Consider the following 142,070-nt stretch of genomic DNA (forward strand, 5'->3'; position numbering starts at 1 on the left):
CATCTCCCCACCGCATGCCTCCGCTTTGCTATTCACTTGTTTTGACATAAAGTACTTTCCCCGAAAGATATTAGTCACAACTTTGGCTTCCACCAGCCAACTCTTCACCTTCCTCAGAACAGCCTGGAGCGGCGAGGTTGGTGGGTGCGATGGCGCCGGGGCGGGGGCTGCGTTTAGCACCCGTGGGAGGCTCCGCACCGAGGGTCGGGAGCCCCAAATCTGCTGCCTGTGGGGCCGGCACAGGCTGCGAGAGGGGACCTAGGGGATGTGCCAGCAGGAGAGAGGGGCTCAAGCTGCCCCCTTGAAGATGACAAGGTGTGAGGACACAAAGCTGGGACCCAGCGAGTAGCGTCATGGGCATGCTTATGTTAGCTTTGCCCAAAAAGGCTGGAGCGGTGGCTACAGCACAATGTTGACTAATCCATGCTGATGGGTGTCAGATTGGAATTATCTGCCCCAAATCCTGTTTTCTAGCAGGAACTGCTTTCCCAAGCAGCTCAGCACCAAGGGGAGGAAAACCAGAAAGCGGCACGTTGGATCAGCTGCGTGCTCCCGAGGGTTCCTGTGAAGGCAGGAGCTCTCGCTTCTCATGTTTGCTTCAACACAGCCCTAAAATATTCCCAGCCCGTAGCAGATGCACACACGAGCAAGCTTGTAGTCGCTGTGGGATGGAGGAGGCAATGAGCCCTGTCATCCCCTACCCTTCTTCAAGTAATTATCGCGCGCTTCGCGCCCTAATGAGAACTGCTCCATTTTCCTATCCTTCCACTCCACTGCTCCTTCCTCACGGCTGCTGCTCAGAGGTCTCCTTCATAAAGCTGATCTGGCAAAGGGGTTATATTTTATTTTAAAAAAGATAAATCATTGGGAATCTGCAGTGCAGCTGTGCATTATCACGCCCATGACCTGCTAATTGGGTAACAGGTCCGTGAGGATGGCGGTGCAGGGCGAGGGGCAGAGCACAGCGAGGATGGCAGCGGGACGGGGAGCCTCCAGCAAGGGCTTTGGCGGGATGCTGACAGGAACGGGGAAGTAACAAGTCCCTGCAGCCACATGAGACTGAAGGAAAGTAAGCAGGTACCGCTGACACGAAGCCCTCTGTGAAACAAACCCAGGCTGTGGGCAGGATGCCCCTGGAGAGAGGGATGGGGGCAGCTTGGAGAGGTAGTGCTGTACTGCAGGGCAGGCTGGGGTTAAAGCATCGTCTGGTGCAGATGTTCTGTACCTAGGCTGTGCGCAGCCCATGGTGGGTCTCAGGCACTTTATGCCTAAAGATAGAAGTGATTTATCTTGGTCCCCCTCTCCCCAGCAGAAACAGTTCAGGAAGGAAACAACAAACTCCATCCCTCTGCCAGGGATGCTCCCTGCTCAGGAGTGCTTTTTGCGGCTCTCTCTGGTGCAGGCAGGTCTGCAGGAGGCAGAGGAGAGGCGTGCTCTGCATGCAGGGCCCTTCAGCCTGCGACCACAGCTCAGCCCAGCCCCTGATGGACCTCTCCTGCTCCAAACCCTGCGGAGAAGCAGGTCAGTGCACACACACGGCTCCTTGAGCACAACTCGGGGTGCTGAGCCACACCTGTAGAGAAAAGGGGCTTCCATGTTGCTGGGTCTGAAGGCTCCCAGCAGCTCGGTGCCTGCATCCTGCAGAATCTGCCTTCCTGCAGCAGGAGAACTGCCTGTCTGCCAGTCAGGCAACTGCTGATTTCCACCCCCTGCATCCCATTCCCAGGGCTACATCTCCCAAATCTGCTCTGCCACGGCTGTGAGTCGGTGCCAGAAGAGCTGAGCACAGGCACACCCGGGATAAGCACTGGGGAAAAAAGGGCTCGAGGGGGCCTGGTGAGGCTGGGAAGGGGCTGCCTTCTCAGAAATGCTGCAAACCCAGCCCAAAATCCCTCTTGCTCCTGCAGCTGCACACAGAACCGTGGGCTTCCCCTCTGTAACTGCGAAGGAGAATGCAGTGCTGTGGGACCTGTGGGCGAGCCGGGGTCTGGTGGCTTCAGCCAACAATGCGGCTGGCTCAGGGATTCCGGGGAAAACTCAAAAACCTTGAAAAGCTGGGAAACAGGAATGCAGAGCAGGGCGAGAGAAAATGAGACAAAATCATCGCTTCCCAAAACCTTCACAGTGAAGGAAACACCTCCCACTGTCTGGAGGATCCATGGGAATATTATAATATTTGTTCCAAAAACATGACTGGGTGGATCCAGAATTACTGACGCAGGCACAGGCAGCTAATTGAATTCATACGTAGGAACCCTGGACACCATCTGGCCTCAATAAAACGTGGGTCCGTAGCTGCTTCGTAGCAGATGGTTCTTCATTTTCATAATCTTAAATCAAAAGATCATCTTTATATCTGGAGATCAAAGGCACCTAATGTCTCTCTGGTCAAGGTTTATAAAGCGAAACCTCTCTGTCTTGGCTGACGTGAGAGTCAGACAGGGTTTTCCCCTGGAACATTTGCCGAGGGTCCGGGCAGTGACATCTGGGTAGCAGCTGCAGATGCGCTCAGCTCCTCAGGGCAGGGACTTGGTTTTCATTCTGTAGTCATGCAGTTCATAAAATCAGAAGGGACAGTCATAATTTTCTTGTGTGGCCATTTCTGTTTCCCCACATTACCGGGATGTATCCCCTGTGATTTATTTTTTTTTTTTATGATGAAATTATTCTTTCTTCCCTTAGAAAAAACTGCTCAGAGTGTTGCCTGACCCATGGGCTGTTTGTCCCGTGCCAAGCCCCACCGCGTGGCCGTGCCAGGCCAGCCCCGTGCCCCAGCTCCACTGGGAGAGGAACCTGGCCAGGATCACAGCAAGCCCCTGCTCGGCTCCAGGTGTGTGCAGGTGGGGAGCACTTGGCAGCAACGGGGAGAGGGGAGAATAAAAATACCTAAGAATAAGGTGTGTGGTTGCTCAGAGCACCCTGGGTACAGGTTATAACAAATGGAGCCCTGCAGCCTGCTCGTGACCCTCCTTCGGACCGTGGCTATCTGCTCGCTGGTGCTCAGCTCTCATCAGCTGGGAGGTGCAGGGAAACTGCCTCTCTCCTGCGCCGGGGCTCTCTTTGCACTTCAAACGCCGCTGCCTGTGGTTGATGTTTGCGCCACAAGCAGCAGGCATCTCCGAGGGGGACGAGGAGGGAGAGAGCCAGCACTTCCCTGCCATTGTGTGGGTTTCGCCTGCAAACCTCACCGCCCCGTCTGGGAGGTGGCAGCGATCCTCCCGGCAGACAGCAGGGTCCCACCTCGGTTCCTCTTCACCTGGAGATGAAAGTGCTCTGGCTGCCCGTGTAGGCGGGGCAAAACTAGTTAAAAACCTCATTAGAGAAAGTATTTGGGGAAGACAGCAACACCCTCAGTTGTGGTTTGCTCCAGTGCTTCTCAGCCAGATCGCTTCTGATACAGAGGGAAGGGCACCCCGAGACACATTCCTGTCAGCTGCTTCTCCTCTCGCCATGCGTTCAGGGTGCTTCACCCTGCTCCAGCCCCAGGCCGGCTGCAGGAGGCTTCTGTGGTGTGGGGTGGTCCTGGGTCAGGCTGGAGGAAAGCAAGAGTGTGTGTAGTCTTGATTCGGCACAAATCCACCGTGAATATTTCCTATTTTGCTTAATTCCCGTTCATGCTTATTCCGGCTGCACTTGCAGCAGGAGGAATGCCCGGCCCGCGTCTGGCTTGTGATACGCAGGGGATCGGGGTGGCAGGTGGGGAGGAGGCAGGTCTGTGCTCAGAGTTTGGGCTTCTCAGTTAGAGAGTGACTGGTTGTGCTCTGCCACGGCCGATCCAGGCTGTCCCAGAGCTCAGCCACGTTCCCATCCAAGTGCTGTAAGGCCGCACGGCCACCAAACCTCCTGTGCACGGTGTGTCCAGGTGCTGCTGCTGGGCACCTGTGCTGCCTTTACCTCCTGCGTTTCCTCTGCACAAGAATTTAATATAATCAAAAGGGTCAAATGCTCACTGACAACCAGTGTGCTCGGATTCTTGTGGTCCTTTTCCCTCTCCCAACGGAGGAGCCACGTGCACCGTGCTGCCGAGCAGGTGCCCTGGGTGTGATGCTACTGCCCTGCGGTGTGCAGGCTGGGCTCAGCGAGCCCACCCGCTGCACCTGGGCTCGCTCGCCTTTATCCCCAGCAAGGGGGCTGGCAGCGTCCCTGCCAAGCTGGGCCGTGTCCATGTGTGCCACCCTCGCCCTTCACTTCTGCCATGAGCTGCTGGGACCCTCTCTCTGTGTCTGCCAGCTGTGACATTTGTGCTTGGAGCTGTGTCCCCCTGGACTGACCAGGAGTTGCCTTCTGTGCCATCAGCAGCACATGGATCGCACAGACCTCATCTGTGGGGCCAAGGTTTAAGCCACCCGTGTCCTGACACGAACCAGAAGGACAACGCTCTGCAATGCTCCCACTCCCTTCTTGTGCCTGCTTGGTTTTTATCTTTTATTGTTTTTTTGGGGGGGAAATCTTTTAAATCCAGTTAGCAGGCTGGGAACGCTTTTAATGTGACTGACTCAGAGGAAATGCATCGTGGCCCTGCAGCTGCTGTTCCCCACATCCCACAGACAGAACAAAATCTACCCAGACGCCGAGCTCCCGCGGTATTGATTCTTACCGGGGTGCGTGGATGCCAGTGAAAAATAAATAATGCTGCAGTTGAAAGGTGTGGCGTTTCCTAAGCCAGAGATCTGAAAGCGCCTCGCTTTGCTTTGCATACCTGCAGAGCACCGTGCTTTCTGCTTTTCAGATATGAAAGCTGAGGCACGGAGACATCTGATGAGGCTCCGCCGCTGACTCACTGTTTGATGTTAGGCAGAGCTGCGAGCGTGATCAGATAGCATTGTGCAGAGCGCTCACCAGACGGCTGTGTCACCGCGAGGAAAAGCAGCGCCCGGGCACCACGGCGTCTGCACCCGCAGCTGTCCCCCCTGTGCCCCGCAGCGACCCTTGGGGCCGGTGACCGGGGATGCGGTGGCCTTGCCCTGTCCCCCAAAGTCCTGCCGGGCAGAGGGGCGCGTGGCCGAGCCCCAAAGTCCCTCTTGCAGTGGTGGCTGCAGACAGGGCTCGAGGCGGTGCCGCTGCTGGGCCAGGCGGTGCCGCGGAGGCGCGCGGGTGTGCGGAGCGTGCCGAGGGCTCGTTCTCACGCGATGGGGCAGGCAGCCGGCGGGGAGCTGGGTAAGCAGCGCGAGTGCCCTGGCTGCCTGGGCTTGGCTCGCAGCGTGGGGCAGGGCAGGCTGTCACGGCGAGGCAGGGATGTTTTATTAAACAGAGTCTCAAAGTGGGCTAAAGTCTCTTATTACGAATTGTAATGTCCGCAAATTTTGCCACTTCCAAATAGTTTCCACCTACGGATTCCTCCCACTGCTGCACTCGGTGCTGGCAAGCGTCTCCGCGCACGGAGGAGAACGGCTTTCATTTGAATAGTCCGCAGGCAAGTTTCGCTGAGCGCTGCCAGCGTCCTGCCCGCAGCACGCACGTGCCCAGCAGCCACCCGCTGCCATTTACTTGCCCAGGACACCACAGGGAGAGCAGCCCTCGCCGGATTTTCCCAGCGTTTTGTCCAAACACGGTCCGTGGTAGCCCGAAACGATGTCACGAAACACAAAATCTCAACTCCTAACTTGCGGGCGATTCCTTTCATCGCACGAGGCAGCGCGGCCAGCTGTGCTGCTGAGACAGTGAGTCAGACACGCACCGGGCTGAAACCACGGCGCTTCGCCATCAAGTCAAGCTTTTGCAACTACCTGCAGGCTACCAGAGGAAGAAGGCAGAGCCCTGGCGGATGACAAACTCTTCCTCACATCCTGCACTGCTAAGTCACGCAGTGCCCCTCTGGCTGCAGCAGGAGGGGCAGCACCCGGGGGGCTGCAGACCCCAGGGCGTGCGCTGCGTGGGCTGGGAGCAGGGCTGTGCAGCTCAGCCCGTGGGTTGGCCGTGTCCCGTGGCTGGCAGTGCCCCGATGCCCCCCCTGCCTGCTCATGCTGGTGGCTGGGGACGTGCCAGGCTGGGCACGAGGGCTGCCCGCAGGCAGCGTGGCTCCCTGCGTGCTTCTCCTCCTGCAGAGCCCTGGGAATAACCAGGCGGGCGCTGGGGATGCCTGGTGGGTGCCGGCAGCGGAGAGCCGCCACGCAGCGCCTCCTGCCCGCCTGCCCTTCGCTTCCAGCCCAAGCCACGGCTGTCCTCTAACCTCCGGTGCCAGTAACCTGAGCTGGGATTGCTGGAAATGAGAGGGAAGGAGAGCCGGCTATTTGATTACAGGCCACAGGCACATGCCTGGCCTTCACGGATATATTAAGTAAGAGACATTTTAAAACAAAACCACCCTCAGTAACCTTATCGTAAGCCCGAATCCACAACCCATCTGCTAACTCCCGGCGCTGCCCACATAGGCTCCCATCAGGCGCGGGTGCCGGGGATTTTCGGAACGTTTCGCCCCAAATCGCCGTGCCGGGAGGCAGCGCCCTGGGAAGGTGCCGCCGCGGGAACCCGATCCCTTCAGCACGCCCTCGGGAGCAAGCTGCGAACCCTTGCCTTTTCGTGCGTCTGTAAATAACTCCAAATCCCCGCGGGACGCGAGCTGCTGCTATCCTGTGACACTCAGCCCCTCCGAGACAAGCCTGCGGAGGCCTGCTGCTCTCCTCGTGGCTTTAGAAAATTAAAGCCTTTTTCAACGTTTCGCCGCTGCCCTAATCGCGCGCGCGCTGCGGAGGAGCCCTCCACGTCGAAATAATTCAGCAAACAAAATCGAGACGGCAAATTGATGATTGCATCAGCCCCAGCTTATGAAAGCTGATCCTGGGGAAAATGTAATTCAACGCTCGGCAATCTAACTTGATGCCCAAGAATGCGATGGCTTCGCTCGGGTCCTCTTTTTAGGGGGACTCCTAAATCCTTGGCAACTTCCCTTAAGGTCATGAGTAAATCCCGATATGGAGGATTGTTTGGCGAGCACGAGAACAGTAAAAGGGCTAAATAATTGGGGATTACCTCTGACCCTGATTTGTAGCTCACCACCCACTGCAGGAATGTACCGAATATCTGAAAGAGCGTGCAGGAGTCAGACAATTCATGGGCATGAAGCTGTCCACGTACAGGGAGTCTGAACTTAAAATGCAGAGCAGGTTGGCCCCAAGCCTCATTTTTCATCAGCAATCAGCTGCAGCGAGCTCTGATTATTTCTCCTGCCTCGGACAGAGGGTCAGCGATGGGACAGATTATAAATTGCACGCAATTTTGTCCCCCGTTTGTTTGGCAAACAGCAGCTGGGGTCTTGGGGGCAGAAAGAGGATGAAGCACCCGATCCCCCTCCCAATTATTTCTGATTGTGACCGTCCCCCATGCTGCAGGAGGGGACAGACACAGCAGCTCCAGCTTTCTGATGGTTATCACTGAGCTTGCCGAGTGCCTGTACGCACGACCAGCCCCGCTGTGCGCCCTCAGCCCGGGGCTGTGACCCTGCCCCTCTGCGCTTTTTTTGGGGGCAGGCGAGCCCCCTCCTCTGCGGCAGCGCTGCTCTGGGTGTGCAGCACCACAGCAGCCCCTGGGGATCCCAGAGCCAGCGCCAGGTCTGCAGGCTCGGACCAAAATCCCAAAAAGTGCTGGGGCTGCCTGGGGCACCCCCCAGCCTCCTCTGGGCTCTGAGCTCCGTCGTTGGCTGCGCGTGCTGCAGCTGGGAGCTTGGAAGGAGTTTAGGAGGTGGTTGGGTTTTTTTTATTATTAAAAAAAAAAAACAACTCACATTTACAGCCAGCAGATTTCTGCAAGGCTCTAATTTCTCCTGGGATTCCTGCCGGTAACGACAGGCACCTTCCGAGGCCGGTGAGCCTGGAAAGGGCTGCCTCCAGCTCCGGTATCCAGCCTCTTGGTGCTCTCACGTAACAGCTGCTGACCTCAGATTCCTCCCTACGTGGAGCAGCCCAGGACCCGGGCGATAAGAGAGGCAGCCCGCTGAAGTTCTGCCATTCCCTTATCTCGCTCCCTGCGCCTTTTATCTGATGAGCTTGCCTCCACTTGCTCGGCGCTCGGCAGGGAAAAATGACCGTAGCCCTTCGGGAGGAGAGGTTTGCTTTGGCAGGTACACGCCACCGCAGCCGCGCTCGGCGCTTTTGCAACAGCTGGCACCCAGCAGCCGGGGGATGCTGTGCAGGAGGGGAGACCCCCCCCCGAAGGGGAACCCCCCCCCCACGCTGGGGGAAGCCCCCCGAGCCCCCCCCCGACCCCCTCCAGCCGAGCCCCCCGCGGCGGCTGCGCGTCCCCATCGCCCCTCCGCCTTTTGGGGTGCCTCCAAAGGAAGGGCGGGGGGTGGAAAATCCCAAATCCCCGAGGGAAATGAGATGAGTGCGGGGAGGGGGGGGGGGATGCTCGGTGGGCACCCCCCCCCCCCCCTTTCCACAGTGCCCCCGGGGCCGGCGGGGCAGCACCGGAGGCGTCCGGGGCGCGGTGCGCTCCGTCGGGGCCGCCGTGAGCCGCAGGCTCCGAGCCCGTGCGCCCCGGGGGCGGCTCCTGCTGCCCCCCCCGGCACGTTGCGAGGCGGCGGCGGCTCTGCCTCCACGTGAGGCTCATGTGATGGGGACGGGGGGAGGACGGGGAGAGGACGGGGAGGGGGGGGGGGGGGGCGGCCCGGCGCGCCCGCCCCGGCGGCCGCCAGACGTGCCGGGAGTCACAGGGTAGCGCACGTCGCCGCCGTCCACCCACTCGCCCGCATTTAACCCGGGCCGCCGCCTCCCGGAGCTCCTCAGCCGGCGCGGACACGGCATGAGCAGCCCGGCCTGAGCTCTGCTCTGCCCGAAGCTCTTTTCCTCGCCCCCCCCTCTCCCCCCCACCCCTCCCTCCCCTTTACCCCGGGCTCGGCTCCGCACCGCGCAGGATGGAGCGCATCCCCAGCGCGCAGCCCCCGCCCGCCTGCCTGGGCAAGCTGCCCGCCCTGGAGAGCGGCGACGTGCCGGGGTAAGGGCTGCGGGCTCGGGGGGAGGAGGAGGAGGAGGAGAAGGAGAGGAGAGGAGCGAAGGAGAGGAGCCCCCTCCCCTCCCCGACCCCCCAGCCGCGGCCCCCGGGGGTAACCTGGCTGCTTTCGTTTCGCCCGTGCAGGCTGGACTTCGCGCACATGTACCAAGTGTACAAGCCCAGGAGGGGGCTGAAGCGCAGCGAGGACACCAAGGTAAGGAGCGGGGGACCCCGGGCTGCCCCCAGCCCCGTCCCGACGGCTCTCGGGAACCTGGGGAGGGGGTGAGGGACGCGCACAAAGCCCCCCCCTGGAGCCCGGAGCCCGGAGCCCGGCGGGCGCCGCGGGGTGGCCGTGCGGAGCGCTCACCCGGCGCCGCTCCCCGCAGGAGACCTACAAGCTGCCCCACAGGCTCATCGAGAAGAAGCGGCGAGACCGCATCAACGAGTGCATCGCCCAGCTCAAGGACCTGCTGCCCGAGCACCTCAAGCTCACGGTGGGTGCCGCCGGGACCCGCTCCCCCCCCCCCCCTCCTCCAGCTCCCCCCTGCCCGCCGCGCACCCCGGCACCGCCACCCCGGGGGCGCACGGACCGGGGCTGCTCCTGCTCCTGCCCCTGCTCCTGCTCTTGCTCCCGGAGCCCCCACAACCCCGCAGAGCCCCGGCCCGGGGGGGTGGCGGTGCCGGGGGTGCCGCGCACGGAGAGGGACTCGCTTCTCTGCGCCCCCCCAGGCGCTCCGAAAATCCCCGTGCTGCGCACTGACAGCCGCCCCGGGCTGCCTCGCAGCTGCCTGCCGCAGGGTGCCCAGCACAGAGAGCGTGCCCGGGGCTGCGGGGGGGCAGCGGGGATCCCCCGGGCACGGGGCTGCCCCCGAGCCTCTGCCCCAAAGTGCATCACCCCATCCCCTGCTGCCCACCTCCACATCCCCTGCTGCCCACCTCCCCTTCCTCTGCTGCCCTCCACCCCATCCCCAGCCGCTCACTGCCCTGTCCCACACCACCCATTGCCCTTTTCTTCCCCTCCACCCTGTCCCCTGCTCCCCTGTCACCCTGTCCTTGCCCCGCCGCCCCGGACACGCTGGCAGCCCCATCAGGCCCTGGGTGCGCAGCCGAGCGGCGGCGGGTGCCAACCTGTCCCTTTGCTTGCAGACCCTGGGTCACCTGGAGAAGGCTGTGGTTCTCGAGCTTACCTTGAAGCATGTGAAAGCGCTGACCAACCTGATTGAGCAGCAGCAGCAGAAAATAATTGCTTTACAGAACGGTTTACAAGCGGGTGAGTAGTCACACCGTGCCGGTGCGCGCTCGGTGACTTTCTGCCGGGTCTCTGGGAGGCAGTGGTGGCACCTCGCTCCTGAGAAGGGAGGAGGCAGGACCCACTTCTTGTAATCGCCTTCATTTTCTCTCTCTTTGCTTGTGAGCTTGCGCAAAAAAAAAAAAAATAGATGCTTTTCTCAGTGTGGTCAGTCTCAAGTGCACTGTGCAGTTGTTTTAAAATTAAAGTGGGTTTTAAGTAGTTTTATTTAAAGCTGGGGTTTGCTGTGAGGTTCTCTCCAAAGCCATTCAGATCTTTACATTCACGTTCAAGAGCTTTGGATCGAGTCCAGTTGTGTTTCTTTGCTTTCAAAATGCACAGAGACCTGCTCTATGAGCACCTTTGCAGGTCTCTGTCAGCTCGCTGCCTGTGCTCTGCAGGCGAAGGGGGGACCCGGTGTGGCAGCTTATCGTGCTTGAGCTGTACTTCCTCCTTCTGTTTTCACATGTGGCGCTCACGTGAATCTGATAAGTAAAATTTAGCTTTTCTGAGGAGCCTTCCCCGGCTCTGCCAGCCTCGGGGAGTGCAGCAGAGCTTTGAGCACAGCCCCTGGAGTGGGTTCGCCCGGGGCCGCGGCTCCGGAGCTTTCCTGCCCGCACAGCGGGCGCCGTGCGGCCGCTGCCTCCCCCCTGCCGGTTCCCAGGGCTCATGCAGGCAGCGCAGAATTGGAAGTGCGTATGTGAAAGTGGGCAGAGGGAGGTAGAAGCGGTAAACCGGCTTCTTGTGCAGAAATGAATGCAGGATTCAGGCTGGCCGTCACGTCTGCCTCGCTCCCTGTGCGGCACCCAAAGTTTGGCATCGCCCCCGGCGCGCCTTGGAGCTGGTAATGGAACTATTTAAGCACGCTGTTAATTTTTAATTTCTCTCTTGTTAATGTTTCCTCAGGTGACCTGTCATCAAGAAACCTTGATTCCAGCCAGGAAATGTTTCGATCCGGCTTCCAGATGTGTGCCAAGGAAATGCTGCAATACCTGGCAAAGCACGAGAACGGCAAGGAGCTGAAGTCGTCGCAGCTGGTCAGCCATCTGCACCGCATGGCCGCCGAGGTGCTCCAGGGCGGAGCCGGCCGAAAGGCCGCAGACATCCCTCCTAAAATGGTGGACTTGAAAGAGAAACCCGTCTCCTTGAGCAAAGCGGCCGAGGGGCACGGGAAGAACTGCGTGCCCGTGATCCAGAGGACATTTGCGCACTCCAGCGGGGAGCAGAGCGGCAGCGACACAGACACAGACAGCGGGTACGGGGGCGAGCTGGAGAAAAGTGACTCCAAATCCGAACAGCAGTATTTTAAAAAGGATACCGATCTGAAATACACTGTCCAGGAGAGAATAAGCTCTATTAAGCAAGAGACTGAGGACCCGCCGGCCAAAAGGAGCAGGCTGGAGACGCCTGAAGACGAAGGGCCTTTTGGCAGTGACATGATGGGCTCCTCGAACGGCTTCCTGGGCCCCCACGCTCACCAGCCCCCGTTGTGCCTGCCTTTTTATTTGATCCCGCCGTCCGCAACGGCCTACCTGCCGATGCTGGAGAAGTGCTGGTACCCAGCCTCCGTCCCCGTCCTGTACCCCAGCCTCCCGGCCTCCGCCGCAGCGCTCACGGGGTTCATGAACCCCGACAAAATCTCCCCCCCTCTGCTGATGCCCCAGAGACTCCCTTCCCCGGTACCAGCCCATTCCCCCATCGACTCCTCGGCCCTGCTTCAAGCTTTGAAGCAGATTCCTCCGTTGAACTTGGAAACCAAAGACTGAGCGCAGCGTGACCTTTCATTTTTCTGTTGTTGGTTTCTTTTTTTTTTTAGTTTGAGACTGTTTCACTTTTGTACATTGGCTGGACTGAGGTGTGGGGATAAGGTTCACCGCGCGTAGGAAGCTAAATCCCCTTTTCTCTGACTTGTCAGGTAGCTTGGAGAAGGATGAAGGATGCACCCAGGTTAGCTATTCAGAACGACTTCCAAAAGGACAGAAAGAAAAAAAAAAACAAAAGGGTTTTATGCTTTACCCCTTAACTTCTTCCCTCTCCGCACCCGCAGAACAACAGCTGACTCTGTCAGCTGCGATGACGTTTCAAAGCTGTGAAAAAAAAAAACAAAAAACAATTCCATTCGGCAGATCTAGGTTTTGGGGTCTGTGGCTCTCAAACCATGGTACTTCTCGCAAGGGCTTTTAGCGCAGCGGCCCCGCAGGAGCCCGGGCCGTGGCGGTGCCCGGCTGGCGGCGCGCTCGGTGCCGGTGCTGGGGCTCGGTCCCTGCACGTGCCGGAGGAGCAGCGCGGCGGTCGCTGGCGGGTCGTGCACAGTCAGTGGTTCAGGTAGATTTAAGACGGGTTTCTCTCCACACCTTTGCTGATTATATATATATATATATTTTTTTTTTTAATAAATAAAAGGTAGATGCTGCTTGGAAGCTTTACATGGCGTACATCTAAAAAAAATAAATTAACACGCGCCCCTTCCTGTAACTTGAGCTGCTAGTTTGGGCCGGGCAGGGGAGAAAATATCCCAAGGATCGCTTTGCTTGCTGCACCTGACTCGGGGCCTCTCTCGCTGCTGGCCTGCCCCCGTGGCCGGCCTTTGGGGTCGGGGGCGCAGCGGGGCAGGTCGGGAGCGGGGTGCAGGGGTCGGTGCTGCCCGCCGGCCCTGCCCCGCCAGTGCCTTTGAGAAGCGAAGGGCTGGGGTTTGCGAAGGAGCCGAACCCGGCAGGGCCTGAGCATCCACGTTCCTCAGCCTCCTTGGCAAACCCCGGCCCACATTTCCGCATTAAACAGAGGGTTCGGGCTGTGACACTTGTCCCCTTCAATCCTAGAGCTGCAGGGGTCTTTCACCGCAGGCAAACATCGTGTCCAGTTTGGCTTTTTTTTTGTTAAAAAACAAACAAACTTCACTGCAGAGTGCAGTGCTCTACTTTTTTTTTTTTTTTACTTTTTTTTTTTTTCCTTACTGGTTTTGAGAACTGGTATCCGGAACAACTGTTGTATGGATTTTCATTTCATCCTCCCATTGCACCAGCTGTTGAGATGCACTATGCTTGATTGCAGGTTGTGTTCTAACGTTTATTTTGTTGTTGGTTTTTTTTGTTCTTTTTTTTTTTTTGGTATACAGTTGTTGCCTTTATTTGTAAAATCCTGTTATAAATATATATATATATTATATAAATATATTAAAAGGTAAAACGTTTCAGATGTCTATTATTTGTATAACTACTTGAGCATAAAAGAAGTGAGAAATATGAATGTATTCTTGTTTCTGGGTTGTCTTTTTTTTTTTTTTTTTGAAGATAAGAGTTTTTTGTTTTTCTCTAGGGAGAGGTACAGTGTTTATATTTTGGAGCCTTCTTCAAGGTGGGATATTGTACATATTTTTATCTCGAGTAAATGTTAAGTAGTTGTTTAAAAATACTTAATAAAATAATTCTTTTCCTGTGGAAGATAAGGGTTGGCCTCCTGTGCTTTTAAATATTTGATCCGGGTCGTTTTGCAGGGCTCGATCCAGCAATGACTGGCAGCAGGACGGGGTCCCACAGGGGACCCGGGCTCCCCGTGCTCCTCGGGCCGGTCCTTGGCAGCGGGTGCCTGTGTCACCGGGGATATTCAGTCCCTGAACTCCATCAGCACCGTCGGGGATCGCCTCCCTTACTGCTTCCAGTCCTGGGCCAGGTGAGCCCGGCCGCCTTGGCACCTTCCCCCCGTTGGTTTCTACAGGTACGGGAGAAAGCAAGCTGCCAAGCTGCTGCCCAAAATTGCCTCCGCTCCCCAGCCCTGGCGCTGCTCCCCTCTCCTGCCTCCCGTGCCCCATGGCCACGTCTGGGAGCCCTTTGGGGCAGGTTCATGGGGTGTCACCGCGGGTCACCATGGTCCCAGCCCCGTGCTGGATGCCGACCCCTGGGGCTGTGGAGCAGCGCTGAGCCCCGGGCGGCTCCGGTCAGGCCTGCGGCGATGCCGTGCAGAGGCAGGAAGGAGCAGCGTGGTGCCAGCAGCAGCTTTGTTGGCTGGAGCACCTCGGCCAGGATCACACCCCGGGTCTGCAGCGAGCCCAAATCCTCGGTGTGTGGGTGCAGGGACGTGCCGGGGGGGCCCCTCTGGCTGGCGAGGGGCTGGTGTCACCCCTTCTGCACAGCTCTCCCATGGGCAAGGCCTGGGGGCTGCCGGGCTGGCACCACAGCTTCATCCCAGCGAAGACAGGTGAAGGAGCTCGGCCCCGTCTCCTCGTGCCTGCCCTGGGTCCGTGAGGAGGCTTTGGGCCGTGCTTGTCAGCTCCTCCTGCCCTGGGAGGCTGCGGTGCAGGGGCTCAGAGCCCCTATAGCGGGGTGGATGGGGTTAACCACCGCGTGCCACCGCGGCCTTCGGTGGCCTCCCCTCTGCGTGCCGCTCACAGACGCTGGGAATCTTTAATAATTTACCCCGAGCAGACGGGGACGTGCGCGCATGAGCGCGGCGCGTGGGCACCTGGCTGGCGCTTCTGGGTTTCGCAGGGCAGGAGTCCCAAAACCCGGCGGGCGGTGAGGGGCCGGAGCGGGCTGGTGCTGAGCTATCCCCGCACCCCCAAGCCCCCCGAGGTGTGCCACACGCCCCGGCGCTTGTGTTTGCTTTAATTACAGCTAAATATTGATCCCGCCGAAGGCAACCGCACTTAACCCCCTTTTGGGGACAGCGCTCGGTGCTCGGCGCAGGCACATTTCGGCTCCTCGTTAGCTGCTGGATTCCCGGCTCCTTTCCACAGCCCTCACCCCGCTTCGCTCTCCGTCTTCTGGCCCACCTCAGCCGCGGGTGGGAGGGCTCGCGGGAGCCTCAGAAACCCGGTGACGGAGGAAAGAGCTGTAAAAAAACAAGTGGAAGAGATAACATTGGTACAGGAAGCCAGCGCTAATTACGGGCTGGGTATTTTCTCGCCGGCGTGGCGCGGCGCCAGGCGGACAGGTGAAGCTGCTGGGGCAGAGCAGCCCTCGTCTGCTCCCCGTGGGGCCGGGGGCTCCGTGCCCCTTTGCCGGGGCTGCCCAGCTCCTCCGGCAGCTCCCCGATCCTTGTGGGGCTGGGCAGGGCCGGGAAGGGGCCGGGGGAGCCATGGGGCTGCGGGGAGACCCCGACCCCGACCCCGTCCCCGTCCCCGGCGGCATCGCGCCAAGGTGCCCGCAGCCCGTGGCGGGCCGTGCCGAGTTCCCCTGCCTTGTTTTCATGGTCTCACCCAGCTCTGACCTGCCTCAAATGTTGACACAATGTCACGTTTCCGACTGCAGTCTTTCATGTGCAGCCGGAGGCTAAATACGGCTGCTGGTTCCTGGAAAAAGACGTGCCTGGCACCCTTTCAGCAGAAACCCGATCCCCATGCAGGCTTGGCACAACAGCTGAATAACATGGCAATAACTCTTTCAGCAGCGTTTCAACCCATAAATAGGGCTTCCCGAGCAACTCCTTGAAGGAAGGCAAGGAAGATACACTTTTTTCTTTTTTTTTTTTCTTTTAGTTTTTCAAAAAAAAAAAAAAAAAAAAAAAAAAAAAGAAAAGAAAAATAAAGCCCGGGTGCAAGAAAAGCGAATGGGAGGAAGCAGCCTGGTTAGAAGCAGATCAAAGGAACTCGTGGAGATGCTGGAGGTGGTCTGGTGAATACGAACACGGGACTGCCTCAAAAGGAAAGCAATGCTCGTGAATTTTTTACTGTCTCGGTCCCGTTTTCTGCCAGCCCCGTGGCAGTGGGATAGGAGCCTTCCTGAAAGCCAGGACCCTCCCTAACCCCGGCGAGGACACAGACACACATAATTTTAGCTTTTCACCACCTGTTTGGAAAGCTCCTGTAACTGAGCGCGATGGGACTGGGTGGTTTTTACAGGCATGTACCCCAGGAGCTGCTTATTTGCATTATGCATGGACCAGGGCCTAAAATAATCTGCAGTGACGCACATTTTTTGCTGTGATTTTTTTTTTTTTTTTCTTTCAGGACTCCATTTTTTGTGACTTTTCAGGAACAGGCGCCCAGAAGGGGACCCGGCCCCGGGCTCCCCATTCCCGGAGGTGACGTGGCCGAGCCCACGGGGGCGCGGGGTCTCGGCCCCCCCAGCCGTGACACGGCCACGCGGGGAGCGCTGCCCTTCCGCGCTGCCCCGGCTTTCATCTGCAAAGCATGTAGCTGCAAGTGCCGAGTGTTTACAAATGCAGGCATTGCAAGATCCCTTGAACTGTGTCCTAGTACAAAAGAGGCTTTGAAACAAGAAACACGTTGTCATGGCATGTTCCAGGCCAGCAGCACCAGACTGAACCAGATAATTGCTGTTTCTGCTTTAGCTGCTTCATTGTGGAAGAAGCCGTCGCTCTTGAGCAAGCCTCCTCCCCTGCAGACGGCCGGGGCGGTGGAGGGGGGCCGAGGGCAGGGGGCCACGGGGCAGGACGGGCTCTCTGCCCCCTTCTCATCCCCCCCCCGGAGCTCCTTGCCAGCAAAGTCACGGCGCTGGGCTCAGGCTGTGAAACCGTAGCCGGAGGAGCCGGGGCGCTGACCCTCGCTGCGTGACCCGGGGTGAGCAATGCCCAGCCCTGACTCACGGCGCTGCGGCAGCCGGGGAATGCGTCCCCTCGCCACCCGCCGGCCCTTTCCCCGGCCCTGCTCGGGTGGCAGCGCCGAGGAACCCGAATAGCTCGCAGCTGGCCCTGCCACCCAGGTCACTTGTGAAATGCAGAGGCAGGGAGGGCCGGGGAGCACCAAGACAGAGGTGGCCGGGCAGGGCGCAGGCTCCTAGCAGGGCTGGCGTGGGTTGGGCACACCGGGTCGGGAGGGCTTGGCTGGGTCCCCACCTCTGCCTTGTGCCCCGTTACTCAGCACAGGATGCTGTTTTGTTATTTTCTGACCAACACCTCGGTCTGAAACAGTGACAACCATCTGTACCCACCAGAGCCATCTCAGAGGAATGGGTCATTGCTCTGCCCTCTGCCACCCACCTTCCCTCCCAGCCCGGGGGCTGCCCCCTTCCCCTTCCCCTCTGCCGTCCTCCTGCTCTTTGGGAAAGGCGAAGGCAAATTCTGGTTTAAAGCACAATTTAAAGCAGTGGTGAAGATGCAGACAGCGATTCCTGGAGGATTGCTGAGCCTCGTCACAGGCTGCACGCGGAGCTGGTGTCGGCGCTCTGCCCGAGGATATACACACCACGAACGTGGATCTGAGCAGCTTATGGAAGATTTAACTCTTATTTCTATTCTTGACAGCGAGTCATTAGCACGGTTATGCCAACGTGAAGGGCCTTCCCCAGCGCTATCATCTTGCTGCATCTGCTGCTTGGAAGCCTGCCTGGAGAGAGCCTCGCTGCAGACATCGATTGGTGCACGGCAGGGGCAATATTTCACTCCGCACGGGAGCAGTCACCGGCGGTTATCGTGGGGCATTAGCACGTGCCCTGAAATCGCCGTGATTTGCGGCAAAAGGCGACCTTTGGGCACGCAGACCTTGCAGCACATAGTGTGTGTGTGGTGCGCGGCACGGCGGGCGCGGGGCACGGCGAGCTGCCCCTGCCATGGCCCTGCTCTCGCTCCCTGGGGACGTGGTGGGAGCTCTGTCCCTGCCCTCGGGAGCGCTGGACCAGCACCACCTTTTCCTTCACAGGACTAATTATCCCATGGGGTGAACGAGCGAGTGGATTGGTCCCAAACTAAAAACCTGAGCAGGCGCTGGGAGCCGGGAGGAGGCTGTGGCTCCGAGCACGCCGGTCAGCAGCCCGCTGGGGAGGGGATTTCTCTGGTTCGTGATTTCAGGCAGGCGTCTGACTGCGCGCCCGCACCCGCTGCCCTCGGGTTGAGTTCCCCTTGTGGTCTCCCAGCACCTTCGGGCTGTGGGCGCGCTCCCGGCGGGGCCGTGCCAGTCCCGCACCCCGCGGGCACCCAGCCCCTGCGGCCGGGGTGACTCAGGGCCCCCCCCGTGGTGCTGGGGAACCGAAGCCATCTGTTTATCATGGAAAAACTGCTCTTTGCTGCAATTCAAACGGAAACTTCCCAGAATGACTGTTTCAGAGCTTTCCCCTTGAATCACCGTGGCTCCAAAGAGCAGCTTTCGAAGATGATGCCCTCAGGAAGGCTTCTGGTGGCCTTGGCCGTGCCGCGGTGTGACCGACACCCACCCCAACCTCTTTTTGGGCCCGCTGCTACGGGTGCGTGACCGGCGGGGAGGGACGGGGGCCGTGACGGCAGCACCTCACGAGGGCCGTGCGCTCCTTTTCCCTGCCCGCTGGCCGCCCGTCACCCTTTCCATGGTTTTAAGCGAGCGTCCAAAGGTCACGGCAAACGCAGCCTCTGCCCAGCGGCTCACGTCCTCGAATGAATAAGCAGTGGGTGTGCAGCGCCTGAGTCAAACCTCCCCTGCTGCACCCGCCGAGCGCCTCCCATCACGTGCGGGCCGGGCTGCAGGCCATGGGGCTGCCTCCCCGGCACGAGCAGAGCCCCGAGGGATGCTCCCCCCGAGGGATGCTCGCCCCTGGGGGCACCCCGGCCCCGCTGCTTCTCCCCCTGGGGTGTTTGGGGATGTGCAGCCCCAGCTGCGGGTACTGCTCTGAGTGGTGGTGGGGTGGGGAGAGAAGCGAACCCTCCGTGGCGCAGGGGCCACGCAGCTGGGCCGGTGACGGGGCACGAGGGCAGGTTGTCACGCCTGGGTTATTTCCTCCGCCGGTGCCTACGCAAAGCTGCCGCTGTGTTTTCTGCATTTACTCATTTTGCTCCATTCCAGGTGTTCTGCGGTGCTTGTCCCCGACGCAGCGGAGCAGCCCGTGCCTTGCTGTGGCACCGCGACACCCCCGGGGCGGCTGGAGGGAAACTGAGGCACCGCGGGGCCCAGATCCCACAGGCATTCGGCGTGCCCTGCTCCTGGGGCTCGGCACGTTCTCCAAGGTCGTGCGGACACGCAGAGGCTGCAGGGCTGAGCGTGTCCCCCTGCAGAGAGCTGCCCCAAACTGCTCTGAGCCTGCCGGAGCCGCGGCCCCGCTGCACCCAGCGTGCCGGCAGCCTTCCGAGCATCCCCTCGGGCAGCACCCGTGGGACTCTCCCTCCCCCGGGGGCCCCATCCAGCCGGTTTGGGCACTCGTTTTGGGCGCTCGTCCCTCTCTGGTGGCTTCGCCCCAGGGTGAAGGCAGCCGGGGACAGGACCGGCACCCCAGGCAGGTGTCGGGGCCGGTGCCCGGGGGGACCCCACTGATCCCCATGTTCACTCCAGTGAGGCCAGGCGCTGCCGTGCGCGTGGCCAGCACGAGCTGCAGCGGCTGCTTGGCGGTGAGGCACCGACCACAGGGGGGTTTCCAGCTGCAGCCAGGCTCTGGCAAGCACCTGGGCACTCGAGGCCAGGAGGCGTTCGCAATGGTTTGAACCCAGGAGTGAGGCGAAGGCGTTTCTGAGGAGGGAGATGGAGATCTCCGTGCGGATCCTGGAGCCGCTCGGAAGAAAGATGAGTCAAAGGATTCCTGAAATGATTACAGCTGCGAGGGACGGCAGCACCGGCACAGCCACTGTCAGCAGAACTGCCAGGCTGCCTCGGACAGCTGCGAGCGCTTGCAGGTTAATAAGACATATTAGGCAATTTCCCATTAAAAATGTTTATGCGAATGTATAAATATTCATTTAGACGGAACTCGCCTGGCCCTCTACACGCGGAGTGGTGTCGGGAAGGATGGGAATTGCTGTAAATCTATCAGAAAGCTCAGGACTGGAGTTGCCCTCGCCGTCCCGCAGCAGCCCCGCGGGGCTGAGCTCGGCTCCTGGCAGCGCCCGCCCTGCGCTCCCTGCCGGGCTGCACGGGGCCGCCGCGGGACCTGTGCCATGTCCCTCCCTGCTGCAGCTGGCGGAGGGCAGGGTTTTCCCTGGTGTGATTTCCCAATGGCCACAGGAAGAGCAAGCACAGACCCGAGCTGGATTAAATCAAAGGAAATTTTTTTTTTTTTTTTTTTTCATTTGCTGTCTTACGCGCTGACCACTAAACCACATCCTTCGAGCCTGAGACCAGCACAGTGAAATGAAAACTAGGCCAGGGCTTTTTGCTCTTTTTTTTTTTTTTTCTTTCCCCCTAGTGTTCCTCCCAGTGCTGGCGATGGGGGAACCCCTCCGTCAGCTGCTGCGGCCTCCCCTCGAGCGGCGCAGTCCTGCCGGGTCCTGCTGGCCCCATTGAGCCGAGCTCTGCCTTTCGCTCAGCGACCCCAGCTGCTGGAGCCAGCGGGGCCTCAGGCAGCCAGACGCACGTGGGATGAGGCTCTCTGCATTTGGCCGGGATGGATTGCGGGGAGTTTCAGCAGAACAGAAAGCCAGCGAGCACCTGGGGTGACCCAGAGCTGCGGCGCTCCCCGAGCGGACCCTGATGGCTGCGGGCAGCATCGCGGTGTGTGCGGCCACGGGTCCCCCCGGGCAGCGCGGCGAGCCAAGCACTCGCAGCTCCACGTGCAGATTATGCTCACTGAGCATCAGGAGGAGCAAACACAGAGCTAAGCAGTGACGCCCTGGCAGTGAGGAGCAGCGGGGGGACTGCACCCAGCGCCCAGCCGGGCGGCTCGCAGGCGGGGAGCCGCAGCAGGACACCTGTCCCCTCCCGCCAGCCCGGGAGCATGGGTTGTGATCCGGCTGCATGGGGAAGTTCTCACGTTTAAAGAACAGACAGCAGCTTTATTGGTTTAGTTTGCAAACCAAAACCAGCCGGGAGTTTCTGAAGTGTCTGCCATCCCCACAGAGAGCTGTTTAGTCATGCCTTGTGTGCATGCATGTGAGACGGGAGTGCAGGGGAGGGAGTCTCTAGGACTTTGCAAAGATTAAAGATTTATGCTGACCCTTGAATCTGATCCAAGACTACTAATCTGCCCTGATCCTATCGCCGGCTCAGGGTGGATCTATTTCACTTTCCTTTATGGTATTCCTGACTCACTCCACTCCCACTCCAGGCCAGCCCAGTGGGAATGGGAAGCACTACCACATATTTGTTTGGGTTTGCATTTAAAGCTTTGGACCTGTAGTGGGTGCAGCTCATAAAGGAAACCAGCGTGGATAAGATATGGGTGAGCTGAATGCTTGGAAACCACTCCCAAGCCCCAGCTGAAGTGGTTAGAAATCAAGGTGGAGTGATGTGCGGAAGGCACAGCGCTTGGCAGCTACGCCCAGCATGTGAGAAGGGCACTGAAAGCCGAGGTGCTAAGGTAGGCAGAGCATCGGGCGTGCTCCAGAAGGAGACCTCGGGGCTTTGCGAGGTCTTTAAAGCAAGGTTTATCCTCGCCAGGGCAGGAGCAGCTCTCTGCCCCCTCTGCCCCTCGCCACCCAGGGGTGCCTGGCTGTGCCCTCAGCCCCCCTGCTGCTCGCACCCCACCACCAGATACCAAAAGGCTCCCGAAGGCTGCCGGGGCTTTCCTGTGCAAAGCAAAGCGCAGAGGAGGGAAATACAGCTGGGATTGTGCTGAAGGCAGAATTAATCTTCTCTGCCCTTGCAAAAAAAAAAAATAAAAATAAAAGGTGTGGCAGAAAGAGCAACATGAGCTCGCCGCCCCTGCAAGCCTCTCCCCGGCCCCACGTGCGGGCTCATGCGGAGGAAGGCAAGGGCCAGCTCCCGGCCCTGGCAGCCGAGGGCTGGAGGCAGCAGCGTGGCAGCGAGCTGGCCGGAGACGGAGAGCGCGGCGTATCCGATTTCAGCCCCCCTGGGACATCCTGTTCTCCCGATGACCGATGATATGTAAATATAGCAAATGCAAAGCGAGGCACTTTCCTAGCGAGCCTCGCGCAGGCTGCATATAGAAGGGGGCTGAAACCTAGCAGCACAGTTGGAAACACCCATCTGCAACTGTTAAGTAGGCATCACGTTTTATTTTGGGGCTGAAATGAAGTTCCTGTTTGTAAGGCCAGAAGGGTTACAGGAAAAAAAAAAAAAAAGATGAAGCGGGATCATTTACTGCTATTTTTCTTTTCACGTGTCCTTCCTTCCTTCCTTCCTTCCTCCCTCCTGAGAAGTAGGATGTAGGACATCACCCTCCCGGCCTGCGATATTCGTTAAGCACCACGCCGGTGCTGATCCCTTCCAACAGGACCATTAGGCCTTGTGTAACAAAAGACACCGGGCTGCCTGGCTCTGCCAATTAGCCTTGATGTCTAGTTGCTACATGAAGGCGCTTATCTCATGTAAATTAAACGCTGCCTTAACACTGACTCTTACTTCCTTTCTCTTTCGTCAGGCTTTTGGGCCGCCCTGCCAGGCAGGGGTGAAGGGCAGGTCAGGCAGGAGGCACGAGCATCCCTCGCCTCCCTCCAGCCCGATCCCCCTGTGCCTCGTCAGGACAGAGGGAAACGAGGTGAAGCCTGCGGCCACGTCAGCCAAACGAGCTGCTCTAACTAGCCAAGCTGGGTGCTAATTAGCCTGCCGGTCAATTCATCGACCCAGCACCCAGGCCTCCTGTGGCAGGGGGGTGGAACTGGATGAGCTTCAAGGCCCCTTCCAACCCGAGCTGCTCTGTGATTTTGTGGTTTTTCTTCCAGCTGGGGTCTTGTAGGATTCATGGAGGGGGAGCCTTTTAGCAGGTGCCTGCATGGTTTTCTCCTTTCGGTGCCCCAGAAGGGGAGGTAGTGGTGAGCTGGCAGGAGGGGAGGGGAGAGCTGCTGGGAATTCCCAGCCCTGGGTTTTCAGGAGCCTTGCTGTGTGGATTAGGTTGCTTAAACGCTGTCGTGTGAAGGAAACGGGCAGTCTGCTAGTGCCCTTGCACTTTATTTAATAAAGCAGGCTCGGTCTGGTGGGAAAGAGGCGTGGGGTTTAGGCTGTGCGAGCTGTGTGCGTGGTGCTGCAGCAGGGCTGGCTGGGGAGGGGGCGTGCAGCCCCGCATCGCCTCTCCCCCACGCTCTCCTCTTCTTAACCGTGGTTTCTGAGTGCCTGCACCATCAGATGAACTTTATCTGGGGTGAAGTTTATGAAAAATCTGCATGCAGATACCTGCACTGAACTCTGGAGCCCAATTTTTCGGAACTAGGAGTGCCCTGGGTCTAGGAGACCCCAGCCCACTTGGTCTGGGAGTACCGGGGGCAGCTTTGGCCCTGTGTCAAGGCCCACATGAACTGAAAAAGGATAAAGAGAGGGGTGGGTAGCACACGGCGGGAGCAGGGGCAAATTAATAGCTGGTACGGCCTCTGAAGGGAAACTAGATCCTTCTGCTTCTGATGTTAATGAGAAAAGCCCCAGTGGAAATTTTAAATCTGGATCTGCATCAGCCCTGCAAAGTTCAGGGAGTTTAGGACAATGAGTTCGGTCCAGTCCATCATGCAGCAGAGCTCTCAGCACAACATGTTTTTTTTTTTTTTTTTTTTTTTTTTTTTTTTTCTTTTTTCTTTCCAGTGATTGATACTGCCAAAGACGAGTGCCTGGATGTGAGGCATTTTTTTTTTTTTTCTTTTTCATCCCTTTTGCTAATTTAATTCCCAGATCTAAATCTAATTTTTCCGTCTCAGACTCCGCTGACCTGGGATGTGTTGTTGGCAGTTCTGGAGCTGCTGTGGCTCTGTCACTCCCAGCTCTGCCCGGTGAAACACCGGCAGCGTTCACCTGGCTCAGCAGCAGCCCCATGAGGGGAGGCCTCAAGGTTAGGCGCTGGGCAGGTTTGTTGCTAAATTGAGCCAAAGCTTTCTGATGTGATAGTGAACAAATCATTACATGGCTCCTCTTCTGCATTTCTTCGTTATTAAATGAAGACAAAGCCCTACCAGTTCTTGTGATATGCTCAAAAGTGGAGCTGAGGAGGGCTGTGAGCAACCAGGAGGATTTTCTGAGGAGCCTGGGGGCAGTGTGGCACGGAGGACACATGCTGGGCTCTCCCTTATTTTCATTCTTCCTTGTTTTCTTGCTTGCAGAATAAGAGATAATCTGCGATGCTCTGCAGCAGGCTCCTGTGTGCGGCACGACAGGAAAATCCTAAATTCCCTTTCCTGCTCATGCATACAAAGCAGGAAGAACGAACGTGGCTGCAGACTGCTGCTGTTTTCAGATGATTTAGCCAAGGAGAAAAGAACCGGGTGGCTGAAAGGAAGAGCACTGGGTGGGAAACAACCCCGGAGCACGGCTCCAGCTGATGGCACGCGAGGTGTCCAGCGTCCCGAAATGCCCCCGCTCCCAGAAATGTCAGCTGCCAGAGCAGGCAGCAGGGGACAGTGAGGAAAAGCAGAGCATGCAGGCTCTGATGGAGGAGAGATTTCCTCCTCAGAGCCGGGTGCTCCCTTCTGCGCCCGGTTCCAGCACAGGGAAAGTTCCCCCTGTCCAATTTAGGGCTGCTGTTAGGCGCTGTGGCGGTGAGCCAGGAATTCGGCTGGTGTAAATCAGCGCAGCTCGGCGGGCTTGGTTCAGGCGAGGATGTTTGTACTGGGGGTGAGCTGCTGCTTCCCAAAGCAAGGGCAGGGACGCCAGATCCTGTCGCACGCTCTCCCTTCGGAGGAGGATCTCCACGGCAGGGGGCCTTGCAGTGATCCCTCAGCAAAGCCCCACAGCTCCCTGTGCATCGCTTCATGGTCTGTGGTCAGCCTGAGGGAGAAACCCGCAGCCTGGGGTCTGTGCCGGGCTCTGGGCACACGGCTTCTCCTGCCCCTGCCTCAGCGCCCCGGTTGCACCACACTCCGTGAGGCATTTTGACAATCACCGATTAAAAAGTATTAAATGAGGCCGTCTGGCCCCTCGGGCACGTTGCGCAGCTGGGCACAAACACCCCTCTGGCTCCCTCGTTTCGAGGCTTCACCCCGTTCCCAGGATTATCCCCCCCTTGTCTGTGACGAGGCAGAAAGGTGTTGGGGGGACACGAGGCATCACTGCGTGCCCCCGGCCACCTCTTGCTGGCACCTGCGGCCACTGCAGCCCCTCACTGCGGATTTACACCGTAGAGATGTGCTGGGGGCTTAGGGGGGCAAAAGGGGATTTGGGGAGGCTGGGGTGAGGTGAGGTGAGGCCAGGGGGAGGCTGAGGCTGAGGCTGAGGCTGAAGCTTTGGAGGCCCCAGGCGAGGAGCAGGGTTTGGGTGAGGTTGCACCCCCACCTGCTGGATAAGCCAAGCAAGGACAGGAGAGAGGCTGGGGGAAAGTGGGGCGAGAAAAGGAGAAAATAAATATTCAAGGCAAGGCAAGGGAGCCCCGGCTTGCTGGTGTCTGCGGGGGCACGGGGAGGACACCCCACTGCCCGCCTGGGTGCTGGGGGTCCCCATGGGGTGACACTGAGGGGATCCAGGACATGAGGTGACCATGACAGGGCTGTGAGGGCCTGGTTGTGTGGAGCAGGCCCAGCAGATCTGCCCCATGCTGCTTCCAGCCCAGCAGGTGCCATGGGCCCACGGCCAGAGGGTGCTGAGGTGCGGAGCTGGTGGCCTTGGTGGGACGTAAATGTGTAGAGGAACCCAAACCACAGGTGCCCAGGTTTATCAGGAATGGTGCCACAGGGACATCTATGGGCTGTGATCTGTCAGCAGCACCCTCACAGCAAGTTGCAGAAGCCCTGGGAAGGAAAACACTGCCATTTTGAGGCACAGGGCCTCACCCAGGACCCCTAGGAGACTGCTGCTGTGGGGTTTCCCCTAAATTCAGTAGGACACGTGTCTGCACCAAACTGGAGGCTCAGGGCTCCGTGCCTTTCTTGCAGAGGCTCGCTTGGAGACTGTTGGTGGCTAGGCTTAGCACTGGAAGAATGCTTTTTCTTTTTTTTTTTTTCTTTCTTTTTCTTTTTTTTTTTTTTCATTTTTTCATTTTTTTTTCCTTTTTTTTTTTCTTTCCTTTTTCATTTTTTTCTTTTTTTTTTCTTTTCTTTTTCATTTTTTTATTTCTTTTTTTTTATTTCTTTTTTTTTTAATTATTATTTCTTTTTCTTTTTCTTTTTTTTTCTTTTATTTTTCTTTTTTTCTTTTCTTCTTTTTATTCTAAATTAGAGAAAGGGTGAAATGGTGTGACTTAGCTGGCGAAGGCCCTGACTGGGCAATAAATCTGCAAGCAGGGGCTGGCTTTTGTGCAGGGGTCCCTGCAAGTGCCAAGGTCTCTGCTAATAAATCTGACTGGAAAACCAGGAGGAAACTTTAAAAAAAAAAAAAAAAAACTTATTGCTAACAGCAGGCTCCTTTTTTAACCATCATTTTTTCCCCTCTCTCTTCTGCTGATTCATGCTCCTGTTGCCTCGCCGCGGGGAGACTCCAGCATTCCTGAAGGTCATCCCTTGCATGCAGCAGCTCACGCTGCAAAGCCTTTGCCAGCATCTACCAAATCAGAATGCTAAAGACGCTGCGACCATTTATCTTTTCCCTGTCAGCAATGGAAAAACTTGCATCTTGCCAGCCTCTTAGCTGCCACGTTTCCATTCTGCTAGGCTACCAGAAGGCAAAGGGGGTGCAGGAAAGGCAAACCTGATGACGGGTCGCCTCACTGCCGTGGCAGCCCAAGGATTTCCACCTGGGCTCACCTATGGGCATTCCCTGTGAGATCCAGAAAACCTAGAGCTCAAGAAAGCACCTGGCAGGGCAGCCCAACCCTCAGCCAAGTATGCAAGACGCTGGGGAATGAGACGCTGGGGTGCAGGTCGGGTTTCCTGCAGGCGTCGCAGCGCTGCCGGCGGCCTCAGCTTCCCTCGCCGGTGCCTCCCTCCCCTTCTGCGTCCCTCCTCTCCAGCACGGGGAGGCCTTACGCTGCCCTGTGTGTCAGAAGGGAGGCAGGATTGAAAGGCATGCTATCAGCACTCAAATAGCTCTAAGAAAATAAGAATTATGTTTTAGTTTTCAGTGCATGTCTCCCTTTTAATGGCAAAGGAGTATTTCTGTTTTAGCTCAATCAATAGCACAACAGACAAGATTCTTTCTGAGAAAAGGTGTGGGGAAGACACGGTGAAATCCTTCCTTTACTCTGTTAGAATTTCCACTGTGGCAGTACCCAAAAGTCCCAAAAAAGAGCAAGCAAGCCCTGAGCACAAGTGCGGGAAGACATGGGTTGCTGCCTGCTGTGTGTCCGGCCACAGCGGGTGCCACAGGCTGCGTGCCAGCCTTAGATCTTGCTACAGCTACTTTGATGTCCATCTCTTCAGCTGTTTCTTTAGAAAAAGGAAGTGGTGCAGAGAGAAACAACTCTTCTCTTAGTAAGTGTACTTAGAAACTGCCCCCAGCTGCTGTATGGGGGGGAGAAGGGGAGGACTCTACCTGATTTGTTGTGGTCTGCCTTCGGCCAGCAACAGTGATCGCAGAGTACCACCGATTCCAGGGGGGGGGGAAATAAAAATAATAAAAAAAATAAAAGTGCAGCATTAGGCTGGGATGGCATTTAATGTGGATGAATAGGCGGTTTGTTGATGCAGGTCTGATTCACCCGAGCTGAGATTGCCCACGTATTAGGCGGCGTTGGGATGCGCAGCTCTGGGCAGAGGTGCTGACGGTGTCTGTCAGCCTTATCACTTTCCTCTGAGCGTCTGCAACACGAGGGTGACACATATCTGGTATACGCTACCACACGCCTGCTTTTCTTTTGCTAAGACTTTAAGTGGGACTTGAAAATCCAGAAGTGGAAGCAGGCCCCACCTGCTGGTGCTGGGAAGCAAGAGGCCCAGCCAGAGCCACTTTGCTCACAAAACTCCTGCACCAGTTCCTTCCCCCCGGGTAAGGGAGGATGCCTGATCTGGGAGGCACCGCCAGCTTCTAAGGCATTTCACAAATCCTTCTTGAAAGAAAACCGGTGTCCAAGTGAGCAGAAGGCACAAACAAGGTGCGCATCCTTGCCTCCTTAAAGCAGGAAACACGAACAAGCAGAAATGTAAAATCTCAGGGCGATATTGATGCTGTTATTTTGCCATGGTTGCTTGTTCAGCAGCAGGGGAAGAGCCACACAGCCAGGTTCTGTCACTAATCAAATCAATTAGTTTCTTTGTCTGCATCAGCCAGTGGGAGTAGTCTTTAGCCGAAGACAAATTAAAGAAACGTCCAGTAAGATATTCTATTTTGAGAGGAGCTGTCCTATTTTCTCATGCTAATGACAGACTCAGAAATCTGTGCACAATTTAGCTCGTTATTAGGACTAATTGGTGCCAGGCATTCCATCCTCTTTGATACGGCTAGACATGGCTAGAACATTTTCCGAGTTAATGAACCATAAAATGGATTAAGAACTTTCAAAGTGTAGTTCATATCACGGCTTAATTGGAAGGAGCGTAGTAGTTGGCTTTTTATGGATACAAAGAAAAGCCATGTTTTGGGGCGGAAAAGCACATGCACAGCCGCCTTCCCTGCCGCTGGGAGCTGGGAAATTTCTAATTCCAGTGCCGCAGAGCAGTCGCATTTCATAGCAGGCACTTTACAGGATGGCAGCACAGCTCGGTGGGATCTCCGTGGCGGAGGTGGATGGATGGGCTTCTCTCCCTGTGTGCGGTACTCAGCATTCCTCCTGCGTACTGTGGTGCGGAGAGAAACCAATTAATACAGATCCCCCAGCAAGGTCAGCGGAGCTGCCAAGCGGATGAGGTGCCAGTAGGAAATGTAGCATGAATCCTCCTGATGCGGCTGGCATCGCTGATGCCAGACTGTCACGCCCGAGTGTGCAGGCCCGGTGGTTTTATGCAAACCTCGTTCTGTTTGCTTTTTTACATCTGTTTGACAGTGGTCTGTAAGAGTAGATTTCCTCCCTCCTTTTCTTAAACGTTGGCTTGTGAAAAATAATGTAATGTGATTTAGAAAATTTCCTTCTAGCAGTGATGGTGAAGGAGCACAAGCAGATATCCCACAGAGGGATGGAGCAATGGGCTGTAGGATCCCAACAAGATCGACCCTAATGATACCAGGTGAAATGGAATGCATCTGTAAATGCACAGGCACATGTACATCACTGAGCAGCGTTGATCAGAGATGTAATACTCTGTGTTACCTTTCATTATGTCAATATTTTCCTGAACATGCATGGAATAATCTGAAGCCTTTGTCCTTAGTAGGAGCTACACAGCTTTTTTTTTTTTTTTTTTTTTGCATTATCCCAACATTATGAGCATTAATGTTTCACCTGAGGATACAGCAATTTACCATTTCATGCTCTGACACACATTCGGTAATGTGTAATTTAAATGAGTGCCAACCAAAGTGTACCTGTTCTAAATGTATTTCGGATGATGTGTTGCGTCACTGGGTGAATCCAGTGGCTCTCCTCTTGTGTCTTGCAGCCTCCAGAGAATTTCCAGGAAATCTCTAGACACTGAAAGTGATAATCTGGCTTCTTTTTGTATGTGCTCTTTTCCTCTAATATGGCCATCTGCAGACTGGTCCTCCTCAAATGCCAGAAATATCCTGCAAGCCATGGCAGCAGTAATTGCATTGCTGTAAGTGCTCTGCACTGCCGCAATAACGAGCTCAGAGATTCCCAGGGTGCTTTATGCAGACAGCTGACAGGAAATGTGAAGCAGAGTCAAAGTCTAAAGACCTGAGAAACCCTGTGTGGAACAGTCAGTAGAATTATGTACCCAGATTAGCGCTCAGTGCTGCCTTGCCGATCATAGCAAAAGGATTTTGGAGAGCCCCATAATTTGTGGTGAATGCCAAGAATGTACCATTAACTCGGTGTAATGAATTTTATCATTCCTTTGCGTTTAGGCACACATAGCTTTTGTTATGCTGCACATTATTGCATTATTTTCATGGGAGAAATATTCATAATGTTCAAACGCAGACACATCAGAACCTGCAAATGCCTGAAATACTCTGCAGCTTCCCTAGGCTCGAGAGAACAGACACAGCATCCCCATTTGCTGGCTCTGGAAGCATCTGATAGTAAATCACAGTCTGTTGCCTGAAAACACGCCACAAATGGGAAGAGACTTCCTCTACTAAGGATTTGCAGCCCATGTAGAAAGTCTCTCTGATATCTTTGCAATACGGTGGGAGGGGGCATCGTGGTGGTGTTGTCAGCTATCAAAGCGCTGGGTACCTCTCACACTATTTTGTTCCTGTTGGTGAATTAGCAAATTGTCTTGGCTCCTGGGAGTAAAATATTCATTTATCATTTAATCGCAAACATGACTGCTGTATATGATGTGCTACTGCCCGTTCCACATCTGTTTCCAGTGAGCTACTATGTGCACCTCAGGAAGCTTTTATCTCCGAAATACCGACGGGCACACAGGAGCAACCGGCCACTCAGATCGGCTCCTAGCTGCCTTGTTCAGTCTGAGTGCTACACCTTCCAGTTCCTGCAAAATCTTCAGCATATACCTGTGTAAATCACAGGCAGAAAGGGACTTTGGGAGGTAGTCTGAGAATACTATGGGCTGACAGGTCCTCAGATGCGCAATGTACTAGCGGTGGTGGGGCTGGGGAAGGGAGCAGCCCCCCTGGTGTCTGGGGACTGATGGGGCAAGGCAGGGGAGACAGTGTCTGGTTCTGGGCCCCCCAGTACAAGAGAGAACTGGGCATACTGGAAGGGCCACCAAGGTGGTGGAGGCTCCCTCGTGTCTGTAAGCACCCAAAGGAAGGTGCGGGGAGGACAGAGCGCGGCTGTGCTCAGCAGTGTCTGGTGCCAGGACCAGGGGTTGTGGTGGGCACAGCCTCACCCAGAGCTGTCTCCAGCTTTATCCAGTCTGGGACTCTGTGATCCTGTGACCAACAGATCCTGTTCAAAACCAATTTGAGAGCGTGGTCAGGCACCGGAATGGGCTCCCCAGGGAAGTGGTCATGGCACTGAGCCTGCTGGAGTTGAAGAAGCTGTTGGAGAGCACTCTCAGACACATGGTCTGATTTTTGGGTGGTCCTGTGTAAAGCCAGGAGTTGGACTTAATGTTTCTCATGGGTCCCTTCCAACTCAGGATATTCTGTGATTATACAGTCCATTAATATCTCTTAATGGAGGGGATTCGAGCGATAACAATTTTTCTGCAGCATTGTAAGAAATCCTGAGGTAAAAAGAGCGTGCTTCAGGTGAAAGGACAAGGTTCTCTTCCCCTGGGCACCTCAGGGACCCTCCTGTGTTCGTTTTTCAGCTCTGCCTCCACCTGCTCTGCCTTGGCCTCGCTCAGCAGGTGCCGCAGGGGAACTCTGTGGAGCTGGTGTTGGGGCAGGTTGGTGGATGGTATGGGTTATATACACCGAGCTCCTCTGCAGGGCCTCCCCAAGGACGGACGGGTTGTTTATAGAGGGGTGTTTGCTATGTAGGTGAAGGTGTCCAGTGCGTCACTCTGCACTGCTCCTGCCACCTCTGCTTAAATAATAGTAATAATAATAATAAAAAGGCAGGTGTATGCGCTGGTTTGTGTTCTTTTTCTCCTGAAGAGTTGGGGATTTCTGATCTCCCTCCACCTGTTACGGAGTTTTGTGTACAGAGCCAGGGTTAGGTTAGATGGGGAGGCAAACAACCGGCTTCGGGTAGGTGACTGGCGGAGACACAGCACCCATGGCGAGATCCCTGAAAACTCTACACAGGGCAGAAACTGGAGACCAGGTGTGAGAACAGCCAGCAATGCCGCTGAGCCGCTTTCTAGATTTACTACAAAAACATTTCCTCCGCATTTCTCCCGTCGGAACCCACAGCCCCACCTCCCCGCCTTCCCCAGCGCCCACCCCAAGATGGCGGCGGCGCCCAGCCTCCCCCCCCTCCCTCCGCCCGCCGGGGTCCTCCCGGGGCGCAGTGCGGCCGTGCTGCCGGCAGGGGGCGCTGCGGCGGCGGCGTCACGTGAGCGCGGCGCGGGGGCGAGCCCGGCAGCGCGGGTGCCCGAGAGCCGCGGGAGCGCCGGCCCCGACCCCGACCCCGGCCCCGGCCCCGGCCCCGTCCCGGTCCCGTCAGCGAGGGCCCGGCCCGGCCCGGCCCGGCCCGGCCGCAGCCATGCTGGCGCTGCTGTCCCGGCTGCTGGACTGGTTCCGCTCGCTCTTCTGGAAGGAGGAGATGGAGCTCACCCTGGTGGGGCTGCAGTACTCGGGCAAGACCACCTTCGTCAACGTCATCGCGGTGAGCGGCCCGCGGGGGGCTGAGGGGGGCCCTGAGGGGAGCCCTGAGGGGAGCCCTGAGGGGAGCCCTGAGGGGGGCTCTGAGGGGGCCCGGCCCGGCCCGGCCGCGGTTTCGGGGCTCCCCTCGCCGCCTCTCTCCCGATTTCGCCTCCTCCCGGCCCCTCCTGCAGGGCTGCGGAGCCCGGGCCCGCTCCCCGCCCGCAGCTGGGTGTGGGAGGCCTCCCGCACGGAGCGCTGCCATCGCCGAGCCGTGAAGGGGAGGCTGCTCGGCGGGAGGGGGGGGCGATGTGGGCAGGTTTGGTGCTCCGCAGGGCCCGGCACCGGCCCTGCACAGCGCCCCTACGATCAGGGAGGTGGTGGCTACGACTTCAGGCCCAAGCAGACCTCCAGCCTCTGCCGTGAGGCGTCGTCGCAAAGTTCTGGGTGTTTTTGTGGATGTGTTTGTTGAAGTGCCACGGTTGGGAAACTGGATAGGGAAAACGACTCGTTCTTCTGCAGTGACACGTGGTTCTTGGGCCAGGGAGAGTGTCAAAAGCTAACAGAGCTCTCGTGCAGTTGAACGCTAGTTCTTAGTGGTCTTCATGATACCCACGTGAAGTGGGTCTCCCCTAATTTAAAGGTCACATTTCCTCGGCCTGGTTGTGTTAAGGAAAAGTTGCTGGACTCGCCTGAGGACTCCAGAAGCCTTTACCCACACACGCCAGTGGCTGCAGCTCCCTCTGCTCCTGGATTTCTGCGAGTGGAACTCATGAGCACCTCCATATGTGGGCCCTGAGCTGGCACTGGTACGTGTGTGCCTGCATTGAGTTTGGGTTCTGGCATTACTCTGCAGGTTTCTCCCCTTATGATGTCCCAGGTGGCGATGGCACGTGTTGAAGTACTGCTCTTCTGTGCTTCGAAGCACAGCTCCTTCAAGGAGTTAGGAGAAACTGCTGCAGGTAATGTGGAGTACCAGGGAAGAGCTGCAGTGGTCACACAGCATTTTAGTCCATCTAGATTGTCCCAGGTGGTTAAAGCACTGCGAGTAAAGCTGGCAACTGCGTCCAGCTTGCTTTGCTGGGGGTTGAATCTTGCAAGGTTTCGCCTGCTCATTAAGATCACACCCAGAAATTTATCTGAGTAAGTGTCATTCAAATGGGCTTGCAAAACTGAGTGAAATAAGGAAGTCATTATGCATAAGACACAGGATCGTTTACTGCTTCAAGTTTGGAAGCAGTAAGGCACATTTCTGAGGCTTATAATTAGGAAATCTAGTGCCTCTTTAAGAAAAAACAGAGTGAGGGAAACTTGCTTAGGTTTTTGTTATTGGCTTAAGAAAAATAGCGTGAGCTTTCGTTGTCAGCACAATGCGGTCCGTGGCGTGCAGAGCCAACCTCTTCTCAGGTGTTGCCTTTGGTTCAGAGCGTGCGCGGGGAAATTAGTGCTGGAAAAGAATAACTGCTCTCTGCAGGCCTGTTAATGCTTTGGGTGGAAGTAGCTGTCAGGCACTGGGATTCCATAAAACTGAAACGAAAGGAATGACACAGCAAGATGCGAGGCCTGTAGATAGCTTTAAGAGCTGGGTTACATGCCAGGGTGTAGCTTAAGGTTGCGTTCTGCCTAGCAGAGGGCTGTCAGCAGCGTCCTGACAGCAGAGAGTTGAACGTGAATCTCTGGTGTAGTCCTGTGTCTGCTATGGGGCCCCACTTAAACCAGGCACTTGTAACTAGAGGGAAGACTCGAGCCCATTACGTTGGAGGCTTGATACAACTCCTGCATGACTGGTGAGGTGGAAATGCCATGAGAAGCAGACAGTCCAGTTCTGGAGCAGTGTTTGTGGGCAGTGAGCTGGTTTGGGCTGTATTTATCTTTCTGGTCTGAGCAGGGACTCAGTCTGTAACCAGACCAAACTTAGTTTGGGGGCTTAGCAACCTCAGCAGAGAGATCTGCTTACAGCTGGATGCAGCTTCTGCAGCTTCTGCAGCTTCTGCTTTGCTGTTGGCTCCCTATTAGTCACGGCCTCTAATTAGATATTTAGCATAAGTTTTCCGTGTGCGTGAGTAAACTTGCTCACAAGGGAGGATATCATTTCCTCCTGCTCCTAATTTCCATAAAGTAGATGGCCTGTGGCTCCTTTCAGAGAAACTGCGTGTCATCCCAGTACCGCGCCGGGCACGGCGAGCTCCTTAGCCGAGGGCTGGAGGTGCCCATTCCTTTCTGGAGTCCGCAGCATCTTCTGCCGCTCGCCGGGCCGCGGGCTTTCATCAGACCTGCTGTCGGAGCTGCAAGTCACAGCGGGAGGGAGGACAAGCAACCCAGCTCCGTCACGTGGCGCAGCTGCAACATGACTCGAAGAAACGGGCGGCTCCCAGGCAGCAGGGTGCCGCTGCCGGCAGGAAGGAGCTCCGTGGAGGGGCACCGCTGCCTGTCCCCAAACCTCGTGTGCCCCCATCCTGGGTCCAGGCGTCCAGAGCGCTGCAGCTCCGGGGGCTGGGCTGCAGCGGGCAGGAGAGGGGAGCTGCCGGGTGGGCGGGGAGGCAAGGCAGGCTGCCCGCGTGGGGTTGTCGGGTGTAAGAGCTGAGCTTAACCTGTTCTGTTTGTGCTGATAGGGCACATAAGATCTCTTTTCAGGATTTCTGTCGAGGCCTGAATCAGTGAGTGTTTTCTCTAGCTGTGGCGTGTCTGACAAGCCTCTGAGTGAGGCTTTGGTCCCTGGAAAGAGGCAACATCAAATGAAGCTCCTCGGAGTGAACGGTTCCGCTGGGCAGCAGCAGCTGTGGCTTCCTTCAGTCCCTGTGACTGTTACATGTAACTTTGTCTTAGAGTTATCCTGGAGGAGTATGGTAAAGGATTGTTCTGACCAGCCCCAGTGCTGGCTTAGTGCCTTCTGAAGCACCCAGGTGGGCTGTAAATAGTTTATGCTGAGGCTTTGGAGCACGTCGGTGAGCAGAGGGATACATCTGTCAGTGGGAAGTGGGATACACCTCTCAGCGAAGTGTTTGTTAATTGCAGCCGCCTATTGAAACGGATTGCCTCACTTCATTAGGTAATAAGGCAACACGAAGTGACTCACCTGCTCTTAGTCCTGTCTTTGAGGTCCTGCTTGCTGTACCCCAAGTGGTCTCAAATAGAAATGTTTGTCTGTTGTCATGGTCTTGAGTTCTCCTGTAGCTTGGGAGCTTCTGAGTGTGGTCGCAAGTACTGGAACACTGGAGTACTTCAAGAGGGAGGTGACTGCAGGGAGCGGGGAGCTGACCTGCCCGTGTGTGATGCACGCCTGTGGTCGAGGCCGTCGATGCTGCAGAAGTGGCATGATGTAGGGGTAGCTTTACATCATGCTAAAATGCCTGCTTTTTGAAAATAACTTGTAAGATGCAGCTTTTTTCGTAGTGTAGGCAGAAATGTAGGGGCAAACAGCGGGACTTCAGGTGGACTAGGAGTGTCCTGGCTGGAGTCTTTGTGCAGTAACAAAGCTGATATGAAGAAATCTGTACAACAGTAATGAATCACATTAGCTTTGGGATGCAAACCAGGGTCAGCCCCACCACTCTGTGTTGCTGTGAAGAATCCCCTTGTGCAGGCAGCGGGGTGGTGATCTTGTAGCTGGTCACTGAGGCCCTGGTGGATGAGCCTCTTACTGTTCTTCAGGTCTAGCACTGGCTGTGACTTACTGCCTGACCCGGAGTACGAGAACTGTTGGGTCGAGGTGGTCTTCACTGGGCAGTTCCACACTGAGCTTCCCTGTGCTGCTGGCACTTAAGCCTCATGGTTTTGTGCACCAGGGCCCAGTTAATAGTGAGGTGACTGTAGGCAGATGTGAGGCTTTCAAAAGGGTTGTTGCTTGCCTGTTATCCATAACGTACCGAGTGTGAGGGGAATATAGAGGCCAGATACGTGAGGAATAGATACCAGAGGGCACTTGTAGCTCATCTCAGTCACTGTTGCAGGGGCAATTCTAATACTCAAATACCTTCATACAAATGCTGTGGAACTGCCTGCCGATGTTCCTGACAGTAGGAACTGGATGACACTAAACGTCTGATACATCATGTGCTTGGGTTTTCCAGGAGCATGGAATTTTGTAAAGGGAGCATCTTACAAACCCAGAGGCTTGAAGACTAACCGTGCAGGTTCTTTCTGCGGTCTCTGGAATTCAGTCCGTTTAGTCTCCCTCTTATCTTCCACTTACGGAGGAGAGCGAACTGAGTCTGTTCTGTGACCTTCAGTGAACAGCTTCTGTTCGTGCTGTATGGTCTGTGTGGCCTCAGAGCTACGGGCTGAGTTCACAGCCACTTGCAGTGCACGGGGCTGATCCGGGAGGCCTGGATGAAGTACAGCGTCTGCCTGTCGGAGTGTTCACGGGTGCTGAAAACAGATGCTGGGGCTAGGTTTGCAGGCAGCTACTCTGCTGTCCTTGAGTGTTTGAGCAATGTGTGACAACAGCCAGTACTTCCAGACTGGGGATTGAAAATATTTCTGTGCTTATCGGACTTGTTTGGAAGCTGAGGCCTATTTTAGGAGGAGAAAGCATCATATTGTGAAAACGAGCGATAGGGCTGAGTAATCTGCTTTGTGTTTGTATGGGGGGAGGCGGGGAGAAGCCCAACTCAAACAGAACTGTGTACAGATGAGGAGTTCCTCTTATCTGAAGGAATCTGTGTTCTGAAGGTGCAGTGGGAGAGCATAAGCTATTGATGGGAGCAGCTCTCTGTTGAAGGGTCTGGAAGGAGCTGGGAGTAGGAACAGCTAACAACATGTGGGGTGCTGTGAAGTAGCACAGGAGTGGAAGTTCAGGGAGTGTTCAGGAGGTGCTTGGTTGGAAGATGTGGGTGTAGGGTGTGACTGCAGAGGGAGGAATGCAGTGGTTCTTGAGCAACCGTGGCAAGCTGACCCTTCAAAGGCAAGACTGGCAGTGCATGCTTTGAGCTGAACTGCATCAAACGTGGAAGCAATGCTTACCCTTCTGCTGTTGGATCACACACAATCAAACGGGCTGAAATGGCCAAGTTGGGCACTAGGCTTTCAAGGCTGTAAGGGGAAGCTACGCAGGAGGTGCTGAGGTTGTGCACCCACCTCGCTGAACTTGGCAGAAAGGTTTGAGCAGTTCCTGAAGCGGCGCTGTGGGAGACCACTGCGTGTTCTTCTGTGTAGTCTAGGCAGTTTAAACTTCTTTCAAATGGAAATGCAAAACATCTGCTTAAAGAGGCTTAAGTTGTTCATTTTTAGGTCATCACTGTTTTTAGTTACATTCCTTAGGTTCAAGGACTTAGTTATTTCCAATTTCCTTCTAAGACTCTCTGTATAACTGTACATCTGGGAAGCAGAGCTTAAACGAGACAAATCACCGCCTGTTCAGGGGGCTGCTGCCTTCATGTTCAAGCTCTGGATAGGTTTGTTTTGGAGGTCAACCAGAACAAAGTGCCACTTAGCTTTTCAGCTGAAGAGTTTCAGTTGGGCCAAATAAGCAGAAATGAGCTTGTCATCCATATGTTTTCAATGTATTTTAGTGTTACATTGTGTATTGTGTGAGGCTTCTGGCTTTGGTTTGCTAGGGGAGGCTGGCAGTTCTACTGGGGAGGGGAACAGACCTGTGGGGTTTTTAGGTCAAGAGCTGAATGACAGAGCACTGATGTTACAAACTTCTGGTTGCGGGCTCCAAAAAACATGTAGCGTGTCCAAAAACATGTCAAAGCATGTCCAGTCAGACTAAGCCAATACTTCCAGCTCGTGAGCAGCTGGGCCCTAACTTGTAGGGTGATGTGATGTCTGCTTCAGCTGTTCTAAAAGGGGTTTTCATTCAGGCTGGCTTCTCTGTGCAGCTTGGGGGGAGAGAAGCAGCCTTCCTCCTGCTGTGATATCGAGCAGTAATTAAACAACCGAATGCATCTGAGTTGACCTTTTTTTTCCAAATCTGCTGTGACTGGTTCTGTTAAATGCAGTGGATGTAGTGAGATGCATAACGCCCGCTGTGGCTGAGATTCGCCTTCTGCCAGATAGCCAAGGCTGCATGGGAGAAACCTGTACTGCCGTCGATAACACGTGTTGTGACTGCTGGGCCAGCTACCAGAGATAGCTGTGAACTTGGCTTTCAGACTGTTAGAGATAAAAGTGTAAGTGATAGTAAAACTTCTGCCATTAGAGAGCCTCCCTAATGCATCGCTGTTCTGCAGCAGCTATATCAGAGCTGAAAGTGATGCTGAACTGGTAGAAGCAGGAGGAAATGCTCTCCACTTGCTTTGGTCACCTCTTGCACTGCTGAACGAGTTGGGCACTAGCCACACAGGAGGCAGCCCTGGCAGGTCCTTCCACTTGCCAGCCTTTTAAGACTCCTCAGGTGCTAACCATACCTGTGGGTTGAAGGCTTACTCCACGAGAGTGATTTATTACTGCAAATGTTGCCCACAGAGTAGCTTGCATCAGAGGAGCAGCTGGGTGTTTTGAGCTGCCAGGAGCCTAGCAGATCCCAAAGCACAGAACGTGGCTCCAGCAGAAGCAGGTGAATGGCTTTCGTCCTATACTTGTCCTGGCTGTCCGTCTGTTCAGCTACGTAAAGCAGCGCTCTACCAGTAACTTTGTGCCTCTGACTCCCTCAAGGCTTGAAAGATTATTTAAGTGCTTTTAAGAAACGCTGTGACTGCCCGTGCAAGCTGCAACACACATCAGTGTAATACCTGTGACTTCCTGGCTATAAGGCCTTCAACTGGAAGGCTAGAAAAGCTTGTGGTATTTTACCACATAAACTAGTTGTATGAGAAGTGCTAGACTTAACTTTCTTTTTTTTTTTTTTTTTTCTCCAGTCAGGTCAATTCAGTGAAGATATGATTCCTACTGTGGGCTTCAACATGAGAAAAGTTACAAAGGGTAACGTTACAATAAAGGTATGTTAACGTCGACTGTCTTCCTTTATAAACCCATACAAAATTGTCTTCAGGTTCTAGTTTAAAAATTGTGCACTTACTCTATTTTGTTCCCACCGTTGGGACAAGTATAGCAAACTGAAGAGGCTCAGCTAAATCTGTAAAATAGCATAAGAATAGACTTAGGTTTATTTATGGAGTTCCTTAAATGAGAAGCAGTGTTTGATTTCCAGATTCATGGACTAGTTAAAGCAATGCTTTAGTAATGATGTCTGGCTTTAACCTGAGTTAATTTTCACATTTCGAGGGCCCACACGTCCTGTTCTTCTTCCGCTCTTCAGTATTGCTCAAAGCTTAAGTCATAACCAGAGTGTGAAGTTGGTGCATTGTGTTTTCATGTATTCTACAGTATGCATCTGTGAAAACTTAATACACAGGTTTTCATGCATTTGATAGAAGATGTTCTAGTTTATATCTTATACTATTGGGCCTGTGAGATCTGACCAGCATTTTCACTGCTTGCAGAGATTATTTCTGTTCTAATAAGCGAAAGGTCCTGCAGCTGGTATAGGGAAAGAAGAAAACTGTTTTGACTGCTTGTCTTGTATGTATGACATGCTTAAATAGTGTATGGCTAAATTGTCTTTTTTCCTTCCACTTAAGATCTGGGATATAGGAGGGCAACCACGATTCCGAAGCATGTGGGAACGATACTGCAGGGGAGTTAATGCTATTGTGTAAGTGTCATTTTCCCTAGGCTTACATTTAACTGCAGACTTGCTTCTCTTCTGTATCTAGTGTAGTAGCACATAATGGACTCGGTGTGCTCGTATTAATTCTGAAACTGTACTGCAACCGTATTAAGTAACTTCTGTACCCTCAAGTTCAGGGCTCAGGATGCGTTATTTTCTCATCAGTGTCTAATCCTGAGTACTAACTTCTTCCAGTTTGACTTGGATGGCAGAGTAGTCTTAACGGAAAGAGTTTTCCCACTACTCTGATTGTGGGGAATTTCTTTGAAAAGAACCGAATTCCTTGCTCGGAAGACCTAGCTTTGTTTAAAGCTTTGAATGTGCTCAGACCTGACAGTTTAAAGCAAAGACTGCTGTTTCTGAAGTAGTTGAGTCCTGCTGAACTAACGTTAAATTCTTCTTAAAGCTACATGGTAGATGCTGCAGATCGTGAAAAAATAGAAGCCTCTCGGAATGAGCTGCACAATCTTCTAGATAAGCCACAGTTACAAGGAATCCCTGTAAGTATTATTGTCTTACATCAGTATTAAACTTTCTTTAGAAATACTCATAGTTTAGTGCATCTGAAGAGTGTCTTGACCTCTTTAAGTCCAGTGTAAGCACTGTAAGCAATACCTCTCCCTAGTGCCTTAGATACAATTGTTGACCTTGATCGTTCCTGCAGTGATAATATTTGCTCAGTACCCACAAAAAAAAAAAAGTAGAGCAGTAATTTAGAGAACCATATTCTACCATATGGGTTTGTGCTCTTCTAGTTGCTGTAGTGCCTGTTACTCAGATAGTACAGAAATACCACATAAGTTTGGGAAACTTCAGCTGAAAGTTCATTGGAATTGTTCACACATGCACAAAAAGCAAGTGTGAGAACACACCAGTTCACAAGAGTTTATTTGGACCCCCCCCTTTCCCTGTGACTAGGTACATCTTCCCTCTTGACCTGGTTTACTACTAAGTGTCTTCATCCCTTGGATTTAAGTCTAGTGTTGACTGCTTGTCAGACTCTCCTGAAACTTTTTTAAAAAAAGAGGTGCAACTGTTTTCTTCTGATTTGGATTTCAGGTTCTAGTACTTGGAAACAAGAGAGACCTTCCTAACGCTTTGGATGAGAAACAACTAATTGAAAAGATGTAAGTCTAACTCTTCCTAAGAAAAGCTGTGTTAACTCGATAAAGGCATTGATGTACATAGGGATGTTAGATGAAAAACTTGTGTTATAAGTAGAAAACGCAGCAACAGGTGGTAACTGAAACATCGTACAGAAACAAGTTACACTGAGAAGTGGGAGCAGTTTAGATTCTCAATGTAAGAGTACTCGTTATAAGGGGAGTGTGTGTTTAAATTTTGTCTCTTTTGTAGGAACCTTGCTGCTATTCAGGACAGAGAAATCTGCTGCTACTCAATTTCATGCAAAGAGAAAGATAATATAGGTAACTATTAACCTAAAATGTTATGCATTATAAAGACCATCAGAATGGATCGGGGGATTGTGACTTCTTAAACATAAGCCTTCTTCCTTCAGGAAACTGGTAACAAATCCAACAGCAACACTTAACTGCACTGGTTAAATGTGGTATGACTCCTGATGGCAGAGAGGAAGCCTGACTGGTGTTAGTTTGTGAAGGGGCTGTAGTTAGCAAAGCATATCATAGCCTACTATGACACCTGCTGCCTTTAATTAGTTTGCAGGAAATACCTGACTAGTCTCACGATTAGTTTGCCCTAAATTTTATCCTTCTGTCCAGTGCTCTTAACTCAGCTTCACTTTGAGGCTGTAGATGCTAGCAAGTCCTTGCAGCAAGTTTTTCCTCATCAGTCATTCTCATGAAATAATCGTCTTCCCTCTCTGGTTTATCTAAGATGTTCACGTAGTGGCCTGTGCCAGTCACTACTCCAGGCAGCCAAATAATAGATTTTTCTGGTGCTGATGTCAATTGCTGTAAAATTTTTGGAATTTAAAGGCAGAAACCATGGTACTATGTAATTACAAATACTAGTGTCATGTACTTGTTATACTGAATAATCTCACACCTGCCATCCTTCTCCTGATGCCTTCATGTGCCTGCCAGGAGATTAATGCTGGTTCACTGGCTGCCTAATGTGAATTTACTGATGAGGAAATCTTCAGTCTAGTGGTCACAGGAACAAGCTGCACAGGATACCAGAACTGCTTCGTATCAAGAACTTGACTTCTGACCAGGAAAAATGAACAGCCTGTGGAGCTCTTACAGTTTCTTATTCAAGAACCCCCCTGTCACTTTGCCTTCAGTTAGAGATGCAAACAAGGGGATAGGAGAAGGGGATGCTCCCTTCTGTCATATTTCCCACACAAGGCTTACAGCAGAGATGAGCATCACTGATGCTGTAGGGAAGCTGTTGCTGCAAGCATTACACTGATGTGGTATTTGCACATTTCAGTTGCTTTAGAGAACCTCTTTCAAGTACGGAGAAGCTTGATGCCAACTGAGATTGCTTCCCTCAGGTGAGGATAGGCAGCACAGGCTCTCAGGCTGGCATAAACGTAGTGATGTTGATCTGCAAGTGAGTGTGTGAGTGAGACCAAGGTATCAGATTAACGGAAGTCTCTTAGAAGTGTGGTTGACTGAGGAGCCTGGATGTCTGAGGCAGTTCCTTGAAATGTTGCCCACAGGACTCTGGGCGGTTATACCAGACAGCACAGACAGCAAGCCTTCAAAAAATGGTTCTGTTAATCCGCCTTGGACCAGCCTGTAGAGAAGGGCTGTCTACTCTTACGTATTTGAGGACGTGGGCATACCAAAGTGGTGCTGGTTATGCAAATACAAATCAACACTTGAATACGGAACTTCTCTTCTCTCTCCTCAGATATCACGCTTCAGTGGCTTATTCAGCATTCAAAATCTAGAAGAAGCTGAAGTCTTCCTGGAATCTCCAGTACCAGTTGGCCATAATCTCAATTGTCCACTTCCCTCCATAACGAGATATTACCCAAAAATCCTGTAATGAGAATCTGCCTTTTCACAGTTCATTTCTCATGTGCACTGCTGAAGACTTGTATTCCTATTATGTCACAAAACAACTAGAGTTGTCATAAAGTCAGCACAAATATTTATTTTACAACCATCTATGGTGGGAGGGTTGGGGGGGGCTTTTTAAAAAAAAAAGATCTCTACCATGTTAACTATGATGGTACACTGTTCTGGTTTTTCAGGGCCAGGTTTTTATATGATTTTCAGCAAGTGTTTTATTTCTAGTGTTTAGTGGCTTGAAGATGCTGACGCCTGACAGCATTGAAATTCTGTAAGATGCCACATACAGTAGTTAGAAAACATTTAAGCGTGAGTTGTGGGATACTAATCTCACAAATGCATGTGATGTGTGTATGTTAGCAGAGAAATGGAAACTGTTTGCAGAGGGGAGCACAAGACACAGATCAGCATCACTAATCTACAGCTGAGATCTTACCCTGTCACTTAAAAAAAACAAACAAAACCAAACTCTTCTGATGAATTAGGGGAGCCGACTGTTTAAATTCATTTTGTTGCTTCTGTTTAACATTTGTCTGGGGGATAGGAATGGATTGTTCTGTTTAAGCTTTCAAAAATTGGAGTATTCCAGCATGAAAACAAATTGCTAGGAACATCAGACTTTGTCCAAACACATTTTTCTGTCTCCAGATACTAGTGATCTCTATCTGAAACCAGAATATACATTCTGAGCGGCTGCATGACACTTAAATTACTGATGTTTTTGTAGAGAGTCAGTCGTTGGCCTTTAGCACAATATCTGTGTAATTGTCTAGTGTCTCTCCTGCTCATGAAATAGCTGGGCACAGTTTCACCTGGTGCTATGAAACATCTCGGCTATTGTGACAACTCTAGACCTGCCTGCTTTCTTGATGTAACCATGTGCAAAGTCTGTAAGTTGCAAGATGAAATGTTCAACTGTGTCAAAGCACAAGAGAGCCAACGAATCGATCCTATTTCTTGACTAGCTTCTACAGTATAGGGAAGTATGTATAAACTAAAGATTGTAATGTTTTTGTAGCTTTACTTTCTCAATGACTTCAATATATTTAAAGGGACAGACTTGTTAAGACTGGTTTGTTCATACAGTAATGTCAGTGTAGCTTGCTAGTGTATACAAATACATGGTACACCTGCTTGTGTTGCCTCACACTGTGTGTGATTCTTCCTTACCTAACTGTGGAGTCTGCATTACTCTGGGGTCCTCGGTTGAAAACACTGTTTAGTCCATATCAGTTGTGACAAACCAGTTTTAATTTGGACTGCCATGGCCTTACTGTTCTGTACCAACTGTCGCACCGTTGCACAGACACTACATGCTGCCTGCATTCAGTCTGAACTTGCATTTAACTTTTTGTCCCCTTTCAGTTCTCTGAAGCATGATTTCAATTAATTCATACTCTGGTGCTGTAGAGGAGAGGGTGCATTAACTTGCTACTGTAGTCCCTAGTTCACCGTGAACTGCTACAGGTCCTTTTATTTAGCAAACTTGCTTGTGCCTAAAATATGGAAACTAAACTAGAACGTGTGGATCTTCGTGGGGGACCAGGTCACTGTTTAGTTAACTGGCCTATAGCTAAACTTGATGTGTTTGGTGTTTATATACTTCACTGCTTTCAGCATTAATGGCATCCAAACACTACCAATTGTTAACCTGTGCATTATTCTCTGCATGTGAACAACTTATACAATTACTGAACTTTGTAAATATGTGGATTTTTTATTTAGGTGGATGCATATGTTGGTTTACTGCTCTTCAGCTCTATTCAATAAACTTCTGTTTTGAGGGTTGTATTGACACTTAACTGACTGACTTGAGTTGAGTGGCTTAACTCATGGCGCTGCACTGGGGGCTGTCTGTCTCCTCTCTGATAAAGTTAAAATGGGCGAAGAAGGCTGAGTATAAATACCTGAGCTGCTTTATGTTCTGTGGTTAGACTATTAAAGCGAAGTGCTCCTAAAACTAAAGCCATGGGGCTTTCTCAGCAGAAAGAGCAGGTTTAGCTAGAGTCAGCCTCGGCAGTCCTCAGTGCTTTGTACGCCTAAGAAAGGCACTTACTAGTCAGCTGAAGGGCTGTGAGCAGGTCAGCCTTCTGGAGTTCCATTTCTGGGGAGAAAATTGCATGCATCTAAAAGCTTGTTTCTTGTCTTCACGCCTAGAGTAAAGTCCTTGCTTTTCTAGCACAGATATCAGATCTAGCAGTGTCTGATGATTCGCTGCCAATTAAAGCATGGAGCTTTTTGTCTCACTGGAAGGGTGAGGCTTTCATTGACTGAGGTCTTAAACAAAATCCTTTCTTGTGATTATTTTTTCAATCTGAAACTACGCTGACTGTGGCTCCCAAACACTGATTTATTTATTTCTTAGGTGACTGACTGACCTGTAGGACCATATGTCAACATCTTCCAAGTAACGGTAACAAGTTAGATGTCTTCTATGCAGTCTGCCTCCATGTAAGCCTTCAAACTCCCTGAGCTGTAGCAGGTTAGTTCTTAGACCTGAGTATTGGTCGGTTAGCATCCTTCACATGTAACTAGGCTTGGGGGAAGGAGTAAGAACTGTTGAGTGAAACATCCTATGCCTATTTCTTCAGTTGACAGGAGTATCCTGCATGCAAACTTAGCTACCTGGAGCTAATATTCAAAGCAAAACTGCCTTGTGACAGCCTCAAAATGCTGTTACTGCTGTGTGTGTGATCTGTCACCCTGGCAGGTCGCTCAAATAAGCTGCAGTGTAAACTTGGCCAACAGCTGATTGCTTGAGGTGGTATTTAAATGGTCAGTTGCTACTTCATAATAGCAAGGAAGACTGCACTGGCCACCTGTAATGTACATATTTCAAACTGTACGTTTGTGTTACTCACAAAATGACTCTGCTTAAGTTTCCACAGCTATTTGTGTACTGTTCTTGCAGATGCCCTTAGTTACTTAGGTGGCAGAAATGTAGACCTCAAAGTGACTGTTTGAATCTAATGCTGAGGATTATGCTCTTTTTTTGTGAGCTCTCGATGAACTTGCCAGTTACCTTCATTTTGAGATGTAATGGAAGTGTAGTAAGTCTTTCTAGAGAAGTGAGGCTGTCTCTCTCCACCTTTCTGCCTTGGACTGAAAAAACTGTGCTCTTCTGGCATGACTAAGTCCAAGGTTAAACCTTTTATGTTCTAAAAAAATAAAAATAAAAAATAATGGAGAGCCTAAGGTATTGGCGGTGTTGTTGCTGAACTTGGTTGCTATAGTTGTGTTCTGCTTCTAGAAATCTGTCGGGTCAATCTGGTCTCTCAGATTACTCGACTCAGGCTCCATAGTGAGCAAGCTCTCTTCTGATGTACCTGCAGTAGGCCTAGGCCGTTACCATATTAAGAGAACTGAGTCTCGTGAAAAGGCAAATATTGAGCCAGAGACAACTCTTGGTCATGAATACGCATGTGGTCATCACTGTGCACACAAGTTAGACATCAGTCATACCTGTGTGACCTTGTGGTGTGTTAGTCTTGTGTGGTGTTCTTAGGGTTTGCAGTAGCTGTCAGCTCCAAGTGCTTGTTGATTTTGTTCAGTGCTATGTGATCCCTTACTGATCACAGCGCAGCGAGTCTCTAGGCTAGCCTGGGAAGAACCGACAGCGTGTGTGCCCACAGCACTGGGCTGTGTGCAGGTTTTCCTTGAGAAGTGTTCGTGGCCCATCGGATGGTTCACGAGATGTTGTGTGTGGCTGGTGGCTCCTTGCAGTGCAGCACAGCGCGCATCGTCAGTGTGCAGCCGTGTGTCTTAGCTGCACAGGCAATTCTGCCCTATCACAACATGGAAAATGCACACGTGGGGCTGTTCTGTGGTCTGTGGAACTGATAAGCTAGGTTCTTAGCAGTTTTTTGTTTTCTCTTCACTTCTTCGTGGAAACGAGTTGGGAAGGCCGTCTTTTTCGGATGCTCAGATAAAAAAAAAAAAAAAAAACTGCGTTATTTTCACTTTCTGGTGGAAGAAAAGAGGCCAAAGGAAATGCCTTAAACAGTCTTTCTGGTTAAGTTAACGAGCATCATGCAAGGGTCTACAATAAGAGAAGTATGACTTAGCTAGATTGTCAAGTTTTTAACTTTTCTAACGTTTAATTTTATAGTTATTCTGACTGTGCAATGGGTGTACTGGCATGTCACGATTTGCTTGGTGTGTGTTTAATGAATGTTAAAGAAACGCTCTTCTTCCCGGGTAGCATGCCTCAGCTCTGCTCCCTGCTGCCGCCTTCTTGCACTGACCCGTACGCCAGAGCGAGCTGTGTGAGTCCTCGACAGGGGCTGCAAATGAGATAATTTAAGCTACCTTGCTCAGAGCGGTGTGCTGCCACGCACGTGAAATCAGTAAATCATGCTAAAGGAGAAGCGATGTGTGAATATTTAAGACTGGTAAATGCTTCGGGACTTGTGTTCCAAAAACGTGAGTTCGGAATGACTTTTCTCATGAAACCATCAACCCGCTGAAAGCCGGCTGTTGCTTTAGAACTGCTCCGCGTGCCGACAGCCCCAGGACGCCCTGGTGAGACCTCGGGGCCTTCTCTGTCCTGTCCCAGCTCAGGGGGCCGTACAGGAGGAGGGCGAGGCCGGGGGTTTGTGTCCCTCGCAGCGGAGGTGGGTAAGTAGAGCTTTGTGCCAGGATCAGTGCCTTCCAGTTGCGACATTACAGGTTTGACTCTGTTAGAGGCGACGTCTGTCATTGTGAACGTTTTGGAGTGCTTCAATAAAAGTGGTGTTCAAAACCCTTCTGTGGCGAGTCTGTCTGTGGCAGCACAGCTGCTTTTTGTGGTGGAAACAGGGACTGAATTAGGGAAAACATCGCGCTCCCGTGACCCCAGCAGCGCTCTCAGGGGTTGTGGGGAGGGTGAGCCCCTGGGAGGAGCCTTTTGGGGCTCGATGAGGAAATTTCACATTTTTAAGGCTGCCCTAACACGGTGGGCGGGGCTGTAGTGAGGCTTGTTTCTTAACTAGACTGGGCTTTAAGCCGTATCTCACAGCCTTCAGGCCAGAACCCGAGAGTTTTCACTTAAAAACCCGAGTTTTCTGTCAGGGGCGGTGCCGGGGCCGTGCCCGCCTCAGGCCGGCCCCGCGCGAGGCGCTGCGGGGCTGAGCCGGGCCCCGCCGCCCCTTCCGGGCCGTGCCACGCCAGCCCCACCGCCCCGCCCCGCCCCTTCACCCCCTCCACCCCCCCCATCTGACTGACGCCACAACGCGCCTATCCCCGACCGCCTTTCCCCCCCTCCCCTCACCCCCCAACCAATGAGCGCCGCGCGGGGCGGGCCTCCCCGCGCCCTTTCCCTGCCTCCCTTAAAGGCGCCGCCGCTCGTGCGTGCGTGCGTGGTTGGGGGGGGAGCGCGGTGAAGGATGCTGGCGGCGCGGGGGGCACCATGCAATGGCGCTCGCTGCTGCTGGGGCTGCTGCTGCTGAGGCTGGGCCTGCAGGCGCTGCTGGCGCTGCTGCCCGCGCTGGCCCCGGGGCTCTGCCTGCGCCGCCGCCCGCCCTTCCCCTTCCCCTTCCCGCCGCGCGCCCCCGCGCTCCGGGTGCCGGCGGCGCCCCCCGGTGGGGAGGGGGCTGCGGAGGGGGCTGGAGGGGGGGGGGAGGACGAGTATGAGGCGCGCTATGGCCGCGCCTTCCCCCCGCAGCTCCGCGCCCGCCTGCGCGACGCCGCCCGCCGCATGTTCGCCTTCGGGTACGACAGCTACATGCGGCACGCCTTCCCCAGCGACGAGCTCGACCCCCTGCACTGCTGCGGGCGGGGGCCCGACCGCGACGACCCGTGAGGAGAGGGGAGAGGGAGTGGGGGGAGGGGGGTGGTCCCAAAACCCCACAGGCCAACCCCTCAGAGCTCATAATCCCAAAGCTTGACCCCTCAGATCCCAAGTTCCTGGGTCCCGAACCCCAAATCCCAAAGGCCTGGCCCCAAATCCCAAAGCCCGACCCCAAAAATCCCAAGTTTCTCGGTCCCGGACCCCAAATCCCACAGGCCTGGCCCCAAATCCCAAAGCCCGACCTCCCAAATCCCAGGGCCCTGGCTCCAAATCTCAACCCCCAAATGCCAAAGTCCCAGCCCCAAATCCCAGCACTCTGTTCCTAAATCCCAAATCCTAAACTGCAAATCCTAGAGCCCCAGCTCCATATCCTGAATCCCAATCCCCGAAATCCCAGAGCCCTGGGCCCAAATCCCAATCCCTCAAACCCTAAAGTCCCCACCTCCAAATCCCAGCCCCCCGGCCCTAAATCCCAAATCCTAAACCCCGAATCCCAGAGCCCTGGCCCCAGATCCCAAACCCCCAAGCTGCAGTCCTAAATCCTGAATCCCAGAGCCCCAGCCCCAAATCCCAGCTCTCTGGCCTCAAATCCAAAATCCCAACCCCTCCCCTAAATCCCAGCCTGCTGGCCCCAAATCCCAAGCCTCAGATCCTGGAGCCTTGCCCCCAGAGCCCTGGCTCTAAATCCTGGTCGCAAATCCAAAATCCCAGCCTCCCAAATCCCAGAGCCTTGGCCCCAAATCCCAAAGCCCTGTCCCGAAATCCCCAAATTGCCAAAGTCCCAGCCCCTCAGCCCCAAAAATTGCATCCCCTGGCCCCAAATCCCACCCCGCTGACCCTGGCGAGCCCTGACGCGGAGCTGTGTGTTTCTCCCTGACGCCGCGCTGTGTTTATTTTCCAGCACAAACCTGAACATCAACGATGTGCTGGGCAACTACTCGCTGACGCTGATAGACGCGCTGGACACCCTAGCGGTGAGTGGCCGGGATGCTCCGGGTCCCCTTCCCACTTTGGTTTTTGGGTATAATTCACCCAGTCCCGAGCAGAAATCGATCGATAAAAGGGTCGCGGTGTCACGGGGAGGAGAGGTATCGGGCACCCTGTCACCTGCAGGGAGACGCTAAAAGGGTTCTGTGAAATCCTCCCTGCCCTTTGGGTATCTACCGAGCCTTAAAATCATAAACAGCCAACCTCCAAAGTCAGTCCTCAAGGAAGGCTTTAATTGGCCCGACTTCAACAACCCTGCACGATACAGCCTCAGAATTACTGCCCAGCCTCTGAAATTCAATGAGAAGCTCAGGAAGGAAGTTCAGGAGGTCAGTGTGAGAGGCTGAGAGGAACAGACTGATTTTACAAATTAGTTTAAAGGTACATTAACGTAGCTAGGATGTAATGCCACGGAGTAATTATTTGGCTAATTAAAATTTAAAGGCCATGTCTTAGCAGGATATGGCCGTGGATGTCTGCGAGGATGCAGTCAGTTGCACGAGGGGGTTGAGAGACGTGAGAAACGCCAGGTGCTCTGAAAGCACGGGGGTCGTTCTCTGATTGTTAACTGGAAATGAGGCGAGGCAAGGGGAGGCTGTTACGTTTGTTGGTTTAATTTGGACACAGGTGTGGGAAACCTAGAACCAAAACTTGGCACGGGGCTTCTTTTGGAAGGCTTGTGAAACTCTGGCCTCAGCTGCAGGACACTCGAGTCGAGGTAGAAGCATGGCTGCGAACTAAACCTCTGTGAGGGGTGTTTTAGAACAGACTCTGAAAGAAAAAGGTAAAGGGGAAAATGGGCATCGTTTTCCTTGATGTCTTCTGGAAGATGGGTCACGCAAAGTTCACCAGCCCTGTTACAGAGCAATTCTGATGTCCTTTGCTCTGAGGTTGAACTTAGACCGCAGCAGAACAACAACAGAAAAAAAAAACACAAACCAAAACAAATAGAAAAGAAAGCCAAGCAACTGCACCCAAACCACAGCAGGAAGCACCCGATGCCTCTCACCTCGTCCAAAAAGCACCAAAAGCAAGCTAGTAGAGCTGAAGAAGAGGGGAGAATGTAAAGAAACTTGCTGAGAAATTGAAGGAAGGCAGCAACGGGAAGTGTTAAATGGGAGGGAGCTGGTCCGTGGGATGTCCCAAGGGCCTGCCACGGGACAGGCACTGTTTAGCCTTTGTGTTTTTAACATAAAAATGCTGATGTTTCACGCTAAGTTGCTGACAGAAATACTTAACGTGAAGAGGAGGTGAAATGTCTGTGTGAGGAGTAAGGAAAACCTGTCGGAGGTTCAGCAGCAGGAACTGGAAGTGCTCGGTGTGTGGTAGGTGCGAGGCTCAGCCCTGCCCTCCCGGGGTCCCTCCAGCTCAGGATGCTCTACGACCAAGAGAGATTTGAGAGAGCTCCAGAAGAGATGGAGGCAATTTCAGTGCTTTCCCCCAGCGCTCAGATGAGATTTCCTGTGGAATACTCCTGTTGTGCTGTAAAGCTGCCAAAGTAACCTGTCACATGCATTTCTGCTGAAATTTGACGATAAAGTGATAAGCAGCTGCATTTTATGTTAGCAGTACCAGTAGTGTGGCGTCGTGGAGAAGCTTCCCCTCCTTGAACTCCTTACACCGAGGGACCGGGGCCCGTCCACGCACAGGATCCCTAAAGCACTGCTCTCGTCTGGAGGTGGTGGTGTGTGCGAGATGTTAGGTTATAAAATACATCCAGCTGCTGAAATGGGAGCTCAGCTCTGAGTGGGGCAGCAAGGAGCAGAACTGAAAGCAGGAAGTGAGGAAAATGTTGGTTTTAACTGAAGCAGCAGCTGGGGCTGTGAGCTGTGCTGGTTAAACAGCGCCTTCCTGTCCCCCTCCACCAGGGGCTGTCTCCTTTCTCTGCCTTTGGGGACATTGTATGACTTCTCCAATCTAAAACTTCTGGTTCCTGGAGTCATTTCTGCTTCAGAAGCTTCTGTGGCGAGAAAGCTTTTTGTTCTTCATCCCCTCAGGTCAAGCGTGTGAAGGTTTCCCACTAGGTCTGGGTGTTGGAAAGAGCAGGTTGGCTGGCACCGGTGCTCTGGTGGATAAAGAGCCGTACACCCGGCCTTATCGTGCACTTATGCAAGGAATCTGTGCTCTCCTTCCGCATTCCTGCTTCCTCGAGGCTGGAGCTGGGTTTGCTTTGGTCTCTGGATCTGGTGGGGACTGGTTGTTGAGGTTGTACACCTGGACAAACCTGGCACGCTTTGTCCTGGGCACAGCGTGCAGCGAGTGTTGTTGAGTCAAAAGCCTAAGACATTGGGTGCCCTGGTTGAGTAAATATCAAATCAGACGTTGTTGTTCTTCAGGTCGTGTTACCTTCAAGCTAAACTTAACTCTTAAGCTGATGGGTGTATAGCAAAGCAGGTAAATGTTTGGTATGCTGATCTTAAGAGATTTTAGGCTCATGGGCTCAGAGATCACCCACAATGGTGACGTTGGGTGAATGAGAGTGCATAGACTTGTGAAAAGGACAAAAATATGTCGGGATTTCCCTGTTTTAACGTTATATATTTGTATTTAAATGCAGTTTTTCATGTTAGTGGTATGGTTAGCTTCCTGGAAAGTCTGTTACCAGGAGCTTGAAGTACGTGTTCAGGATCCAGTGTGTACGACTGTTGATCTAAAATGTGGATTGGCCATTCTGTTGTTTTCCCTCTTCTGAAGCAGTAATTAGATTTTATATTTTTTTTTTCTTGGATAAAAGGTAATGGGAAATTCCTCGGAATTCCAGAAAGCCGTGAAGTTGGTGATTGATACGGTCTCATTTGACAAAGACTCAACTGTCCAGGTGTTCGAGGCAACCATCAGGTAGGTCGCCCTCAGTTTCTGTCGTTCAAACAGTGACAAGGTTAAAGGCTCCATGTGCGTATGTGGGAGATCCAAAGTAAAATCAGCAGTCAGGATCTCTCTGGTGGGCTTTATGCCATAAACGTTCCTTGACTAAGGTTTTTTAAATTCTGTTACTGAAGTATTGCATCTTTTTTCCATCTTTTCATGTTTAAAATGATTTTAGTGAGTCATGCTATTTGATGAGGTGGTACACTGGCAGTCTCAGCTCTCTTTGGGTTGCAGACTGCTACTTTTTTGTTGTTGCTCTTGCAGCAGAGACGCAGATCTGTGCACAACAAACAACCCTGCTGACAGTTTTTCCTTGTCTTGGTTGTTTGCCACGGACCTTTTGCTTGCTTTCACTTTTGTTCTAGATGAAAAACAGGCCTGTCGGTCTTAGAGATGAGTTGAAGATATTGTCTGCTGTTAAATGGTTTTGTTGTTTGAATGACTGCCTTAAACTGTAAACTTGCTAGGATTTCTTTTTATGGGAAAATGTGTTATATAAACTTAATGTCATTTGTAGCAGTAAATGACTGCAAAAAAGGTGGGAGAATGTAGTCTTTGCTCATAAATAGGCTCGGTGTGTTAAAAGCAGCTACTAAGTTAGGTAAAGTTTGCAGAACAGGATCTTGAGGTTTCTGTGGGTAACGAAAAACGACTTCTGGATGTTTTCACTAATGGTGGGGAAAAAAGGAGATCTTTTTCTGTAGTGCCTGTAAGATGCATGAAGCAATAATTCTGTTAAACATGGTAGTGGTAAGGGGTTAGCTGAAGAACTAGGTTCAGGTTAGAGTTAAAACCTGGAGATCTTTTCCTTTTCCAACAGGGTTCTGGGAAGCCTGCTTTCTGCCCACATAATAATTACAGATACCAAACAGCCCTTTGGTGATATGACCATTAAGGATTACGATAACGAACTGTTGCACATGGCTCACGACCTGGCAGTGAGACTCCTTCCAGCCTTTGAGAACACCAAAACTGGAATTCCGTATCCTCGGGTAAGTGAGCACGTCAGCACGGTGCAGAAAGAATCTAAATGCAGAGACTCTCCTGCCATACAGCTCAAATTCTGCGTCCACGTTTCTGTGTGCACCTGGGGTACTGAGCCTGTTACATTGCAATGGAGTGTGGGGGGGAACTGCACAAAGTTGTGGTGAAACGGGCGACGTGTAAGTTGCTCCTGGTGTGTATTAACCCTTTTCTTTAGGCTGTTTCCTCACCCTGTCTGTATGGTTCCCTGTGGGTCAGTAGTTGTTTGCTTCCATGCTGTATGGCTAGGACGTGCCCTGCCCTGTGCTTTTTCCACATCTGTACTGTATGGTAACAAACAATGCTGCCAGTAAGAGGGTTAACCAGAAATACTGCAAAGGCAAATAGTTTAAGCACGTACCTTTGCTGGTGACTTGGTACTAATATCATTGTGGTGACAAAATAAAACCTGTCTGAAATAATTGCCACGTTGGGCTTGGTATTTGTCACTGTCTTGAATGCTGCTCAGTAAGCACTCCGGAACACCGCAGTATTCTTGAATGCTGCATCCCTGGTTTTAAACATGCAATGGATAGGAAGAAGGGCATAAATTCTAGTGGAAGAATTCTCAACCACAAAACTAATTAGCTCTTCCCTGACTGCTTTGAGTTTCTGGGGTTGACGGCACTGCTGTACTTCCAGACATGTCGGGCTGTAGACACAGGAGCTTTCACTTCTGCTCAGAGTGCAGTAAAGCAGCTGAGGGTGGCGCAACTTCCCTTGGGTGTTTTGTGCCATGGGGAAGTCAAGGAGCATTTGCTGGTGAAGCTCTTGATTTCAGGAGCACTAAACTAGGGGAAACGGTTATTGTGTCACCGTGGAAGAACCTGAATGGTTAAGTAGAAAAGATGATAAAGCAGATTGAAATTTGGAAGAGTTATCAAAAGGGATATAAAAAAAAAAAAAACACAAAGTTAGTTCTCACCTTGAGAGTGATCTTATAAATTCAGAAGATGAATTTCAGGATTTTTTAGCAAAGTTTTTTGACCGAGTAGAAATATTCTGGTTTTCAATGCATTGCAAAAACTAATGGAAAAAAAGCTTTCTAATAAATTTTAAGACTGTGGATCAGAGCACAGCTGTGTGAGGAGCAGCCTGCCTCCTTGCTGTTAGCACTCTCTGCTTTACAGGTCAATCTGAAGAGGGGAGTACCTCCAGACAGCAATAATGAAACCTGCACTGCAGGAGCTGGTTCCTTGTTGGTGGAGTTTGGTATTCTGAGCAGGCTGCTGGGTGATTCCACGTTCGAATGGGTGGCCAGGAGAGCTGTCAAAGCGCTGTGGAGTCTCAGGAGCAATAACACTGGACTGCTAGGTAATCTCCTCTGGGGTGGTGCTATATTCGCTGGCTCTATGCTTTAAGCTACCTCAGACTCCTGTAGCAAGACGCCCTGACTCTACAGATTTCTTTGGCGTATCAGAAACTTTGTTGATCTGCTTTCTCTGCAGCTGTTGAGTCGTACTCTCCTCGTGTACTTGTGCTTTCTGTTGAACAAATGGCACTTTGTAATTTCGTAAGAAAAACGGATTACCTGAATGACTCCTCAGGGCACAGCTTTCCAAGACAAATTTTTCATTAAACTGGGAAATGAACCTGAAGTGCTTGTATCTGTATTCCCATTAATATGATTTAGATTGGCAGATGACTAAAAGTACTTAAAATGACTGCAGGTGTATCCTAGTTCCATGGATGAATGCACTGTTACACTTAAATTGATAAGTGGGAACGAAAAAAGATTTTTAAAACTTTGAAAATTTAATAGTTTTAAGTTCTATCTCTTGAATATTGTCTTTTTCTGTCTGATGTACTCAGCTACTTCAGACTAAACTTTTTGTCTGTTCTAAGGGAATGTTGTGAATATTCAAACTGGCCACTGGGTTGGAAAGCAAAGCGGCTTGGGAGCAGGATCAGATTCATTCTATGAATATCTTCTGAAGTCCTACATCCTCTTTGGAGAACAGGAAGACTTGGAGATGTTCAATGATGCTTATCGGAACATTCAGAACCACTTAAGAAGAGGGTAAGTTATTTCTCATGAGTATCGATTCCTTAAACATACAAATACTCCAGCAAGTTACGACAGGTTGTGTAGTGTTTTGGTCACCTTCTGGAAAATTTGTTCTCTTTTGTTCTTTAAAAAAGAAAAAACTTATTTCTGTGTTGGTCACTGCAGAAAGGAATTCTAACATTCCCTTCACTAGGCAGCACTGTAAAACGGAACAAGCACTGTGTTCTAAACCAGTGAATGTTTACACATGCTTATTGTCATTTGGCAGTCGAGAAGCCTGCAACGAAGGTGAAGGTGACCCGCCTTTGTATGTTAATGTAAACATGTTCACCGGGCAGCTGATGAACACTTGGATTGACTCTTTACAAGCCTTTTTTCCAGGACTACAGGTAAAGTAAACTTTTGTTTTGTTAAAAACTGAATGACACGGTGGAGGGATTCTCAGAGAGGCTCGTTCTAATCCTAGCCTGCACATGAACAAGCATCTCTGTAAGCATCTCTTCTGAGATGAGTGCTAACTTGCAGGCTTACACCTGGCTGTTCTGGTAAGAGAGGCTTGGGGCAGCTCGGCATCTGCATCAGCATAACAGTGCTTCAGTTCAGCATAACGATACTGGGTGTCTCGGTGTGCTCTGTATGAAACTTGAGATGCTTCTAACTTACCTCATTTAACCTCAGCATTTGTATACCACGTTGTGCGGGGAGTGTTTTGCTATGTGGCGTGTTCCTAATACAGAACAGAAAGTAACTTGCTGGCCTGCAGTATTAAGCATACGTGTTTATGGTGTTGTTATACCTAGGTATTGATAGGAGATGTGGAAGATGCTATTTGTCTCCATGCTTTTTATTATGCCATATGGAAGCGATACGGAGCTCTCCCAGAGAGATACAACTGGCAACTGCAAGCTCCAGATGTTCCCTTTTATCCGCTGAGGCCGGAGTTAGTGGAATCCACATATCTTCTTTATCAGGTACTTGACTCTTCTGAGCTTACAACTCACGTCTTGGCAAAAAGATTTTTGATCAGAAAGTCACTTTTTACACCCCGTACTTCCTGCCATGTCCTTGGGTCACTAGCAAACTGTTAAAACTTAGTGCCTCTTTGTCTGGATGCTCTTATATAGAGGTCTCTGTATAAGCAGTTGACTGTTATGTAATGTAGTTGCTATGTTGCTTGCTTTGAAAATAGCCCTTTTCATAGGACAGGCAGAAGTGAGACTAAACAACCTGTTGAAAAATGGCTGGCAGATTTTTACACAGTAGAGACTTGTGACTTAATAGAAATCATTGAAGTAAGTGTAATAGCTTTCTTTGCTATATTGTCCAGGTACAGTCTCTGACTGGCAGCAGATGCAGTAAACTAAAATAAATTTCTGGCTGCAAGGAAGCTATCAGAGCTTGAATTTATTACAACTTTTACTAGGTTCTTGCTCAGAGTAATCTAAGTCATGTTCCTGTAAAGGTAAGTTTACTGTGACACATGAGAATCTGATACTACTGCGCCTGTGCTGTAAGTGTTATTTTTACAAATTTTCCAGATTGCTGGCTCTACCTGTTGTCTTTTTCCCTTATGCAGGCCACAAAGAACCCATTTTACCTTCACGTGGGAATGGATATTTTACACAGCTTGGAAAACTACACAAAAGCAAAGTCAGTCTCTAGTGTTCTTTACTTCCTCTCACTGCTATATACATATGTTTTTATATAAATGCTCTATACAAACCCATCTGCCAAATGTAGGTAAATCAGGAAACCCGTTCTGTAAGTAAACCAGAAAGCCACAAGTGATGATTTGTTTATTGAACAATTATTTTCCTAATTTGAAAATGAAATTTACTGTCCAGTGACAAATTTATGCCTTCAGAATTTCGTAACAACATTTTTAAAAGGGTTTGTTCATGATCTGGGTCTCTTTTGTGCTCACTATGGCGAAATTACCTGTGCATGCAGTGTGACTCAAGAGCATCTTGCTTCTTTGAAAGAGTTTTTCAATACGTCTGTACAGTGACGCTGTGGTTGGGCTATTCCAACGATTACAGTCTCATCAGGATACCAGGAATCAATAATTGATGCTTCCACGTAAAAGAGAATTTTCTTTTTAACCTCACCCCTACTGAACTGGAATGGTCTGAAGTTGAGGAAAATTTAGGGAGTTCTTCAAGATCAGAATTTGCGGGAACTAAGCCCAAACTTAACCTTATGTCTTTCAGGTGTGGCTATGCTACATTACACCATGTTGTAGAGAAGACAAAAGAAGATCGAATGGAGAGCTTTTTTCTCAGTGAAACTTGTAAATATTTGTACCTGGTATGTAAACGTACTTCATTTCCCTTGCAAGTATTGTACATAAAGTGGCACAAGGAAGCAGGTGCTGTTAGAAACTGTGCTAGGCTCTGGTGAGCAGAGGTGTTTAGGTGTCAGAGTATTGCAGAGTGTGCTCTTCTTTCTTTGTCCCTACCCTAATCTTGGAGGTTTGGGCAGCTGCCTGAGCTGCTGGTCCTGAAATGGAAGAGCTGGCAGCTCTTTCAGGGGAAAGCTTGAAAGGAGAGGGAGTGAGACTGGAGGGGAGGTACGGCTCAGCTCTAAGTTAAATTGCTGTAGCCATTTTGCCTGAATAGCAGCAGCCTCCAATTACTCCCCATCAAGCTTTGGCAGTCACAGGAGAAAGCATTTGAGCCAACACTGCTTAAGCTACTCTTCTCAATTTCCTTTAGTAGAGAGAAGAAAAAAGGGGGGGTGGGAGGAGAGGGAAAAAAAAAAAACAACCTGTGACTGAATAGCAGCAATAGATGCCAGCCTAGAAATGCCTGCACAGTGCAGCATACAAAGAGAAGGTTGCTTTAAGTTGACTGCAAAGTTTTTTTCTTTTGATCTCCTCTTTTTTAACTGCTAAAATAAATCACTCGCATTAAAGCTGTTTATTTCCATTTGCTTTAATAATAGTTCACCATTTAGCACTGAAAGGTGTGCTTTTTGTGTGAGCCTTCAAGTGCATCTGTGTGCTTTTTAACTTGATGAGGGGAACTTGAAAAATGTTGCACACTTAATCCAGATTTGTCTCTCATGTCTCCTGTTCAGTTGTTTGATGAAGACAATCCAGTGCATAAGTCTGGAAACAAATACATGTTTACTACTGAGGGACATATTGTGTCTGTGGATGAACGTTTCCGGAACTCACTGTGGCAAGACATCCTCTCTGGAGAAGACGACCGTGCAGAAAAAGTTAAACCTAATGAGTTAAAGGCAGTGAACTTCAGTTCTAATGTAAGGAATACACAGACCACGTGTGCTTGTGCTGCTGAGTGAGAGGGAATGTATGTGGGCTTAGGCTAGGCCGTGGAAAAAGACAAGTGGAAAAGTCCTGTAGAAAAAGAGCGTTATTTTAAAAATAATAATTCACAGTTGTCATAGTGAGGGGAGTCGCAGTTGAATAACAAGCTGCTGTAGTTTGGCTTGTATTTGGAATAGTACAGCCCTCACTAAAGAAACACTTGCTGTTTGTTGATGTTGTTTGTGCTTTGTTTGCAAAAGGTGAGGGAGAGTAAGGAACAGAAGTGCTGTTGGTTACAATTTTCTGGACTGGGAAGAAGTCTGTGGTCACTGATACTGAAATGCCTGCTGTGTTAAATAGGGTTTGGGATCGACTGTTTGCAGATTAGAGTTCTTAAAAATATTCTTGTTTTTTTTTAACAGTGTAACAGAGTTCCTGACGAGAGGAGGTACTTACTGCCACTGAAGAGCAACTACATGAGGCAGATCGATCGAATGGTGGGCTTGATCTGAATGGTTCTTCAGAGCAACTTTTATCGTATGTCTGGAGGAGAATGGGATTTGGCTCTAGACATTCCTCTTCAGCACACATCTGCATATGCTGAGTCACTTGGGTATCCCCAACGCTTGTTAGTTTTTGATTATGGACCTGAAGGGAGATTTTGTTCTCTTACGAGTTCAGTCTTCTGAACTATGGTAACTCCATGTGCCACCTGAATAGAGGTTTCTTGTTTTAAGACTTCCTATGAAAAATGTTGCAAATGAAGGTTGAATATACTTAAAAAAAAAAAAAAAAAAAAAAAAAAAAGAGAGAGAGAGAGAGAAAATTGGCACGTGCCACTTGGCTACCTCTTTGTAGCTGCGTTACAGATTTCCCTTTGGAAAAGGGTCAGGTATTTAATTTGAAATGATCTTGGGATTGGAGAAGGAATGGGAAAGTGCAATTTCTTACACCAAGGTTAATTATTCAGTTATTCTGACTAGCAATACACAATCTTAAGTACTTCTCAGGTAGCAACCCACTGGTAGTGGGTTTTTGCTGAAACAAAAATGCTCTATTTAGGTTAGTATCCTGAAAAGATAACTCTTGATCATACAAGAAGCTATCAGTATAGTCATGAGTTCTCTCATGTACACAAGTGTATAGAACTGCACAGTCAAAAGGGCCTGTAGCTACAGAAACCAGTAATAAAACAATTTAGGTGCCTTTTTTTGTAAGGGAGAGGGGGAGTGAATTACAAAGCCACTCAGCTGTTGAAGCAGCTAACTTGATATAGCTTAGCTGAGCAGAAGTTCCAAGAGTTACGTTGTCTGCCCATGTATCTAGTGCCTCTTCAGGACAGATGCTGCTAAGAAAAGAACTGTTATACAAGTATATGAAGAACAAACTGTTTCATATTCCTTACAGCATTAATATGTTAGTGCCTTGCATTTTCTTCACTTGTAGGAAAAGCTGAGCTTCCTTGGGAGGAGGGATGAAGTATTTTGGAATAGCTAGTTAAAATATGTGGTGGGTCCCAAAGTAACATGAAGTAACTTACGTGAGACAACTTTTTTTTTTTAATGATGCAAGAATATCAACAGCTGTGCCTCTCCCAAAGAATACTTAGGAGCTGGTTTATTCTCTTTGTCAGTGGTCAGTGTAATTAGTACAGAGGCTGTCTCTGCATCATCCTAGGGAAGGACTTGGTAAGGGATCTGAGCTTGCAGTGCACATTTCCCTCTGTTACAGGACAGTTTGGTCCATGCCATCATAACAGGATCATGCCTGCAGAAGCTATTGATGCTGACAGTAGTGCTATAATGTAACTGCATACTGTGCCTTTGGGTTCCAGTAAGGAAAGATGAAAAACTGCTGTTGCCTCTTCCCAGCATCATAAAGTGCAGCTCAGATATGTTTGAGGAATAACTATATATGAACTTCCAGGAAAAAAGGCAGCACTGTTGTGAGGGATGAAAAACTGAGGCCAAACAACTTAACTCTGTTTTTTCAGCGGCTGCCTGTTGCTTACATGCTCTTTACTTCTGACTGCAGTTGAAGTAGTTAAACGTTGTTGTTGGGTTCATTATTTTTAAATTAGGGCTTAAATATAAGGGCAAACTTGATCTGCTGTATTTTCACCTTCTATGATGATACTGGTTTTCATAAACATTGGTTTTCAGAAGCCATATGTTGCAACTCGGAACATTTCTAATGGATATGAAGTTAGTGCTTAAGAGGTTATTGCTTGAATCTTTAGCATACAGATGCATCTCAGGGACTTCATTATAGAATCTTATATTTCTTGATAGTATAATCTTATATTCAGGCAAAAAAAAATTATCCTGTCTTCCTAGTCTTAATGTATGTGTTTTAACAGGGGTTTTGAAAGGTAGGGGAGGGGAATATGTTCAGATTTCCCAAAATGTTGCAATAGAATCAATTGCCTTGCTATTTGAGGCAGCTGGCAATTTGAACTCTTTTAGAATTACCTTTGCAAATCTTTTCCTAGAATGTCTTAGTTGCCTGTAAACACTGACTGGGCATGCTGGCACACTTCAGTCTGTAAACACCTACAGGAGTGTGGGAGGACACAGCAAGGGAGCGGCTCTGCCTGCTGCAGGAGGGAGAAAGCAGAAGTGTCTGGGGTTTCTGAAATGCTGCTGCTGGGTCAGATCTTATAATTCTAGCTCTGAAATTAGAAGTGCTTGGTAATGTGGAAGCAAAACCCAGCATTCTGGTACAGGCCACGTAAAGTGTCAGTGTGCAGGTGCCAACACAAACATTGCCCTCGGTGTGTTTGTGGATGCTTCTGGTAATGATTTTTCCCCGACTTGCAGTTTAGCTCTCCGAATGTGCGTTTATGCATCTTGCAATTGCCTCTGTGTTTTGTGCCTTCTAAAAACAAAAACCTGAGCCCTGGTAAGGGTTCCAGCTGAGTGTTATGCACAGAAATCTGTTTCAGAGTTTTCCTCGGAGAATTACACGACTGTAATGAAGTTGCACAAGTGTTCTACCACCTTGCTTCTTCACTTCTTGTGTATTGCCAGAAACAGAGTTGAAGGTAGCTGTACAGTGGGAACAGTACAGGCGAGTATTGCTGCCTTTCAGCCCTTAGTGGCTCAGACCATTAGTTACGGTGCCAAATAGTTTATGGTCAACTTCTCATTAGAAACTGTGCTGAAATTCGTGTTGCCAAGGTGATCCAGCAGTTATCATCCCATAGGAACGGGCTCAGTCTGCTAGGAGACTGGTACTGGCTACGTGCTGAAAGGCTTTGTGTTCCTTAAGAAGCCAACTTCTCTTTGTTTTAAAAATACGGATAGGTTTTTACTCTGCAATGACAGGGCACATGCTATGCACTAAAATGGAAATTTTTGTCTAAGTCAATGGTATCAAAATGAAATTGATAACACTGCTGGAATAACTTACTGAAACAGACTTTTGTATTTCTCAGTATAATGTGCAATATAATTTTTTCCTAATTAAAAATGCAATGTATGCTTAATTGTTGTTTTTCAACAGTATTTAATTGAGGGTGGGAAACTTGTAAGAGGACCAAATGTGCTTTCATGAAATGTCCGAAATTTTCAAAACTGAGCTTAAATTTTAAAGTTTTGCATTAAAAATTGTGTATTTGAGCACTTTTACTTGTGTTTTTCTTCTGGTGTAGTTTTTGCAAGGTCATTGTGAATCTTACAGGTGATCTCCCAAAGGCAGGGGAAGAACGAGTTTGGGTGCCTGTGCCTCATCCCTGCCAGTCACCAGACGGGAAGGCTTCGGGAGGCGAGGGTGAGCTGGGAGTGGCAGTGAGTAAGGGCAGGCATCCCTGGCGTCTGTGCTGGAGCACGTCTGTGGCTCTTACTAACATTTTCCTGGGCTTGGCCTATCTGAGGAGCTTCAGACCTCGGACTTCAACAAAGCAACCCAAGGCCAGAAGCAGTTCTCCAGCTCTGTTCTGGGTGTGTAGGGCAGCCCTGTGTGAGGAATGCAGGTCTCCACCTGTGTGCCACACAAAGTAGGCTGGGAATTCACTTTTTTTTTTTTTTTTTTTTTTAATGAGCTATCCCCAGCCATGAGCAGCTGTCACCGCCAACAGCATTCCTGTCTCTTACAGCAAATATTGTGTTACTGCCCTTAGAGATCGAGCGTACCGCTGGGTATTTTGGGAGAGGAAGGAAAAGGCTGCTTAACCCAGAACCTGACAATTCTTTTCCTCCAAGGATAACTTGTCCAAGGCAGAGGCAGAGACCTATTTAGCACAGGAGCACGTAATTGAGGTGTGTAAGAAATAGCATTTTACTTTCCCTGTGGGAGATTAGAGAGACTTCTCAACCACATCCTTGCAGCGACATGCAATAAGTGGGTTTGGAGAAGCAATTGCTGGCTGGTGAGGGGTTTCTTGGCAGCTTTATCTGCCTTCACTACTAGCCATAAGGTGTTTATATATATATCTGCTGCATTTTCATCTAGCTGAGAACAAGGGATGGCTCCATACTGCAGGAAAAATAAAAATAATAATTAAAAAAACCCCACATCCCTCCCTGCAGCACAAAAAACCTCCTCCTGCCCCTCCCTGGCCACCTGTGCAGTGACTCGAGGGGCAGCCAGTGCTGAAGCAGGGGTTTGGTGTGGAATGAAGAAAGGAAGCCTGGTGGCACCGAGCTGTCACTCGGTGAGCAAGTGACCTGCTGGGGTCTCTTAATGCCACTGCAGGTGGGTCCGTGATGAACATGGTGCAGGTGGGAATGCACTGACAGCCTTGCTGGGCTCTCTCAAGGCTTGGGAGAGCTGCACCCTAACGAGCTCACGGGGTATTTAAAAATGGATGTGAAAACAAAGTATTTGACCATCTCTTTGATTTTTTTTTTTCCTGTATTAGTTTTCTCTGACTGATATCTGTTCTGTCGTACGTTTTGTAGTCCCAATTCAAGGGCTGCTGGAGCTGACAGGACATTTTGTTGTCTGCCTTTGGCTCCTGATCAAACTCCAAGTTACAAGGAAATGCCTATTGACTGTCAGTGATTGTGGAGACTGGATTTTTGTAGTGGTTTTACTTTTTCTGGAATTTTTTGATGATGATTTTTTTTTTTTTCTTTCTAATGGTGCTTTTGCTGGCTTCAGACTGACAATTCCTTAGTACCTTCAGTGGGCTGAAGTCCTGCCTTTGAAGAACCAGAAAACCTTCCCTGCAGTTGCCCATTTACTGGCGGTGTCACTGCCCTGAGCAACTGTTTGCTGTCCCTATTTACCATGCGCCTTATCTCGTTTTCCCTCTTATCTGTGGTTGGAAAGTTGGTGGGCTGGAAAGTGGCTGTTACGCCTCTGAAACAGAGCAGTTTTGATTGTAGTTTCTCTGATGTCCACGTTTATTGAAATAACTCCAAAAAGCTTCTATTCCCATTCTCACTTTTCTGGCAGGTTGCATTCCCGTGCCTTTGGTGTGAGCGGTGTAGGTCTGGTCTGCTTCCACAAGAGACCACTCTTGTGCCACTGTTTGAAATGTCTGCTCTCGAGCCTTGGAACAAAAGTAATATCTTGTAGGCGGAGTGTTTGGAAATGTAGCTTTATAGCTTTGGTGGCGCTGCTTCTCCTTCAGGTGGAGCTGCAAAGCGTCGAGGAAAGACGAGTGAGAGAAGTGCCGACGTGTCCCGCTGCTGGCAGATTGTCCCAGCAGCACAGCTCAGGACAAAAATGGTTTCTGCTAATTCAGAGACATTTACCTGTGTCCTTTCTTGAAACTTCTTTTAGGGAGAATTTTTATTTCACTGATCACCATTTCTATTTATTCACTGAAAAAGATAAGTACGTGTTCACTAAAAGCTGCTTTGTACGATGTTTGCTTTGTCCCCCACTTAAGCAGATGAGAAGGCTGTTTGGCCTTTGTATTGAAAAGCAGCTTTTTTCAAAGATAATTTAATCTCTGTTGCCTAAAATTTTTGCGTGGCTGTAGAAAAGGACAGCTGGGGATTGCTGCTGGAGCCTCGCTGGCACAACTTGGCATTGCAGCGAAGAGGACTGGTCACTCCCGGAGGAGATGGGGGGGGTTTGGTTCCTAGCAGAGTAACTCTGTGAAGTTCTCTGAAGCCATTTATTACTTAGATAGTGCAGAACACCATCTTGTGGCTTGTGATATGACAGAAACGGCTGGCAGAATGGGGATTGCTGAAGAGAGGGGGCTGCGATCCCGAGACGAGCGTGCTGAACTCTGCAGGGTGCCGCGTGCTGCTGTGCTCAGAGGAGCGGTTTGAAGGGAAGGGATGCAGTCTGCCTCAGCTGTGTTGTTCTGGATTGGGTGCTTTGGAGAAACGGAATGAAACCACTGTGAAAATGATCCTGGTGTGTTTATGACCACCTCTGAAACACGGGAGGTGGGGGCGTTGGTGCTGAGGGATGTTTGCAGCGAAATGGCTTCCTGAGCCTGTCCTGTTACCGGGTCCTTGCAGCCAGCTCTGTAGGCCTGGTGGCCAAAAAAAGGGGCAATTACTTGTGCCTGGAGACATGGCCGCGATCCCATGGTGGATTTATTGGGGCTGGGAGGAAGCCGAAGGAGGCCCAAGTCTCTCCTGCCCCCTGCCCACCCCTCTCCGGGTCCATCTCTGGTTTGGTGCCCAGAGGGGCAGCTCTGCCTCTCAGTCCTGTCTGAAATCTGCATCCAGCCCTCCCACCATCTCCACGTACATATTTAGGGAGTGGATGCTTAAATTCAAACAATTTAACCCACTGTTTCAAATGAAATAATGTGCAAACAAACTTCTGGGGTCCTCAGCTGCTCGGCAGAGTGCTTCAGGCTCCCCAGGGGCCTCCCCCTATGGCAGCACGGACCTGTCCTTATGGATCTTGTTGCACAGCTCTGGAGGTAAATCACAAAGCACAATGGATGGCATTTGCCCTTGTGATGTGAGGCAGGTGCTCTAAAACTGTGAAAGAAATATACCAGAAAAATTATAAAAAATTATTTTCCTTTATTAATATTTTTAAATAATTGAAACCACTTGCCCTGTAAGGCCCAGAGGCTTTCACAGTAATGGAAATCTGCACACTGTTAATTTTTTAAAGCGTTCATTTGGTGGAATAAGTAATTCTTAACGTTAACAGTTCTTGAAAAGTACCTCGAATCAATTATCTTCATCACATGAAGGTAGTGTTAGCAGCCTGGCATTACGTCCTTTTGTCAAGGAGCTGTGTTACCTTAACTTCAGATGAAATATAAAATTCTGTTTTGAAAAAATTACTGCTTTTGCCTCTTCTCTTACAGAGGAGATTGATTTTTAAAACAGCCTTCAGGAGGAAAAATAAAAAGGAGTTTTTAAATAAGCATTTTTAATAGAACAAATATCCCCTTACCCTCAGATGCTGCTTATGAAAAAACAAATGATGCAGTAGATACAGATTTATTTATTTATTTGAAAATGACTTCTCCTCCTTTCCTTTTGCTTCCATTCCTGCAGATGAGTGCAGCACAGATGTACCACAGCAGAGCACGGATCTGCATTTTTATGCACATCAACAGGCTTTTTGCCATTTTAATATGCCGTTATTAAGCAGTGAGGTGCTTTGTGGAGAGTACTAAGAATAATTAATCCATAATTCACCAAAAGAAAAATCACATCCAACAGGCTTCATTTTCTTTTCGCCAACTTTTTTTTTTTTTTTTCCTGTTATTCTTATTTTTGCCCTGTGTAAGCCTCAGCCAGCGTGTTTTGCACCCGATTGCACAGTGACTGAAGAGTGACGGGCTGAGCTGCTGTGCTGCCCGGAGGGGCCGAGCAGGTTGCGTGATATTATAAAGGCTGTGATAATAGCAAGTGACATTTTGATGGGAGTTTTATGCTTGCTGGGTCACCGAGGCTGGTGGCTGCTCTCTGAGATAGCGAGAGGAGAAATGCTGGTGGGCATCTGGAAAGGGGAAGCTCTGGAGTCGCCCCCTCCTGCCCCAGGCTTGGCCGGGGAAGCCCCCGTGCCCGTGGGGCTGCGTGGGAGCCATGTGCTGGCCAACACTGCTGATCCCAGCCACAGCCGGCGGGCATCTGCTTGCCACAAAAATAAAAATACTGAGCCAAGCTCATTAAGGATACCAGGATTGATGCCTTTCATTTGAAGTGGGCTACGTTCCTGGGAGCAGTGGAATTATGCCACGGACGCTGTTGTGCCTCAGCGTGGGTGGAAGGTTCTGCTTATTCCGGCCTGCGGGGAGCCAGGAGGGCGGCCTCCCCAAACCTCTCCTCGGACCTTAGCTGCTGCCAACATCCAGTGGAGCTGAAGTGACAGCAGCATCCCAGGCCCCAGCCAGGAGCCCAAAATCGCATCTCTCTGGCTGGGCCCTCTGGGGTTTGTGGTGACTGCAGGAGCTGCAGCAAGCGGTGCCTTTGCACCAAGGGGTTGTCTCTGCCACCTCGTGTTCCCCTGGGGCATGGGGGGGGCTCGGACTGCAGCCATCCGAGTCCTTCACAGCTTGCAGTGATCACTAACATCCAAGTAACGGGTGTTGTGGTGCTGTGGTTGCTGTGCAGCAGCTCCTCGTGGGGCACGCTTTGATAAGGTTTACGGCTCCTCGGCTGCTGAAATGGCTTGTCTAAAAATCCTGGGATCTCAGGGCTGAAAATGTGTGGTGAGGAGAAGGAAAGGAGGGCTGCGATGCTGATACTGAGACTGACTGAAGTTCAGGCCGTTTGTTGTGTGGTGTGAGACTACAGAGATGAAACCACGGTGTGCCCTGAGCTCAGTGCCTGTGGGTTTACTCACGGCTCTCTTCATCCTCAGCACTCTTCTGCACTGAAACCTGCGGGTAGAGCAAGGATGGCATGGCGTAAAGGGGGTTAAGGTGATGTGCTTAAAACTTCCGAAATGGAAACGCTATTAAAAATGTATTATTCATAATGTGAAAAATGTAGCTTTTCAATTCTGTTGACATACAATTATTAGGTGTTTGAGGATTACTGTACCTGAAGTTGTTTTGCTACTGACGCAACAGGAATGAATATCAAAACTTTTTGAAGCAAGGAAGTGATTTAGAAATCCCGTGCTATGGTAAAGAAAAACAAATAGGCCTTGTCTGTTAGCATGTAATGGCCCTAAAAATATACGGTTGCAATTTCATGGCTGACCTGTGCTGTAATTTGATCGTGATGACTCAGGAGCTGAACGCACATTTACATTTTGGTCGCCTGCCCGTCAGCAAAACAAGCACACGGCTTCTGCAGGGCCGGGCGGTCGGATGCAAAGGCGACCTGGTGAGACTTGAGGTGCTCCCCAGGGACCACCGGCACCCTTCCACCCGCCTGTTTGTCTGTGTAGGATTGTGTTTCTCGGCTAATAACCAAAACCCTGGGTTTCGGTGTCCCTGGGGACACCACTAAAACCCTGAGGTTTGGTTTCTGTGTCAGCCTGGCTGGCTGGGTTCATCCAGTGGTGGTAGGGGCAGGATGGGTCGCACCCCGCGTGCTCTGAGAGCTGCAGGCTCCCCCAGACCACGGGGCAGGGCAGAAATGGGTGCTCAGCCCGTCCTCTCCCTTCCCTTTTCAGTGATCTCACTAGCTTTATGCTGGAAAGATTTCAGCACTGAGCAATGTTTCAGTTTGGTGATTAATTAGTACTGCTGTTAATACAAGATGCAACTCCATTAGATTAATGTATCTTATTGGTCAGGCTTTAATTAATTAGGTAATAAAACCGACCCTAAAAAAAAATATAACTCAACAGCGGTTAATGAAACCCATGGATCTACTTATTAAGAATTAAAACCTTTCTCTATTTAATATTTTTCTGCATTATTAAACCCTGCTTGGTTTCTTTGTACGGTATGTCCCATTAATGATGAGAGTCTTATTTCTGAATTACTTTGTGTGAGCCCAGAAATCTAGTATTATCTAATTAGGGAGAACTCTTCCTGCATAATAAATACAGGAGCAGCAAAATCAATTTGTTCCAGGCACTTTGTATTACTCTTAAAAAATCCAATCTGATAGACCGTATATCAGTTCTCACAGAAGAAAAGTAGAAACGCCATGGGAACATTGCGAAACTGCCCCAAATCCCATGTTTTTGCCATGGTTTAGGTTGCAGGTGTTCATCAGCAGCCTCTGCTCGTGCCCCGAGGAGATGCTCTTGGCTGGGCCAGCACAGCGAGGAGGGCTGGGGATGAGTTGAGCCAGGAGGGCAGCGGGGCCAGCAAAAAAGATACTTGCAGAAGACGTAGTATGAAGAGCACACCCGATGTCAGTACATTTGTCCTCACCCCTGTGCTCTCTGGTGAGTAATTATTTTGGTTCCAGGAACAGCTCGGCTCCCAGGAGCGGGTCAGGGCTGGGTGTAGTAGTGCTGGCTCACACGGTGGGCGAGAGATGCGATAAAGCAGGTTTTGCTTTGTTTTCCAGTTTATTGCCTTATCCTTTTTCTTTCCCATGCCTGGGGCCAGGGATTTCATTGGGATTTGCTGTGATAAAAGTTCAGCAACTTCACTGCAGGAGCAAATTTGAGGCTTTAATACCGAAAGAATCCAGAGGATCTCTTCTCACCTATTTCACCCTCTCATGTCAAAACATTTATGGACAAAGCTTGAGTGTGTGGAGGCTTTTTGGAGGCGGCAGCAGGCAGCGCAGCCCAGCACACAGGGATGGGGACACATCGTGGGGACACCATTAGATTAATGCTTGAGGTTTGGCTGACTTCTGGAGCAAGAGCCTGTGGTAAGTTATTGTTCTGAGAAAAGGAGGAGACTCTAAGCTCTCTTTAAAACATAATTAAAAAGATATAAGTGGATTCAACATTAACAAAAATTAGATAAATGCAAACAATAGAAAGCAGAGAAAACTGGGAAATGTAAGTAATGTTCCAGCCCCATTAAAAGTCCGTTCTAATGGCAGCCCTTCACAGTAGAGGAATGACAGTAACAGCCCTGCTTATTGCCGTCTGCTGACTTTAAAGCTGCCTCAAACTGACCATCGTGGGATTCACGGCACTCGCATTAATCCAAGGAAATTTGTAACCTGGTTTTCTTGGAAGCAGTCTGAAGCCAATGGTGGCAGAGGGCTGCTGGGTTCTGGATGTGACTCTTAGTGCTGTACACCAGGAAGATAACATGAGAAAAAGTTCTTAGGCAGCTTGGCCTGAGTAATTATCTTTGCTGAGCATTCTTGGTACTAAAATAAAGGTAAATGACTGTAAAATAATGATTAAACCCCTCAATGCGGTATAAATTATTGAAACTGTGCCACAAGTTACCACAGAACTGCCACAAATAAAATGTTGGCACCTTCCCTGGACAGACTTCTTTAAACATAAAGAATTTCTGATAGAGTAACAAGCAAGGATTTTGTCTGCTGTTTTTAATTTTAAACAGGCTGCGGCCTGCAATGAGCAGCTTTCCCAGGGCTGTCAGAAGGGTGATCAGAAATGCAGGAGTGCACCGCAGATAGAAGAAAACGCAAGTTTTGTCCCTTTGAAATGGGGGAATGAGTCAAGCTGAAGCCAAGAAGAAAAATGTCACGCCTGCAGAGACATTGCATTGGCTTCTGTAACATAACAGGAGCGGGCACAATAAATTAGCAGAGCCCTGAAATTAAAATTTCTTATTCAGGAAGTTTTGGGCTGGCTTGTGCTGCCAAAAAAAATGATCATGGAGCAATTACGTGGTAATAAAGCTGGGGGGGGTTTAATCAATACTGGAGGCTGTGTACACTTGCCTTTTTAATTTAGAGGTTATGGTTTTTAAATGCCATTCTACAACTTGCTCTTAGATTAAGGACTTGTTTGAGGTCTGTGCCCCAAGGTCTGCCTACTGACGCCTGCCCTGCTCCGAAAGCTGTCCTGCACCAGCCTCTGGGTCTGGGACCTTTTGTCTTTTGCCTTCTAAATATCAAGCAGAGCTTTAAAGCAGGAGTTTTTATTTTCTTGGGAAGAAGCTGGGAAGTTTGCAGTGCAGTTCTCTGACTTGTGTCGAGCTGTTGCTGCTCTGTTTCCTGGCAGTGAGGTTTTGGGGTCTGATCCTGTTTTTCCTTGGCCGTGAGCAGCACGAACCTGCTTCTGTTTTATAGCTTCCCTGTTGCAACTTCCAGGCTATGGTAGCAGGGAGCCTGCCAGTATAATTACAATGTGTAATTTATCTTTGGTTCTCAGATACTCCAGTGTAATTTCCTGGAGGGATAACTCAAATGATAATGAATGCACAGTTATGAAAGTTGCATTGCTTTGTAATAATAGTAAAATATGTATAATATATGTTATATTAATTATATATATAATATATATATATTAAATATATAATTATATTAAATATATATAATATATATTTAATATAATATATATTTATATATAATTATAAATTTATAAATATATATAATATATATTAAATATATAATTATATAATAATAATAGTAAAATATGTATAATATATGTATAATATAAAATATGTAGTAAAATAGTAAAAATGAAAGGTAAATTAAACAAAAACGTATTAGGGTACATTATGCTGAAACGGAGAGGTATTCACCTCTGCTGTGGCTGCAGGTTGGGATGAGCTCCTGGTGCAGAAGTGCAAGTGCTGGGGTTTGCAGGGGCAGATCCCATCTGGACCAGGTGGTCCCTGAGCATTGTAGGGCGTTATAGGGTCAGGAGGGCTGCTGGGGGGCGGCCTGGGGCTGCTGCCCACCATGGGGGGTGGCCAGGGTACGTCTGTGTGAAGCAATGTTTTATTGCCAAATCTGCACTCGATGGGGCTGCTCTGACCCCCGACTCCTGCAATTCGTGCAAATCCTGGTTTATATTAACAATTTGGTAAAACTCGAACACAAACCTAATTAGCTTTACAGCCGTTTATTTGGTTCCACAATCTTCTACAAGCATCAACGTGTATTTGAGCTTTTCTGTGCTTTAGGCCCATGCAGGTAATGGAAAATTAAATCTGTTTCTCTTGATGGTTTTCACAGCAAAGCAAACCACCCTGATTTTGGTGCTGTGTAAGGCTGCTGAGGAGCAGGTTGTATTTGTGAGCACCTCCCAGCCCTGTAAGTCAGCTGCTCCTTGCTCGCCTGGTTTATTTAGGCTGCAAAGCCACGCGTGCTTTTGCTTGGCAGAGTTACAGTGCTGTTTTGCCTGTTAGGACAGATGGGAACAGAAGGTGAAAGAAAGCTTTTTAAGAAATAATGAATTTGGAGAAAGCCAAGGAGGTACAAAATTATTCTCAAGATATAATTATTCCAGGGAATGGAAACACAGCCTTCTTGAACTTGCCTCCTCAGGGTTATATTAATATGAAGCATTTAATCATTAGGGAGAAGAAATTAGTTCACCTAGATTGATCTCTAAGCTGCACCGGAGAGTTGGACAAAATAATCATTTCATAAACTCCCTCAGAATAATAATTCCCCTGAGCTGTTAGGCTGAAGGGCACCAGCCCCTGACCCTGGGGGACCCCGGTGTGGAGGGGAGGGAGGGGAAGGTGCAGCTCTGGGCTTCTGGGGGTGAGGGAGGGAAGGATTCACCTTGCTCCATTGGGGTGGCTCTCCGGGACCTTGTGGGGTCTCCAGGTCTCTGAAATATGTTCTGCGAGGGGCTGGAAGTGTTGGTTTGGGGATGCTTCAGGACAGCATGTTTTGCTTCCCAGTATTTAGTTGCCTGTGAGCACAAAGAATTGTTGTTTTAGCAGCTCCTTCTCAGTGTTCAGTCCTGTGTGCGATGGGTAAAACTGTCAGAGTTTTCCTGAAGGGTGGAAAAAAAACACAGAATAATGTTGAAAAATGTTGCAAATCGTTACAATGATCTGACAAGATATCTAATAATAGCTAATGCTCAGAGGGTCTTTGCAGGCAGCCAGGCTTTGTGTTTCTGGCCTTCCCCTGATCTGTGAGGGATGTGGCAGGACGTTCTCATTTTTACAGAGCTCTTTCAGGTCTGCAGATGATTTTATTTATTTATTTATTTATTTATTTATTTATTTATTTATGGATTTCAATGCACGATTCGCCTTTCGCTGATATTAGTGTTTGAAGTTAAAAGCAACACTGTCAGGGAGCCCAGCCTGGGGGCAGGAACTGTGGTACAAAAGCCTCGAGGGCAAGGAACATGAGCACAACTCAGGAATTAGCGAACCTACCTGCACCATGGGTCAGTTGGGAGCTCCCAGTCCGAACTGGGAGCCAACCAGTTTGACAGTGGTCCATTAGGAGCAGAGTCACTTGGGTACCTAGCTCATTTTAACTGGTTTTCAAACTTTGTAAACTGCTTGTTGTTACGGTATAGTATCAGGAAAAATTAGTGAACAGATGATTTCATGAAAAAATAAATAAAGGTAGGAAAATCCAAACCAGCAGCTGAGAGTACCTGAGTCTGTATTTCCCTTTAAGTCCCTTCAGCAGTGAAGATCGCTGTATAATCCGCAGCAACAGCTTAAAAATGTATCCAGAGCAATATTCTGACAGCAGCACTGCCAGAACCAGCAGGAGACCCGTGAAAAATGGTGTGTTTGATCGCCGAGCTGCCTGCAGAGAGGGCCGGGCGCTGGAGTCTGGAGGAGAGGGTTCCCACGAGCATTTTGGGGATGTATCGTGGAGCTTTCTGGAGGAAACAAAAAAAGCCTGTAGCTGGCTATTGCCAAATGACTCAGAATAATGACAGTGTTAGCAGTAAACAGTTTTAATTTATACAGGTGACATTTAAAATGCAAATCAGACCTTAAGATAATTGCTGGAAATAAGGAGGTCTCTGTTGGTTTAGGGAATATTTCCAGTTTCTATGGAAATTATTTATAACGCAGTGAGATCAATGCAGAAGCTTAGGTCTTAGGAGACTTGGCTGGAGTTGGTCCTCTGTGGAGTGAGAAGACTTGTTTAAATGATTGCATGGGGACAGAGCATATATGCTAGATTATACATGAGGAATAAAGTATTCAAATCTTCCCAGCAGAGGGGGCGTTTTCATCCCTCATGCCTTTATATGTGCTGTAGGAAGGAGGGATGAAGCCTGACTCGACCTCGTCCGGAGCAATCATCCCCTCCTTGCGGCAGGTGAACTAGCACAGAGCATCCTCCTGGGGACATCGGCCTCGTTATCTGATTTATAATGGATTTCCCCACCATTTACACCCACTGGTCTTGTCTTGTGCTTTGATTTCATCCTCTGTTGCTGAAGCTGGACTTCAGTGAGAGGCTCTAGGGATTTTTTCGAGGATAATTGAGTGTTGTTTTTTTTTTTTTTTTCTTCTGATCAGCCTCCTGCAAAACCTTTAATTTACTTGATATTCATCCTGCTTTGTACCTTGCTTCCGGGTTTATTACTCAATATTTCTGTGCACCCTGCCACTCGCACGGTTCGTGGTGAGACACAATCTCGTTGTTTCCATCCGAATGCTTTCTCATTAGCGGGCATGGGTGGGAAGGTAAAACGTGTGCTCCCCCCACTGCGTGCGTACAACCATCTTCTGGCTACAGGAAAGGCATAAAAACTGACATTCTGGCTAGAAAGGGGACACCTCCTGCACCTTTGGCTTCCAGTTTACGGATGTATTTCATGCCCTTGTGAGGTGTGACACCAGGAGAGCGCCGTGCAGTGGGGCAGCCAGGCCAGTGGGCTGCTCGGGGGAGCTCCCCCAGCTCCGACAACACGGTGCTGCTCTGCCCTGTGCCAGCTCTTCTGGTAACGCCGTGCTGCCAGCCCATGGCTCCTGCCTTCCCTCGAGCCGACCGCATCGCTGCTCTGCGGGGTGACAGTGCCATGGAAACAAGGAGGATGCGAGGCCGTGTCTGCTTCCAGAGATGCTGCGCTGTGTGAGCCGAGCAGACTGGGCTGGGGGAAAGAAATGAGTTTTTCATTAATGTTACCTATTGGTAACATTATTGGCGTTGCCATGAGGCAGCTGCTGGCAGGGTTGCAGGACACTGAGTTACTCGGGACGAGCTCTTTATGGCTGTGTTCTCAGAAAAACACCTCCTGCTCTCCCCACCCAGCCCAGGGATGCCGTGCTCCCAGCAGGGCCATACCTGACCCCACAATTTCCACCTGAGCCTTCACCCCCCCCCCAGCACCCCATCACCATCAGGACAAGCGTATGCAGTTACTCGTCTCCATCTAGGGCCAGGCCCTTGCCAAGGTGTGCACTGATGCGTTTTTGTAGGTTTGGGCTGGCTGGGTGAGCTTGGAGCCTGCTCTGTGTGAGAGGTTGCACATTATTTGTCGCAGTTCTATCTTTTAATCCTTTGTTGTTTGCGTCACCTACACTGAAAATACAGCAACGTGCTGGTGTGTCTCCTCTGTCTTTAATTAGGCTTTCTTATTTGGTTTAAATTCTTTTTCATATTCGGGTTAATAGCTTGCAGTTGCACTTCACATTAATGTTTTTATTAAATGATCAATTGTTTTTGCAGGTTAGAGAACTCAGCAAATCAGCAAGCTATTTATAATAAAAGCTGTACCCACTTGATAGCTCTTACAAACCATATAAAATGAACGCTACTCACATTTGCCCATGTTTATAACAACCCTAAATCCTTAACCACTTATTACACTGCTTTTTATACCTTATTTATCAGTGGCTGCACCCACCTTAGGCAGCAGACTGCGCTGAGTGTGGTGGCTGGAGGTGAAGCTGGCTGCGAGAAGTGTTCCCTTCTCCGTGCTGCCCCTACGGCCGTGGTGGTGTCACCAGCACCCGTTAAGAGAAAGTTTGAGCAGGAGCAGCCACTTGTCACAGTGAAGGTTGAAACCAGTTGGAGTTTTGCTTTCTGTCTATACAGGGAAAGTGGGAGTGAGTCAGGGAGGTGTCTTGGAAGGAAAAAGGATGTTCCTGCTCCCTCTGCAAAAGGATTGCTTCAGAACTGGCAGCCCCTTGGACCTCAGAGCCATCACTGCCAGGTACCTGGTGAGGATATTGTTCTGTACCATCACCAGGTACCTGCTGAGGATGCTGTTCTGTGCTCTGCCACTGGAGGAAACTCTCGATGAACCCAGGTGGGACGAGGTCCAGAAGCTTCTAATGTCGTTCAGGGCTCTGCAGTAATGCTCAGTGCCTGCTTACAGCCAAAGCAGACACCAGAGGTCTTTGGGGGGCATGCTTCACTCTTAGGACATTTGGTCAAGGAAAGGCAGGTTTTGGGGAGAGGCCAAGTCATTCACATCTCCCATGAATTGCGACAAGTCTCTGGAACGTGTGGTTTTAGGAAAAGGCAGTGGGGTGAGCGTGGTCCCTGCTCTCCCTGACAGGAGGGAACAGTTCGTCCAGGATGAGTGGTTCAGCAGGGCATGCCGGCTGTGCTGCAGATCGTTAATAGGTATCACAGATTAAAAATAATGACCTTCTCACAGCCACTTCACTCCCTAAGAAGGATAGCAACGGGCTGCATTTAAAAGGCTCTTCAGTCCCCAGCTCTGTTACCGCGGGGCTGTTGTGAGCTCAGGTACGGACCATAATCTTCACCGGTTAACGTTGTGCTGAGGAATTCAGCATGAATCGCACGAACTAAAGCACATTGATTAGAGAGTTGACTTCCACATGAGGCTGATTCATCCAATTTTTATATTGCTGGCTCAACAAGTATTAGCTAATCATCTCCTGTGAATGGTTTCGAGTCACCACTTTGCTACAGTCGGCTGGCAAGTGGCCACTGGCAGAGGGCTGGAGCGAAGAGCAGTGGCTGGCACCTGCCTGCAGCGGCGTTCACAGCCCCACACGGGGCAGGGGCAGAGACCTCGTGGGGCCGGGTGCTGCCCCATGGGCCTCCTGTCCTGCAGGAGGATGGGGATGTGCAGGGGGACAAACGGGGAAGCAGAGGTTGAACGAGGAGAGGGGGAGAGCCAGGGTCTGGAGTCACCTCTGGGAGGGATTTGCAGTTTAGAGCCCGTGCTCAAGTGATGATGCGCAAACGCCTGCAGCTTTCGGTGAGATGATTGCTTTTCTCATAAGAAATAGATATAGTGACACGATCTGTATTTTGGGGGGGAGCTTCAATCTAAATCACGGAGCTGCTTCCACCTTGTCCCAGTGCGCGGAGGGCGCGAGGCTCTCAGTGCAGGAGTCACAATTAAGGAACAATTATCTCCCGTGTCTTGGGCTGATCTCCAGGTCATCCTGGCATTATCACTTCTGATCTCATTATGAGTTTAAAATATGCACTAAATTGGCTCTTAATTCTATAGAAAAGGTCGAGCTTGCATTCTGCGGGAGTCAGGGGCGTGCTTAATGGGAAGATTTCCTCAAGGACAAGGGAAACGTTTGTTAACGACAGAGGGAACGCATGCCAGCACGCCTCTGCGGGAAGGCAGGAGCCACAAGGCTGCTCCGTGTGCTCAGAGGCCTCTCCAGGAAGCGATTTCACCAGGAAGCTAAGACACCCTTCATTTCGTCCTTTAAAACATCCTTTTTGAGTGACACCTGTTTTCTGATGGATCAGGACGGTCCTGCTGGTCTCGCTGCCACGAGGAGGAGCCTGACCAGTGTGGGTGCTGCCCTGTGCAACCTGTGCTGCCGTGGTGGTTGGGGATCCACGCATGGCCATGGCTATTTTGTGAATCTTAAAGCCCAAAGTGCTGCACCAGCTGGCTGCAGTTCCCTGCTGTGCAAGCCAGGCTGCGTGCTGGACACTTCAGGCTCTGTGGTTTTAGCACTTGCATTTCTCAGGGTGGGATGCAGGGAGCGGCGAGGTACAGACCACACTCCGTCAGAGCCCGTGGCTGTGATAAAACCAACCTCAGGGCTCGGTGGTGGGTGCTTTCCCTTCCTCCCTGCTGCCAAGCAGAAAATATTGTATAAAGAGAAGCTCACTGAAATGCAGGCTGCTGTATGTTGGGTTATTTCGCGCAAATGGAATTAGTTAAATAATAAATTCTGCTGATCAAGGTTATAATATAAACATAGAAACCCTTTGAAGTGTAAAAGGTGCTGCTAAAATGCAGCATTTGTGTAACTTAGGTAAACTTCAATTTAACAGAATGAAGATGAGGATTTTTATCTTTTTTTTTTTTTAATTATTTTTTTTTTCTTTCTTTTTTTTTTTTTTTCAGTTATTGTATTGGCTGCTATTTTTCACACCTTCTGGAAGGCAAAAACTAAATGGAAACTGGACTCATTGCCGTGTTCACTATTCAAACATTTTAATATATATTGCCTGGCAGTGCAAGGGCAATAATTATGTAGGCCTATCTTTCCTGCAGAAATGGATTACCTGGGTCCGTGTTTCAAGAAGCAGCAAGCATCCAGAGCTGTGGCTGGGCTGCGAAGAGCTGTGAGCATCCCTCCCTTCCCTTTTTGTGGTGTTTTGTCTAGGTTTGCTTGTAAGATGGAAGCTGGTCATGCCAGCAAGTGAGGTCAAGGCTGAAACACGCTCACGGTGTGGGTCTATGGCTCTCCAGGAAGGCAGCAAGAGAGAGGAAAGCTGGATGCCCTTCACACGGTGCTGATGTAAAGGTGGCCTAATTTACCTGGCAGCCATCACAGCTGTTGCTCCTTAGCCCCAGATGCCTGGGCTGGCAACGTCTGTGTGGGGTGAGCTGGGGCCAGAGCTTTGGGGCAGCTGCTTCTGAGCACTGGGCTGCGAAACCCATGCCTTTGCTCCCTGCTCAGCGCCCTGGGGTGAGCAAGAATAAGCTCCCAGGGTGAAGCTGCTACGTGGCTTGTGCTGCCCAACCTTTGGAGTCCCAGGGGACTCCATGTGGAGGCTGCATGCAGGTATGTCAGCGTGTGTGTATGGCTTCTGCGCCTGGCAGCGCTGCGTGCGGTGGACAGGTGTGTGAAAGGTGTGTAGAAATGAATCAGGAATTCGCAGTGATGCATCATTTATGAACCTCATCCAGGCAAAACCCGAGTTTTCCCTGCTGCATTAGAGAAGGACGAAATCCATCATTTATAAGGCTGAGAGTAAAGATGCTCTGAGACAATCTGCTTGACCTGGTGGGTGTTGTGGATTACAGAGCCAGCTCGGTACAGTGCCGAGCGCCTGGCTGGCATTCATATCACAGAGACCCAACTCTTCTTCGCTATATAGCCGAAACCTTGCGTGCCCTGCCCTGCTAGGCACTAATTAAAACTACCTGTGTAGCAATTTACCAGTGTAGCGTTGATGGACATCTATTTAGTAAAGGACGCAACTGCTTTATTAACACTAATGAGTGATGGTAGACTTTGTAAAAAGGGCAAAAAAAAGGTCGTGCTTAAATCATCGCATTATCAGACTTAATTACAACAAGTTAATTTGTTGTTTGCCTGCCTCGCAGATGTTTAGGAAAACACATTCTGTACTTCATATATCATGCATCGATGCTATTGCTCTTTATGCTATAGTTAATATAGTCATTAGAGCTGGCCAAGGATGACGGTGATGGGGATTATTGATGAATTGTTTTCCAGCGCCTTGCCAGCCAAATCCATTAATGATGGCGTGTACCAAGCACAATGCCATCCTTGTCCCCAGCTATACGTCTTGTCCGTGCTCACCTCTAGTAAAATACAAATAGTAACAATAAATAATGGACCAGCGCTGCACAGGGTGTGCTGCTCACTGTTCCTGTGGCATCGGATGTGCCCTTCAGTATCTTCTGCCATTGCAGAGAAAACTTTCTGGGTCCTCCTTCCCCTTAGTGGTCTGCAGGTGTGTCAAGCTTAGGGTTAGGAAATTCTAATAATTCACTCGTACAGCCACTTTACATTCAGTGACTGCAGGCCCAACAGTCTTCTGTTCTATGGGACTTCCACCACTGCTTTTTTCATAATAGATTTTTTTTTTTTTTCCTGAAAAAAAGATAATAAGTGTAGTCCCAGACTGTGCTGTAGAAAGGGAATGGAAAGGCTCCCTTGACATAAACATGATCTCAATAACAATGGGGTCAAACTCTGCTCTTCATTAGCATCTCCCATGGCCAGAGACAGAGCCTAGCCTCCCCAGATCTCCCATTTAACAGCTTTCCTGGTGATCTGCCTGGTGCAGGCTGCAAAATGCTCTTACAGGAGGTGAAGGCTCTGTTGGCTCTCTTTGCTCACTGTGTTTTAAATTGACACTTACCCAAACGCTGCGCCTCTCCGAACTACTGCTTTTGTGATTAGACTTGTCTACATTGCTATCACTTAATAAAGCAGCTAAATGCCTAGGGAGAGGTAAAAATAAGCTTTGCTTTACTTGGGACGAGAAAAGCATTTTCTTCTTAAGTTAGTTGTTTTGGAGTTGTTTTAATTGTAATGGGTAAACCGAGGGTGCTTATATTAATATAATTGATGTTACCAAATGGAGTTTATAGTTATTGAAGCAGTAATAAAAAGTAACTTACAATAACCATTAAATGATTTGCTGATGTTTTATGGGCATTCCGCATTTGTAATAACCCAGGCACACACAGGCACTGCTCAGGCAGGAGCAGAAGTGGCAGGAGCAAGAGGCAAGGCTGGACGCTGTGCTTCGTGCAATCTTAACAAAATGTTTCAGCTCACACCTGGTTCAGGCTCGGAGTCTGCTCCCTTTTGCCCTCAGATGTTTTTTTTTTGCCTGCCTCTGGTCATGGCTGCCTATGGAGCATACAGCCAGTGCACTGGCAATGGGTACAGGAGAACTCATTAATTCAAAGAGCTATTCATTTATTTATGTTAGCATATACAAACTTTTAAGTGTATTGGATTTAAAAATGCCCTGTATAATTGTGCCTTGGGTGTATTTAATTTGTTTTCCATAGAAGCCAATGGAAGCAGTTCTGTGATTTCTCACAGGGGTCCATGAATCTGACACACTGGGGAGCAGGACTCGGGAGTCCAGGGGAAAGCTGGAAGGTCTGAAAGCTGTGTTTTTGGAGCCTAATTCACAGCCAGAGACTACTGTGATATAATTAATGCCTACTTAATTAGGCTCAAGTGAAAGACTTTCTTCTTGAGAGATATATGTGTATATATGTATATCTAATACATACATATATATCTATATACACCCATGCTTTTGGTTTCATTAACCTGACTGGGAAACTGGGTCCAATGTGTCTGGGTACAAACTTAGGGTCTGGATGGAGTTCCTGCTCGGTGAGGCCCTGGATATTACATTTTTTACTCTCCTCACCTATGACTGCCTGAAGCCATCCTGCTGCCCCAGCCCCAGGGTGCTGGCTGACCACTGACTTACTGACCATTGATATTTTTCTCTTCTGCAGAAAACCTTATGCGGTTATTACGTGGTTACCATTTGGTTAGTATTTGCTATTAACCTACTAGCCCCTTTACCCTATTCCTGATGAATTTCTGGAAGACTGGCAGTTTGGACACGTGAGCAATTCAATCTCTTCTCCTGCCCTAACAGGTTTTGAGATGGATGGAGGGCAGGAGGTGCTCCAATACTGTGAGCAGAAAAATCAGCCACACGTGGCATTTCCCTTCTGATTATTCCTTCTCATCCGTGGGACTGCATGCACGTTTCCATTACGAGACTGATCGTGGCAGAGCTCTTACATTTGCAGTACAAACCCACATTCATCTGAATGCACTCACGTCCACAGAGCATCCCCAGGGAGGGCCGTGCTCTCCAGGATTTCTGTGTTATCTCCCCATCTCCTCGTGGAAATGTGTGCAGTTTTCCAAAGCCTCTTTAAATATTACTTCTCTGCGCCCTACATCTTGATGTGCACCAGTAGAAATGAAGCCATCTACGTTATGTGATGCAGATCTCCTTTCCTTGTCCCAATGTCTTTCCTGTTGTACCTCTAACGAGTAGCAAATCCTTTCCTCTTGTCCAGTGCTGAGCACAAGTTTGGCCTCCAATGCGTGGTAAATTATTCAGGGCACAGAGATGAGGATATATACAGGTGTCTTAATGGGTACAGCACTGCTGCGTCTCTGCTCTGGATATCTCAGAATAACTTTCTGCCATGAATGCTAAAATACCAGTTCGCAACGTGGTGTGAAGAGAACAGATGGGTATTTCGCCATGTGATGTAGCACAGAAAACAGCTTTGATTTAGTGTACTATGCTTGTCTGACTTTTAAACTCGTATTAAACAGAATTTCATAAAGGCAAACTTGGTATAAAATCTAAATAACAGGCCACTTGGCGGGAGGTTACTAAGCGATGAAAATTATTGATTCTTTCTCCTTTCATTTCAAATGGGCAGATGTGCATGAATATTTATTTTCTTTGAGGGCTTTTTTTAGAGGGGAAAAAGGTCTTCAACAGGTGTTTCGATTTCACAGCACAATCAAGGGAATTAGTACTACATATAAAATAGTACTTAAAACCATTAAATTCCTGAACCCGCACTGACATGGGAGAACTTCTCCCCTGATATGAATCTATTCTTTTTGTTGCAGCGTTTCTGGCTTTCAGCCTTTGGGGTTATTACATAGTGTTAGTTAACAGGCTCTTCAGAATGACTGTAGAAGATTTGGCCACTTAGGAACAAACGTCACGAGACCTTCTGGCACTGTCAGTGTCCCAGGTAGGTGCTGCAGGCTTCCTGCTGCTCAGCTTTGATGAGCTGTGTGTAGGCATCCCACAGTAACGCCCAGTGTACAGATATTTGATGTCGGTTCTTGCATCAACAGCTGATGCAGGTGTGTTGAGATAAAAGGGGAGATTACCTCTGCCTGTCCTGAAACAGCTCTCCTATCTGGTCTTATAGGAGCAGATCCCTGTGGTCTCTGGGCTTGTTTTGCAGATGTGTGTATGAAATTCATAAGGAATTCCACAGGGGATGCTGAAAGTCCCACACCACTGGCATGGGTATGGAAAGCACTGCCAGGCTAATGTGAAATGGTGCAGCTCTGCCCCTTGCGACCGTGCCTGCGACAGTCTGACTTGCCTCTTGCTAAACCAATGGACAAAATACAAAATGGGAAAAGGTTTCTCAAGCCACTCTCCCCAGCTATTCCCTAGAAGTGCTAGAAACACCCTGAAGTTTGTTTGGAAAATCTTGCTGCCGCTGACTGCATGTGGGAACAATGCTGCTGGGAAGGCAGCAGGATAAAATCTATAAATACTGTGTTTTTATGCAGTTTATATTATCAGAATATGCAAAATATTTATTATATAATAGTCTCATTATAACTTTATTGTAATATTAAAATTACTTAGCTTGCTTCTTAAAAGAACAAATGGTCTTTCAACAATAATGTTTGCATTTGAAGTCAGGGAAAAAAAGAAGGAGAGAGTTGAGACTGGCTCCTTTTTATTAATGGTATTCCTCTGAGGATGCACCATTTGTGTTTTTTAAAGTTGGGATGCAGGAAGAGAGGAGAGGAAGGGTGGATTGCCCTCGGTTTGGAACATCACAGTGTACCAGTGTGAACTGTTTTTGTGGACGAGAACCTCCAGCCTACAAAGTTCTTGTTAAAAGGCTCTATCTGGCTGACCAGATGGTGCAATTTGTCTGGCACCGACATTTGGGAATATCCGCTGAATTTTGCATACGGACAACTGTTTTAATTATCCAGTGTCTTGCTGTGTTAATCTTATTTGTCTGCAGTGACCAACCCTTTTCTTACTCCTGGTGGTCATGTAGTCATATCATGTGTGCTTTTATGCAACCTTCTTCTTCTCCTGCTTTTTTATTCTCTCTGCCCCCTGGATATTTCCTTGGGCTGCACTCCTCCTGCTGAGGGGCAGTGAGATGCTATGGAAAACAAACCAGGAGTGTGTGAGCCTGGGATGCTGAAAGCCTCTCTCCCAAGCTAATCCTTTCATCAGAATATATATATTTTTAAGACTCTGTTGCAGTGGAAGTAGTACATAGGATTAGAGCAGAGAATGAGCTGCAAAGCCTGGTTTTATGGCTGCAGAGCAGCTCTGAGTGTGGCAGCAGCTGGCTGCGTGACCAGGTTCCCCTCCTTAGGGCGGATGGACAACAGAGAACTCCAATACCTGCGGCGATATAAAAGAGCAGCTGTAGCATTCTCCACTGGAAGGCAGAAGAGCCATTGACCTTCTTGCCACTACCTGGAAGAAAAATCCTTTGTGCTGTGCTTGCCATGCCACTGCCCATGCCAGGGGAGTGGTGTTCCCACCTGCCCCGGGTGGCACAGGGTGCTGGGGAGGGGCATGGGGTTTGGCCACCCAGTGCCACGCATCCCCCAGCCCTCCTGGTGGCCTGCCCCATGCCCTCTGCCCACCACTGCATCCCCCAGCGGTGAAGGAGAAGCAGGAGCAGGTTTACACCCAGCAGAGACCCGGGCTGGCCCCTCCAGGCTCGGCTCATTCATTACAGTTTAATTTAGGAGATCCGGGCCCAGGTTTGTGTGTGTGCAGAGGAAGCAGCTCATTACAGCTTAATTGCTCGTATTGCCTGGAGCAATACATCTGTATTGATACAGAGCGGCACAGAAATGTGCTATCCATTAAAGCAAACCTATTAGTCCTCTATTGCAATGGCAAGGTTTATTATTTGATACGTGGGCTGTGTTTGCAGTCACGCACAGTGAGGTATCCTTCAGCACCCGGTGCCCTCCCTGCTGGCGGGGCTGCCTGGGGCAGCTCCATGCGTGCTCGGGATGGTGCCCGGCCGGGCTCAGGCACCTGCCTCCTCCTCACACCTTTTTGAAGAGATGTAAAGTGTAATCAGCGAGGTTTGTACCTCCCTGCTGTGCTAGGGCTACTGAATTTCTTAGCCAAGGATGTGTTTAATGTGCTGTTACCGCTGGCAATTGTGATGGATTGTGTGTAATAGCGGTGGTATGTAACTGAACGACTGGGTAGTTAATTACTCCAATTATAACATTTTATGAAAAGGAATTGGATTCACGGTTGTTCGTTATGATGATGAATTCCCTACGTTTTATCACTGGTCATCTGCGACACGTGGCCGGAGCCCCACGTTTGCAGAGCCCTCCCTGTTCCTCCCCTCCTGCACCCGGGACAGGCGCTGGTGTCACCCAGCAGTGGGTGAGGGGTTTGGTGTCCAGGTTCAGTGCCAAAATTCACTTGTACACATTGCTGACATCTGAGGATTCTGCTACACATTGCACGGCTTGCTTTTGCAGATAAATTTAGGGTTAGTTTTCTGTGACTAGCATAATGCATCTATTTGGAAGGAGGGTTTTTGTGTTTCCAGCTTTGTGCTATTTCAGGCTTCGGGGAAAATGTTGGCCTTAAATCTTTGGAGAGACCAGGGAGTGAGTTGTTTTGGCAAATTGTGTAGAGCAAGTGAAATGACAGGAATCGGGAAGTGGGAGTACTGCTTGGTACAAGATCCTTGACTCTTGTTGAGTGATAAATTTTCCATTACTAAATAGCTGGCACATTACGTTACACGGGGTTGATGGGTGCAAATTATCGGCTTGGTTGTTTCCAGACAGAATGTTATTAGCTGCAGGGAAATATGGCAAACTGCCAGAAGCAGAGGGCGAACTCCTGTGTTCACTGCCTTGAATTGCAAAAGCAAACGTGTGCGCATATTCTACTTGGCAACAGGAAAGTCACTACCAAAGCTATATTTAAAGTGAAGAGATTGAGCTTTTTCCAATACAGACTTGAGACCTTGATCACATTGAGAATATCGGAGTGCCAGGTTAATTAGAAACGGCGTGTAATCAAATAACTGAATTTCCTGCCACACCGAGACCATAATACTCAGGACTCAAAAAAGGATTGTGAGTAAGCATGGCAAGAAAGCCTACAGAAACAAATATTTCAGAGAGGATATTGAGCTCCACCATTCAAGCAGTCTGCAAAAAAAATCAAGGTGAGACCTCTCAAATGGCCGGACATCCCCCTGCCCTCATCACTTCACCTCCTTCCTGCGTGCTGGTGGATTCCCAAGCACAGAGGTCAGAGTTGGGCCAGCACCTTCCCTGGTCTGGCTCTTCATATTTTCCCATTCTGCACTGACCCCCAAAATACGCAGTTTTACACAAGCTCGCACATATACAGCAAGCACTTTTTGTAGTAATTTCTTTTTAGCAGCCAGTGTGCAAAAATGCTGGAACCAAACATTGACGGCATGGTTTTCCCAGTGCTTGTGGGAACCATGAGTTTCTGTGGGATTGGAAACCTCCCAGGCATACTCCTTACCAGTGTAAACTGTGAGCAGCCGAATCTGCAGTACAAGAACTATTATATAACATACGTGTGGGTGATGTTACGTGTAGACAGTGAGGCAAAAGCTACGGAGAGCAGAAGAGTTGACTTGGAGGACTCCTGGCACGCCAACGGCCCCACTTCCCATCCCAGGCAGCCTGGCTGTGAAAAGCTATTTTGAAATCTCTTTGAAAAACACTGGTGTCATCTCCTGTTCGGATCAAATTGAAAAATGTTCTCACTGGAGCCTTCTGCAATGAAAATGAAAGGAGGGCTGAGCCTGGCTGGGGCTTGGTCCTGGGCCCGACGAGACGAGATGCTGAAGTACAGCAGGAGTGCTGTAGGAGCTCGAGGTTCTGCAGCTGATGATGTGAATGGCTCCTGGGGTTCACCAGAAAGGCAAGCACACACTCAGCAGCAATTTTTTTTTTTTTTTTTTTTTTTGAGTAGAGAATAATGTGACATGGGTGGCTGTGCTGTCCTGCCAGCTGGGCTGAGTCGCGCAGCCAGCAGCGTGAAGACGCGCTCGCTGGGAAAGCCTTGTGAAGGGAGATGGGAAATCACAGCTCCTTTGTACAGAAACTGCACGGCTTTGCCAAGCTGCAGCCAGCCTGTTTTTGGGAAACGCCAAATATTTGTTCGCAGTCAAGGCAAACATACCGATCTCATGTCAATAGATGTCTTGATTCTGTTTGGAGTTTGACAACAGCGTGCTCGCCACAGCCAGATCCATTGCTTTCATCGGCGCTGTTTCTTACACAAAATGCTCAGACTGTTTTTGTTTTGACATAACAGGAGATCGTTTCTCATCACCAGCAGTAGCTGCTTTCAGAAATCCCTGGAGTCAGTAGCCCACAGACTTGCTGTGTTATCTCTGTGGGAATCTCGGGGGTCTGGGTCTGGCTGTCCCGGCGCGATGCCTGCTGTGCACGCTGCTGGGGCTCTGCGCCACCCGCGCTGCGTAAGGCGTGCTGGGCTGCAGGAGACCTGGTTATAAAATCCTTCTCTATATAGATATTCATTGGTGTGTTTTCCAGTTTCTGCTTGTTTTTGTTGTGATTTAGTATTAGCAATGTTTAACTTTTTATCCCGAATCTCCTGTGTCTGTTCTCTGTGAGCGTGTGCTGCCATGTGCCTCCGCAGTGAAATTCAGGATAAACTCCTGTGCCAAAACAGGCATTACAGAGCATCCCTGCTTTGCTCTGCTTCCTTGCAGCAGGAGCCCTGCCACAGGAGGAAACCAATCCGTAATTAACCTGCCTGAGGTGGGTGACAAACCAGTGTCACTGCCACCCACCTGTGGCTGGGGAGGGCTTCTCCAGCCGCTTACCTCCCACTGATGCTGATTAAATAATCTCACACATTTGCAGGCTGGGGCAAGGGAGCCTTGCCTGCAGCTCCTGTGGAAGGGAGGCCGGTCACTGCATTAATTCCCCTGGGATGGATTGGTTTCCTTCCTGTGTAATAAAGTTGCCACGTGCACTGTCAACGTGTGCTTGCTCCCTCTCAGCTTGAGCCACGGCCAGATTTGCCAAGATGCTGAGTGACCTGGAGGCTCCTGGGACTTCCAGCACCTCTCAAATATTTGAGAGTTGTAAATGCTGGTCTTAATTTATTCTGGGTTATATTTCCACTCCCATCAATTGACATAGAAGAGGCAAATGGCAGCAAGTAGGAGCTTCTTTCTGGTCAGTGTCTTATTTCAGTAACTATACAGGAACTGCAGATCGTTAAATTCCTTGGTCAGGGAAATAAGTGTAGACGTCCAGCCATCATACTGAATATGTAAGTACTGGTGACAACCTGAGCCTTAAACAGGGCCCTTGCAGTCTGCCAATTTGCTTATTCCTGCAATCAGATACATGAGATTCACGCTGTGGAGTTATGTAAACATTTTATTAAACATTTATACATTTTATTATTATTTTTTTTTTCCGTTTAAGAGAAGTCTGTCCCTGTGGATATTGCAGGTTATGCAGTTCTCCAGCTTTATGGGGAAAAGCAAACCATTAGCTTAGTAAATCGTAAAATGGGAACACTTCCCAGGTCGGTACAGTTTGAATCTAGTCCCAGTTTAGACAAGAGACCTGAAATCTCCTGGTAGAGACACACTCCATTTTCCTGTTTTTATATTTTGAAAAATTGGCTGGGTTAGGTCTTGTCCTGCCGATTGTTTTGATGTGAAAACTATTCATAGAAACAAATCTATCTGCTGGCACGGACGAGGTGTTCCTGGTGTTATGAAGTACTGAGCAGGACGGGAGTCTGCAGGTTCAGCTCCAACAGCAGAGAATACCTCAGGAACATTTTGTGCTATGGAAAGCAAACGGTGGATGAAAGCAGCTGCCCTGGGTACATGCAGTGGGGTGAGGTTTTGCTCAGTGATGTGCCATGGGGCAGCAGCAGAACACGGGGCAGAGCCTGAGCGCATCCTGCTCCCGTGGCAGGTGTGGGTGCTGCTGTTGGCTGGGTAAATCCACACCACAAGGCAGGGAGGAGTGCGTGAAGACACTTGTGTTTTGCTTTGGTTTGCCCATTTGAACATGGGTGAAGCAGGCAATGTGAAATTTGTAATAATTAAATGGCATCAGAGCTGGCTTTTAGCAGTTTGGATGTGAGTCATTGTGCCCAGACTTATAAAAAAATTAAAAAATGCAGTATCATTCATTGCTTCTGCTATTTTAAATTACAGAGGGGGAAAATAGTCCAAGCTAGCACCTACTGAAGTGAATGGGATGACTTCATTCATTTGGGGGGGTTGTTTCATATTTTAGGACCTTACATAAGAGCTCCCACGTCCTCCCCCTTCCCAAACAGTTGGAGGCAAACTGAGCACAGGCTCCTCCGCACAGCGTGGCTTCTCCAGGGATGAGGCGAGGGTTTAACAGTTGGTTAATTCATCATTTGACTGCAAAAGGTTGGTGGAATAACTTACTTGGGGAAAACTAGCGGGTAAAACAACGCTGGGTAGTGCCAGAAGCCTCGGAGGGTTGCAAATACTGCTATTAGCAAAGAGGGCGCGATGTTTGGGGGATTCTTCAAAGAGCTGATCTTTTGGGATTGGCCCAAAGAAATGTTCTGTCTTTGATCTCTGCTCGCCCCTGGGAAGAGGTGATTTTGGCAGCTTTCAGTGAGCTTCATTTCTCATGTTAGGAAAGCAAAGGGCTCCAGCAGTGAGTGGTTGGCTCGGTGCTGCTGGGTGCAGTGTCCCAGCCCCAGGGCGCCCATCCTGGCAGTGCCAGGCTGTGGCTGAGGCCACCTCTCACCCTCCTCTTCCCCATGGCACGTTGCACGGGACTCTCTTTGGTGTTAAAGGTATTTATTAGTGCTTCTCACATGTAAATAAGCTTCCCGGCTTCTGCCTCTAACTCAAGAGATGCAGAGAAGATGCTGGAATGATGTCCACATGAAAATGCACTTGGATGACTGCTGACCAGGAAACAAAGCTGGTTCCCAAACCCTGACTTTTGTTTCCAGCAGCCTGCCGCTCCTCTGCTCTTAGTTCTTCCATTTCCTTTGTAAATACAGACTGACACCTGCAAACTTTCTGCCTATTACAGTTGTGTCTTTGTCAGCACCTCTTCCTGAGAGGAACATGCGTGATGGTTTCCAGAAATAGTTATCTTCTCCCAGAGTCCCAAACAAACCCAGACAAATGCTTTTTTAGTCTGGAATGGCACAAATAAGTAACCTGCACTCGTTAAATTAGGCACTGTAACAACACTGAGCTTTAAATCACTGTCCTAGTAATTATCACCATTATTGTCATTATTAGATGACATAAGATTTTATTGCTGACAATTTGGAGGTTTTGATACACTTATTTGAGCTGACTGCTCTTCTGGCTAAGAATAATTGCTTGGATTCCTCTCATGGGCTTTTGCTGCTATAAAAAGATTGTTGACCTTGAAGCTTTTATTTGATTTTGGGTACTTATTCAAATACAAATATTAATAACCTAGAGAAAAAGATGCAGCTTCCCAAGCAGAACTTCCTATTGAGTACCGGGGCCCTTGTACAGAAACGTGTCTTGTTTGCATTGTCAGAAATCCGCAGCCTCTCCCTCAATGCTCCTTTTTCTGCTCTGTGTTATCTGCCCTGGCCTTTGTGCTCTTTTGTTTGGCCTCCTTGTCTACACGGGTTTTTCAGGAAGCTTCCTGTAGGTTTTTTGCTCGCCCTTGTTTGGAGGAGGATGAGTGTGTGCTTCTGGTGCTTCCTCAAGTGTAGTATTCTCTAAGTTATCAAAAGCAAACGTGAGCCTTTCTTTTACCTGGCTGTACCCATCTCACAGATGACTTGGTGGTAAGCCAGACACCAGTGCACAGGTGGCATTTCCCTCCTCATCCGTGGGCTTGCTGGGGAACTTCTGGCCCCTCTTTCAGCCTCTGTTTCCCTCCCTGCACAGGATGACCCTGCCAGCTTTCCTTGCGAACTAATTGCAACTCACTGACAAAGCACAGGGCACTTTATTTGTAGTAATTTCATATCTAAGTCCATTGCTAATAAGATCCTCACCGAGGCTCTGAATGCAAATTTTGTGGCATTTGATGCTCCAAATCTGAGGACGGCCCCGAGAAGCTTGCACAGGCTGTGTGTCCTCCCAGGGCAGCTCCGGAGGCTCCTGCAGGGAGAGCGATAACACCACAGGGACAGGTGAGAGGCACCGGTGAACGATCCCATAAGGAGAAATGGCCAAATTACAGGAGAAAAGCTTTGTTTGCATTACAAATGATAAAAAGTGGCAGAAGTTTTAAAAAATATGGACATAACAATTTGTGAATTCGTACGCTTATTGAAGTGCTGTCAGGTGCATCTGATGCACGTGGAAAACAGGGTTTTTACTGGAGGATCTCAGTATTGGAGATACTCCAATAATTAAAACTCCAGTATATTTCTTTGCTAGCTTATTCATCTTGTCCAGGGAGAGGAGGATTCAAAGGCTCTGCAGCAAACAGGAGAGAACTGGTCAGACCGATAATCAAAGACTTACAAATTAGCTCCATGCTGGAGAACTGGTGTCAATTTTTATGCTCTGGGACACAGGCACTTCTCTAGCAGGAAGGGTGTGAATGACATGTGTGTGCTTGTGTCCATGCTCTGGTGGGTTCCTGGCTGTGTTTATTTCAAGCAGTTTTGCTATTCCTACAAGAAGTCTGTTGTTGTTTTCCCCCATTGCTGTAGTTGGAGGGAGGAGATCTGCCACAGCGTGGCTGTCTCTGTATTCACTTCCTAACGTGGCGTTGCATGAAATGGTGTGCGTTTAGGTGATGTACCAATTCAGCTGTGGTAATAACAAAAAATGATCTGGGAAATAAGTTAAGAAGAAAAAAGAGTCAGATAACAACATATAATGGTGCCAGGCAGTGTGAAAGACTCTGGAGAACTCTGAAATGTCATGGTTTCATGCAGTGTGCAAATAAGGATGAAATTGAAAATCAGCTATTTTAGGAAAGCTATCTCTTCATTTGCATGAAATAATAATCAAATAATTATCCGGCCACCTTAAACAGCAATGTTGAAGATTTGTTTAAGGTCACCTAACTGCACAGAGTGCCACAATACACAGGATAAATTCTTAAGTATTTGGTACAGCTATAATTACTGATGGGATTTGTTAATTTTTATTTTGAATAAACATTTGTTTATCTATAGGTATTAAGTTGGAATAAACAACTTCAGCCTAAAAATATTTTATTCTCTGATGGATCTTGAGTAGTGTTGAACTCCAGGTGTTAACCTGAAACTTAGGAACTGAGGCAAATCAGACACAAAGATTTTCAGTTGCTTTTAATCAGGCAAGTAAAATTAATGAGCTCAATGATAATAAAGATTTCTCCTTGTGACAGCAAGTAGAATGACGGACAAAAGGCCAGATGAGTCAAAGTCCTCTCCTGCATAATTTGAAAATACTTTGCTTACAAAGAGGAGAAGAGCAAACCTTTATTCCAGTGAGCTGCAGAAGTGTATTTTGTGAATTGCAGGCTAGAAGATTGCTTCCAAAGGGCCGTTATTACAGTGTGTCAGCGATGATCACTGGCTGCTTGACGTTCCCCACCTAGCTCTTACTTTCCCTTCTATGACAAGGTTGTAATCTTGGCAGCATACAAAAGAAATGTGTCTGGTCAAGTGTGGTGCAAATGAGTTGAGCTTAATGGTGAAAAAGTGGAAGGTCACCTTTTTTAGATGATCTTTAACAGAGTCACCAGCATGTCAATCTTTTGGCTCTAAGATCAAAGCCAAAATAAGCAATAGAAAACTGTGTTTATATTGAATAATTTAAGCTGTCTATCCTATATGGGACTCAGACAGAAATTTGAGTATTATATCCATAGTATGGTCTCTAAGCAGTACATTTTTTTTTTTTTTTTGGTCTGTTATTGTTCACAATCCATGGCTCTTATGATCTCTTTTATTGGAGTTAATGGCAAATACTTCTAAGTAATAATAAGGGTGCAGGCTAATTGTTCAGTAACCACAGCTAAAGAATGCAGTGGCACAAAATTTTCCACCCTGGTACAGAAAGGCTTCATTTCCATCATGCTATTTAACTTCCTCACTTAGAGTCCTTAGGATGAGTCATTGCCTCTGATTTAGGATCATTGAAAAGCACATAGTTTCTGCCTTTATTTAATTGACTTCTGATTTACTGTTAATTAAATCCACATATCCCTGATTGTATAGTTTAAAACGGGACTTGTCTGGGCTATATCTGAGGCAGGGGAACGTGGCTGTGGCGCAGCACAGTGGTGAATCTGCGGTGCGAGCTACGCCTCGTGCGTGTCCCTGTGTGCTGAGGTTTGCAGCATGTGGCGGGCTGCAGGGCAAGACGTGTCCCCGTGCAGGTGTTCCTGAGGAACCCTGCACCACCTCGGCTCTGTCTAAAAGCTATGCTGTGTTTAAATAGTTAGCTAAGGAGTCACGGCGTTAGGTTGTCAGCAGTGGCTGTTTGGGCCCCTGCGATGATGGGACGGCCAGGTGGGATGCCAAGGGTTTCAATCTGGCAAGGACACTTGTGGCAAAGCTTCTAGAAAGCCAGCAGGGGGACAATTATTCTCGTCTTAGAGAAGTGAATGGGTAAAGAGATGCTGTAATATGATGTTACAAGGGAGCAGCTTTCTGTGCTTATTGGCCCCATCTCCCAGGGGTGAACCCGCCCGGTGGCAGGGGTTGTCCTGCTGGCCCCATGTCTGTCCTGCAGGTCATCCACCTGCCCTCCCCTTTGTGTCTGCATGAAATATGGAGTGACCACGGGCTGCAGGAAAGCAGCTGCGATCCTTTTCCTCCAGGGTAAGGCTTTTGTAGCGATGTTTAATTAATAACAGCAATAAATCCTCTCAGCCCATCGGTCTCCCGCAGCACAGGTGAGCATTATCACAGAGACAAAACTCGGGGCACCGGGGTTAATTAACTTGCTCCGGGCTGGTGCCTGAGCCAGGGTGGGTCTTCTGTCAAGCAAACTCCACAGTCAAATGCATGGAAATTAGAAGAATGTCCCCACGGAAGCTGCTTAAGCAGCCACGACAAGGTCACAGAAGACACAGGAACAGCAAAATGAGAAATGTGTGAACAAGTACAAGCAAATAAGGAGGAAAAAGAGGGAGGAAGGATCCAGGAAGGAAGATGGGATCTGTTGAGAGGTGTAACTGACAGCAAGCACCATTTTTTGGCCCTTTTTCCCCTCCCTGCACAGGTGAGGCAGGATATTGGTGGCCGTGGGGCAGCTGGGTGCTCACTGCCTGCTGCGAATAAGCAGCAGAGTGTGTGATGGCTCTCCTCATCCCGTAATACGTGCAGCAAAGTACGTATTTAATGTAATCAGACTGGAGGCTATAGATCAACAGCACTTTCTGCTTTGTGCAGCTTCTGGAATGAGTCATGTTTTCATCTTCATTTGGATGTGCGCATCCTCCAAGTCAGTTGATAAATTGTCCTCCCCTAACTCAATTAAATGTGGCTCTGTTTTCCTGTGGTGCTACAGTTTAATTCACAGCATTGCAGCGAATGTACTGCAAGGAGGCTTCTTGTACGTTATTTGTACATGTTGCTCTTTTGTCTGAAAGAGCTATGGCCATAAAGTAAAATATGAATTTCTAAAGAGAAACAAAGTCTTCTCAAGCCGCACTTTTAATAAAGCCCTTGAGACCAGTGCATGGAGAACCCTGAACGTCAGCAGAAGACCTCCAAGCTACACCCATTCAACCTGATGTTCCTGGGCATGTCTGAGGTTCACCAGGGGCTGCTCATGACCCACGAGGGAGCCTCTGCCAACACTAATTGTCACACTTCAGGACAGTGGGGTGGTGGCAATTAACGCCATTAGTAGCCCAGCCCCATTAAGGCACACAGCACCAAGCGCCCATCGCTGTGCCTTGAGGGAATTATGGCACATCAGATGGCGATCCCCACTTTGTCATCTCTCCCACAGCAAGCTATTATCAAAATTTGTTCAAATTAACATCTGAAGCCTTCTTCTATTTTGGGGGTCTTTGAAAGCTTAGGTAATCTATCAATGACCAAAAGTAATTGCTTTCTCTAAAATATGGCTTTCTAAAAGGAAATCTAACTTGGATGTATGTAGTGAATGACTTAATTTATGTAGAAGCAATGGGTCTGAAAAAGGAGGAGGAGGAAAAGTTGTGATATGAAGGCTGAATCCATCTTAAGTTATGAATAATAGATGACTCACTTGGGATTGTTTTTTGCTAGATTTAAATTAAATCTCATCAAATAAGTGATAATTGGATATATTTATAAACGAGCAAAGCCCACTCAAGGGGATTTCAGTAATATTGTCAATATTACAGGTTACCAGTAAAATTAGCCAGAATTAAATATTGCAAACAGTTGTACCTGGCTGCAACAGTAATTCATTGTAGTAATCCCTGGAAGCAGAGGCTTTAACACTCTGTCCTCTTATTCTGGATTTGGCCTCTAAACCAGCTCCAGGAAATGAGGAAGTTCTTGGCTCAGCAAAGTGAGGATTTCCACTCAGCAGCCTGGCCTGAGCTGCTTTTAGGAGGTTTGCTCAAACCAGTGGTGTGGTTACCAGGAGCTCCAGAACTGTCAAGCAGTTAATGAGTCATAAAGCCAGCTTTCTTGGGACTGGTGCATCCCCGTAAGGTCTTCTGAGGTCTGAGTGATTTGATACTCCTCGTGTAACGGGGATATTTGTACACGTGCCAATGACCCGTGTGATCTTGTTTGTGCTTTACAGGGGCTGTGCAAGGGAGAGCTCTGTCCTGCAGCTGCCCGTGGATTTCTCATGGCACCTGCAAGAGCTCTGAGGACACTGGTTAAGTGAAACGTGGTGGCGCTGGCCAACAAATTCAACGCGTGGTCATATTTGCTCCCCTGGTCAAAACAAACCATTGACCTGAAAACCTTTCCCTCTTCTGCTCCTGCCACACATGAGCTGCTGTGATGTTTGCAAGGCTGCAGAAAATGAGCACAGAGGTGAGAGAGAAAGACAGACCGGCCTCGGCTTGCAACTTCCATTACTTGTTATTTTCTCCTTATGTTTTGAGACAAGTTGCCTAGAATTTCTTCTCCACTAAGTGGTGCAAGCTGCCTCACTTCTGCCTCTCTGCTGCTTTTTTTCCCCTCCTTCTTTTATTTTTTATTTATTTTTTAATTTTTAATTTTTTATTTTCTCCCCCAGAAGAACAGACCTGTGGTTATTTAAACATGGTCTGCAACCCTCTCGTTGTGTTGGGTTAGTCTGGCCAATATAGGTTGTGTGTGCCTCATCTGCATTCAGGGCAGCACTTCTCCATAGCTTTAAGGACTGTGGCGTTCTCTACTGATGAAAATTGTTAGATACTTTTTTTTTTTTTTTTTTTTTTTTTCCTCCTACAAATTATCAGGTCATTTAAAAAAAAATGAACTCATTTTAATCTAATTCTGCATGTGCAACAGTCTGGAGAGTTATTTTCAGCTCCAGTAGTTGCAGTTTGCAATTATTATGCTTCTTTTAAGAAAAGAAAAGTAACAGCTCTATATTTTATGTGAATTACTGGTGATTTTTCAGCACAACTTGTGTTTAGGATAAGTAATAAAAAAATAAGAGGCCAAATGGATAGTAATGTAGATTGCAAGAAACACAGAGGAGGTAGGAACATATGTAAAGATTACTAAAATATTAACATTTGACTACTTAGGCATTAACATTTCAATAAAAAAGCATGTAATTCTTATTGAAGTGAAATCAATAGTTCCTAACTAACCATTGCTTCTGATCAAAACAAAACAAAATCAATATTTTTATTTCCTTTATTTAATGGCTGTAATTCATGTATGTTTCAGACTTGTCTGCGGCCTGTCTCCTGGAGCTCTCCTGCACGTAGCGGTGTGTTAGAAGTGCCTCAGTGCCCCACTTCGCTCCCAGCAAGAGGCGGTGGTTTTTCCTCTGCATTTTTTCCTCTGCATTTTTTTCCTGTGGATTTGTGCCTAGTCTTTGAGAAGATTTTGTGCACAACATGCCAGTGTGTGTGACTTGTCCAAATGCTGCTAGGACAGGCATGGCTGAAGGTCACATCCCATCCCAACTTGCATTTACATTTGAAACTAATTTTGTGCATTTCCACAGAATTTGCAACCGACTTGAATGCTTCAAGTTCAGAAGCACGGTGGTTACCTCATGTTGGGCTTCATCCCCCGTGCATTGCAGTGGTGCCTTGTGCTCAGAGAATTTAATCATGTACCTGCTTCCCATGGTGTGCTGCCATGAAGCTTTCCCCATTTCAGCTGTCCTGCCGACACCAGAGCAGGGATGTGTGCATGCTTCCCAAACATGATTTGCTATCTGGAAAAGAAGTAAGTGTCAGCTTCTGTGAACACATCCATCAGCAGCCATTCCCGCTTGTGTTTACCGGCCACCAAGAACCCCAGACCCAGAAGCAGAATGGGACCGAAAAGGGTCGGGAGGCATCAGGCCGCTACTAGAGGAGCTGAATGCTGAAGCAGCGGCAGTAAACACTTCTGGTCTCCTGGATGAGATACAGGATTTACCAAAGAGGAATGTTTAAAATGTTTTCTGATTTAGTAAGTGAAAGATCTCTGAAACAAAAGAGAGACTTTCAGAAATTTAATACAAATTGCCAGCAATTTGCCTGATGTTTAACAAAGGGAGCAGGTCAATCCAGCAAGCACGAGGCAGGAATAAAAAGCATCAGCATCTGCAAGGAGCGATGCAGTGCAGCAAGGGGGAGCAGAAGAAGCAGAGCAAGGTTTTATAATGTTTTGTGGGGATTTCTGAATTGGCTGAGCCCTGTATAAGCAACTTGTGCATGGCCCTGTGTGTAACCTCCCTGCCCGGTTTTGGTCTGCCTTGCTGAACTTGATTCTCACCTGCATATTCAGGTGCAAAGCAGGATGGACATTGGATGTGCCAAAATCAGAGATGTCTGTTAAGTGCCAGGTCTGAGTGATCAGGGCAATGCTTGCAGACATCCAGACCCCGTGGGAGGGTATGCACACACAACAGACACCCTTTGCCATCTCTCTGTGGCTAACACCACGTCCCTTTCCCTTTTTCTGCCCCAGCAGCAGTGGGACATGGCCCCCATTTTTCTTTGTAAGTGCCATGTCACATTTCACATTTGGGTAGAAGAAACAGTGATGGGATATTTGTTCTCTGCAAAATGCAAAGTGACAGGACATCTTTCTTAACAAGTGAATAACCAAGTTTAAGTAACCATGCCAAAATATTCTTTTGAAAAACGTCTGTCCCTAATTCAGTTTGCCTGATCATTGTAATTTAGTGCAGTGTCCTTCTGAGAAACTGAATTATTTGGGAGGCCACACAAGATTGCAAAGGTATAACTGCATTTCTGCAGATGTGGAAGTCTCTTACAAATGAGACCTAGGAGGCTTTGTCAGGACCTGAGAGTCCATCCTGAGACTTGTTTTGCCCCGGTTCGGTGACACTAGCTCACCTGGGGCTCCAGCTGGGCAGCGTGTGTTAGATGTGAGAGCAGCTCTCTTGGTGACAGAATGGATATGTCCCCTGCAGTGATCACAGCCTAGCTGTTGCCAAACGTGGGCACAATGTGGGCACCCCATGGTCAAGCTGCATGTTGTTTTCAGGGCAATGGCTCCATTTGCTGGCTCTGCTTTTTCCTCCTCTTCCTGCTCTGCAATTAGGTCAGTATTCGCCTTTGAGATCCCCAGTGCTCCTTTCTCCCTCCGACACAGAGACACCACGCAATGGGCCGGTGTCCCCAGTGCCTGTCCTGCTGCTGGTGAGTGCCAGGCTGGTGCTCAGCCCTGTAAAGCGAACAGCAAGCATTCACCCTGCTGGGAGGCATTAAAAACTCAGGGCAGCTTTCAGGGATGACAGATTAAGTGAAACGGAATTTAAAAATCGCATGAACACCTCTCTGTATGATAAAGTACAATGGCTGAAGTGTTTCCAGCAAGTCATTTTTCCACAGTTTCTGAGATGGTTTCTGAAAGGACACTGCTCATTGCCCTCGTTATGTCCATTCCAGCCAAAAATCAAGGCTGTGTACTCCACCGCACGAATGTCAAGTGAAACATTTAAAGGCCCCTTATACTATGTGTGCGTTCTTCCTACATCCCCTGGTGGGGTTCCTGGGAGTGAAATTAGAGGGTGTTAACAGTCACATGTCCTACCTGTTCTTTTTTTTTTTTTTTTTTTTTTGTAAACTTTTTTAAAAAAACTGTAGAGTTCATTCTTCTGAGCTCTCATTCCTTACCAGAAATTCTTGAGATAAAGGGAAAACCATCCAAGCCATTACCTTTATCTTCTGTGGAGCTTAAGGATATTGTTCTTTTTGTATGACAGGGCGATGAGAAGGCGTACGGAGAGAAAGACAGAAGCACAGTGAAGGTACCTGGTTACTTATATTTGCTTTGGTGTTGGCCTCTTCCTCAGGGATGGACAGATTGCTTTGAGGCTGAAGAAGAAACAACAAAAGTCGCAGACATTAAGGCACCAGGATGCCATTCTTCAAGAATTCAACACCAGGATTTAGGAAGGAAAGGGCCTTTGGTGTAAGGATTGACCTCAAATCACAATTGTAGGAAAAGGAGAAAGCTTCAGGGAGTTCAGCAGTAAGTTATGCAGAAGATGTTAGGTCTAAGTTTCTTAATTTTGGTGACAAATTTTCTTATGTAATTTTAATTTAAAATAACAGCAGCAACAATAAACAAACAAACAAACAAAAAAAAACCAAACAATTTTTACAGCAGCAGGAACAGTAAGAAAGAAAAACCTGAGCTGTGGAGCCAGCGGTGCCCAGGATAACCATGTGTGAGGAACAAGCCACGTGTGGAATCCTAAGCAGAGAACTCCTGGGGAGGGGCAAGAAAAGTACCATGAAGTAAAAATCCTTTAGGCAAAATAGATAATTGCACTGCGATGGATATGTGATTCTTTTTCTTATGTATCTAGGCAACTATTTGCTTTAGAAGTAATGACTGTTATAAATCACAGAATGAAGTTTCTAACCCCAACACATGCCTTGAACAGAGCTGTTGATACTATCCAGCTAATAAAACATATTTCTTGAAGCAACATCAAGTTACCTATCATTGTGTCACTCACCTTTGTGACAATGATTACAGCTTACGCAGGGCATAATTTAGGACACCTTTAGACCAGCTCTAGTCTTGTGTCTGGAAACAGCAAAAAGCCGAAGGAACTGCGAACATATGACATCTTACAAACAAATGGTGTCATCTAACTCATGAATTTCTGAATGTCACATGAAGATGGGCGATATGACAGTCTGAGCCAGTGCCTCTCCCTACCATGGCTTTGGCTGAGGCTGTTATTTTGGGGGTCAGTGGGTGACGGCCCCAGGGCCAGTGCCTGATCCATGTGGATAGAGAGAGGGGCACAGTTATGTGAAACCTGAAAATAAAGGTTCTGGGAAAACAAAACAACAACAACAAAAAACAACAACAAAACAAAACAAACAAAAACACATACAAAGTTGCATACTCTATACTGTTATCTGGCCTTTTTAGGTCTGGTTTAATACTTGCTTCACTGGATTACCATTTTGCTCTTAGGACCTATGACCACAAATAAATAAATCCTCAAATGGTACTGGAACTTCTGTGGAGCTATCTGAATGTAAGGATTTCGAAATTTGGCGTTTGACAATACACTCTGAATGTAAAAGACAATGGCATGTGTTTGGCTATTTGAGAAAAATAAAGCTGTTTTTTCTGTTGTGTGTGAAAAATGGGCTACCCATTGAAAGAGGATCTTGTTCCACATTGCTACAAGCATTTCATGCATATTCACAAAGAAGCAGTTTTGAAAAATTCACTGATGTGCTTGCTGCTGGAGGTAGAGGGGAATATTAAACATCCCATTTTTTCACTTCTGCTGCTGTGTAAATATAGCGTGTGCTGTCCTGTTGGGATTAGCTAATGTTTGCTCAAGGTGGGAGAGGTGTTTTTGGAAAACAGGTGGCTTGGGACTGGATTTTCCCCCACAGGAATCACTAAAATGGAAGCTGATTTCAGGTTGTTCTCTGTAATTTTTACTGTTGGCTCCAATGGAAAATACCCAAAGCAGAGAGTCCATGCGACAGGTTCTAGTTTACCTCGGTCCTCTCCACCACGCCGCAGGATGGCTGTCCTACACACATCGCTGTCCATGGAAAGTGAAGAGGCCTTTTGCTATCACATTTTTAGCAAAGTACTGAGAATATCAACGATTTAAGGAAAAAGAAACTCCCCAAGCTGCCTGAGACTCTGTGGTACCTAACTTCCCAAAGTCCCTGTTTGCTATTTATTTTCATTTTAATTGTCAAAACACATAAATAATGTTGTCTGGGTTATCGCTGGTGTGAAGAACCCACAGATTTTAGTCCGCCCTTTCTGTTGCCAGTACAACTAATGAGGAAAGCAAAGCAATAAAATAACAGCCTTTGGAGGGGAACGTGCTGCGTGTCTCCTCTGCTGTGCATTAATTCAGTTCTGCCATGCAAAATGGCACCTTTTCCTGCAGAGAGGATTTGAGAAATGTTAAACATATCAGTACGGGGAGGGGGGGGGAAGGAATCATTACCATAATGATAGCCATCACACCAAAGAGTGAGGAGAAGTGCAGAGAAGCACATAACTGTTTTTCCAGCTTTCAGAAGTGCCTTTCTGTTACAGATGAAATAAAGGCTTCTCGCAAGCTGATGAGGCTTGGGGTTTGTTTGATGTCTGAGCTGACGGCGAGCAGTCATGCAGAGGGGCTGTGCTGCTGGTTCTGAGCACAGTGTCCCACAGCCCAGAAGCTGAAGAGGTGCTTCAAGAAGAGGGAGCTGGGGTGCTGCAAGGGAAGGATGTGGCCAGGCCTCTCTGCACCCTGTGTGTTTTGCTTTCAAAATATGAACATCCTCGTGCTGGCCAGACGATGGTGTTCCCTCCAACCCTCGAGAGGGCTGCAGCCCTGTTTCCTGCTGAGCAGGGTGACTGGTGCTGGCCAGCACCTCCTGGCCCATGCTGCCCAGGCCGTGCAGGAGGCAGCCAGCTACTGCTGATGGCAAGGGGGCAGAAACCTGCTGGTAGACGGCTGTAGCCTGGCAGTTCCTCACCATGTGCTCTCCTGAATTATGGCAGCTGGGCATTAACCACTTGCTTTTCCCTGCTCTTTCTGAAAGCTGTGCACGGGGCGTGAGGCTGTGCTGCGTTATTATAGGTTGAAAAATGGACCCTCCAAATAAGAGGCAGGACGGGCAGAGTTTCAATTTTTGCGTGTGTGCAGAAGCATTATCACCCGTACACAATTACAAAGCTATATATTTAGTGTTTGCATGCTTGGTTAGCTGATTTGTGGATGCAGGCTGTCAGCGAAGTGCTCGATGCTGTTAGCTCCAGCCCTGATTTCAGAGGCAGGGACGCAAATAACACGGTCACGCCTGTCTGGAGCATGGGGTCTTTGGGGGGGCGATGCTTCTGTGCCATGCATGCACCCTTCTCATGGGGCAGGAAACAAACCTGGACCGAGATTTCAGGGACTGCAAGATAAAAGGAAAATAGTTCCACGGGATTATAAAGCAAAAAATTAAAGGTTTTAAAATTGCTTGGACTTTTTTTTTTTTTTTTTTGAAGTGAAATATTTAAGAAAATGGCACAAAAGAGTGCAAAATGCTCCCTTCATTACAAAGAAAATGATGGTGTGTTTTACAGTGCAATGAGCAGGGTGTTTTCAGGTTGTTCTGACCCTGATGGGGAGCCTGCTGAAGCAGGGTGCCCGTCACCAGGTATGTGCTGTGCATGATTGTTAGGGGCAGTTGGGAAGCTCTGAGCACTCGCATTTCTGTGAGAAAATAAAACTGGTTTTAGAAGTTTTCTCTTGAGTGCTGTGTTTAGGCAGGAAATACTTAATTTCTGCTTTAGCCACCAGCTGTTTTAGTCGCATTCACTTGGCAGTGGGCAGGATGGGTTTGGTGCAGCTGATGCCATGGCAGATGTGCTCTGGAAGCCCTCCTCTCATCACTTCAGCTTGTCCCAGGAAACCTCCAGAGTCCTATTGTAAAGCTCTGCCCACTGAAACCTGCCTGTTAGCCCGTGGTTACTCTAATTCCAGCAGCCATACCCACATAAACAGGACCCATCTTTAGGTTTACATCCCCTCCCCTGGTTGCTGCAGCCCCACAGCTGGTCCCTTCCCTGTGCTGCTGTGGCCTCAGGCTTAGGGCACAAGTCCCAGCACTGGAAGTGGGGGAAATCCCAAGAAAACGGTCCTGACCCAGGGCAGGGGAAAGTCTTGTAAGGTCTGGAACTGCCTTCTGTTCAGAAGTCATTCTCCCTCTGGCTCAAGGGCACTGTGCTAGCTGGGGTAAGCATGCTCCTTTGATTTAGGCATGAAATGGCAGTGCTGCTATCAGACTGCTAGGAGAATCTTTTTTTATCTAAATGAAAGAAATAAAACTTTTTTTTTCTTGCTTTTTCCTGGGAACCCTTTGCTTGGAGGCAACAATAATTATAAATCTGTTCTGATACTCAGCTTGGGTTATCTTACTTCTCTCCCATTTCAGGAGCGAAAGGGACTACAGAGCTAACAGAGACACACTTATTTGATCACAAATACAAGGATGGTGCATGACAGTAATTAAATTTTTACTTTCAACTAATTTAATTTGTTAGCAAAATAGGGGAAAAGACTTTACTGCGGATGGGAAGAGGCAGCTTCTTACACCTGACTTTACTCGCACTTGACTAACTGCTTCATTAGAACACAGGCCAGTTTGGTGGCAGATCATTAATTTTCATGGATGTAATCTGGGAAGCCAAGTAGTAGTAGGAGGCTGGTCTGCCAAAACTGGCATAAATGTGCTAATGCTTATTAAAACTAAGCTGTAAGTCTGTTTTCATGCTGTCTTTGCCACGTTATGAATTAATTGCTGAAATGTATTAAGACAGCAAATACAAAGAGAAGGGATTACTGTGTATTACAGCAAAGAGCAGGAAAGGCAGAGGCTTCCTCTGAGAGTCTGATCCCTCTGGCACAGGTGATGTTTCCTAGAAAGCAGGACTGCTGATGGAGCTGACTGTCAGGCTCAGGCAAGAGCAGTTAAGTGTTGCATTTGATGGCCTCCGTTATCAAGGTGTTTGTGCCCTTGTAGTTCAAGTTAATTTTAGTAAAATTACTTATATTAAAGAATATATAGCACCAGGTTGCGAGGCAGTAAGGGTTTTTTATTACTTTTATATATATATATATATATGTAACTTGTTTGCAGGAAAAAGTCCTCCTTGGTTACTGGAAGAAAGCAGTCCTGAGCTAGATGTGTCCAGTGGCAGAGACTGGGGACCATCTTTAGAGTGATTTTCAAAAAGGATAACATCTTTTCAAAATTTCTTTGCCTTGTATTCAGAAAGAAAAGGAACTTATTTCTATTATTATTATTATTTTTTTAATAGTTTAGAAAATCAAAGATTGTAATTGATTTGTACAGCAAATTGTAGTAATACAATGGAATGCAAATAATTCACTATGGGATTTGTCCATTCTTTACGTCTAAAACAAATTCTGAATTTCTGAGTTATCCTTACAAGATCCGTTAATTGTGTCCTTGGAGATTTTCTCTTAGGATTGATGCTGACTTCTGCTGGACATGTGATAACTCACTGATGCAGCAGAAACAGAAACTTATTTAAGAAAGTACAAAACATTTATTTTCCTCAGCTATTAGATTGTCAGTGCCCTTGCTTGTTTGTTTTATTGCAAAACTATTATTGCAAGCAGTGGAAATCTGTGCTTGTTTGGTTGTGCAGTGCAGACATTTTCTGTAGTGAATGGTGTCCTTTCTTCTTCCACCTATTGATAATAACATTTTTATTTCAGCTTGTAACTGCATTTCTTTACCTTTATTTCTTGAATCCACTTCAATTGCCAATAAAGCCCACAGTCAGGAGCTGGAAAAGCTATTTTCACAGCAGAAAACGTTCTGCCCAAACATGTTGTAAAATTAGGACAGATGCATTGTTTTTTGAAATACACGGATATGAAATTTGATGGTAGCACTTCAAGCTTCACTCATTTCATTCCAGGCTCTGATAAAAGTGGCATTAATGGAAAATGTTTTCAGAGCAGTTTTGTTCCCTGTTGCAGCGGGAGCAGTGTCAGAGCCTGGAACAGGAGGCACAGGGAGAAGGGAGGTAATCTCCTTCCCATGCTGGACGTCACCTGCTGACACTGAACGAGGCCGTTTAATGTGGGCCATGAGACATACAGTGTATTTACCAGTATTTTTTGTCTCTCTTCAAAGAGCCTGCCAAATGTCAGGGCTTGTATGTGCCGTGCCACGTACCCACACACAGAAATCCCCCAAAGTGTAGAGCTTTCTGAAGTTTGCTGATCTAGCCATGGGATGTGAGGCCAGGAAAGGAAAACGCCGATCTCTGGGAACTCAGGTGGAAGGAGGTCAGAGCCTTTTACAAGCCATGCACACCATGAACTCACACAGAATATAACAGGTTTCAAGGGTCTCACCAGTGTAAGGGTGGTTTAAGCACTTCACGAAATTGGTCTCAAAATTGTTATAAGATTATATATGATGCAAGCAATTTACCCCCCTCCAAAGACTCCAGCTGAAGGCTGGCGGTAGTAAACATAATTGTGTTTACCATTCCCAGTTTTGCAGAAGAATTTGTTGATTTCCAGAACAGTTAAATTGATTTTATACCTTTATGAGCACACAAAATAGCAATTAGTCAATGGTGTATATTGGATTTTTGACAGGTATAAAATTATAGTGCCAATTATTTCACCCAAGTCAATGAACAACATTCATTTCAAACAGCAGAGGTTTTTGAACAATCTTTAGAACAGTGCTGACAGTAGAAATACAGCAGTTCACTAAATGTTTTAAAGGTAAGACTGCCTTTAAACTGAATAACAACTTTTGTTATGTGTGTGTACTGTGTGTCTGGTACAATTTTTCCTATAATGGTGGCCACTTCCTTACAAACATATACCTAAATTTGTTAAACCTTAACTATTTAACAGTAACCTAATAGTATGTGAAGTCTCTTTGGTCTTCAAACTTCCCAGAGGCATAATGGAAAGAGCACTGAGCTTCCTCCTTACAAGAAATAAATTTGTATCATCTGAGCACAGAAGCTCTCTACACATTTGTAGCAGTTATTTGGTCTTTTGGGTAGCTGCAACATCACATTTTACTCCAAGGCAAGTGAAATTTCACACCTCCAGAAAGGTTGGTGACTGCATAAAGGTTTGGTCTAATTGGTATTTAATTTCAATTATTTCATCTATCTGCTTGTCAAATGAGAAAATGACAAGTTCAACAAGCTCTGCAACTTGGCCCTGCCACTTGCTTGACTTGGGTTGTTGATGAAAGACAGCTTATTAACTATGCTCCATTATATTCAGGAGAAGATAGCATTTTTAAAACAGAAATGCATTATATAGGAAGCTTCTGAACTTATACACCTCTCAATATAACAGTTACATCAATTACAGTAATTTTGTAAATTACATATTTCAGAGATTGCCTTCAAAGTTTGCTTCTCTGAAAGCAGAATTTTAAAGGAACACGGTGTTCTTCATTGGTGATATTCTTGTTCTAATAAAAGCATGCAAATAATAGAAACTTGTTATAAACATGATTCCTATGTAATTTGGAAGCCTGGCTGAAGTGAATTGCTTTTATTACTCATGGGGAAGGGATGCACAATTGGTCATGATGAATACAGGAGGATGTGTTTTCAGAAAAAAAAAAAAAAAAACAACCAGAGAAAGTTCCTGAGATCTTTCTGCTGCAAAGCTGTCCAAACACATGGCAATGAAACGTCCCCACAGTGCTGACAGCCCAAAGTGGAAAGGGAAATCCTGCCGTGCCCATGGGATGGCTTTGTCTTACCTAGAGGGGGAAAGGTATAGGTGGTACTCTGGCGGTTTTAAGGATTTGATTGCTGAGGGTTTTTATTCACCCCGGTGCTACAGCTCGTGGCTCTGGGGGTCTCCACCCCCACTGAATCTGGGTCTCACGTGCAGCAGTGACACGCAGCAGCCTGGAGGCTTCTCTTCAGTGCCAGGCTGGGGGGCGGTGTATGTTCATACAAACATCCTTCATGGAAAACACATTGCCACTGCACTTCCTAGTTTCACCATTTCAGGTGAGGAGTTTATTAACTCTTCCCTGACTCTGAATACACCTTTATTACTATTTTATCATTTATTCTCCTATTTTTTTGTATGAAATAATCAATTAATCCATGGTTTCCAAAAGCTTTTCTAGCACTTCAAAAAAATCTCTGTTTATCTTTTGCAAACTTTCCTTCATTTCCAATCATTCTCAGCAACGTTTGTTAGTGTTTCTCAGATTTCATTGTATTTTTTCAGCTCTGCTATGGAGCAGCATCTTCTGGCAGAGGCTGCAGGCAGTGCATCTGTGGCTCCTGTGGAGGTGGGGGTCTGAGAGGAAGGTGAAGTGTGCCAGCTCACAGACAAAATACATCGCAGGACAGCGGTACTTACAAAGCTGGCAGTCCCTGCACTCAAGCAATGCAAAGTACAAGGATGACTTTTTCCCCAGCTCTGTTTATTGTGATGCCAACTGAGATTGAAGAGCCTGTTCAGGCAAACCATGATCCAGCTGTACATTTGCCTCAGGATACACATTTTAGTTACCTGTGCATACAGCAAATTTAATTTGAAAGGTCTTCCCTTCCCAACATGGCTTTAATTAAATAGTAATTCTATTTCTTAGCTTTGTGACATAGGGATTAAGGCAGGAAGAAATGATTTGGCAAATATCTTTGGAAAAATACAGAATATAATATTTTTATTAATCATTTCTCTCCTAAGGTTAAGCTGGCTTTACCAGCATAAATGTTAAAAAGCAGAGAATTTCATTGCCTTTAAAAGTTACTTTTTTTTTATTTTTTTATTTTTTTATTACTGCAGCTTTGACTGATCAGGACTGAACTATCCCAACTAATGGCATCATTTCTTTTGTTTTCTTGCAAACAAACGAGGACATGAGAGGCATGATTTATCAGTATTCCAGAGAGTTTTCCTAGTCAGTGTTTCTAGCCACATCGCCTGATTTTTATAAACTTCATTAGATTATAATCAATGCATGTGTGAGGCTGAGGGAGATGAGAAGTATGATTTCTTATTCTTAACTGCCATAGTAAGCGTTTATTAAGGCACACTTTTCCTGGCATGGCGTTACAAGACAGAAATATTGAAAAACAGCAGGCATCCCACAGGGCAGAGTTTGGTAATCAAGATTGCATTAATGCTAATGACAGTGGCTGCACAGCTTATTTCCTGAGAGGTAGAAGTTATTTTAACCAACAGCTTTTGTGATAGAGGTGGAAACTGGGAAAATTTAGGCTGCTTCAGGCTTGTGCACGGACTCTGGCATAGGATATGGGAAAAGAACCCACCCAGAAAGAGGAGCACTGCTGGGACAGCCTCGGGGTTATCAGATTTGGAGGATGCAATGCCATCTCCTTGGGGTGAGCGTGGGTTTCCTGCCCTGTAGGCCAGCATTTAGCAGGATTTGTCCTCTCTGGGGCTGCCTGGGCTGCAGCAGTGCGCTGAGAGCAGGGGTGCCTATGTCCCCTCGTCCCCATGGGGGCCACCTCTGGGTGCACGGCAGGATGGAGGAGCACCACCCAGGAGCATCCTCCTGGCATGAAGCCTCTCCTGTTAGCGAGGTGCTTAACTGAGCCCCCAGGTCCTGTGCATGCAGATGGGGAGGAATGCTTCCTGCAGCCCCTCCAGGCAGCGCTCCTGTGCCCACAGTCAGCACCTTTGCTCGTTCTTCCCCGGTACGCAGCGCTGCTGTCTCCTGTCTCATTTGTGATCCACACTGGCCCCAGGACCTCTTCTGCAGCACTGCTGCTTAACCTTATTCTTATGTTCCTTATTCTGTATTTCTATTTTACAAGACTCTAAATGGAGAATTTTGCAATCATTTTGATTGAATTTTATGCTTTTCATGTCTTTTTAAATTTTATTTTATTTTATTTATTTATTTTTTTTCCTTCCCTTCAGGCTGTTTTTCATCTTTGGCAAGGTCACTTTGAATTCTGATCTTGTCTTTCAACGTATTTGCAGTCTCTGTTAGCCTGCTATCATTGAGAGATTTAATAAGCATACTCTCTGTTCCATCACCCAAATCACTAGTGAAAATTCAGAGCAGTGGTGGCTGCTTTGCAAACCCTGCAGGCTTCTATTGATAGGTGCATGCCTGTCAGCAGTGGGCTGCTCCTAATTGCTCTTTGTGTGTCCTGAAGACGGGTTCCTGCTGCTCACCTGTGACAACATGATACGGGACAGGGTGAAGGTCCCTGTCACAGCTGCTCTGCCCACTGATCCTATTGCCTGGCTGCAGAAGGAGGCCAGGTGTGCTCAATGTGGTTTGTTCCTGACAAAGCCATGTCAGCTGTTGCTCATCCCTTGTTTTTGCTGGAGGCTTGTTAGCTGATTTTTCCTAGCTGTTCCAGAAGCCGAGGCTGAGCTGGCTGATATATAATGTCCCACAGCTTGCTGTTTTTGCTCTGTCTAAGTAGGGGTGATGTTTGATTTTTCCTTGCATCTGGGACTACTGAGCAGGCTTCCAGAGGTAGCTGCTAAGGGCCCTAAGGCTGTGTCATTGCTTACTGAAGCGCTAGGGATGGATTTTATCTGACCCAAGCTGAATGAAAGCATTTAGCTTAGTTACCTTCTGAATTTTCCTTTCTGTATTGTTGTCCAATATTTAGTTGCTTTTGTTACTTATGCTAGCAGCTACATGGTTGTAGTTTGTTCTTTAGTGAAGGGGGAAAAAAAAAGAGGACTTAAACTTTTCTTCTTTCTTGATAATCAGTGTTTTAATAATTTGATAAGCCTTGTTAGATGTGAATTTGGGCTGAAGATACAGATGCGTGAATTAATGCTGTAATGGTAAATATAACGGAAAGACTAAGATCCTTTACCCAGCCATCATCTTTCTGGCTGAGAAGGGCTGTGCTTCTGCCAAGAAAGCTCAGTGTCTTTTTATACATTTCACCTTGGCAGCACGTCATTTAGGGTAGTAGTTTGCTGAGTCTTCTTGAAATCCATCGTTATTATTTTATGGTTCTTTTACTCTTTCTTGAATGTTGGAAATTGTGGGACCGAATGGGGACCGGTGGCTGGAATGAGGAAATGCAATCATAACAGCTCCTGGTGGCTGCAGTTTGTGTCAGGAGTGTGAACAAGAAAGTGTGTGCAAAGCAGCTGAAAAGTAAATCAGCAATGACCAGCGCTGACAATGATTGAAAATAAATGACACTCTGACTTGGGCTGCCATTTGGTTGCTTCACTGGGAAGGTGATGCTTGATCTAATATAAGCTTTTAGCAGCTATTGTTTTTCAGATTAACTTTTAGTTTTAATGAAGTGGAATAAATGAGTTTGAATCAGTTATCATGCTAAAAAGAAGAAAGAACATGAAAGTAGTCAGTTAATTTGACAGGTCAGGCAAAATATTTCACAAATTAGCAGCGCGTTTAACTCTAATGAGATGTGATGACTTAAATTTCTCTGTGTAATGCTATCAGCAGGAATGGGATTGCACCAGACTGTGTTTGGCAGGATAACTTGGCTAAAACTGCAGTCTTAAGTTGTTCCAGAAGTGTAATGGGTTATAAAACCCAGGTGCAGAGATGCCTTTTTTCTGAATTAAAAATGAATCGGATCAGTCTGGGAGATCTTAATACATCTGGGTTTGAAATGGCTTGAAGCTGAGTCTGAGCTTGGTGGGTGCAATGTTCGATTCCTGTTCATTTGCAGTGATACCGCTGCAGCAGCAGTAAGGGAATTCAGGTGGTGCTGTTAAGTGCTTCGTTAACTTCAGCAATTTTCAAGTGCAGCCACTGGGGGCTGTGTGCGGCTCCTGCATGAAACCTTATTACTTAGCTGTACTTCTGCATTAACCGTGAAGAAGTTAGTCACTTAGCTTTATTCTTACGGCTTTTGCCAAGACAAAGCTTTGGTTTTCTGTATCATTTAAAATATTCATTTGCTCATCATGTTTATACAAAACAGACTGTGGCAAGAAAAACACCTGCTCCCCACCTATCCCTGCAAAAACATTTTGAACAATGGTGGCTTGGAGCATTTTGGACCACAGAGCTGAGGAGCATCCCTGCTGCTGCTCCTGGAGCAGGCTACGTGCAGGCTTCTCCCTGCCCTGGAAGTCCTCGGGGCTGATACCAAGAGATGGGACTGAGCCAAGGCTGGTGAGGGGCCTGCCCCCAGCCCTGCAGGGGGATATGCCCCACACAGGGGGGTCCTCACTGTTCTGTTCCCTCTGGGGTGGGATGGAGCCCAGCAGAACTGGACCTGGTGTGCTGTGCGTTCATGCTGGGCTTCCTCACAGCCACCTGGTGGCTTCTACTTTGGGAAGAGTGTCTTTGCTTTTGTGTGCTGTGTCCCAGCAGGTAAATGTAGACAGCCTGCTCTTTTTTTCCCAATAGAACCAATTCAAGGCACTTCTCCCTCAATAAATATCATGAAGAATTAAAGAAATTTTTGTTATTTTCAGAAAGCACTAAGCATTTGAAGTTGTTAGACAAAACACTTGAATCTAATTAAGGAACAATTCAGTGAAGAAAACCTTGACACTTATTTTTGGTATTTGATTCCATATCATACAAATTTAAATGTAAATTGTGCTTTGGAGAAGAATGCCTGCATGAAAAGCTGAGAGCATGTGTTGTGTGCTGAGTGTTTTACAAATGGATTATCTCAGGCCTGGATTTGTGGTTCCTGCCTGTGGGCAAAATTCCACCTCAGTGCTTGCACTGCTGTTAGTCATACAGCCGTATGTGTATTTCTCTGTTCTACATGTTGTTGATAGAATTGAGTGATTAAATAGGGAATATTTTTTTATTCAAGAGCTTGTGATCAGTATATTTAGGTTTGAGTTTGGATGTAAAATCTGAAATAAGCCGTGAACAGTAGGCTAAGAACCGTTTCAGTCACACATTGCTGGCAGGACTGGAGTGCCAGAGATCTTGGCTTTTCTACAGCCAAGGGATTAGTGGTGTCCTCAGCGGTCTTGAACAGTGGCCTGCAGGTGAGGTAACAGAATGAGGGCTGCCTCTGCTGTTAGCCCCAGCAGTGCCCGAGTCCAGCAACTCACAGCCAGACCAATGCAGCTCTGAGGTTTTTTGCTTTAAAAAAGGCATTATATGGTAACTGTATTATTTTCTGCTTTGCTTAATTATGAACTGAAATTAGCTAGTTCTTCAGCTCCCTAAACACCTCAATGTATTTCACAAAACTTAAATCTCTGCAGTCAGTAAAATTGGATTCAGTACGCCAGCTCTGTAAGATTTATGTGGGGTGGCTCTGATGCTCTGATGAGATCCCTCATCCTTGTCTGGGCAGATTTAAGGCTCTCTCCTCCCTGTGCCAGGTGGACCTGGCTGTGCTGCCTGAAGAGGTTCCCCTCTCTCATGGGGAGAGGCAGCTGGGTGGGCGGTGGGGCAGCTTTCTGGTGGGCTGGGAGTGGCAGTGACTTCGGTTTCAGCTGCAGTGATGGCTTGGAGAGCTGGAGCCTCTTGTTTGTGTCTGTGATTCTCAGGTGGCCACCTCCTGATGGTTGCTGCTGTGCCCAGGGGATGGTGTGAGCCAAAGCACCGTGGGTCTTGCAGGATGGGTCCAGGTGCATGCTGTGGTGGATGCTGGGGACTCAGGTGGAAACCAGCGTCAGCCTGAACTCAGCTTCCTGGCTCTCTGGTTTAACTGTCCCCATGAGTTCTGTGATTATTGTTATTTTTTTAAAGTGGAAGATACCTGTTCTTCTGAGAACTGCAGGAGCTGGAAAAACTTGAACAAACAAAACATTAAAAAAATACACTGCCTTTGATGCTTCCAGATTATGTGCCAAATTGCACTGGCAGCCTCACTATGGAGGCTTTGTGAGGATTCTTAGAATTTTTCCTTTTTTAAACAAGCTTCACTTCTAGAGGCTTTCCTTCTTTTTTAAACCTAGTTTGTACTTTCCTGCACAGCTACAAGAACTTCCTTGCATGTGAAGGCTGTCATCCGAGGACTGAACTCAATGCCCTCCGAGCTGGAAGCACGTTCTTCCCTGGCTCAAAGCAATGCTGTGTTCCTCCGGCAGAATCATGCAGCTGATCTGTGGCAACACCACTTTCAGGGAGGTGTTATCTCTGTTCTGCACTGCAGAGTAGCTGGAAACATCAGACCTATAGCACACACGCATGTGGCTGCAGTGAGCTTAATGAGTGTGAAGCTGGGGAAAAGCCTTCCTGAGCTTGTGGCTTGCAAACTCTGCGACCCCTTCCCATGTTTGCCATCAAATGAAGGGGTTGTCTGTCCTCTAAGAGATTTCCCTAATCAGAAATACAGGGTTAGGCAGAGGGATTGAGGGAAGTGTTAGACCCTGTGGTGTTATGGTAGAGAGCAGATTTCTGCTTCAGGGTGGAGTGCCTGGTCCCAGTGAGAGCCAGAGATTTAACCCAGAATGGCCACTGCTGGGGGCTGCGAGCTGCGAGCCAGGAGCGCTGCATCCCTCCCCTCTGCAGGGACCAGACGTTGTGAAGCTTCTGCTCTCCACAGTCTTGAAGTATTTGAGTATTAGGCTATAAAATCAGTTTATTTCTCTTAATTGATATTTAACAAAGCCACACATCCTTGTATTGCCCTGCATATGAGTGTTTGTCCTTATTTTCATGTCCTTGTTACGCCTCAATTGTGTAGACGTATACATTTTTTTTTTTCTTCTGCTTCCAGGAACTTTAAATCCTGGTGTTTGGCTATCTCTTTCTTCAGCATTGCTGTTGTACTCTGGTAATATTTCTAAAGGATGTGTTCTACATCCAGAAAATAAATTCAGTGGTGGAGGGCACTCATGTGAAGCAGCCCTGCGTCTCAGGTGTCAAAGGTAGATAAAATATGTATCAGCTACCGACAAGCATTAGATTTTGTCACCGTGTTAATGCTGGTTACATATCACTCAGATAGGAGAAACATTTGCTTCTTGATTTATGTTCACTGACAATGAAATGTCCAGGATGATTAATTACAGCCCTAAATGATAGTGCCCTTACTCATACTTCCCTGGCCTGAATGATTGAAATTAATAAATATATTTTTTTATGGAATTTTATGGAATTTGCCATTAGCTGTTAAAATATTTGCACAATTGACATGCTGTGAAGGGATTTAGTTAAGACTTATTTTTATGATCAGTAACTTGCTACTTTTTCATAGGAGTTTATTTCAGGGAAAGAAGTAGGGGATTCTGAAACTGATTATGAGGTTAAGGATAACAATTTTTCTGATAATACTTTCATCTTATTATGACATCTTTGGGAATTTGTGAGTCCTTAGACAGTCAATTTCTGCAAGCATTTTCAAAGGCTTTTGACTTTGTATTTTTTTCATAATTAAGTCTATAAATTACTTTGAGAATCTGTACTTTCAAAAGATCAGCCCCAGGCACATACCTGGACTAAATCATGTAGCACTGTCCTGTCAAGAGGAGATCACAGATACCAGAGCGTTCAGAAATATCTTTGTTGCTTGCAGACATGAGGCACTTACAATTACTCATCATTTGGGTAACTTTTTATTGATTTGTTCTGATAAACCTTTGTGTGGGGGGAACAAAACAAAGAAAGCAATGACCCTTAGTAATATTTGGCTTATTTACTCAATGGAAATGCCATATTTTCTGTTTAGACTGGAACAACCATCTTTTTACTCTGAACCTTGTTTGCCCTGAGCCTGTGCTCCTTGTTTAGGCTTTTCGTTCAGTTTTCCTTTAAATGTTTTGCTCAATTGTAATGCTTTATTTATTTATTTTATTTATTCGAACTAAAACACTTTTGTAAAGTTTCTGGCTAGCTTCAGCTTTGACTTTAACTTCTCTGTGCCTCAGTACCCCGTGTGTAAACTGGAGATAATGCTGCTGCCTTACCTTGTCAGTTTAATTAATGTTGTGGAGCACTCAGATAGTGACAAACAGCAGAGAAAAGCCCAAGGGAAATGAAAAATTCTTTATTCAGAGTAGTGTTTGGACAGTATGCAGGAGATAAGGCCTCAGACATGCTGAAAAATGAGGCGAAGGCAAAATATTAAATACATGCTCATTAAGTAAAAGGGATCCATCCTATGTGCAGGAAGGCAGGAGCACATGGGAAAAAGCTGATGATGCAATTAAAGATGTAAATAAACAAGATGCATGAGGTGAGATCGGAAGCAATTTCTGCATTTCTGGAATGCTTGGGTAACTTTCTGTAAACAGTAAATGTATTACAATGACCTTAAAACAAAAGCACTTATTAAAAATTTTGACCATTTCAGCTGCAATTAGAAAAATATTTCTGTCAAGATCAATGTAACTTATTACATGTACTTCTGAGTAATTTCTGATAGTGAAATATAGTATGGGTTAGAGGACTATACATCCTATGAAGGAAAATACTTTTTTCTGGATTTCATTTGTAAGGGGAAAAAAAGTAGCCATGCATTATAGGTGGGGGTGATTTTATTAATACAAGAAGCTTCCCCTGACATGCCTGGAAAGGTACAAGCTTCAAGATGAATTAGTTTTTCCACGCATACAATTTTGTCAGTGACATAAGGGAAATGATATTCAGTGCTCTGGGGCTTCCAGAAGGATTTCAGAAGTCAGAAGGAGAAGGAATGAGTGGCTGCCACATATATTAATTCATTACTTTTATTGTCTGCTAGAGCATCTACAAGCAGATAACAAGTTCCTTTAGATCTTACTGTAAGAAACCTCGTATTATTGGTTTGCTAGCTGAGACTGGGAGGAAACCTGAAGTGAAGGTCCTTTAAGAAAACGTAGCTAGTGCATGTTTGGCTCTTTTGTGTGTTAGAGGGAAATACCAAACAAGTGTTAAATATTTACTACCACCCCTCCCCAGCACTCTGCTAGGTCAGGTTTCAGTAACTTTCTCTGCACAGAAATTTTGCAGCCATCTACTCACTTGCTTGGCTACGTTAACCCCAACCAACTGCGTGGTTCATGAGAGCAGGGAGTTTAGGGGGTGATTTCCTAAACAATAAACTGAATTGATTAGAAAGCTCCTGGCTTGCAGTCAAGGTAATAGTTACCACCTGTACCTTGTCTGAAGCACTGATATGCTTTGCACATGCACGTGAGCCTTCTGTTTCTTCAGAGTGGTCCTTTCTGGGTGGCTTCCAGTCATGCTTGCAGAATGTGATTGTTTATTCTGAGTGCAGGCTGCTTTGACATTGTGCTATGTTTCGCCACGTACAATCTGACATTCCCTATGATCTCGGAGGATCCGAGGGTGGGGGGTCCTGTGGCAATAAAATAAATGCTTTTTTTTTTTTTTTGACAGTAGCAAATGCCTGTGAACCTTCCATCATTCTTGCTGGCTCTTTCCCATTTGCATCAAGGAACGTGAAAAGTGATAAATGCTAAGAGCAAGAACCCCGTGATAGGAATGTGGTATTGCTGTCACTGAGAAAGAAAACTTTGCGTTTAGAGAATAGATCTGAAATGTTAACCAGAAAGCCCATATAAATCTATACCTGTTTAAAATGCGTGATTGTAAAGTCATTGTCACAGATGGCAAAAAAATAATTTAAGTACTGTATATATGCATAGGAGTGTGTTCATTTACATGGCTTTCTGCAATAATAGATTCTTACAGCGCTTCTAGTTTCACTGGCTTTCTGTATTTGCAATCAGATCAAAATAAATTAATATAGCAGCCTCTGAGTTGCCTTAAAGGGGAGATTTATGGCCCTTATTGAAATGATGAGAAAATCATTTAGGAGGGACTAACAAATAGTTGATTGTGGTGCCAAACGTCTCTGGCAAATAGCAAGTGCTTCTGATGTTTATTGAATGAATTTTCTTCATCTCTTTAGGTCTTGTGATCAGCCAGATCTGCTGTTTCAATGGGATTTGTGAATGGGACAGTCGAAGCCAGCAGGCGTGTTTTCCTTTGATGCCTAGGAAATGCTGAATCTTTCCCTTATTATGCAGATATTCATCCTTCTGTATATAATTGTAGGGGAGAGAACTGGTTTCCAGGATTGCTGTAGTGGCTTCCTAGAGCCAGATGCTGAGGCCGTGCTGCAGATGTATGAGGATGCTGGTGAAAAGGTGCGAGGTGAGCTCCTGAGCACGCCTCTCCCTTGGGATGTGCCTGGACAAATTGCTTAATTGGTTCTCAATGAATTTGCTGTGTGCTATTACTCTCCTTTCACAGACAGTCTTACAGGGGCGTTGATCAGCTGTCTGTAAGTTGTCAGCACACCAGGGCTCTTGGCTCAGCAGCTCTGTAAATACAGAGTATTGTTAGGCGAGATCTAACATGTGCCGCTTTCAGACTCGCTGCATTAACTGTGCATCTCATCAGAGCTGCCTGGCTCTGGGTGCATTAACTCTTATCCCTTTCCTGAATCAGACCACGAATAAGTGCACTGCCAGTTTTGGTGGCCCTTCCGAGAGGCCATCGTGATGGTGACTTGTTTGAGCAAGGGTTTGTGCCAGGACTGGGTCACTACTCCTGTGCCCTGTCTGCTTTTACTTGTTGGCTTGCTGGAGGCTCCCAAAGATTGCCAGGAAAAAATAAAAATAGAGAAGGAAATGAAGTGGCTGCATGCTCCAGAGAAGCACAGGACCAGTGGAGAGGATGCAGTTTGTGTAGCTCCCTGGAGATCGGAATAAATCGCTTTTCACGGCTACAGTGGAAAATTGTATTGAAAGAGGACTGGAAGAATGTATTTGGCTTAATTCCTGCCCAACAGAGTACTGTGAATTGCAAGCTAGGAAAGGAGTTCAAGCTATTCTTGTAGATATTGCTTTTTGACTTTGTGTTCTCCAGCAAAGCATCACCTGCTGCTCTGCATCTATGGCACTGGACTTGGAGCAGCCAGGGCTTGCCCCCAGCTGTGTCCCAGCCTGCTCCTGTGGTCAGAGCACTTCAGGTGAAATCTAGCAAGCTGCGTGCTTGTATCTTCATCTTTCTGTATTCTTTTCTTTAGGCTCTGTGAAATGGATGCTGTTATTTTTTGTATTTGTACTTTTATGTTGTAAACTCTTCAAAATAGATTATTTTCCTTATAGTATGGATGCATGGTCACCCGTTAAGTCTCCAACAGTGGGTTTTTGATTTCAGTTGTGGTCTCTTGGTGCCACTGTAATCCAGGTGCTGATACCAGTGGCTGTGGATGTGCCTCCTGCTGCACCTCGAAAGCCCATCACACATCCTGCACACCCCATGTGCGGTGAGGCTCTGCCTGGTGCAGGAGCCCTCATCCCAGGACTCTCATGGCTGTGGGGAGCTTGATGAGAAATTAATTCCTGGAGAGGCTGTGGCAAGGCAATGGATAACTCTTCCATACAGCCAGCTTACCTGGCATATGTTTAGGCTTTCTGCCATGCTGTAAAATGCCATGTTTGTAGTGTACAGCAGCTTTCTTGCTTGCATGTGAACCTGTTGTGAGCTGGAACTGGGAGTTTAGAGGAAAGATATTGTCGGCTCCTGCCCTGCTCCATGTCTGGGAGCTGTTGGTGAAGTAAGCCATGGATTCTGACATTCACCAGGGTTTGAAAGCATAGGGGATGCATTTTCTAGTAATTTCTGTTTTTGGGTTGATTTTCAAGAATTTGACAAGCAGCTCAGCACCCCGAGTTTTACAGTTTGCTGCTGTTTTGTACAGACAGCTTCCCCTTCTCTCCCAGTGTTTATATTGACCCTTTCATTGATTTATTGTGATCATTCTTCAAATTCCTTGGGAAAGAACCAACTACCTCTTGGCATTGAACATAGAAACCGTTTCGTTATAGATAAGGTTCAGAATGGCAAATCCTGTAGGAGTTGGAAAATAACTAGCTACATCTCCTATAAGAGGTTTTGTTCAAAATTAATTGAAAAGAGGAAGAAATGATTCTAGAGGTGTCATGATGAAGTTTACTTTGACTTTTTAATTCTTCTCTGTCCCTGCTGTGTCAGTGAAACTGTACTTGCCATCTTTATGACTATCCTAGCTTGTTTGAGACACATGCCTATAAAATTCTTGGTGTGCTGTATAAGGAACATAACTCATGTTCTGAAAGTTTTTTTTTTTATTCCCTAGTTCTTTTGTTACAAACCGGCATCACCCGTGGCTGTCTGCATGTGCATGTGCCTCGAGAGGGAGATGTGAATCCAGAGCCAGGCTTTAAGGGTGGAACTGCATCAAGGACATAACTGAGACCTGTGAGTGCCTAGTGTCGAAGAGGGCGAGTGGTTATGTTGCATGAAAGTAAGACCAAGAGTACATTTGTATGACTTAGTTTTTAATGTGCTAGGGGGTTGACATATTGTGGGTAACTAAAATCTATTATGAATTCTGTTAGTCTATAATTACAAAATATGGTTCAGTGCTACTCACGTTGCTTCAAATTGGCTGTGCTACAGGATATGTAAGGCTCCTGCCTACTGAGACAACACTGAGCCCTTTAAATTGTACTTTTAAACAAATTTTCTCATTGTTATTCACCAATACTCACAGTTACCCTATGCAAATTCATGAATGGTTATGAATTCTCCTGGCTCAGTTTGATATTCATTGTTAGATTAGCACCTGCTCTTCTTTCTTCAGGGAAATCATAGAAATTGCATCTCTCACGATTGATAACAAATATTCTTTTCTGAAAAAAAAATAAAATACACATTAAGATACAAAAGATCCCTTTTATACCTAGTCAACGGGTGCCCCACAGAATTTCTAGAATCTTTTTTTTTTTTTTTTTCTTCAGGAATTTATTCTACAAGGAAGTTCTGATAGCTGAAATTCTCAACTCTTTTCATGGCAAAAGAGGCAAAAGAGAGACATCTCCTCAGGATGCTGGTGGAACAGACAGCAGTGAAATGTGTGTGCTTGGTGCTCGTGTGCTGTAGGAGCCCAGGAAACAGGGTGGCTGTGCCTCCACAAATGTTTTCTTGTGTCGTTTATACAGTGAGGATCTACAAATAGCAATGCTTCTGCAGAGGTAAAATAGGCAAGTAATTTATATAAAATCTTCAGCTATCTCACCTCTCCTGCCTGCGATGGTGTGTGTTCATTTTGGATGTGATACTCTCCAGGCAGTGACAATGATTCTTGGGCTGTAGCTTGGAGACCATTTGAGAGCTTTAAACCCGTGGAGTTTTGCTGCACTCCTGGATCCCTCCTGCGCCTCAGTTTCCCTGCCTGTAAAACAGCCTTCTCCATCCATGTGCAGAGAGGATTCTCCAAAGCCACTTTGAGCTTGTAAATATCAAAGATTGAATCCTAAACAAAATCAGATGCCCTCCTGCCCTGTGAGAAGTAGTTCTGCTCCTTGTAGGGGAACTCTAGCAGAAGCCAGAAGAGCTTTGTGCTCAGAATGCCCAAAGTGACAGAGGTCATTGTTTTCTGAGTCCACATCCTCTTTACAGCCAAAACCCAGCTTTGGTATCTGAGCAGAAGGCCCTGAGGGTTTTAGTCCACATTGGAGAGTGTGAGTTGGTGTGCTTTTCTCATTTCTTTCCAAGTTTAACTCCCTTGCAGTTAAAACAATGTACATGTATAATTAAAATAACCTCCTGTCTTCATTAATTATCTCTGCTTTAGATTGTTGCTGGGGAAGAAATCAAAGGGACCTGGCTGCGAGTTCACTTGAAGTAAATTTTGGCATGAGAAAACATGTCAGTCATGGAACAAACATTTCCTGATCTAATTGTGCACCAAAACATGCAGGGAGAGGAATTTTCCCCCAAGAATGATGCACCTTCCCCTCCAGGTGACAGCAGGCCAGAAGTGGGGACGCCTTGCTCCTGCAGGCACTTACTGGCTGAACATCGAGGTTTGCGTGCACTTCTATAAGAGCAGGATCATCCGGTAGGATACCACACTCTTAGAACAGACTTTTGGGAGGATTTAAACACGTGCAGGGCTTTCACGTTTGCAGCATCACTGTCATCTTTGGCTGTTTCTGATGAGCAGGATAAATGCTGCTTATGTATTTCAAGAAGGAAAATGTGCTTATCCCACTTCAAAGGGACTCCTGGCTGTGGATGCTGAGTGGATGGGCACATCTCCTGGGACCTGCCGTGAGGATGCCAGCCTCTGAGGGAGTGCATGGTGCCTCCCACTGCCCAAATGCACAGAGCAGTCCTGAGAGCATAATTTGATTTATGTTTTGTTTTGGCCACAGGTCTGTTCAAAATATGTTCTCTCACGTGTCATAGGTTCATGGTAACTAAAGGCTGAATTTACTTATAAAAACATTTCTCAGCATCGTAGGAGAGTAAAACAAGGACTTTGTGGCACTGTCAGCAGTAGGCAGAAACTGCTGTCTGCTTCTGTCCATGGAAGTTTCAGTGCTAGCCTGTTATTGGACTCCTGGGTAGAAAAATGAAAAATGCATATCTTAAATAGGTGTGAAATCCATTATGGAAGAAAACCATCAGTGTTCTAGTGATTATTACTTTTTTTGTGGGTTGATGGAGGTTCTCTAGAAGTCATTTATGAGCACTAACATCTGCCGACTGTTATAGCACATCTGCAGGGGACAAATGTAAATAACTTCTCTTTTGGTACTTGACAAAATTCAGCAGTATGTTTCTGGTCGTAATTGGTCTGTATTGTTTGCCCCAGAAAGCAGTATTAAGACTGTTGCATACTAAAATATCTAGCTGGATTGTATGATGCAAATAGCATTGAAACTTTATTTACAGCTAACTAAGCTTTGTTTTATTTGCATTCACATTAATTCCTATTAGAGTCCAGGTTTTACATCTTTGAGAAGTTACAAATTCTTCTCTCTGCCAATCCCACTTTTTGTGGAAAACCATCAGAGCTGATTTCTTCTGCCTTACCTCTCACTTCAAGGTCCTCCTCTCCGGCTGGTCTGCCCTGAGCCATCCCAAGCGACGCTCGCAGCACTGTTGCTGCCATTTCTTCATCTGCCTTACCCCAGGAGCAAACCCTCCCGCATCAGATTGGCACCCAGCTTGCTCTCCCATGTGCATCCTCAGGCATGCCTCTGGAAAGTAGAAATTTTCTTTAAAATGTAGCTATTTTTCAGGGGTTTAAAACTGCACAACGGGTGTCCTTATTTATGGGCTGAAATATCCCTTTTCACTTCCCATCCAATGCTGCTTTATTTCACTTGTCACCTCAGTCACCATGTGGTGCAATTCATGGTTGCTTTTGTGAGCAAACAGTGATCATGCAATTGAAGCGCTGGACTCTATTTGCTTTTGACATTTATATTTAATCCCCTTTAAATTCCCTCCTGTCACAGGCAGGGAAAATCTGTCTTCTCTGGGGCTCTTTACCAGGTGAAGAGCAGGGACAGTAGATATTTGCTTCTCAGAAGCATTCTGTGAGTCCATCTTTCTGAAGTGCTTGGGTGTTAGCATGCTGTGGATGTGATGACTGATAGGGAAACACGTACATTTGGTCTGTGCTTGAACGTTATCCCAGTATAATGCACTGGAACAAGAAGTAATTGTGTGCTTGTGATGACAAATGTAATGTAGGGGTAACAAATGGGGCTCAAACCTTTTGTAAGAATAAACATACCAGCAAATTAACTGTGTATGCAAACTAAAGAGGATTTAACAAAATGTTCTAATGCATCTTCTAAGTGTGACAACCTATCACATTAAAAAGCTTATGTCTCTTTGTTTTGTGTTTCCTCAGCCGAAAGCTTAGCACAGTCCCATCCGTGACTGGTTTCCAGCTTGCTATCACAGCATAAGCAACAACAACATCAGTGGTGAGATTCTTCAAGCTGAATAATAGAGGTATTTGTGGGCACAAAATAAGATGACTATATTTAATGGGCTAGAAACTGTGTACTGTGAATTTATTTCTAGAGCTATTTTAGTTATAGAGATACAACAACATTAAACTTCTCTCTATATTCCCTTGCTAATCTCAAGTAGCAATAAGTATGGTAATTAGCTTTCACAAAAATTAGGCATTCAAAGGGAGCTTAATTGCATAACGTCAAGTGGATACAGGAGCTGATAACTTGCTCCCAAGGGCCGGGGCAGGGCCAATATTTGGGCAGCGCTGTGTGGCCAGCAGCCTGCTGCCAAAGGGGCGCCGCCACCAGGGCGATGGTTTTTGGGTAGAGCCAGTGCAGAGAGGCTTAGGCAGTGCAGAGGATAAACAATAAAGCAGAGTTATTCCCTGTCGGGGATTTGGAGTCATAGCTCATTAAATTCCCTGGCATAATACAAGTTATTCTTTTATTGTGTGAGGCACAGGTACTGCTTTGTTTTGGGCTGATTGATGCGGCGCACGTAGCTTTTCCCAAGGTGCCTAATTGAAAGTACCTCGTCAAAGCTGCAAGGTGTGCTGACACTACCTTTGAAGTTATCATGTAACGTCAGGGCCTCCTGAGTTATTCTACTTTATTTTTGCTTCATATTCTGAATGATTATCATTAAATAGATTGATGTTTTCCTGGGAAGATTAATGCATGTAGTTGCATGAGATTTAATTTTAGGTTTTAAATGCAGTTATTGTGTTCTAGCTTTAATGGCAACCAACCAGATAGCTGACTCCTTCCCAAACTGTGCTTATCGTCCCTGGAGAGGTTTAATGTGGATATCTATATTTTACTGTAAGACATAAAACTGAAGAAGGCCACAGCATTGCTATGACTCCATGGGATGTGACTGACTTCTACTGGCTCTGCAGCTTATTTCTCATTATGGAGAGAGTGCATATAACCCTCCTTGTGGCGTGGGGAACTCATTGCTCTAAGCTTTACGTGGACCCATCTACCCCATGTTGGCAGAGTTTGGCTGCACACCGTGGCTCTGAGATAGCAAGGCAATTTAGTTTTCCTGTTACAGAAGCTGACTTTAACTCTCATATCATCTGCAAAGAACACCTCAGAACCTGAAGTTCCCTGTGATCCCCTACTTGGATGATGTTTTAATGTTTAAGTTGGAGGTGAACAATGAATTTATTAGACATGAAGCCCCTAACTCTTGGTAGTTTTTTGGTAGTTTTGTGTAACTTCAAGTGAAAATAATAATGGGTTTATGCAGTAATTATTGGAGCAAATTATCACCTGAGATAATAGTGGGCTATTTGAAAAGAAAAGACCAAGGATCTATGCACAAAAGGAAGATAACTTACTTGGCTTGAGATTTTTATAACTTATTCAAGTCCCAGTGGGCTTCCTGTATTCTTAGGGAGTGTCATGTGGAGGATCTTTTGTGCCCTAGGAATGAATTCTCCTTGAGCTGAATCACTATCTGGATGTGCTTCTCTGTGAACTTTAGAGATAGGCACAGTATCACTGAAAAGGATTTTTTTTTTTTTATTTGCTATAACAATTCGATATCCTAATCAGAAGTTCAAGAATCTTGTGGTTAACAATTTACATTCAAATAGACTCAGTTTACATCATTTTATACTGTCTGGCTCCCAAGTAAACAATAGCTCTGTGTTGTCTAGATTTTTGACATTTAATGACTGGTCAATTTCCAGGTTAGGGGAAGTTCTAGATACAGACCAGCAATATGATCTGCAAGCTATTCTGCTCAGAGAACACTTGAGTAAGACCAAAATTGGTCGCACACTTTCATCAGGTTTTCACAAGGTTCTTGCTGTGGTTATTAGTTTCCATTCTCCACTCATGGCATGAATGATGTTCATGCCTTCCTTTTATTGTATAAAACAGTTTAGCATTCTTGCTTTCTTCTTTCTTTTTAGATGTTTTACTTAAAAGCTACCATAAGTTATATCTAAAATAAAGAGGAAACAACAGTTAAACCCACAAGCAGACTAATCCAGCATTCCTAAGAAATGCTGCTTCAGTTATAAGATTTCTACACTTAGAGGCAGGTAGACACAAGGGTCTGTGTGGCTTCACAACAAAAGCATGTACATGTATATATTCACACACATACATACACACATATATATATATATATGCTTTTGTTTTGAAGCTGATTCCTGATTATTTCAGGATGTTACTACTTCTGTTATATTGTTAAGTGATTAATTAACTGACAAAAGTGTCTATTCTATCTTCAACTTTTAGTAATTCTTAAATGCTTGGATGGAGCTGATTCAAACCCTTTTATCAAGGTTTTTCTTCAGAGTTGTTGAGAGACAGAAACACATATTTCTGAACCAGCAGCTATGTTCTAAATTGTTATAGTTTTAGATGCAAAAAAGCAGTAACAGTAACAATCTACTGAAGATGCAAATATAAAATCCAGTATTTTGTATTCTGGATTTATATTGTACATAATATATAATTTAAAGCTTAAATTGTCATTTAAGCTGCAGAGCACACATACAAGGTACTTAACACCTGGTTGCTTCCTTTGAGATCAATTGAAATAATAAAATGGAACAAATAATTGTGTTTTGGGTCAAGACAGTGGTAGAACGAAGCTGACTATTGCTCAAGGATATAGCAACTTCAGCATCAATAATACATAGCATGCAGCTATACGAATAAATCTCTTTTGGTATTCAATTCAGTGGTTCCTCATCCTTAGAAGATTAGTTTTGTAAATGCGTTTTGCAGTGGTGTGTAAATTATTACCTTTGGAGAAGTATGGTACGCTTACCGGAGAACTACTTGGAAGGTTCAACAGTGTGTTTTTTCAGTAATGTATGAGAATCACTGATCTTGGATAAACGTGGCAGAGCCAGTTATCATGACTGACATACTGTAGGGTAAAATGAATGCAAATTGCAGAAGAGTCCATTACTCTAATAAAACTGGTTTGGGGGTCCTGTTGAACTGTGCGATAACTGGACAAAGTTACGCATTTCTCCTTCTGGCTTATGCTTATCTGAACAATAAAAAGGTGCAGGGCGTGATAAAATACAACATTTTATTCATGTATTTATCTGATGTAAGCTGCTAAAACAAAAACACTTTCTTAGTGTTTTATTAAAGGATTCAATACATGTTTTCTGGGATTTTTGTCTGAAAAGATCTTTTAATGAATCACTTCTGAAAATACAATCAATCTTTTCTGAAACATCAGTATATAGTGGTCATATAATACTGTGTGGGGGCAGGAACTGTAATCTCTCCCAGGCACAAATAAATCACAATCAATACTCTTAATGAAACTGAGTTCTGCTTGGCAATGTCTCCTGCGATAGGGGTGGCAATTACTCTCACTGCTTAATATCAGTATTTTTTTTGGTGACTGTGATGGTCTGATGGTGAACAAAGCAAGGCTGTAGTGAGAGCTAATAACTGGCAGAAAGGCTCGTGTCACTTGGTACAATCGTGGGAATGGCTGCATTAGGTCAGACCACTGTTATACACTGTAGGAGCCAGCAGAGAAAGCACGGGGAGCAGGTGAAAAAAAGTCACTCAGTAGTGCTGTTAAACAGCAAAGAAATTACCCTCCCTGCAGACTTTGCCTATCTGTAGTGACCGGAGCAGTGTCTGACACTGACAGTGTTTGACAAACAATTGTTCTGATAGGATTTGCCATCATCAAAGCGAGGGCGTTGCTGTATATTACTTTTGATTAAATTCTCTGCCAGCTGCCTCGTGTGGGAGGCTGGTGACCTCCAGCCCCATGGTGTCCCAGCACCTGGGGCTCCCAGAGCTGCCGGGGTCTGGTTCTTAAAAACCCTTCTGGTGCTTGCAGGCTCCCTCTCTCTGGGACAGCCCATCAGCTGGGGTGGCTGAGACTCCAGCTGTGCTTTGCAAACGTGGAAATAACATTATATTCTAAACTGGTTTTAAAACTGGGACGTTTTTTTTCCCCTTTAAAATGTTGCAGTTTTTTCCTCAGCTCAGCCACGCTTGCAAGATCTAGCAAAACCAAGTTAGAGAGATTTTATTGGCAGTGCTGCAGTGATGAACAGACTTTCATGGGGGTGTAGAAGAAAAGAGTTAAGCTTGTCACTAGTTGCCTTGAAATGTTGTGTACAGTGATAACATAGTCTTGCAGTGTAGTGGCTGCCTTCATTATCCCTTTCTTCAGTCTTTCAGAGACTCAGTCTTTTGTCAGTTGTGACTCCAGTACTTTCTCTCTCTGTTCCAACCACTTACTGTTGTAAGCTCCCTCAGTGCTCTTCTGTCCCAAAATTCAGGATGCACCTATACTCATGCTGCTTATCTAGGAGAGCGTAACTCCTATGTGTTAGCTAACCTTTCTACTGGTAAGATATCTTTTATTTATTTATTTTGTAAGGTCATAGAGCATTCATAGCATCATAGTGTGATATATATTGGAGTTTTTCCACAATAGAGCTTGCAAGGCTGAATCATGACAACTTCTGTGTGGAGCAGTGCCTCTTCTAAACTCTATTTGCGTATTTAAATAAGTGCCGTGGAAATAATCAGATGCTATATGCACAGGTCTCAAAGGACAGAGCTAGGACTGACAATCTTAAAAATAATTGCTTACCAGAAATGTTTTCAAACTCTAGTAAGCTAGAGATGATGTTTTCTCAGTCTCAAAGATCTTTATAGATTTACTTGGACTAGAATACTAACATGATTTTAACAGTGACTTTTAATGAGAAATTACTGGCCTTATTATGGATACAAAATTAAGGATGTGGTAAAAATGTCTGTAGCTTTTAGTAACTCATGAAGAATTTCTTTCTACAAACAGAGAATGCCTAATTGATGAATCTAGCTCAGCTTATAGAGTAAGTGGAGGCTTTAAGATATGACAGTGTGAACCTATTTCTATATGCAGATCTCCAGCAGAAATTGTAAGGCCACAATTAACATTATGCTAATTTCTAGTTTTAAAAATATATTTTACAAAATGCATTAAAAATACATGCTGAAATGCCGAGCATGTTTATGATGTTGTGTTCAAATGTACAAAGGTATGTATTCTTAAAGAACTGAAGGGCTGGTCAGGGTAGATTTAAAGCACATTAAAATAGTTTGGAAGTAGTATTGCAAAGCACAACAATCTGATTTATGAGTAGGAGGAAATTAAAGTGATATGCCATACCTAATTATTTTTGTTTTTGACTTAGAAATATCATAACTGTCATAAAACAAAATTGTCTTTTGATTGTAGTAATATGCATTGAAATAACATGTAGGAAAGTTAATCTTCTGAATCTTATGAAAAAGCTTATTTCATAAGTTTTTGTTTTGTACTATGGATGCATTTCTTCTAAAAGTTCTATTCTATCCGAAATACTTAATTTTAGGAGTGAAATGAAACTGTGGATCTCACAATGGCCTGATGAGGTGCTCCTCCATATGAGGAGCAGGAAGGCAGGCAGTGTGACTCACGGAGCTCTGTGCTGTGCCTGTAGCCTGAGCACAAGCTCACTGCAAACATCTGTCCCTGTGGACTCCCTGATGTTCTGCTATCTTCCCATCAGGAGAACAAGCCATGGAAAAGATGAGGTAGTCTCATGTGGCAGAGGCTGGTCCTTTAAACAGATTTTGCCATAGGTTTCCTCCATAGCCTTGAGCACATCACTATAGCCTGGTGCTGTGGATCTGCCCAAGGGGAAAGTCCAGTAGCCCCTTGTTTTGCTCTTTTGAGGACAAGACAAGAACATCCCAGGAGAAGTGGAGCAGTAGATGTAAAAACCTATATGAGATATTGTAGCAACCAAGCTGATTCCCTCAGCAACACTCACTGCGGTCTGACAGCTGGCCTCACGGCAAAAGGGAAGTTTTAAATATTCCATTTTGCGCATCATTGGCCATCTCAAAATTGACTGATTTATATTCAACTTGAAAACTGGATTTCAAAGTACCTTTAGGAGTGTTGCAAGAAGGCGTCTGGCCTAACAAGAAAATTATTCTGTGGTATCACTGCATAATGTAGCTAATGAATTAAATCTAACAACCTAAGGTTAAATCTTTTTGAGATGTATAAAAATTCACATGAAAATTAGTTTTTGTATTAAAACTATCATAACTCGTTTTTCTTCAGCCAGAACATACATTATATCAGTGCATTGCTGTATGTACAGTTGTAAGGTGACTGTTACTGCACCACACATTTAATCTAAATACCAAAACAATTAATTATTTTCACATTTGTCATAAACCTTGCGTTTTATTTTTACAGTGCATCCACGTCAGGAGTCATATGAACAATGATGGCCAATGCACAATAAGTTTAATTTCAGAAGAATTTATAGCTTTGTTTTAATGACTCATTAAAATACCATTTTGTTTATGGCTTGTCTTCACTTAAGGCAATGTTTGAGAAGTGTTATGATTTATAAAAATGAGATATTATAACTGAAAAAAAACTATTTCAATCTACGAATTCTCTGTGGAGAAGGTACGGTGATTGCCAACAGCTCGGTGACTAACCAATGTTTAAATGTGCACTGGCATTTTTCAACAAACATTTCCTGAAGTGTTTTTTATACACAGAACTTGAATCTTCAAGTGGGACAGTGGGATTAAGATGATAGGCAGTGGTAGTTCAGAATGATTCATTTGGGGCTATCAAATAAATCATCTCTGTTATTAAAAAAAACCTAGATTTATTCATTGAACCTTAACAGCTTCTTCCAAAAGTTGTTCTAATTTATCAATTTAATAAAAATATGCCCTTTAAAAAGTGCTAGTATTGCTAATGTTAAAAGAAATCACATGCATCAAAAGGCCAGGAAGCATCGGTAGCTTTTTGGATGCTGATAGTGGTTTGTTAGAACAAACCGCTGCCCCTTCTAGACTCTTAAGCTCACTGTTGGTGTGCAATTACCTTCATGCTGTATCTTGTTCAGGAATCCCACGGTGTCTATCACAGAGGTAGCTAAGCTGTTCCTCAATAAGCAGTACACCTATATTGCTGACTTGTACCCTCAACAGACACCCACATATTTTTATATCATTGCACATGTGGTGGACTTGGGTGGAACTAATTATTTTTTTAATTAGAAGAGGGCAAACATCACCCTTGCAAGCAGTACTTGCGGGAAGCCCTGATTCTGTGTGTTCCTCCTGGGCGCAGGTTCCTCATTGCAGGTGGTGATGAGAGGGATGGGGGAACTGCTGCAGAGCCTCTGCTTCCAGAAAACATAACCAAATATTTGTGAGTGAGTGATCATAAAGACCACAATATGTAAATTAAGCAATTTATTTCCAGTTGTCGTAATTTACCTGTGAGTGTTTTGAGTGTTGGCTAATTGATGGACTGGATTGACTAGGCAGGCAAGATCCTTTTTTTTTTTTTTTTTTTTTTGAGCTGTTCTGAGGTTCGTGCTCATCTCCTCTCCAAGTGATAACACTGGTTCGTATTTCTGAATTTTAGATTCTCTCACAAGAGTTTGAACAGCTCCCTTGACAGTGCAGCACTTCTCTGCCTTGGTACTAGAGATGTAAAATTGAGTGAAGAAGTTAAAGCTGTCCTTCTGGGTGTGCTGCAGTTCTCTGGCTTCAGCGCTGTGCTCGCAGGTGTGGGGAGCTTTGGGTCTCAGCACCTCTACTTCACCAGCACCAGCTTCCAGCTCTGGGTTCAGACAGTGAAACCAGACTTAGCTCAGGCTCTACCTTCTGTACTTCAGGCACCATCTCTCATCTCCAGACAGCGTCTGGCCACCAAGTGCCTTCTCCCCTTGAATCCTTATTCTGCGTGTCAGAATTGCCATGGCATAATTGCAGTGTGTCATTGAACCTCTTGCTTTTTGGCTGAGTTCTAGAAGTGGAAAATTAAATGTATTGAAAGCAATTGAGGCCATTGTGTCTTCCTGGTGAGCCATGGTAACTGTCAGAGGCAGGAATTAGTCTTGTCTGGATACAGAAGAACAGAAATGTTTATCTATTTCAGTGAGAGGTGATATAGGCTGAAGCTGAAGTATGCTAACAGGGTTGGCTGTAATGAGATTATATGTCTTATAAGCACTAATGATTATATTCCCATTACTAAAATATACGTAGGGAATGAAGACAATTATACTGCAATCACTGTGGGGCTATGAACTTATTACAAGATATACCCAGGAATCAGGCACATATTTTTATATTTTGACAACTGTACTTTAGCTTTCACACTGGCATATATCAGGAATCTCTCTCCTGAAATCAACAGAATTAGTGGAATTAGAAGTCAAGAGAGAAAAGCAGGCTAAGCAAATTAATATCTTTGTAGGAGGGAAAGCAGGATGAAAGCGTCGCTTTGCTAACAATCATTGACTTGGTAAAATATGGTTTGCTTGAAATGTATTTTGCTGGAGTAAGCACTGTCACATAGGCCCTGGATTTCAGCAGGTATATAACCTTACTTTCAGTGTGGTGTATGTAAATCATGAAACAACCATATATACCCACTCAGCCCCAGCCCAGTGTGTTTGGTGGTATGCTGAGACCCTCCCTGGGGTGCTGTGCAACACAAGATAATATTTCCTCATGCTTTCCTTTCTCTTGGCTGTCATTTCTGGCTTCTTATTTTATGATTTTTCAGGACAGGAGGTATATTTTCCTTCCGTGGTTGTGAAGTTTATAGCATAATGAAGCCATGGTGTGTGGCTTGAGATGCAAATAACTGATGACTGCTTGGCAGCTAGATCTGTCCAGTTACATGGTTAAATGAGAGGACTTTTGCACACAGAGGAAATTGCTTTTCTGAAGGACGTTCTGGGAGCAATGTCCTTGGCTAAACGTTGAGCTACCAGGTTGGAGCATATTGCAACACCACTTTTTTGGACACTGTTTTTTCAGTAAAGACTGTCATTCCCTCACTTTGAATCTTTGTATATATTAGATGAAATCACATTCAAACAAAGATTTACTGATTTAAATTAAAGTAATAAATCTCTTTATTGGAACATAAGGTAAAGAGTATATACGCTGTACTATTGGTTGGCCCTGCGACTTGACTGCAGCTCTTTAGACAGGGGAAAAGGAAAAGTAAGTGAATAAAAACAGCCTTCCTGGTTAAATGTGCCTCTCCCAGCTTCCTAGGCAGGGCTGTACTTTACCAAAAGAAACCTTGATAACGAAATAGTGACCCATAATACTGGTTGTGAAGTTTTTCTTGATAGTGCTTCTGCAAGCTTTTAAGGTGTAATCAGATCTTTGTGCTCCATTTATACTGTGATGCACTGATTTCTGTTTCATTTCTCTGTGAGGGGAAGAAAATCATTGTTGCTGTCAAGAATGTTTTTTCCTGGAAAATGTATATGCTAACATGACAATATAAACAAGTGGCCTTGCTGACTTCACAGCTGGCTTTTTCTAGTGCCTTGGATGACCGTGGTCAAAGAGGGTGTGAGAGAAAACTGGGATACTTGTCTCAGTGTGCTGGGGAGATGTTTTTTTTTTTTTTTTTTTTTTTTTAATTAGGAATTACATCCTTAGGCTTTGCTTATTTATTATGTTTCTGAAAATTTTCTTTGAGTTGCTTCTTAACCAGCCTTTGAGAAACTTGTTCACTTGGATGCCAGCTGCATGGGATATCTATTGTAGCTGAAAGCGCTCACTTCTCTGCTTTTGCAGGTTAAAACATTCATTGCTTGTTCATAACTCTCCTGTCCTGCAGTTGTCCTCTCCTGAAATATCTCCATCCTGTTCTTCCAGGTCTTCATCTTTGTGTAGGCGCATGGAGGTGATAAATGAGTTTCACCTGGAGGATGAACACAGCGCTGAAGCTGAACTCTTGAGTTTAAATATCAGTGTTACCAACGTGGCCTTCAGCAGGTCATCTCCCCCTGAGAATGGCTTTACTCAGAGGCGTTTTGATCATTACTTGTCAGTAAGTGTCCATGAAAAGAGTCTTCAAAAGGTCCTTTATTCTACTTGAGCTGTACAATAATTAATTTTATTTCACATGATAGCTGTTTACTGTTCGATATCTTCAGTAAAGTTTCATTTCTAATTAACGTGCATACCAGGAGGTTTCTCTTTATCTCTCAGAAGATATGTACTCAGACAATCCTGTTCTAGTAAGAAGTGCGCAAGCATGTATGCAAAACAGAGAAGCCTCTGACTCTTATTAAATTTCTAGAGCAAGCCTTAGTGTTATAAGCTTTTGATCAGATACGATCTTTTCTCAAACGCAATCCAATATCCCTGGGTGGCAGCTATTTCTTTACTTTTTTTTTTTTTTTTACCCTTCTTATTTTAGCTGGTAGTTTCTCATCAGTTTTCTCCTCTTGTTTCCTCTGTGTAAGAACTCGGGCACTGAGCAGTCGTGGTGCAGTTGTGCTCTAAAATGTGCAATTGAGAAGGTGGCAGTGCCAGCTGGGGTGACTTGCTCCGTCCTGGACTTTGGGCTGCAGCAGCTCTGTCCATGCTGTCTCTGGTTAAGACAGACCACAAGTGCATGCCCTGACTGAATATTTTGGAGAAACAAAGCATGAAGAGCTCTTCCACCCTCATCCCCTCTCAAGGGGCTGCTGGGGTGCTCCAGCACAATGTCCCTGCTCAGCTTGCACCGTTTGAGCCCTAGGAGCTGTGCAGTGACTGCTTCAGGACAAAGAACAGCTGGGTACATATTTAAAAATGTAAATTTCCTTTCTGCAATTAATCTAATTAATGTAGGCATAAATGAGTAAAATAATTTTATAAACAAACAACTCTTTTCCATCTCTCATTATAATAAACTTCTAGAGATGTCTTAATAAGCCTTGCCTTGCACCTAAGCTGCCACATCGTGTTTAGTGTAAGTGCACAGTCTCACCAGAAGGATGCAATCTTGCACAACACTTTCTTTTTATTCAGCAGCAGTTCTGCACATAGCCAGCTGTGGTGTTTGATCCTCCTGAACCAGGTGTTCAAAGGTCCTCGTGCAACTAGAGGGACAAGCAGATGGGGAGATGCACAAGCTAAGTGCCTAGCTGCCATGGAAACTGATTGAAATTAGGAAATCAATTAAAGACAAAACCAGAAAAAAATTGTTATCACTTTAGGAAACTCTTTGCTTGTCTACATCTTTTCATTTTCTATAGCTCCTTCCATCTTAGGCATGCAGGTATTTTAAGTTTTAATTTGTTACTGTGTATTAGCTCAACAAAAGGAGTTCTAAATTAACCTGAATTACCTTGCATTAGCTACAGGCTGAGTGTATGCATAAACATGGAAATCCAGCTGCTTTATGAGGAGTTGCTCTGGCACAATAGCTTACTCTTATGTCTGAACTCTTAGAAAATTTAGCCTTGAGGGCTGACTTTTCAAATGAGCTATGAAAAAAATAAATCACTGTCAGGCTGGGAAAGTAGGAATCTGTGTTCTGTTAATGGCATAGCTGGACAACCTAGGAAAATTCTGGATAAAGAAAGAATTTATATTTTGCTGATTTGAAATAAAGTTGTCAGAATGTGTCTAATGATAATCATATTTGGCTGAAAGCAGGCAGTGTTTGTCTCAATACCTGTCTGGATGTGGTGCCTGAAAGACATTGAGTCCCAGGTGAGCTTTTCACCTCTTAAATTCCCATCTGCTCCCCATGCTCTGTCCCGCTGTGTCCTGTGCTCTTCCCGTTGTTCCTCGCGCCCCTCGGTTGTGTTTGTTCTGTGCCCGTGGTCCCGCTGCTCAGCCCTGGAGCACCGAAATCAGGAGCAGCAGCAGTGTGGTGTGAAGTATCTCCTGTGGGCAGATTAATAACCCTACCAGCATATATTTCTCTTTCAAACTGGCATTTGTAAGTTCATCAGTCCAGGAGCTGGAATGCTGGAAGGGCCCTGAAGTTGTTAAAAAGGCCATACTGGTTGCAGTTCAGTGGCAATCAAATCCTAGCCAAAGTTCAACCTTTCAGCTTCTTTAACTGACATTTGGAATGGGATTTTCAGCCATCCCGAGAGATGAAGTTCCACTAAAAATCAATGGGACTTTTACAGTTCTAATGACTGAAACGCCTTCAGAAATCCCATCCTTAGGATTCTAAATTATTGTCTCATTTTCAGAAGTGCTTAGCAGCTTTGCCTAGGTTTTACTGCTGCTGGATATCACTTGGGTCTCTCTAAATCTCCTCCATTAATGATCTTAAGAGCTGTGGGAGCTGTGCTGAGGACACCTGCAACTATGGCTGACATTTGTGGATTTTTGGATTAATTTTTTAAAACACTTGCCAAAAAAAAAAAGATGGTGTTTTTTATTTTTTTTTGAGATCTTCATAGAGATAAAGCCTTACATTATTCTTGCATTCCCCTTTGTGAAGCATTCAATTCCCTATTCGATCTACAGGATCTAAATAAATGAGCATGTTTGCCTGTCTTACCCAATGTCTAATTAAATATGAAGATTACAGATGTACTTGAACTGAAAAATGAATGCTGATATATTTTCATTGAGATCTGGATTTATAATGAAATGATTTATTACTTTCAAATTAGAAGCATTAGAAGAAGTTACAGTGTTTGTACTTGTGATTGCAACAAACTGCTTATATTTGCATCTCATGTTTTTTATACAAACACCATCCCTCTTTTGTAGAAAATTGCTCTGAGATGATGATGTTGCCCTTCTGAGATTTTTTTTTCCCTATAACTTTTTAACTGAGTGCAATGCCTAGGGGAGAAGCTGAGCCTTAATCTATTGCTTTTCTGGTTCCAGTAGCTGAACTCAATCTGAGGCTTGAAATGCCTTACTAAAAATAAGATTTGAGGTTGTTACAGCTGTTTTCTTGTCTATAGTTTTAATTTCTAATGAATCCCATGAACTTGATTTAACATTAATATTAGTTAGATATTTTTCCTTTCAAGAATATTTTTCAATTGCTTGTTAGGCTTAGAACATCTGCGGAAGTCTTAAGTGATGTTCTTCCCTCCCCAGAATTGCTGATATGTGGACAGCAAAATGATAAACTTCTGCAGGAATCACTATTTATCTTCGTGGCAATGAGATCGCTTAGTATCATCCAGTGAGCAAGTGGCTGTGCTGTATTTCAAGACACAAGGCTGTCTGATGAGAAGGGCAGTAAGAGGCAAAACTTTATTTTAGTTCATAAATACAAAGCTATGTCACTGAGAAGGAGCAGTGGAGAAAGACTTCCAACTGGTAAGCAGATGCATGTGTGGGGGTTCATGCTCTGCAACCGGCATGTTTAAGCCGTTAAGCATGTTAAACGTGGCAGTGCTCAGCCACGTTTCATTGTACCTGAAACAAGAAGATATTGAAGCTTAAAAAAAAAAAAAAAAAAAAAAAGATGCAAACAGTGATGGGAAAAAAAATAATCTTTTGTGATTCACCTGGCATGCGGACCCCAGAATAGCTGTGTGTGAGCAGAGTGCAGTGGCAGGTGGAATTTATTTCCTGGAGATGAAGTAGAATTGCAAAAGAGGAAGACGGGGCTGTGCTGGGTGTTAGCAGACAGAGCCCGTGGTTAGCGTGTTTGCTGTTAGTATGAGCTTTTTCTTTTTTTTTTTCTTTTTTTTTTTTTTTTCCCCAGGATAAGACCTCGGGTGAACTACAAACGACAATCACTGGTAGTAGAAGACTTTGCAGCCAGTTTTGTCTTGACTCATGCATGTTGTCTTCAGTACTGAGTAGATATCTGACAAATAAGTGAAAGCAAGAAAAAGATCTTGTTCATTTAGTTAAGACCTATGTAAATAATACCATACATTAGTGTGGGGGAAAAATGCCTTTTTTTGCTCTGGATTTACCATAATCTGGCATAAAAATAATATGCAATATAAATGTGTTTATACCTTAGAGTATCTTGTTAAACCATTTAAAGTTAACTAATGTTTAGCTGTTCTGAAACTTTAATTAGCATTTAACAAGAAAGCAACAGTATAGCCAATTAGACATCTAAGCAATAACACACACATACACTTCTATTTTCTAGCAATTAATTGATAACTAGTTTACCGTGGGCTAATAATTAAATGAGAAAACATTCTGAGCAAATTGAAAGCACTGATGCAAATGAGTTCTGCATTTATTCTTTTCAAATTCACTGACCACATTATCTAATCTGTCAGGAACAGAGAAATCCTGAATTATGCTAAATATATACTCAAGCTGACTAACCAACCCTTAAAGCAACATTTGTCACTTTTTGGAAGCTTTAATTGCTCTGCTGAAGGAAAGTCCTAATGCAGTGCCAAGGCTGGCAGGTTAAATGTGGTGCCGACCACTGGTATGAGGGCAGCTGATGCTCTGTGCCCCGTTGATCAGTTGCCTGGCTGGTGGATCGACTCCTCTCTGCTGTTTTCGCTGGAGACAGCAACCCCAGGCACAAGCAGAGGATGTGTGTGTGTCCTTCCCAAGAAGAAAAAAATCTCAACCAAGTCTGAAGACAAAGGGATCACCGTTTCAGCTACACGAGTGCTGGCAGCAGACAACTTCTGTGTTCTGCCAACTGAAAAATAAATGAAATGTTTGACAAAGAAGAATATGAGTTGGCAAAATCACTTGGTACATTCTGTACATGAAAATTGAAGACATTTTTCTACTGAATGCAGCAGTGATCACTGGGAATAGCTCCATACAAACGGGAAGCATCCCCATCACTCGTATTTGAAGTAGAGCAATCTCCAGAACATGGAGGAGAAAGTCTCATTTTGTCTTCAAGTTCATCTATTTATGGTATCTTCCTCATCTGGACTGGCAGTAAGGTGAAATTGCCTGAGGTCTATTAAGCTTTAAACACAAGCCATCTGTTCAAACAAAACGCTCCCCAAAAGGTGGTGTTTCCCAATACCACCATTACCCCTGAGCGTGGCAGAACTGCTGTGTCAATATGCAGGGCATAAGCAAGGCCTGACTGTTTCAATTGCTTTTCCAGCACAGTGAAACTGGAAAATAAGGCAACACCAGGTGTTTCAAAAGACTTGAAGGAAATGAAGCAATGTTTTCGATTATTTATTGTTTTTATTATTTTAATTGTTTATTTTATTCTTATTAATTTAGGCAATTGTTTTATCTAAATGTGGAGGTGCTGTTTTATTAGTGTGAAATCAGTACCTGGGACCTCACGGCAGTACTTCAACAAGTATTGTGTGATATAATAATTTGTGTTCAAATTTTAATGTACTGTGCTTTCACCCATGAGTGCAGATTAGCAGATTATGAGGAATTAGAAACATTTGTTGTGTTTGGTTCCTTATTGAAGACTCGAATCCTACTTTCCATGTATGCACAACCTTTGGAAAGGAGTGAGTGGCAGACCCTGAGGACAAACCCTAGAAGCATCCATCAGAGCTGCAGCTCATGTGAGTGAAGATCACTGCTGTCCCCCACCAGGTACCCTCCCCAGGGGGCAAGCACCCCATTTTGGGGCTGCTCTGCTCCTTGAGACCCCGTCCTCTGTTTGCTTCATGGACTCTCCTGACTGCTATAACTGTAATTTCTCTAGATGGATTTTTGTCAAGTCATTTATAGACAAGGTGAGTAATGACATGTCACTGCCTTCTTTATTTAAAAAGTAACATTTGCCAGTATCCACAGCAAGAGCTTCCTATTTGAAGCAGTCTCTTGAATTCTTTCTGAGCTGAGAAACAGATAATACTGAATGTAACAGACATTTTGGGATATTTCATGTCAAAGAAATATGGTAGAATTACAGAATAAGTATTGATTCACATTTATCACTGTTTCATAACATTTTTTTATTAAACTTTATTTAATCCTTGCTTTCCAACTCATTACTTTGTCTCTGGTTGTGACAGACTTTTATGATTTATTATGACCTCTTAATAGATACACACTTTGAGTTACAGAAAGGTAGAGCCATATTAGTTCTTTCAATCTTCTCTAGTGCCAATATAGGATTACTTTGGGAAATACTTGCTTAAAATGCTTCCAAAAGCTTTTTTCTAGTTTGAAATAACTCCCGTGACGGGGTGTACAGCAACTCAACTATCATTTGAAGAAAAGGTCACTGTAAGGGAGCCCAGGTACTTGGAGACTTTCCTCTTCCTCTGGAGCATCATATGCCTTGGTGTTGGAGCATCAGGTGCCTTAGAATTGGGGGTTATGGACTTGTAATGTTCAGAAATAAGGGCAAAGCAGACCTTATCCTTACAAACTTTCATTCCCAACAGCTGTTGCTAACACAAATATCTCCATATCATATATGTGCAACTATAATTTGAAATTATAAGTAGTGCCTAAATTTACTGGTATTTACTGCACAGACATAAATAGAGCTAAAACTAACTGGAAAATAAAATAGAAGGAGGTTTATGTCTCACGTAGATGTCAGTGCTAACTTGAATTTATTTTGGTCTGATTAAGTATTGCATGTAATTATTCATCAAACTATATATTTAACAAGAACAGTCTGATTTAGTAACTAGAAGAAAAATATTGAAAAATATAAATGTTATTTATTAAATAGGAAATAACCTTAAGAAGTCATAAAAAGAGTTGCAGTCTGTAGTAAGTTTGGAGAAAAAAAAAAAAGTAAAAATCTGACACAACTATCCTGGATGTTTTGGGTAAAAGATAACTATTATTTTATAGGCAGACTGGAAGTTCTGAAATCTGGAGACATGGTGACTTGCCATAATGATCACATAAGGAATATAGCTGTTTTATTTGTGGTGTTTCTAGACTTTTTTTTTTAACCTTTATTTATATGTCATAACTCATTTGCTTGTGATCAGATCTCCCTTCACAGCTGTTGAGTGGATGCTGTGACTGCCACTTGTCAGCCCTGTGAAGCTGTGCTCCAGATAGCCACACATCTAGGGGCTCCCAGTCTACGTGCTACAAATGAGCACAAAACACCCGCTTTGATGCTAACGGCTTCTGGCTAGTGCTACTTCATGGTGGGCTTGATTTGATCTGTCTTTGTAAAGCTGTAGTTGCTCTTAAAAATCCCCAAAGCTGTCAGATCTTCAGAATCCCCCAGAACCACCTTTTGATCCTCTGGAGTTTCATCTGGTCCCGTTTGAAATCAAGGACAAGGAAGGCTTTGTGAAAGCTCCCGTTAAGAGCAAGATACTACAAGTGTCCAGAGTAAGTGGCAGCACTCGGCAGCTTGAAGCCATCGACAGAGAGCTCGCGGTGATTAATGGTCCCCAGTGTGCCCTGAGCCCCCAGCGTATCCTTGAGTGAAAGCAGGAAATTACTGCCGCCTTCCTATGGAGTAATCTTCTTTAGCTCTTCATCTGTAAGCCTGCTTTGGGAGGAAGGGTGTTGTGTATCCTTTGCAGGAGTCTCTAAATGAAAGAAGAGATGTTTTTCTGGCAGACAGGGAAATTCAGGAAAAAAAAAAGCCTCTTGGTGGGCAAGCTGAACTCTGTGGCTTAAGTTTAGAAAACAGATATTTATTGGGAATTTTTGAACCTGCAGAAAAAAACCTTCAGGAAAAATAGCACGGAGAAATACACATGTGGCAGTGTGATTTGCAGGCTGCCAACTTAATCATCTCGTTCAATCAGTGGGATGATGATATGAGTATCATCTGAATGCTCTCTGAATGCTGGCCACGTTGTGGTAAGCTGCCTTTTGTGAACCAACAGTGGTTTGATCATCAGCGTGCTTGGCTTTGAGCCCTCAGCTCCCGGTGAATTACAGCACCTCACTGTCAGTGACAAAGACCTAGAAGACATTCATATTTTATACTCTCATAACAGTAGGATGTCTGAGAAATGCACTGACTAAAGGAGTTATCAGACGATCAGCATCGTTTAAGACCCCTTTATGCCTTGGGAATATCATTAAAGTAGTTTAGTGCAATAGAGAAACTCTCTTTTCTGGTGGGGACAAAGAGCATGTTCTGAACACTGAGATTTACAACTAAAACATTTTCTAATTAAATGGCCATTTTACACTCCTTAATTTAAGCAAATTTAACCAAAAGTCCCTTCAGTGCTTGAAGGCTTTCTATAACCCTGTCTTCTATTCTGTTACCAAAATTTCCAGGCCAGGCAATGTTCTTTCAGAGAAATACCTGAGACATGTTTCCCTGGCAGCATCCTGCTCTCACCGCCTGCTCTGTCTTGAGCTCCTCCAGCCTCTCCTGGCTCTGCTCCTGCCGTGTCCTCTGCATCTCCCCAGTGCTGGTGTGGAGCACTCATGCAAAGCTGCCTTTTAGATGCAACTTCACACATCCCTCCCTGTTGAGAACTGCTCCATGGGTCCTAAGGTTTGTTTTTTCCTCATCAGTTGCTTCCGTGTTTTGTCTGGCTGCCACAACTTTCTCTCTTTTTTGCATTTGCACCATGTGAAGCCCGATATCTAGTTGTAAGCTGAGAAAGCAACACGCTACCTGATGGTTCCAATCAATGTGTCTATGCTTTCCTTTTGGGTGGATCAGTGGGTAACTCAGATTTTTGCTCTATACTAAGCCTAGACATTTTCCAGGATTCTCTGAAAATATTGATTAACCTTTTTGTTTGTGAGGCTATGGCTGTGAAATGTTGGTGCAGGTTTTCTTTATCATTATTTTATTATGACAATTTTATAAGCTTCTCTGTGTTTTCCTGGAACCTGGCCAGACTGGAAGCTAGCATGGAGATGAATTTTGTGATGTCAACATTGACCCTAAGATCTACATACTGGATAGAAACCACTTTGTACATTTGCATATATTTTCTGTTTTTCTTTATTATTCAAATATTCCAGCAGATTCTGCATTTCAACGAGTAACGTCTTAGGTATGTATGTACTTACAGGTATTCTTATAGGAATGCCTCATGAATTTGTCACTTTAGGTTGGAAGAATGAAGCAAACTTGCTGCAGCCCCGGGAGGGCTCACTGGATGTCTCACGCTTGCAGAATTGCTCCTCTTGCACATGGGAATAGTCTCTACTGGTCACTCCAGCATCTCTTAGCACTTCCCAGGATTTCTTCTTTTCTTCCAGCAGGGTGCATTGCAGCAGTACTGATTGCAGTAGTGCTGTTCAGGTTTTCTTGATGCTAACCCCGCTTTTTCATTTTCGTGCATAAATAGTGTGGTTTTGTTTTGTAGTGGATTTTTTTCAGGAAAATCATTACTAAACATGTAAAGACCAGGTGGATCGTCCTTTCTATAAGATATGCAAAGCATAATCTCCAGCTGAGCTGCAATTAGCTAAAGCCTCTGCTGTCTCAGGCAAAAGGGGCTCTCAGCCCACCTGTGGAACATGTTCCTGGCGGAGCAGCAGTGCCAGGGGTGGGAGGGCTGCCCCCTGCTCTGCTGCTGGGGATGAGGGGACAGCGAGGGGACTTCTCCTGGGCATTGCTCTGCTGCCCCTGGCTGCACCAGCAGCTGCTAGGCTGACTATTTGCAAACCTAATGGTATTCTAAATGTGGCCAGTGGCTATTTAGATTTAGAAAAAAAAAAAGTGCTTTTCGGATGCCTGTGAGAAATTTGTTTGCTAACAAAGTATTTTGTGAAATTTTGCAGTTTCTACATAAGCAGTTATCCAGGGATGCCGTGCTTTACAGGAGTTCAGCTGTCTGCCTTAAGCAGCGTCCTGGAATACCTCGTCTCATGCACCAGTCACAGAAGATGAAAGAAGTAAGAGCCGATCCTGTTGCGAGAGGTGTTAGAAATGTGGTGTTTCAGCGCCTGTTCGCGTCTCTGTCTTGATAGATGATTATCTTCTAAGAAAAACTTCCTGGGGTGGAAGCCATTCCCAGTTCTCCCTACATCAGTAATTCTCTATAAGAGGCTAAAATATCATCCTGATTTTAGGATGTCTGTTTTTTTTTTTTTTTTTTCTTCTTTTCCCCAAATATGTGCAAATCTGTAACCAGACAGGGCATGAATGTTTTGGTTGGTAAAGCAACAGTCGTTGTCCTTGGCTTGTGGGTGAACCTCCACTGTGCCAAGGAATCCCTGGGTGGGAAGCAGCACTGGTTCTGAGTTGCTTGAACAAACCCAGCGTTGTACGCTTTGTTTCTCATACACAGTGCCTGTGCATGGGGTCTGAAGGCATACACCAGTAGAGCGAGCAAATAAAAAATGCAATTAAGATCAGAGAGTTTGCAGCTCTTAAACAATTTAATCCTACAGCTTAGAAAGCCCATGGTATAGCAAAGTTCATGATAAAATATAGCTATTACGGCCTTTAAATCAAAGATTCCTGACAGTCTAGTAATGGGCTATCGTGCTCCCAGTGGCAGCCGTTCGCAGCAGCAGCAGCCAGGCACTGCCTCTGTGGCTGACCTGGGCCGCTTTGCAGACGGGTTCCTCGCAGGTGGCATACAG

At 46.9% G+C, this 142,070-nt stretch overlaps 3 protein-coding genes across 3 annotated transcripts; all 3 read left to right on the forward strand.

The window, feature by feature from the left end:
- Positions 1 to 8,848: 8,848 nt before the first annotated feature.
- Positions 8,849 to 12,642, forward strand: BHLHE40 (basic helix-loop-helix family member e40). The gene is made up of 5 exons (XM_032194412.1): positions 8,849 to 8,928; positions 9,070 to 9,139; positions 9,312 to 9,419; positions 10,072 to 10,195; positions 11,120 to 12,642. Exons 1-5 carry the CDS (start codon positions 8,849 to 8,851, stop codon positions 11,977 to 11,979), a joined length of 1,242 nt encoding a protein of 413 aa, XP_032050303.1. The 3' UTR covers positions 11,980 to 12,642.
- A 19,238-nt stretch (positions 12,643 to 31,880) lies between these two features.
- Positions 31,881 to 46,630, forward strand: ARL8B (ADP ribosylation factor like GTPase 8B). The gene is made up of 7 exons (XM_032193892.1): positions 31,881 to 32,112; positions 38,888 to 38,968; positions 39,611 to 39,684; positions 40,106 to 40,199; positions 40,759 to 40,826; positions 41,056 to 41,126; positions 42,541 to 46,630. Exons 1-7 carry the CDS (start codon positions 31,990 to 31,992, stop codon positions 42,588 to 42,590), a joined length of 561 nt encoding a protein of 186 aa, XP_032049783.1. The 5' UTR covers positions 31,881 to 31,989; the 3' UTR covers positions 42,591 to 46,630.
- Positions 46,631 to 48,090: 1,460 nt separating this feature from the next.
- On the forward strand, positions 48,091 to 62,235 carry EDEM1 (ER degradation enhancing alpha-mannosidase like protein 1). Its single transcript, XM_032194245.1, has 12 exons — positions 48,091 to 48,479; positions 49,373 to 49,445; positions 52,193 to 52,296; positions 53,147 to 53,318; positions 54,480 to 54,663; positions 55,195 to 55,369; positions 55,626 to 55,746; positions 56,158 to 56,328; positions 56,934 to 57,007; positions 57,568 to 57,664; positions 58,436 to 58,621; positions 59,051 to 62,235. The coding sequence occupies exons 1-12, from the start codon at positions 48,091 to 48,093 to the stop codon at positions 59,138 to 59,140; spliced, it is 1,836 nt and encodes a 611-aa protein (XP_032050136.1). The 3' UTR covers positions 59,141 to 62,235.
- The last annotated feature ends 79,835 nt before the right edge of the window (positions 62,236 to 142,070 follow it).

The sequence above is a fragment of the Aythya fuligula genome, chromosome 10 (assembly GCF_009819795.1).
Source record: "Aythya fuligula isolate bAytFul2 chromosome 10, bAytFul2.pri, whole genome shotgun sequence".
NCBI classification, from domain to species: Eukaryota; Metazoa; Chordata; class Aves; order Anseriformes; family Anatidae; genus Aythya; species Aythya fuligula.

Coding starts and splice junctions, on each gene's coding strand:
- ARL8B (XM_032193892.1), top strand. CDS start 31,990: ATGCTGGCGCTGCTGTCCCGGCTGCTGGACTGGTTCCGCTCGCTCTTC. Junction 38,969..39,610: donor AGGGTAACGTTACAATAAAG/GTATGTTAACGT, acceptor CTTCCACTTAAG/ATCTGGGATATAGGAGGGCA. Junction 40,200..40,758: donor CACAGTTACAAGGAATCCCT/GTAAGTATTATT, acceptor TTTGGATTTCAG/GTTCTAGTACTTGGAAACAA.
- BHLHE40 (XM_032194412.1), top strand. CDS start 8,849: ATGGAGCGCATCCCCAGCGCGCAGCCCCCGCCCGCCTGCCTGGGCAAG. Junction 9,140..9,311: donor AGCGCAGCGAGGACACCAAG/GTAAGGAGCGGG, acceptor CGCTCCCCGCAG/GAGACCTACAAGCTGCCCCA. Junction 9,420..10,071: donor CCGAGCACCTCAAGCTCACG/GTGGGTGCCGCC, acceptor CTTTGCTTGCAG/ACCCTGGGTCACCTGGAGAA.
- EDEM1 (XM_032194245.1), top strand. CDS start 48,091: ATGCAATGGCGCTCGCTGCTGCTGGGGCTGCTGCTGCTGAGGCTGGGC. Junction 55,747..56,157: donor CCTTTTTTCCAGGACTACAG/GTAAAGTAAACT, acceptor TGTTATACCTAG/GTATTGATAGGAGATGTGGA. Junction 58,622..59,050: donor CAGTGAACTTCAGTTCTAAT/GTAAGGAATACA, acceptor TTTTTTTAACAG/TGTAACAGAGTTCCTGACGA.